The sequence below is a fragment of the Ochotona curzoniae genome, unplaced genomic scaffold, assembly GCF_017591425.1.
Source record: "Ochotona curzoniae isolate NIBS_2020 unplaced genomic scaffold, NIBS_Ocur_1.0 scaffold_4505, whole genome shotgun sequence".
Taxonomy (NCBI): domain Eukaryota; kingdom Metazoa; phylum Chordata; class Mammalia; order Lagomorpha; family Ochotonidae; genus Ochotona; species Ochotona curzoniae.
The window spans coordinates 41,654,869-41,799,047 of NW_024467118.1; the positions used below are offsets into that span (position 1 = coordinate 41,654,869).

At 36.2% G+C, this 144,179-nt stretch overlaps 1 protein-coding gene across 1 annotated transcript; it reads right to left on the reverse strand.

Moving 5' to 3' along the window:
- Positions 1-20,424: 20,424 nt before the first annotated feature.
- Positions 20,425-106,652, reverse strand: VEGFC (vascular endothelial growth factor C). Its single transcript, XM_040966116.1, has 7 exons — positions 105,889-106,652; positions 49,538-49,751; positions 47,960-48,150; positions 38,035-38,186; positions 23,506-23,612; positions 22,862-23,195; positions 20,425-20,933 (listed from the first exon to the last, which is right to left on the reverse strand). The coding sequence occupies exons 1-7, from the start codon at positions 106,030-106,032 to the stop codon at positions 20,819-20,821; spliced, it is 1,257 nt and encodes a 418-aa protein (XP_040822050.1). The 5' UTR covers positions 106,033-106,652; the 3' UTR covers positions 20,425-20,818.
- Between the last annotated feature and the right edge of the window lie 37,527 nt (positions 106,653-144,179).

Sequence of the window (144,179 nt, forward strand, 5' to 3'; positions counted from 1 at the left end):
ACGTTTGTAAAGGCATGGCTGTCACCCTTAAGGTAACAGTTGAGGGGTTTGTGGCCAGAGACAGCTTTAACTTGTGTTATTATCATTGTTACTATTACTACACTGCTGCCATTATTATCATTACGGCCAATTGCAGCATGACAGGAGTTTCATGGCAGCCAGAGGCCACCTCCATTTCAGCTGGTATTTGCTAATGCACCATATTTCCAGGAATCACCTGTAAATGTACTTGATCCATAGGACATCTCTCAACAGGCATCTTGGTCTATTTTCTTGTTTTGGCATGAACAGGCTCTGCTGTAGCCATAATTTCATTTACTGGTATGTGACCCTTGAAATGCTCTTTGTGTTCTTTGCAATCAGAATTTTGTGGGCCTGAAACTGAACATTGTTTTCTGTGATTTATAACAGCATGTGAGGAAGATTAGATCTCTCACATAATTATTCGGTTTTTGGCAGATTCTTGAGCTGGATTTTAAGTGATTAAGAGGCAAAAAAAAGATCTTTTTGAGCAAAATATTGCTTCACATACTAATTTTTAAGCATGTTTGCACTCAGGATGATTAAAATGTGTGTGAATATAGCAAAGTTGTCATTATGTCTAAGGTATCGGGAGACTTTCAAGTTTATTTTTTCTGCCTTTTGAAGGAGACGTTTCCAACAGTTTGTAATTTGTTTCCTTGCCACATAAAGTGAACCCTAACACCAAATCTAAGTGCTTCCTAGTACGATTACTTTACTACTAAAAATCAATTCATGCCTTTTAGTGCTTCAAAATCTGCCTTCCTCAGAATGGCTATTAGTTCTTTTGGGAACTCCAAAAAATGTTCTTAATGTAAGGAGATCAGGAGTGACTTTTATTTTCTTGGTTTCCACACTGAATTTTTAGCATAACCCTTGAGGTAAGTTTAATTGGTATTTCCATCAAAGTGACTAGAACAGTCACAAAGATGAAATCATCAGCATTTTAACTTCAGAATAACTGCCTCTAGCCAATGACTTCCCATTCTCTATATTTCAAACTAGGAACAAAAGTTACTCAAAATTCTATAGCATGAACAGTCATAGTAAATTGTATAGGACACCTAGTAGGATGCCTACTGTATAGTAGCATTTGATTTTTTTTAGGAGTTGTTATAAATAATCTAATCGAGATTAAAAGTTCCTGAATTTGGCATTTTTTAAAGAGCTGGTTGAATTTTTAACATATTAGGCCTTGCAAAGCCAACAAAACTCTAATTCTAGAAACCCTTTAACTCAGAGTGAATGCCAGCAGTATATACCTTATTTTTCCTTATCTAATGAGTGTATGATATCAATATGGTTGTATCTTTTTTTGAATAATCTTTTGCATAGGGTATAACTTTCTGTTTCCAAGAACGAAGGTTTGGTAGTCAAGAATACTTTTCCTCTGAAGCTGGCTGTGAACATGATGATCTAAGCCATGTCTATTCTTTCCATTTCTTATATTAGAGCATTTTGTCTCTAGTGTGCTAAAAAGTATTTTACAGTATATGTAATCGAAGCTAAGAAAGGCTTTGGTTCTTTGAAAATGCTGACAGACAGACGTGTTGAGAACGTTCTTTCCTGTTTGCTACTCAAGAGACAGGCAATGGCAACTCAGGTTTGGGAGAGAGCAGTAAAACATGTTGATCAAGAACAGTTTGACTTTCTGAGTTCTGTGGACACTTGTAGAGAAGATCTGTATCAGTCTCATACTATTGATTTGGCTCTCAAAATCTCAAAACCAGAGATGGACTCACAGGCTCGATTTTCCTAGCATAGCGCCTAGGGAAGGAAGAATTTCTCCAGGTACCGCTGTGGAAGACAGCTTCTTCCCTAACAATGCACTGTGGAATTTTTGTAAAGCCTGACTTTCCAATCAATCAGATTCGGTAGGCAATTTGAAAGAGAGAGCAATCATTTGGAAGCTTGAATTATTTAGCTTCAAGGTCAAAGACAAAAATTGCTCAAGGTCCATAACAAAATTACTAAAAGCTGAAAATGTTTTGAAAAAAGAAAACACATGATGAATGGATTTTAGAAGTTATATGTGCAACTTACAGGAATTATAGACAAAAATTAAGCAAAGGTCAGAGACAACGAATATGAAGTAATGGTGTATTAAACATCTATTGCTGTAAAATGAGTTATTCAAAAAGCAAGAAGCTTAATACATTGTATTATTTTGTAGTTTTTGTTTTAATGGTGATGCATCCTATAAGATTTAGGATGTCTTATGAGATTGCAGCCAAACTATTGGCCAAGGCTGAAGTTTCTAAACTTGACTGTCATGGAATAATCTACTTTCAAGCTACCTCAAATGACAGTTGCTATAAAGCTTCAAGCTTTTACCTTATGGGTTTCTTTAAGAACAACTCTCAGAGTGACTCTTCCCAAAGCAAGTGATGTAAGAGGTAATGAATGAAACTGAGTAAGCAAGAGTGCTCAAGACAGAGGCCAAAGTCTCCCAACCTCTTCCCAGGCGTGCCATACAATCACTGATGCAGTGTGTTGCAATGCACCAACATGGCAACAATGTTGGAGATTCCTAAAAAGTGTGAATCGCAGCAGCTGGATATCATTAGGAGCCACAGTAGAGAAGGCTAAAATGGTATTACTGAAGATGTATCTCTAGATTTGAAGTATGACATACATTTGATATATGAAGAGGCTCATGCATTCCAGCTGAGATCAGTAATGGACTCACAGCGAAATGGCTGAGAATCTCCGACATTGTTGGGAGACGCCTCAATGGCAGCCTGATGGACTTCTGAAAATTCATGAAAGACACCCACTGTAAGACTGGAGGGAGGAATGAAAGTGAGATGAGGGAGTTTTTGGGAGTGGGAAGGGAGACCCCAGTGCCTATTAAACTGTATCATAAATTAATTTTAAAAAGCAAATATTCTAATGTAAAAGTCTTACAGGCTATATATTAAAACCAAATAAGCTTTAAATTTCCTTGTTACTACAAAGTAGAATATTTCTTTTTATTTTAAAGATTTATTTATTTTTATTTGTAAGGCAGATTTACGGAGAGAAGGAGAGACAAAGAAAAATCTTCCATCTGCTGGCTCACTCCCCAAATGGCTACAATAGCCAGAACTGAGCTGATCTGAATCCTGGAGCCAGAAGCTTCCTTTAGCTTTTCAACATGTGGTTTGAGTCCAAAGGCTTTGGGCCATCTTCCACTGCTTTTCCAGTTCATAAGCAGGAAGCTGGATTAAAAGTGGAGCAGCTGTGCTTGAGTTGGCACCCATGTGGAATGCTTGCATTAGCAGGCAGATCAGCTAGTTGAGCCATTGCTCCAGCCCCAGCAAAGTAAAATATTTCAAACTGATAAAAAGTTTAGCTTTGTCAGATTGTAAGCCAGTGGTCAGTGGGATGGTATAATGAATCAAAATACGGCAAGTCAAGCATTTAGCCAATATACCTAAATAAAATATAAATGAGAGTTTAAAACAGATATCATTAATTTATCTCAAGAGAAAAGCAGATATTAATCACAATCAAATCAACTGATACATAGAGTTCAAGATACAGAAAAATAAGACAGGGAAATAAATCAGTATAATCATGTCCCATGCAAATTCATGAGAATAACAAAAACTTCAGAAAGTTTGTGAAAGATAGAATTAAAATACTCATATTTTGGTACAAAAAGCTAAAATCCTTTTATGCATTTTTTCAAAATATTTCCACTAACATTTTGAAAATACTTCATACAGAAAACAAATAACAAATAGATCTCTTAAAAAGGGAAGAATAGATGGAGCTGCTCATGATTAACCTGACAAATAGCCCCCAAATTTCTGTGGCTTTCTGCAACAAAAACTTCTCACTTGTTTGTAGTAATCCTCTTTACTTTGGGCAACTCTCCCAGGCAGCTGACCTTCATGAAGTCTCTCAAATTTCAACCCACTTAAATTTTGTGGTTCTACTATCTGAAGACAAATGCCTCTAGTTGATTTTAAGGGTACAGGGGCAAGAGGCGAAAGAAAAGAAAAGATAGAATTGCACAAAGGCATTTCACTGCTGCCTCTGCCCAAAAGTTACCCTACACGACTTCTTACATTTCATGGGCCAACATCTGTTACATGGCCTCAGTGGAGTGCAAGCGCGTCAGAAACAGGAAATAAAGGAACCTTCATATTGCTAGGAACCTAAGTTATCTACGGCACTATAACATGAGCTTAGCAAGCACAGAGGTTACTGAAAGGTATGTGAATTGGAGAAAGCCTGTTCTATCAGTGAGGAAGGAAATGAAAGGTCAGAGAGGACAGAAATGAGGTTAGTGTAAAATTGGCATCTAATTCAACAAGGGAGAATTGTGGCTCTTATTAAAGAAAATGTTCTTTATCGTGGCCTTATATAATAGAATCTCTGCATGAGTGAATGCAAAATGAAATTAGCAATGAATAGAACGGACATTTGATATGAATTTTGTAGATCATATCACAGAATTAGGAGAGAGAAAATAATCTAAAATTAATAACAATAAAACTCAAAATAAAATCATCATTATAATTATTAAAGATGAACAAATTAAACCCCGTAGAAGAAAAAAACTTGCATGTTGTTTTTAAAAACAAGCTTAAAATGTATCAAAAAAGAGACTATTGCAAACTAAATTAAAAAAGAGATATCAACACTGAAAAAGGTAGACCATTAAGATTAAAAAGTATTGAATAAAGAAAGAATATTACAAACCATCTTCACTCCAGTTTGTCTTAAAATATATTATCCTAGCGAGCAATGATACATACTTACTAATTAAGCAAGCAGTTAAAATTGTATCAATTGACACTGTGAGCTGACCACTTGGGGAGATTAATCCAGTAACACTTTTTTAAATTTTAAATGAATTTTGAGAATCTGATAATAAATAGACTGGCATTCTGGTGGCACATTTTTCAGCTTGTATTTGGATGTAATACTTCCAATATTTCAATGGCAGATTTCTTATGACTAATATTTTAACTTACATATTAATAAAATATAATTAATTTCTGATTATGTTGCTTTTGAATTGTGGCTTAAACCAATTCATCAATCCAAAGACAAAGGCCTTATAAATCAACATGAAATAAGACCTTCCCAAGTAAGCATAGCACTGATTGTCTTTTCAGTAGTTCAGTTTTCTCATACTGTTGCTACAGCCTGGGCTGAAATCCCATTGTGACCATTTAGTTTATAATTGAGTCAGACTTTGTGTTACACATAATAGTTCTATCGTGCATGGCTTGAAAACAGGAAACATTTAAATGAAACCCATTCCTTTAGTTTGAGGCAGCTAAGATTTTCTTCTCAGATATTATCACAAAAGCTAACTTCTTGAGTTTAATTGGCTATGAAGAAAACATTTCAGAGAATATGAAATTACATGGAAATGTCTCTTTTAATATAAGTACAACTATGTGGTATAAAGGTTCATGAGTCTGTGAGGGATTCAAAGCTACTATGTTTTAAGAAAGACTAGGTCAACATTAGGCCAAAATTAAGACTTAGCAATCTGGCCATGGCTGTGAAGGGAATGATCAGATTCAAAAAGAGAAAGGTGCTGTCTGAAGTACTGAAACCCTGTTTCATTTCTGATAAACTCCTGTCCAGAGAAGTAATCATGTTTCTTTGATGTAACAGTGTAATTACTGAGCGGATTTAAATATTCTAAATGGGGTGGATAAATGAATCCTTGAATAGTTTAGTCAAAGGGACACAAATTAAAATTTTGGTTAGAGATTAGAATTTGTATTTAAAATCAAGCTTGATAGGTGAACACAACTTGAAACAGTTTCCTACTAAATAAGCACAGCCTCAGGCATGTATATATAGAGAAGAATTTTCAACAACCTGCATGAAATTAGAGGGAGATAGAGTAAGAGAGAAACATGATTTTATGCTAAAATAACTATTGTGATAAGGTCTTTCCTTTTTAAATAAGACTTCTGTTCATAATATTAAATGAAGAAAAAATATGTATGATGCAGCCAGGCATAATACTGTCTTAATTAGGTACCTACAATTCAGTTTACTTCTGTTTAGAAAATGCAGTGACATTGTAATCTTAAAAGCCATTTTATGGTTCAAAGAGATCAGAGGTTACATTCTTATTCCTCTATTTTTTTAAATGCATGAGAGGTGTAAGCTTTTAACAGCCATCAATTAGTTTTCTAGAGCTACAACTTAGGGCTTGAAGGGAAGGGTGTTATTATAAGAAATGGGAAAATTCTAGAAAATTTTGTTTCTATTTGGTTACAGATACTTAGGCAGTGTTTTCCTGCAAAATGAGTACATTTTTGAAATGTGTTGTTCGCAATTTAGAATCTTTTAATAACACATGAGCTTAATAAGTAATCAAATTTTGCTTTTACAAGTGTATGTAATTAAATAAGCCACAGTTAGTGATCTCAATATATTTTCTTAATTATTTAAAAGTGAGAGTTACACACACATTCATAGAGAGAAAGAAAGAAAAGAGGAGGGAAAGCGAGAGAGAGGGAGAAACAGGCAGAGAGAACTTGGATCCACTGATTCACCCTCATTCCTTAAAGGTCTGGACTGGGCCAGGCTGAAGCCAGGAGTTTCATACAACCAGGTCTTGGGGCCCAAATACTTTAGTCATGTTCTGTTAATTTTCCAGGCTATTACTAGGGCTAGTTTGGAACTGGAGCAGTTAGGACAAAAATTAGTCTGCATACAGGATTCTAGTGTCACCAACAGTGGTTTAACCAGCTATGCCAGTATACCAGCTCATCATGTCAATACTGAAATGAAGGAATGCCTATTCCTCGATGTACACTTAACATCATTGACTCATTGGAAGGATCCATAATGTGTGGGAAAATTGCTCTGAAGTGTAAAAATTAACACCACCTTGAAAGGGCTCAGTGAAGGTATGTCAGTAAAGACTACGTAGATTCCAAATTAGGTCTAGATGACTCAGCCATCAGTGTTTATGGCCAACATAAAAGGCGACTCTTCTTCCAAGTTGCTTTGTAAGTGCATTTTGATTTCTGAATTTAATTTAATTAAATGAAACTTAGAAGTGTTTAAAAATTGTATTTTTTTAGAAAGCAGAAGCCAGTATGCAATTACAAAGGCAAGGTCTTGTTCCTTGAAAGACTTATGAATCAATGTACATCTATGTATAATATTAAATATGTTTAAAACATGATCACATCATGTCTAATATCCACTTTAACTTTTAAATTAATCTTGCACAAGCAATGACTTTATTATCTGAGACAAGAACTTGCAATTTTAATAGACTTTTTTTTTATTACATTTGATTTTATATACAGTTTCTTAGGCTCTGGGATTCCCCCAACCCGTTTCTGTACCTTCCCCCCATGGTGGATTTCTCCACCTACTTGCAGTATTGCAGTTCAAATCCAATCATAGTTCCTTCATCGCAAGCATGTACTTTATATAGTGTCCAGCACCTTATTGTCCAGATAAATTCAACAATTTTGGGGGAGAACATCTCTGGTCTGAAGGCAGAGCTGGCAGACTATCATCCTGACCAATTAAAAACCACAACATCATATCAACAACTGTTTACAATCTTATGGAGTTAAATGACATGGTATTGAGTGACCAATATGTTAAAAAATGCAAGTTCTTAACCACATTCTGTGATTATTTCATTGACATTTCAATTTTATTTTATGCAAAACTGGCTGCTACACACCTTAAAATGGCTATAGGGTACTATTCAGCTGTCTCATGTCTATTTTCATTTTTGTATTTAGCAGTTTAAAATGTTGAAGCCTAATTTTTACTGAACTTGGTGGATTTTGGGATAGTCCATGCTGGCTTATAACTTTAACAAGGCGTATGTCAACAGTTGAGGTGCAGAACAGTTTTAGGAGGGATGTGCAGAGAAATCTTCAATATCGTAGTGAGGAGTAAATTATGTTCGTGTCCTACCTAGTAAGGTATATGCGAGTCCAGGCTAACCTTTTCCTGTTTGGTACTAAGCTTTCCTTGTTGTTGTCTGTCTATTTAATCTATTTTTTTTTTGGAGTGGGGACTTCAGAGTGACCCTGATGGTCATTGTAAGAGAGGGTGGGGATGCAAAGTTGGAACTAGGTAAGAACCAGAGAAAGCTCCCCTCCCGATTCCCACACGAAGTTTACTGTTCTTATGTTTCTGTGGACTGCTCAGGGCTCCTGGTGGTTGTTCCGATGACATTGGCCCCTGCGGAATAGGATTTGGGCTTCTTCCATCCCATGTGGGAGATCCAAACGGGAGCAGATGATCTCGGGAGTTCTCAGCCTCCGAAAGCACTCCAATTCCCTGTGGTCTCCTTGGCGGTTGGGATATAGTCCTTGGTGCTGATACTGATAGTTCTTGGTGGGGATCCAGGAGTCTCCAGGGTTGGGATACAAGCCTCCTCCTGACCCCTGTTCCACTCTGCGCCCCTCCCTGCTCTGTGCACAAGACCTCATGTAAAGAGGTTGTCAGGATCGCTCTTGATTCCTCCTGTATGTCTTTACAGTTTTGCTATTGTCTAATGTTGATTCAAGTTGTCTATAATTTGCCTGTTACATTCTTGATAGGTTATACTTCATGTCATCCTCACACATTCTAAGGAGATGGAATATTTCTCTGCTCTCCCACACCATTACCAAGTAGCCTAGGGTCTTAAAAGTATATTAGGTTTTACAATTCTTTGATGTAAATCATAAGCAGTCTGACTTACATTGATTGTTGGTTCATTGGTTACATCACAATATCTTATTGCATGCGATACAGGCTGTTTGAGGTTGAAATAATACTATAATTTACAGGTATTATTTTTCAGATTGACATCATTTCATCTTAAATTAAGGCAAACATGTGGTATCTAACCTTTTGGGATTGGCTCGTTTCCCTTAGCAATAGATTTTCAAATTTAAACTCCAAAATCAGCAGAATCTAAAAGCACATTTTATTTTTATTTTAAAATGATTGTTAAAGTGCTGCATAAGACTTATTTTCATGTCCCCAATTTAGTGGAAACTGAAACACCTCCAATACTCCATATCATGCTCAGCGTGTTGCTCTTTCAAACCTAATACACACTGAAGAATGAGCAGGACTTTGGGATAGAAGACAGATACAAAGGTTGTCAAAATGCTGGTGTAATTCCCAAGTACTTAAAACAGTTGAAGCTGGGCCAGGCTCAAGCCACACAAATAACTCAATCTGGGTCTTTTTCTTGGGAGTGAGCACTCAAGAACTCGAACCCAGCATGGGCCTTAGCAGGAAGCTGGCTTTGGAGACACAGCTAGAACTCCAACACACGGACTCTGATCTAGGATGCAGGCATCCAGAACAAAGCTGGCACCACTGCACTACACACCCATTCTACCCACACTACCTTGGTTAAGGTCCCTCACTCACTCTCCTCAACATGACAGGGAAATTCCTATGAAAATCACCAAGAACATATTGTTAAACTGATAATTTATTTAAAAAAAACCTGTAGGTTTGAAACAGGCAAATTAAGAAAGGAAGTGTACTTTCTTTGCCTTGAGACATGCAGCAGTTGTGACCATTGGAATGAGAGAAAAAGTTATACATATCCCTTGCACAGTGTGACAGTTGCCTTGAGGGATTAGGCAACTGTACTCTCTGTATTAGCAATAACTCTGAAATGGCTTCAATGATATCTTCTCCTTCTACCCCTCATTATACATTATTTGGAGACTCAAATTTCCAGAAAATACCAGACAGGAAAGTTGCAGAGATGAATGACACTCTATCTTGAAAGATGAAATCCCCTTGGCTTTCATAACTTAAGAAAATTGGATAAAAGAAAAAATGAGAGACATTTGCTGTACTTGCTCAAAATGACAAATGGTTAAAACTAAAATATCACAATCCTGATGAAAGAATTAAAACCAGATGAATTTTTTAAAAGTAGATGACCTACAAAGCAACCAATAGTGCATAAAAAATGAGAAATAATGATTCATGAAGCCAGAACATACCCCCCCCCACACACACACACAAGACACACTTCACAACTGGAAATAATCATTCAGAACTAATGATAATAACAATATATTAGGGAAGTGATTTAGGTAAAACTCAAGTTAAGTTTTAAACTAGATACTTACTGGTTTAAAGATTAAATTTATAAATACTTTAAGGAAGTTCTAAATGTTTTACAAGATTTTTTAAAAATAAAGCAACAATTTATATTTTGTAGCATTGATTATCTAACACATAAGGGGTCTTTAAAGAGATACGAAACATGTATAATGGAAAAATGTACACGTCTCATTTGTTTTGTACCCAAACTAATATTTTAAATCCACTTTCCTTTTTAAACCAATTCTACATGACCAGCACTTTAGCACATCCAATCTGCATCACATATCAACTAATCAATTTACATTAGACAGCAGATACTATAAAATGTTTTAGTTCACCATGTCCACTGCATCCCTCCCCTTATCCTATTGAAAGGATGATCTCAACCTGCTTAGGGGCAATTATCCTATATGAGGTTGTTTGAAGTCAAGTTTTGAATGTGTACAGTCTGATTGCATATCAGCAAATGCTGCTTTCCTGCTAATCTTTCTCTACATCTCACAGTTGTATTTTTGTATAGTGAAAGACAAGAGCTGGGTTATCTGTTCAAGCCCAAGGCTTTCAGTCCCCATAACCTAACTCAGGAGTCCTTACATTCACAACATGCTTGCTTCCCAAACATTCCTTACTTGTGTTCAAGTAGTCTTGCTCTTCTTCAGTCATTCACCGTAAGATTGGTAACCTGGGTCATCCCCACGGACAAGGATGTTAATTCCTGTATTCTCTATTTAGCCATCTGAATCCAGTCTTTCCTTGAATATTTAGAAGTATCCTTCTACTCAAAACATGTAGGTTTGTTTTCTCCCCTGAATCAGTACACTTCTATGGAGTAAGCATCATGCTAATCCAGGAGGTTCCTGTCCTAGGAACCAAAGGGGACTAAGTGAGACACTATTGATGTTCCATTCCATCCACTGCAGCCATTCTTGTAGAGCTGCAGTAAGAAAATGGGAGATAAATCTGCTATTTAAGTGTATGTTAGCATGGCAGGTATGGACAGTGGTAGACAGTTCAGCATCCTATGGTTGAGAGATATCCAACAGTTTCAATGGGATTCCATTTTTCATTTGGAAATAGAGATATATACTGCATTGTATCTTCACATCTACATATGACAGTCTCTATTACACAGTTACTATACATTGCCTTAAATGAGAAGCCATAATAAAAATCAACAGGAAGAAAAAATAGAAAACTAACAAAAACTTGAAGTTTGATGACATGCTACTGAATGATGAATTTGTCAAAGAAATGCAAAATAAAATTTAAAAACCTTCCTGAAGCAAATGATGCTACCGTGTGACCTGTAAAACAGTGAAGAAATTAATTAAAAAGCTCTTTTGAAGAAATGAAAACAAGAGCAAGAATATTGTAATTCCTGAGATGCAGCTAAAAAAGTACAGAAAGGGCTGTTGAGCCTGTATTTTCATGAAGGTTGCCTTGTATCAGAGAGATCATAGGATATTTATCCTTTCTGGATTGACTCATTTCACTGAGTATAATGACTCTAGTAGGGACCAATTGGTTGCAAATGATACACATTGATTTTTTTTAATGGCTGAGTAGTATTTCATGGAGTAGAGGTACCACAGTTTTTCTTTTTTTTTTAAATCCACTCCTCTTTGGATGCATCTGGTTGTTTCTGTATCTTTGCTACTATAGATTGTGCTGCTATAAAAGATTACAGATCCCTTTCTCATAGGCAGATTTTATTTCCTTTGGATATGTTCCCAGCGGTGGGATAGCCTGGATCATAGGGCAGGTTTCTTTGAGGTTCTCTTAGCACTCTCCAACCTGACTTCCATAGTGGTTGTACTAGCCTTTACTCCGACCAACAGTGATGGTGGGTACATTTGTCCCCATATCCACATCAGTAGGTGTTGTTAATAGAGTTCTGAATGTAGGCCAATCTCATCAGAGTTAAGTGGAACCTCAATGTAGTTTTCGTTTGTATCTCCTTGGTGACTAGGGAGCCTGAGCATCTTTTCATATGTCTATTAGCCATTTAAATTTATTCTTTTGAAAAATGTCTGTTCATTTGCTTTGCTCATTTTCTTTACAGGGTTGCTTATTTTGCTGTCACTGTTTCTGAAGCTCCTTGTAAATCCTGGATAGTAGTTCCCTATTGGTTGTTTATTGTGCAAAGATTTTCTCACATTCTGTTGATTGTGTTTTCAATTTGTTGATTTGTTGATTTGCTGTACAGAAACTTTTTAGTTTGATATAGCTCCATTTGTTTATTTTGGCTTTGACGACTTATGATTTGGTGTCTTTTCCAAGAAGTCTTTCCCAATTCCTACATTTCCTGGAGAATGTTTCCTATGTTTTTCTCTACTAGTTTGATGGTTTCTGGGTGGATTTAGGTTCTTGATCCATTAAGAGCTGATTTTTTATAAAGTGATAGGTGTGGGTCTTGCTTTTTGCTTCTGCAAGTTGCTGTCTAACTGTCCCAACAGCATTTGTTGAAGAGATAAAGAAACCAGGATTTTCTCCCTGGATTGTTTTCAGTTTTCTTGTCAAAGATTAGTTGGCTATACAAGTGTGGGTTCTGTTTTGGTGTTTCTATTCTGTTCGATTGATCTTCTTCTCTGTTTCTGTACCAGTACCAGACTATTTAGATGACCCATGCCCTGTAGTATGTCTTGAGGTCTGGAATTGCTATTCCTCCAGCTTGATTTTTACTCTTCATGATAGCTTTGTCTATTCATGGTCTCTTGTGTTTGCAGATGAACTTTTTGTATCTTCTATTTCTGACAAGAATATTGTTAGGATTTTGATTTGGATCATGTTGAGTTTGTCTATTACTTTTGGTAATATGGAGATTTTGATTATGTTGATCCTGCTGCTTTAGGAACATTGTAAGTTTCTTCATCCTTTAATGTCTAGGTATTTAAGATTGCTCTCCAGTATTTTAAAAAGGGACTGTGCTTGCAATTTCTTTCTCAGCCACCGAGTTATTTGTGTATACTAGCGCCACTGATTTGTGTTCGTTAATTTTGTATCATGCTATCCTGCCAACCTTTTTTTATGAGTTCCTGTAGTCTCTTGACTGAGACTTTTGGTTCTCCTTTGATCATGCCTTCTGTAGACAGGGATAATTTCAATTTCTCATTTCCCATTTGAATTCCTTTAATTTGTCTTTCTTTCCTAATAGTTCTTGCAAGGACTTTCACCACTATATTGAATAGCAGTGGTGAAAGTGGACCTTCTTGTGTACTTCCAGATCTTAATGGAAACGTTTCCAGTTTTCCCCATTTAGTATGATGCTGGTGTTGGGTTTTTCATATATCGCTTCGATTGTGTTATAGAATATTCATCCTATGCCCATCTTCCTTAAGATTTTCAGCATGAAGTGGTGTTGGATGTTTATCAAATGTTTTTTCTGCATTTATTGAGATTATCATGTGATTTGTATTTTTCAATTTGTTGATGTGGTGCATTTATTGATTTGCAGATATTAAACCACCCTGCATGAGAGGGATGAATCCCACCTGGTTTGGGTGAATGATCTGCCTGATGTACTGTTGGATCCTGTTGGCAAGTATTTTGTTGAGGACCTTTACTTCTATGTCATCAGGGATGTCAATCTGTAGCTCTCTTTTTTCATTGCAACTCTATCTGGTTTTGGTATTCAGGTGATATTGGCTTCATAGAAAGAGTTTGGAAAGACTGGCCCCCTTTATATTGCTTGGAAAAACTTGTGGAGAGTTGGGGTAAGTTCTTCTTGAAACATTTGGTATCGTTCAGCAGTGAAGCCATCTGGTCCAGGGCTTTTCTTGGTTGGGTGGGCATTAATTACTGAGTTGACCTCAGGCCATGTTATAGCTTTATTTAGATTATTGATCACTACATGATTCAATTTTAGTGGATTGTATGTGTCTAAAACATATGCATTTCTTCTAGGTCTTCTGATTTATTGGCATATGGTTGCTAGTAGCAGTTCCTAATAATTCTATGTATGTCCAAATATCCGTTATAATTCCTTTTCCATCTCTGATGCTATTGATGTGTATTTTCTCCCCTTTTTTTTGATTAGTTGGGCTAGTGGGGAATCAATTTTGTCAATTTTCTCAAATAACCAGCTCTTTGATTCATTGATCTTATGTATTATTCTGGCTTATTTCCTCCCTTATTTTGTTTTTTTTTCTTTTTTTTTTCCTGCTAATCTTGGGATTGCTTTAATATTGTTTTTCTAGCTGCTTCAACTATAAGGTTAGCTCATTTACTTGGTGCTTTTCTAAATGTTTAACATAAGCATTGACTGAGATGAAGTTTTTCTCTTAACATTGCCTTGATCATGTAGAGCAGTAATTTGGGAAAATATAGCAACCTTTAAAATACAATCACCTCCCCGCCATCTTCACACAAAGTATGTCAAAGCTGAGCTGCTATGAATAAGGTGTGGAGATACAGTGTATTTTAGGAGCAAAATATTAGACTGTAGATAATTTACCTTATTTTTTAAAGATTTATTTATTCTTACTTGAAAGGCAGATTTTACAGGAAGAGAAGGGAAGACACAGAAAAGGTCTCTTATCCATTGGCTTACTCCCCAAATGACCACAACATCTGGAGTTGAACAGATTTGAAACTGGGAGCCAGGAACTTAATCTGTGTCTTCCACTTAGGTGCAGGTGCCCAAAGACTTCAACCATTCTCTGTTGGTTTCCCATGCCATAAGCAGGGAGTTGGACTGAAAGTGGAGTGGCTGGATATGAACCAGTGCCCACATGGGATGCCAGCGATATATGTGGAGGATTAGCCTGCTGTATGACTGAGACAGGACCCAAGCTGCATCTTTTCATGTTGGATTTGCCACTTTGTCATACGTATGTTACTAAGTAAGCCTTTAACATTTGGGGGCTATACAAACATTATTTGCAAAAATGAGAGGTTAACTTCTGCAATAACTAAGGATCCCTCTAGCTCTAACCCAATTCCTGGAATTATCTCAACTGCAGAGAAGAGAGGTTCAAGTGAATTCTACAACCCCCACTGTCCATTTATATTTTTGAAGTTCTAGATTCCTGAGAGTGACAGGATGTCAGTAACCATACAACACGAATGAAACAAGATCTCTGTTTCCCCATGCCTTTACAAAGCGATGCATGAGTCATTATTTTTCCACACAGATGCAACATGGAAAACAAGAGCTTGTAATTTTCTCACACAAAGGACAAAACAGTCAAATAGATTGTTACAAAAAATGCAAATCAAGTACTCATTGCATTTGAAATTTCACGTAAAAACATCTGTTTTAAATCCAGATTTGAGGAAATTCTTCATTGCCGTGAGACATTCTCAAAAGAATTTTACCATTAAATCAATGATTGTGAATTATGTGGCATTTAATGTCCACATGCACAAGTAAAAATTGGAATTATTTTATGCCAAATATCTTTCAGCATTTCCTCTTTTTACCATTGAAATTTCCATAAACCATCATGGTCTCAGTTAGTTGAGAGGAAGAACAAGAGAGATAGGAAGAGCCAGGGAATTATAGTTTTGCCTTTTCCATTATTATTCATAAATTATAGAAATGTTTCAATGAAATGCAGGAACTATACCTTTCCTTTCCCCATAATAGATAGATGAAAAGTTCTAAACACATTCAATAATATATTATATACTATAATATAAAGACATATATTGTGTTAAACACACCTGAAAGCATTTTTTTAAACTATTTACAAGTTTTATTTTAGAATTAAGTATTTTCATTCAGTTTAAAATTGCTTCCTATCCAGACATTCATCATTTAGCAGATTGTAAAGAAGCTTTTAATGGTATTTCAGTATTTTCTATCAAATTCAACCCGCCGTCATTGCTTGCATGGAAAGTCATGTCTGATGAAGTCTTCCATGCAACTAATACTTGTGGGTGAGTTCATGTGCAGCATCTGGCACTTGGACCTTTAGATTCCAGTATTGCAGGCCCAATTACTAATAACAAAATAGATCTGAATGTCTACTACTAACACTGTAAGAAAACAATTTCTTCGTTAAAGGCCTTTCCTGGATTAAATGAACATTGGTTTAGTCTTCATGTGCAATTATCTTTAGCATAGAGTTAACAGGAAAAAAGACACTTTAAAGTATCTAAGTTTGCTATGATTCAGAATTAGAATTGTAAGGGAAATAACTTTATTTATGATCTTTATATAAGACTTTTTAAAAGAAGTGATGAATTTACAATCAATTGTCTTTTTTTTTTTAAGAGGTAGTATATACTTTCCATATGGTTATAGAAGACACCTCATGCTTTCTTTTAGTGGAGTTACCAGTTTCAACAATGATACTTCCCTGAAATGCTTAAGAATGTTCTGGTTGCGGGCAGATGTTGTAACATGGTGTGTTAGGCTGCCACTTGGGATGCCTGCATTCCCCATAAGAGTGCTGGGATCAAGTCCTGCATCTGCTTCCAACCCAGCTTCCTGCTAATGTGTACTGTCTGTGGGGAGGTAGCAGATGATGGCTCAAGTGTTGGCATCCTTGCCAGCCACATGAGAGACCAGACTGAATTCCTGGCACCAGACGTCAGTCTACTGCACTCCTGGTTATTGCAGTCAAGTAAGAAACCAAACAGCACATGGAAGATATTTGTCCTTTTGTCTCTTTTTCATTCTGTTGCCATGCTTTTCCAATAATAAATACATAAAAATGTTCTGGTTTTCATTTCTCTTTGCATGCAGTTCTGTGCAACTGTAGTTTCAGAGCCAGAAATGCATATATAATTTTAATCCAATTTTCTCTTTTACAAATTAAAACATTCAGACTCATGGGATTTGTTGGCTTGCTCATAGTTTCACTTAGAAAAATCAGGATTAAAATTTGGCGTATGATTTCTAATCCAGTGCTCATTCTGTTACAGTGTTTCTTTAAGCAAAGAATCATCATGCATGAAAAGGCCATATGAAACTTTGTTTGACATTTCTGTAAATTAGAAGATAGTTGGTTTTACTTAAAACAATTTCCAGTGCACCAAAAATGCAAACAACTCATGAATAAATATACTTCATTGATAGGTAGCCTATCAATAATATAATCATAAGTAATTGTATATGTCACCAACTTTTAAAAATAATTACTTGGGTACATCGTAAGTGCTTTCCGGGAACAATAATAAATTCATCAAAACATCTTGGGATTCATTCATTATATTAAAAAAGCAGGCATCTCAATGCTGTCTCTTCTATCAAAGTAAAATGCATTGTTATTATTATTATTATTATTTTGACTGTCAATTCAAAGAAAGAAGTTGTTCATGACTATCCTTTGAAGACTGCTTTTGAGAATTCAGATCTTAGGAACAGCATAGAAATTCAGAAAGGCATGGGATAGTGGAATTTTGTTCATCTTCATCCCAACATTACATAGACAGATTTACAGGGGAACTAAGAACATGCTAAAATCAACTGTTACTACAGAAACTCTCTCACCTGCATGTCTTTTGCTCACTCACTGAGTTAAATCCTTCAGATGTTCCTGCTCATATGTGGAAGGGAGAGAGTTCACTACACTACACTACACTTTCTCCTTCCCTAAATTGCATCAGTGAATTCAGTATTATATCCATCTCTCATGTCAATGTGGAAATATGGGATTAAGGTATATTAAAAAATTCTAACATCAAAATCTTGCACGGTATTTAGTACATGTCAAAAATTTCAAAAACATGTAGAAGCTAAATCTTATACAATTGTTTACCAAAACTATTTTTTTTCTAGTCTTTTGAGTATGGCATTAGGATTCTGGACATAAAGTTCTGTTTATAAACTTCCCAGGATTTGGTTATGTTAACTGCTGCAGGGATTCTCTAGTGCTTTCTTCTCAGCTGTATCCTTTAAAGGAGCTGTACTGCTTGGGACGCGTTCAGAATTTATGAAGATGGTTACTATACTTCTTAACGTTTTGCTGACTCACATTTGCTAACATTGTTTATCTTTGTTTCTGGTTTATTTTCTTAGCTGGCTACAAACAATTCATTATGATGTGTTGAAGTGGGAATTTTATGGGTCCTGTTAAATTTTTATGGAAATATCTGTTGATGTATCAAAATTGTCTATACTACCCTTAATTTTGATAAGAATTTTTACATCTCCTGTGAGAAACTAAATGTTACTTTACTGGCATGCTTCAAGTTTTAATTTTTTGCCTAATGACTTTCTTTTTTAAATGTATACTTTAGTGTGAAAAGCTAGTGGTCAGCACAGAATTCAGCTGGTCATTAGTAACAGAAGAGTCATTGTATGAAGTTATCATATGCTTTAGGTGTTTTCAGGGAGTCACTACAATGTACGATACTGCTCTTTTCCTGATTAGATGAAAATATTTATTATTTATTTTAACAATGTTAATTGTGAAGCATAGGCATAGAAACAGACTTGAGGGACACACAATCAATCTGTCGGTTCACCTTGCAATTGCCTGCAATGGCCAGGTCTGGGCCAGGCCAAAGTCAGCATCTAGGAACTCAATCTAGTCTCCCAGGAAGGTTGCCAGCACCCATCTGCTGGAGTCACCACGTGTCGCCTCCCAGAGTTTATATCAATAGGAAACTGAAATCAGGAACTGCACCTGACACTAATAAGTATTTCGGTTGCCATCTAAACTGGAGGGAAAACACTTGCTCGATGAAATATACTTTAAATGTATCAAATATAAAATGTTTGACAAGATTAACAGTGATTTGCTTGTCTGCTTTCATTTTTGGCTCACTAAAATGAAAAATGACTAAAATCAATCTTAGCTGAATTTCAAAAATGATGAACATTTTTATGCCCTATAAATTCTGCCTCCCCAACAGCTGGGAAGAGGTTATTTGGATTTCAATTTTCCTCTTACAAGAATAAGTATTAGGAAATGTAGCTATTGTCAAATTTTCTTCCTCCCTCTTTTCCTACTTCTCTCTCTTTTTATTGAGTTTGTAAAGTGGCTAGATCTTAGCTAGGCCTAGTACCCACAATGTAGATTGTAAATGTCTCCTTAGAGGCTTCAGAATTATCTTAAGATTTTTTAAAGATTTATCTGTTTTTATTGGAAAGGCAGATTTAGAGTGAATAAGAAACAGAAAGAAAAAAAACCTCATTGATTGACTGGCTCACTCCCTTAATGGTTGCAACAGCCTGAGCTGATCCGACTTCAGGAGCGAGGAGCCTCTTTTGGGTCTCCCTTGTTGGAGCATGGCCCCAAGACCTTAGGCCATCCTCTGTAGCGTTCCCATGCCATATGCAGGGAGCTGGATGAGAAATGGTGCCCATACATGGTGCTGACATTTGTTAGGTATAGGATACTGGCCCCAGAGCTATCCTTATACAATGTAAGAATATAGTCCTGAACTATCTAATGAGAGAATTTTGCAAGTCATTTTCTTTTCCTGTACATGAAAACAATCTTATGTCATAAACGAGGTGTTAATGTGTAGTGGACTTAATTGGAATTCAGTAGACAGTGCCCGTTAAATCTATATTAACTGTCAGTGTTGAAAACAGATTTTTTGGACATCAAGTTCTTATATTTTTTGAAAAATATTTCTTTTACAGCAAAACAAACATAAATACATATTGTGTACTTTACTATTCACCTATAGTACTTACAATGTTTCTGTATATGACATTTGCTGCCTTCTAGAAAGTTAACTTCATGTAGCTTGTGTAGATTAGCTCAGGACTAACTTTTATATGGTGTTTGGGTCACATGTGCATATAGTTCACATGTGACCCAAGTTGTGTATTTGGTTGTATTTATGTAGGCAAAATATTTGCTTCCAGAGAAAATTGTTTTATGAGGATGCCTTTTTAAACACTGAAGCAGGCACTTAAGTTGTTTGACTGAAATGCTCCCTTTTAAATTTATATAACCATTTAGATATTATTTAACTTTTGGATACAAGGGAACTTTAGTTCACAAAAAAAAATATATTTTTGCTGGCTAGGAAAAAGTTGAATATTTACCAAAGATTCTTCTTGAATCTTTCTGAGAAAATATTTTAAATTCAATTTTTAATATACACTATAAGATCTTTATACCAAGAATTTAAAGTTCTAGTGTACATAATAATTTTCAAATGCTTGGGCATTCTAGAAGACTATTTTACAGGTTGTTCTATGTTGATTCAGATCATTTTTGTTTAAAAGTTATCAGGTGCTAAACTAACTGTTATAATGAAGTGGGTAGAAAAATTAGAACAGAGTACAGTAACATATCATTGTCCCTCTGAAAATTACATGAAATTTTATGGCAATCAAAATATGCCATTTACTGAGGGGAAAAATGGGTGCAGGGAGTTTCTGTGTGGCAAGATACCAGTCTTGAAGGTGATGAACTCAAATAACCAACTTACAATATTCATTTTATTTTAAACATATTTTGCATGATATAAAAATATTGATCACAGTGAGCTTTACCAATTGTTATTGCTATAAAAACAAATGCAGAAACAATATTTTTAGTGGAAATAAATTATATAGTCATTATTTTAAAAGGAAATCACTAGAGGGGAAAAAATAAAACCTGGGCTGTTTGGTCACTGGGAGAAAACCAGTCTTTGAAAGAAGCCTTCTTTAGATCAGCTCCGGTCCTTCTCTGTAACGATAACCACTTAGGTGGTTCAGCAAACACAGACTTTGTCTTGGCGGCATGGTCCCATAGGGTCTCTATTCATAAACAGTTCTGCTGTAGCAACAACAGTTTTCCACGATAGAAAAAACGGAGAACTGGGAAACAGTACAAATTTAGTTCATATGTGGTCTTTTCCAAAATGAAGGAACACAGCGACACACTTCTTCACTAAATGACAGTCCATGCTCGCAATGTTTCAGTCGATTTGTACACGGTCGTCTGTAACAACTAGGGAAACACAGAGAAAAACACTTTTGTTAAATACCAAGGAGTGACTTCATCGTGCAAAGCATGTATTTTTGTGTTTTCAACATTTCAAACTGGAAAAACGTTACCAGTTTCATTTATGAGTGTTTAAAGTTTGTACTTGAATTACAAAACTCAAGAAACATGGAAAAGTGAAAAAAAAATGTTTTGCTTGCTGAAAGAATAAATGGAAAGAGGGGGTGTTTTAAGCACTATTTCTTTGTAAGTGTTCTGCTTTCTGGAAGATAATACCATAAAAAAGGAATATTTGTGTTGATTTATTGTGATAACATAAGCACAACAAAATACACAAAGGTCTGGGACTTGTTTGGAACTTAGAATTCTTTTAAAATTAATTCATTTTATTATTTTATGACGCAAATCTCTTACAGAGCTTAAACCCAGTCATACTGGCAGGACTGTCCTCGGTGAACAGCTCCATTTTCACTCTTGTGTCTCCACTCAGCAGCTAGATGTGTAAGAGGGGGTACATCTCCCATTCCACCTGTAAGAGTGGGTACATTTCCCAGCCCACCTGGACTTCAACTGAGACACCCGATGGCCTCCAGGGGAGAGGCCATACTGACTGCTCCACATTGTCTCCTCTCCTCCTAGACTTGGTAGTGGTGAAGGGAAAAATTACCAAGCAGTAAATCTGTTGGCAGCTCGGGGGTTTTGAAGAACTGGCATTCTTTTTGAAGAACCTTTTGCATAAGAGACATGGAATATGTGGATGTACACGGATGTACATGGAAAGGTGTGAGATGATCTGAGAAGCAAATCAAAAATGCAGTAGAAAAAGCCTTTATATTAGCTTTCAATTTAATTTTTTTCTGTAGACAAAACCATATCTAGTCAACATTTCTGTACTTCCTCAATACAAATTCAAGGTTCTAAGACCACTGAGTTTTCCCTTACTACAATGGCACACACTTTCTAACAAGTAATGAAACTGAAAGTTGCTAATTAAAACAGTGAGCCAAGGAACACTCTGGAGTAGATTTTTTTCAATAAATATTGAGAATGGTGTGTGTGTGTGTACATGCATGTCTCTGTAGAAAACCAGGAAACAGCTGAATGATGATGTGAAAAAAAAAGTGAATACAAACACCCAGCACTGAGCAACTTTGAAGAGCACAGAGCTTTGTTTCCAAAATATGCTCAGCATCACAGATGCCAACAAAACAGAATTTGAAACTCATAAATTCAAAGAAGAGTGAACTAGCATTGAAGATGCCAAAGTTACAAAGTTGAAAGCATGAATGATGGAACAATGTAGAAATGTGAGATCTGGCTCTAAAAGGTCACTTTATTCTCTTAAGGTTAAAGAGCAATTTAATTAGTTAATATTGAATATTCTTGAGTCCAATACTATTACCTTTTTTTTTTTTTAGTGATAAAAACAAGAACAAAACCAAGTTTTGAGAAACAAGTCTTTGGTAATCTTTAACAACATGTTAACTGATCTATCCAATTCCATTAAATACTTGCCATACATATATCCTAGACAATAACTGCAGAGTAAATGGACAATCCTGTCTTTTGTAAGCTTTGCATAAAATTATTTGCACTTAAAACAGTTGTCCCAAGTTCCACATGAAGATATAAATTTTGGTAGGGGTAAGTAGAAGTATTTTGTAAATCCTTCAAAATATTTATGAGTTATACTGATCATCAGTACATTAGCCTCTCGCTTAAGAATTTAGATTTTATTCTGAACTTGGACCTGGTTTGGGTCCCCCACCCCCTTTTTTTGAGTTATTGATCTCATGAAAGTTCATCATTGGTTAATGAAAAAAATTAGAATTTGTCTTCCTGAACTTATTAGTCACATTCTCATAATTGCTAGTTTGGGATAGGAAATCTGTTTTTGTTTGAGCACATTTTATTTCCAGGTCTTGTACTCTTACCTGCATGTTTGATGCTGGAATTTCTTTCCTTTCAAAAAGCATTTTTCCCGACTTTCTGTGCATTCACAGACACATTTTCCAGGATTGAGGGGTTGATTTCTTGGGCACGTTCTTTTACATACACACTGGCATGTGTTTTCATCAAATTCTCTGTTGGCTCCACATGAGCTGGGGAAAAGTTTGTTTTTGCAGACACACTGGCACGAGTTTCTGTCTAGTTCTTTGTGGGGTCCACAGCTGGAAGGCCCAAGGCCCCCTTTGCAGACACACTGGCAGGTCTCCTCATCCAGCTCCTTGTTGGGTCCACAGATGTCATGGAATCCATCAGCAGAGTCTAGACAAACACAAGTGAGAACATCCTCACTATACCTTGCAAAGTCTGCATGTGACGTGGGACAATCACAAGCATTTTAAAACATTTTAATTTTTGTGTTTTCCATTAAATGATTATGTACAAACGTGGATTTGTTTCTTAACCAAAAAAAAAAAAATACAAAGATAAAATTTTAAAAATGCTCTGCTTTGTAGTCACTCTTTCAAAGAATGATGACCTGATTATTATACATATGGTTTTAATATTAAAGTAAGTGTTAATCAAAATATAGACTTCCAGCCTTTAGTTTCAAAAATATCATTCTGCTTACCATCCTCAACATTTGTAGAAAAAATAAAATCTTGCTGAGCCAGGCATCTGCAGAGGTGATTATTCCACAGGTGATTTGGGGGACAAGTCTTATTTGTTGCTTCACACCTTTGAAGAAACATACTTGGTTAAAGAAGACTGTAACTATAACATAGGCAAGGTCACCTCTTTTCTCCCTTATGCATTATGGATTAAGTGAATGCCTCTACAAGTGTTTAATTGCACTCAAATTCTTATCTCAGTGGTAAACATTTTTCATGGTACAAACCCAAAAGATTACATCTTTTTGCTTTTAGATAAATATACTAATTTTAATAATCACATTGTATTTTATTTTGAAAAAGATGCAACAAAATCTTTTATATTAGAAATTTCTTTTTCCTCCCTCTAAACATTATACCATGGACACATTTATCTATCATTTCATGATGTATGTGTCTGCATAATTATCCATAAAAACAAGCATGATTATTTATTTTATTAATTTCTAACAACTATTTAATTGCTTCCAATTTTTTGGTTTCTTCAAACAATCTGCGAGTATTTGCAAAACTGACTGTATATGAATGAAATGGTTTTTTCATTTGATTTTTGCTTATAGTGCTGAACTGCATTTCCATTGAAGCAGAGTCTTTTTTGCTTTATACTTGTTGAGTTCTTAGTGGCCTAATAAACCTTTGACAATAATGCAAATAAAATATGCTCTTTCAAAAATTGAAAATGAAAGAAAGGAAGAAGGAAGGAAGAAAAAAATGAAGGAAGGAATAGAAAAGAGGAAAGAAAGTCAGAAGGAGCAAAGTGAGGAAACGAAAGGGGATGTTGCCTTATATTAGAATTGTGTCTATAAAAAACACAAACTAATACTAATTTTAAAGACTCCTGAACTCTCTGCTGAAAAGGAGAAAAGAAGCATCTATGAAAGAACATACTGCAAAAGATTCGTGATAATTTTTTTTAAAAGTTTAGTTTGGTGTAACATTTTTGAGATTTATGAAGTTTTTCATAATATGTATTTTCTATGATTTTTGTATTGCTTTATATACATATCTTTACTTGGTTATGAAACATATCTCCACAGTTATAAATCCCATTTATGCAAATTTCCATTCTGTGACCACCAGAAAGTTACCACAAGGCAATTTTTTGTTTTACTAATGTTATGGCTGTCCTTTTTTCTTTCTTCTCACTCATTGTTCTTTGCTAAGCTCCCTTTCACCTCCCTTTTTACTTACCTGCATGAGCATAGTTATGAACATATGTGCACAGGTTTCAATCAAGTGTGCCAAACCTTCAGTTGATGCCATCAGCCCACAACTGCCTAATAGCTAATGGAATGTCTGTAGGTTGGTGCATATAATGGCATCAGACTTTACTTTGACAATCTTTGCTGTCTAGGATTCTAGGATGAACAGACGTCATAAAACCAGCTTGTTCATTTTCCTGCCACACCTGGCATCAACAATTTCTTCAAGGATCCATAACTGCTTTAGTTGAAAACTGACACATAGAAGCTATCATTTGATATCAGATATGTTCACTGCCACACTATTGCATTATTTCTAGATCTTCTCAGAGGGCAGAGCTAGCAAATGTAGACTATTTCCCAAGTTTATGTTTACCCAGTAAAAGGATCTTTTGGTTTTAATTACCAAATTTACAGAGTATGTCTACCCTTATCATTGCCTCATTTGTAGATTGATGCTGGTGTAAAAATTAAATGGAAATAGTGTGTCTTTGACATTGGCGACAACATCATAAGCAGCATTACTGGCAGCAAATTATCTCTACATTTCAAACTGGTAGACTATAATAGTATGTAGGCATCTGGAAAAGTGCACCGAATGCTTCAGATATTCCTAAGAGATTGTTCAGTTACATTCATTCATATATACTTTTCATTAAAAAAAAAAAGCCTGGCATCACATTACACGATAGAAATGAATTTCTGAATAGCAGAATAAGCTAATCTGATTTTTTTTAAAAGCTATTTTTTTTTTTCTATCAGTTTGGAAATCATCCCTGAGGTTTGACTAGAACCTTCCTGTCTAGCACTCTCTGTCAGCTCCAAGATGCAGGTAATCTCTACTGCCTCTTTTTAACATGGCAGTTGGTCTAAAATAGTCCCCTTATCCTCCACTTCATCTCCTTCCGAAAGCTGTCAGCTCTCCTTTTGTGTCCTTCAGGGGCCATGTCTCCTTCACATTAATAAAGAATAGTCTACTACAGTATTTATTTAATTTCAATTTCTGAATAACTTCAAGTACTGTATGTTATTTGCTATGCTATATGATAAACTAATAGCTTCTTCTACAACAAGCAGTTCACTGAACTATATACAAATTAACAGTTGTGTTATTAAGAGTAATGGCTAGTGACTAGGAAATAGCATAAAAGCATTTTAGATACCACCAAGTTAAGTACCATTCTGTGAGTATTAAGGTATATAAATTGTATAAGAAATCATCTATATTTGAAAATTATATGGACTTACCATAATTTTTATTTATTTTTATTTATTTTTTCTTTTGTCCTCCAAAATCTTTATTATTATTATTATTACTATTATTTTATGATACAGTTCCATAGGCCCTGGGATTTCCACCAGCCTCTCCCTCAATTCCCCTCCCCTGATTTCCCCTACATTATTACAATAGTTTAGTTCTTCATAAACAGTCATATGACCATCATTATGGGCATGAACAATGACAGACAGTCTAGCATCCTATTGTCAAGATATATTTAACAGTTTCATTGGGAGTCCATCTTTGATTTGGAAGTAGAGACGCATTACTGCATTGTACCTTCACATCTGGATATGATAGTCTCCATTACATAGTTACTATATATCCCCTTAGATGAAAAGACACAAAATCTACAATGCTATAGAGTTAAGTAACATGCTACTGAATGACTAATGTATCACTGGAGAAATGAAAAAGAAAATCCAGAACCTTCTTGAAAAAGAAATGATGCTACTATGTGATCTATTATGAATCAGTGAAGAATTTAATATGAGAAAAAAAATTTGAAGAAACTAAAAGCAAAACCATCAAAATGCATGAGATATAGTTTCTGCTCATGTTTGTTGGTGAGATGTATCTCCTGTAGGCAACAAATAAATGAGTTTTGTTTTTGTGATTCAGTCTATTTATCTATGACGTTTGATTCATGTGTTTAAACCATTTACATTCATGGTTAATATGAATCGGTGGTAATTTGGTCCTGTCATTTTAGCAACGGATTGTTCACTGTTTGATTTAGTCTCCTGTTGTTATTTTTACTGGGATGTTTTTTACATTTGCTTTTGGTTTTGGTGGGTGCTATTTACTCTGTCAAGAGAACATCTTTAAATATCATTTGTAGGGTAGGTCTGAAAGAAGGATATTCTTTTAGCTTTTTTATTGTGGAATAATTTTATTTCATTTTAAAAGATGAAAGAAAGCTTTGTTGTGTACATTACTCTGGGCTGACAATTTTTTCCCATTAGGATCTGGAACAAGTTGCTCCATTTTCTTCTGACCTGTAGAGTTTCCTGTGAGAAATCAGCTGTGAGTCTGATTTCCATTCCTCTGTATGTCAATTGATTTTTTTCCACATGCACATTTAAGGATCTTTTCCTTATGTTTGACTAAAGAGAGCTTGAGTATCATGTGTGATGGTGAGGATCGCATTTGATCCTCCTTGTTAAGAGTTCTGTGCCCTTCCTGGATGTTGTTCCCTAATTCTTTCTCCATATTAGGGAACTTTTCTTTTATTGTTTCATAGAATACAACTTTAAGCTCAGTTCCTTTTCTGCACCTTCTGGAACTTCCATAACACTTACATTTGGCCTAAAAGTGTCTCTTAATTCTTGAATAGTTTTTTTTTTTTTTATCTTGACCCAGCTCTGCCTCCAGCTTTTTGACTTTTTTACCTATGTGACAAGAAAATTTTATAATTCTGAGATTCTTTCTTCTGCCCCTTTCATTCTATTATGACTATGCACTGAATTTTTAATTTACTCTATTGTGTTCATCACTTCCAATAATTAATCTTGATTTTGTTTCAGTGTTGCTATTTCCAGTGTGACATCATTCCTTAAATTCCTTGAACTCCTGTATTACATGCTTCTCATTGTTGATAAGCTTTATAACAGGTTTTCTGAATTCTGTATCCCCCATTTCCTTAATATATTCCTGTTAACTCTGAGGTTGGCAAAGACTTTTGCTCCTTTGCGGGGGTGTCTTCAGCAATATTAATTGTGCCTTTGGTTCTTCTTTAGCTCTTCATACCTGTACTTTTGGGTTAGCAGATTCTTCTCCTTGGGGCAGATTTCTAAGCTCTGTCTCCCACAAGACTACAATTTGATTTTACTTATTGTGTTTCTCCCACTTCCAGTTCAAGCAGTTCCCAGGATTAGGGAGACACCAGGTGTCCTAAATAGTTAGGTTGTTGGTGGTGCTCATCTTGTTGGACCTGCCAGCTATTAGGTCTGAGGGCAACATGAACCTATTTTGACCTATAAGATGACAAAGTCAGTATTATTTGGGATCAGTGCAATACACTGAACTGGAAGTGAGTTCACTCCCAGCTGAGCACATGCACACAGCCTTTGCCACACTGCACTAAATGGTGCCTGATGTGACAGCAGTGGAGTTCTGGATCTGCTAGCCATTAGGTCTGGGGGCTATCTGGACCTAGTTTTGGTGGAACCGGTAGTTTGCTACATTGGTGAGGTGCACTGAGCCAGAAACAAGGTCACTCCAAGTTCAGCACATGTGTAGTGCTGTCCCACAACCTTTGCCTCCCTACACAAAATGGGACCTGATTTAGTTCTGGTGTGGGTCTAAGCTGTGAAATCCACTCTATTCCTGCACCACCTTCCTGAGGTATGCTGTTCTGCCTCTGCTCCTGGTCGAATCCAGTCTCCAGCTGCCCTTCTGCTGTTGCCTGTCCTCTTCTATTTGTTGGAATATACCCTCTCTGCTTCATCCTGGCTAATGATTTTCCATCTACTTAAACGTGCCATTAACCTAGTCCACCACTTTGATTCTCCTCATTTTTTCCCCATTTAAAACAGTAAAATTCTGATTGCTATGTGTTTTTAGGAAATAGAGCTTTTATATTAATTCTAAATACAATGAAACATTACTGAGACTTAATTTATCCTTTTGATTTGAAGGAATTCTATGAAAACTTTGGTTTTTTAACAATCTTAATATAAATATTTATTTACTTCAGCCGGCACATAGCACATGATTTTGTTTTTATTTTTACTTACTGAAAATAAAAAAATAGGTGATTATTTGAATGAGGACTAATAGACAATTGGGTATCCAATATAGTTCATTCTGGGTGATATGTCTTGAAGACTATTCTTCATATTCTCTTATTGGTTTCGGTCTTCAATGTTTTTTGTGGGGGGGGTGGATGACAAGGTTGCATACATTTTTCTTTATTTTACTACAAAGAAAACATCCGTTGTATACTCTTTAAAAAACTTTTTGTTATTTAAATATTTTTACACTTTCCTTAATATTATAAAATAATTTCAATGTAAATCTCTCATAACATATTTTGTTATTATTTCCTTGGTTATTCAGGAATGCACATTGCCCAAATAAAATGTAAACAGTATTTATATACTTTCACAAAGAGTATTACTGCCTTCAGATAACATTATGTCAAACCAAATCTTACCATCCTTCCATCACATTACACCTGGTGTTTGGTAACATAACAGAGTGAATTATTTCTAGTTGCATGCAATCTTCATCATTCCTTTATAAATGATGTTTAAATCAACCTGGCAACATTGCCTCACTGAGGTTCTCACTGTTTTAAGCAACACATTGACCTGTTAACATGGGGAGAATAGTACTGTAGGGCGAGAGCAGAGAGATACCTTTCTCATATATATTTTATACTGCCAGTGTTTCTAGCAGTTGGCTGTGATCCATTATTGAATCTTTATGTCAATTCAAATGGCTGGGAAATGCATTTTCCTACACAGTATCATAGAATGAAATGATTGTTTTCTGAGATCCCATTTCAATGACATATATGTGAATGTGTATATACACAAATTTGCGCAGCTAATGCCCCTAACACACACTGTCTCTCTTCCACATATGTGGTTTTGTATGGCTGTGTGCTTGCTTGTTACCTGATATATTTGTTTTAGCATACAGTCCTACCTTTTGCAAGAAAACAGCTGCAACTAGAAACCATTATACTTAGTGAAATAAGCCAGTCATTAAAACGGAGAAATATCTCATGTTTTGTTTTATATGTGGTACTTAACACAGAACATAAAAAAATCCAGTGTATGAGGAAGAAGCTGACATCTTATGACTTGATTATTGCTTATATCTCTTGTCTATATTCCTGTGGAACAGAGGTTTATTTTTTACTTTTTGAACATTATGGTTAGTGGTGCACTGAGTTAGTGATCATAAAATAACTGAAAGCATGCTATTGTAAAAATTAAAGGAAAGAAAATAAAGGTAAAAGGGAGTAGGGTAATGATGGATGAGAGGGAGGCAGGGAGGGAGATGATCTTTTTAGGAATGCATCTAGGAAACTCCTGAGACCTGTTATTTATATGAATTAATATTTTAAAAATTGCCAAAATACAGATCCAAGTCACTTAAATGAAAAATATTGCAGGAATCATCTTAATCTCTAGCCTATACAATATTAGTGAATGATGAAACCTTCTCTGCAAGAGTATGTATTCATTTCCCTGTGCTGAAACCTTAAATGCATACATGAAATTGTCCTGTAAATACAAAACCAAAACATATCCCATTTTATGTACCCCGAAAAAAATACATGGCTTCCTTTTTATTACTTCAGTATCTTCAAAATGCAAATTCAAAAGTATTACATGTGTGTGTGTAGAAATATATGCAACTATCTATTAATGGAAGTACTATATCAAACAGTTTGATTAGTTTTAAATAAGTAACTTGTTTAATCTGACAAAACTAATTCTTGCTTCTGCAAGTTTATACTGAATAGCAGCACAGACCTGAAAACCATACTCCAGTTATACCTGAAACGTGCTTGCCAATTCAAAATTGATGTTTCTGGCTAATCATTTTTATCAATGGGGACAACTCATAACTTTTATAATCTGAATATTGTTGCAAACTTTTGGATGCATGCTATTTTTGCACCACTTTTATATTCTCCACTTTTGGTATTGAGACACTTGGGATTTTAGTATATATGGGTATTTCTTAATACCACAATCCTACATCTATAAACTAGGATACACTTACATTTCATTTAGTATTTATTAGAACCAAGCTTAAGTATTATGCTTTTTCAGAAAAATTATGATTTTGCAATAGGTTTTTATTAGCCACTTTAGTATATTTTCGAGCATTATAAAATGTATTTGAGAGACAAAAATTGTGTAACTTAAGGTGTACAAAGTGATATTTGATACTTAAGTGCATTTCAAAATGATTACACAATCAAGCTAACGAGCATATTTATCACTTCTCCTGGTTATGCTTATATTTTTGGTAGTCATTGAGATCTACTCTCTTAGAAAATTTAGCTTGCAATACATTACTAGCTACATTACTCTCCAGAGTTCACACAGTACTAACTGCAAGTCTGTACCCTTTGACCAACACTCCCGATCTTCCTTTGCCCCCAGCCTCTGATAACTACTCTTCCATTAGGTTTTGTAAGTTCTACTTTGTAACTAGTTACTTAATTGAGAGGTAGAAGTAGAACCCGCGTGAGAGAGGAGAGAGAGAGAGAGGAGAGAGGTGGAGGAAGGACAGAGGAGAGATAGAGAGAGCTATTGTGAGCTTCCAACTATAGCTCACTCCTCCAGTGCCCCCTATGTGAGGCTAGTCGAACCTGAAGCTGGATCAGCAGAGCAGTCCTGGTTACCCATGTGCGTGGCAGAAGCCCCATTCTTTACATACTGCTAGCGCATCCCATGACCTTCATTAGCAGGAAGCTGGAGTCAATTTCAGGGACAGAAAGAGAATCCAGGTACGCAATGTGGGAGGTAGCCATTTTAACCAGTGACTAAACCGCTAGGCTACACATGCCTGATCCCAGTTCCATATTTTGGATTCCACTCATCAATAAGGTCATGTGCAATATTTGTTTTTCTGTGTCTTGCTTATGTCTCTTAGTATAGTGTTCTTCAAGTTCATCCATTACATTGCAAGCTTATAATATACCTCCAATGAAACAAAATGAACTCCACTTTGTCTTTAACTAATTATTGAACTGCTTTACTAAACCTCTCTTTAAAATATTTCATTATTCAAAATGAATAACATTTCTTTAACACAGATCTAAACCATAGTATTTAATGATTATAAATTAACACAATATTTTTATAGGTATCAATTGTGGTATTAATCATTTGCTCCAATTGGCAACTCTTTTAATAAAATGTTTTCACAATGCTACAGTCTGAACTTTCGTTACCATGTGGCAGCTATTCCCAGAGAAGTTTCCTGAGTTTAGTAAAATACAAAGTGTGATTCATTAACACTTGTGAAGATTGTACCCCAAAACAGGTAGCAAGAAGCTCAACCCCCTTCAGAGGATCATCATATCATCCAACAGGATGTCCAGTATGAAGTCGTGAATTACATTAAGAAAACAGATAAGGAAAACAATAACCAAACTAATAATTTGATGTATATAAAAACCTTGATTTCCTAAATGCCAACTGATGATATTTTCTGAAGTTCAAATCAGTAATTAGGCAATGAAAGGATTTAGATTCAGACCATCTTGCTCAACATTTCTGTCTGAATAACAGTAGGAAGGTCAACTACACTCTTTCATTAGCAGAGCCACAATGCCAGTGGTGAAATAATTCAATAATGTCCAAATTGTGCTCATCTTATGTCAGTTTTGCTTATATTTTTGCAATGATGATTAACAGTGAATGGATAGCAGTTAAGTAAAACTGACCTTTATTTTACCGTTATAAAGTAACTTCTTCAAGTATTATAAATAGCAACCAGAAATACATTAGATTCCTAAGAATCTATATGAATCATTTAAAATGAAAAGGTACATATTTCACAGTAAAAATTCCTCCGCAGAATATCTATGCCTATCCATATACATTAGCCTATTACAAAATGAATGATATTCAAAGTATAGAAAAGGAGAGATTGTAGGTAAAAGATATTAATGAGCATACTACTATTTCAGTAAATTTTTTTGAATAAGTAGCAGATTGAAACACCAGATCTTTTCCTTTTTTATAAGAATGGAAATGACTAGATTTTAAAGCAGTAGTCCTGACACTGGGAAAAACTCACCCTTTGTCTATAACCTGGATGTAAGAGAGGAACCACCGTGTCATCACCAACTGTCTTGGCACATGACTAGTAGATTCATGAGTCAGACATCAAAATATCGATAGGAATAGAGGAAATAGAGTCAGTATTGAAGCTTATGCTTTTGTTTTATTATTTTGTTTATTTCCTGAAACACTGAGGGAAATTTGATAGACTTAAAACAATGAAAATCTAGCAATCACTGTATTTACAGTCTTGCGAGGTTTTATTTTACAAGGTGAAAGATAACGGAACAGGCTCTTTTTGCTTCAACTTTCTCTCTTAACTTCAGATGGTACACACAGCAGTATCTTTTGACCTCAAACAGTGTATACAGCATTGTAGTTGTATGAATAATGATGAACAAGAAAGTAACACATATAAAGTATATATAGACCAGTAAAAAAAATTGCTATTCATCATAGCATACTGCTTATTTCTGAACTTTGGAATGTGGTTTTCTGATTCATTTGTAAAATAAGGCTAATGATACTGCTGAGCTGATACATGAATTTTGTGAGAGCTTCTTAAGACAAAAATGCTAGGGAGCATCCTAATATCTCAATAATTTTGAGTGCTATAAACTGGATATTATGCAGTATATTAGCCTTCCCCAAACACTCTCACAGTCCAGCTTCACATGCAATGGTTGCAGACTGTGAGTACACCATGCAAGGGCAAAGTATATCTAGTAATTACTTTGGATTTTCAAAAAGCAAAGGTGGTTGTGGCCTTTAACAGACAAATGCAGGAGAAAAGACCTTTATTTGAACTCTGACAAATAGATAGGACTTGGGAAAGTCAAAAAAGAAAGGGAACCTATTTCAAGCCAGGGCCAGAATAGAAACAAGACACCAAGCAGGAAATGAGCTCGGCGGCGTTCAGGGAATCAGACGCTGTGATACACGAACTTGGAGAATATTGCGAGACAAAATGAAAAAGGAAGGCTGGTACCAGCAGAGAATGAAAAATGTGTGCTCAATTCTTTAAACAGATGAAAATCACTGACTTCTTTGTGTTTCGATGAATGAAGAGATGTCTTTTAAAGCTTGCTTTGTGATATTATCCAGAGGTAGGGAAAAAGACTTTCTACTGGAAAACTGGTACTGTCACTACTGCATTAATCAAACATCTAGATTGAAGTGAGTGAAGGATTAAGTTTAGGTTTGAATGATGTTGTAAGACACAGTCCTCTCCCAACAATTAGTCTTGTTTGCACTCGATTTAAGAAGTTCAACTACGTGATTCCAAAGCCTTAAAGGATAAGAAAGGACATTGCTACTAATAATGCAGAAATAAAAGACTTTAATGTCTTTGATTCTGTACTTCTAATATAGCAATGTAAGACTGGTTCAAATACTTGCATAAGAAATCAATGCAATCAACTCAGGCTTTCAAATATCAATTTTGAATAATGAACACAAACATAATGATTGAAATTTTCAAAGACACACAGGGTGGAAATGTCAACAGAATTCTTATGACTACATGAATGAAGGTGAATACAGCCTTTTCATTTACATGACAGGTGCCCTTTTATATATATATATATATACACATACACACAAATCTATAAAAACATACATACACATATAAATATATATAAACATATACATACATGTTCTGCATACATACACACACACATTCTGTCCTTTAAAATGCCCAAGGGCCAACAAGGCCCTCTATTTTATCTAAAACACCAATTGGTTTTAACTGTACGTGGAACAGAGGAAGACCCGACCCGATAACTTAACTGACTAATCCTCCAGCCCCAAGTGCTGGGATCCCATATGGGTGCCAGTTCGAGTCCCAGCTGCTTCACTTCCTTTCCAGATCCCTGCTTGTGGCCTGGGAGAGCAGAAGAGGAAACAAAGCCTTGGGACTATGCACCTGCACGGGAGACACAGAGCTTCTGGATCCTGTCTTCAGATCGGCTCAGCTCCGGCCATTGCTGGGATTTAGGGAGTAAAGCACCAGATGGAAGATCTCTCTCTCTCTCGTCTGTCATTCTCCCCCATAATCATACTTTTCCAATAAAAATAAATCTTTACCAACATTCAGTGAGGAAAACCTCTGCTAGCATCTTTATTATGTTTATTAGTGAGTGTTCTAAAGTACAAGGGTTTTTTTGGGTAAAATTGGTATTTTAAATGTAGTATGCTTGCACATTAACTTCCTTATGTTCTGTAGAAATTTACTTTTCATTTATTTACTTTTATTTACTTTTCATTCATATACACTAATCCTCCTAAAGAACAAACTAGGAACACTGGTCCCTATGCTGAAGCAGAGAGCTCCTGCATTGCAGATGGAAATGATATTAATTATCCACAGGATCAGGATCCCTTCTCAATGTGAACAAATGAAGCATGTGCTTTTGCATTTCAAACTTAGATAGGGAGAAAATCAGAACAAAAAATGATGATTAAAATATTAACTTGTAATAACAGTGAAAGAAAATTACTTCAAATAATTACTATTTGAATTTTCAATCTTTGCTGAAGTAAGATAAATAATGGGATGAAGAAAGGTAACTGAATGATAATGGATATAAACTTATTTAGACTCCACAAGCACAGACTGTCAAAGCCAAAATAAACAAACGGGATTAATTCAAACTAAAAATTTTCTGTACAGCAAAAGAAACAATCAACAAAGTGAAGAAGCAACCAACAGAACGTGAGAAAATCTTTGCACACTAAACAACCAATAGGGAACGAACATCCAGAATTTACAAAGAGTTTAAGAAACACAGTGACAGCAAAACAAACAACTCTATGAAGAAAATGGGCAAAGGAAATGAGCAGACATTTTTCAAAAGAACAAATTCAAATGGCTAACAGACATATGAAAAAATTATCAGGCTCCCTAGTCATCAGGGAGATACAAACAAAAACTACATTGAGGTTCCACCTAACTTGAGTGAGACTGGCCTACATTCAGAACTCTATTAACAACATCTGCTGGTGTGGATGTGGGAAGAAAGGTACCCTCCTTCATTGTTGTTGCGAGTGCAGGCTAGTACAACCACTATGGAAGTCAGTTTGGAGAGTGCTTAGAAAACTGCAAAGAAACCTGCGATATGACCCAGCTATCCCACCGCTGGGAATGTATCCAAAGGAAATGAGATCTGCCTGTGAGTAAGGGATTTGTATTCCTGTATCTACAGCAGGACAATCTATATTAGCAAAAATATAGAAACAACCCAGATGGCCACCAAAAGATTAGTGCATTAAAAAATTGTGGCACATCTACTCCATGAAATGCTACTCAGTCATTAAAAAGAATGAAATTGCCCATTTTACAGCCAAATGGTCACAACTGGAGACCATTATGCTCAGTGAAATAAGTCAACCCCTGTTATAGAGTGCAGCCAATGATTGCTCCTTCGCCTCTCCTTGTATACTCTTTCCCCCATGTCCTAGTTCGGCCTGGATGTTGGATGCAGATGAATCCAATTAGTCTTTTTAGCTACATACCCAGTTCCTGTGCCTGCCCATCCCAATGAGCGCCAATTAACTCCTTAACTCACACCACTTAGGTATTGGCTCCTGCCCACCTGTGACTCACCTATCAATGACAGGCGACGGTATTGCATTGTTGGGTAACCACTCCCCTCACAAGTCCCTTTAAAAGGCCTCTGAAGTGGAGGCTCAGTCTCTCTCTTTCTGGTCAGGTGTTTCCATAACTCTGGCACCTTGACTCTTGGCTGATCCAGGACAGGTAATCCCCTGAGCATGGTCCCTGTGCAGTGCTTAGATGCGACAATAGATATAGTAATGTTGTTTCTTGTTTGTGTACCATCAGGAGTTCCAGGGGAGGTGAGGCCTAGCAGTAGTGGGATGTGGGCAGAGAAGGCAAAGAAAGGTGAATGTCTGCAGTTTTGTAAGTGTGTTCAGGTTATTCATTGCATGTCTCTTAGGATAACATATATTATTGGGGAAGCTGGGACATAGGTCTTCAGCTTAATGGATGGACTTAAGGATAATGACCAATTTTCCCCTTTGGATTATGTTTGGTTGGATCATGATTGCTTGGATTACTATATGGACTTGTGATCTGCTATTTCTACTATGTTCTATTATCACCAAGCTTGGTTAATGGAGGCTCCTTAATAAAACCTTAGACATGTCTGGTGTGATCTCGCTCGCACCCTGTAACATCTCAAAAGGATAAATAACATTTTCTCTCTGATATAAGGCAAGCTCCTTGCAAACTACAAGATCAATAAGCTCAATAGCCGTTTTAATACTGTTTTGTCATAACTTACGGGTTTTGATATTTTAGTTTTCATTTTCATTTCTATAACATACTTTCTTGTCTCTTATTAAAATTCTTCACTGATTCATAGATCACACAGTAGCACCATTTTCTCCAAGAAGGTTTTTGATTTTCTTTTGCATTTCCACTGTGACATGGATTATTCAGTAGCACGCATTTAATTTAATGGCATTGTACCTTTTTTTAAAACTTTATTCGTGTTGTTGATTTGCTTTGTGGCTTTTCATTTAAGGGGACGTATAGTAACTGTGTATTGGAGACTATCTTTTCCAAATGCGAAGGTATAATGCAGTATGCATCGCTATTTCCAAATCAAAGATGGACTCCCAATGAAACTGTTAATTATATCTTGACAATAGGACATTGGAATGTCTGCCAAATTGTCTGTACCTGCAATGTCAGGATACACTTAAATAGCAGAATGATGAACTTATGACTTCTTATGAAGACTATACTACTACAATAATATGGAGAAATCAGTTGGAGAGGGTATTTGGGGAGGGAGCAGAAGAAATCTCAGAATCTATGGAATTACATCATTAAATGATTTTTATAAAATTATATTTAGTCTCTTTTTTGATTCAAGTATTATCAAGGATTAAGTGTTTTGAATTTTAACATCATTTTGTGTGAGCTTATCCTATTTCATAAATGTAGTGAATTATCCTAATTTTGCAATGTTTTTTACATTGATTGGGGTCATGTTATTCAGTGAAAATACTTCTTTTATATTGGAAGTACGCTGCCTATGAAATGGGATTCCCTGTTTCAATTTTTTTTTGGAAATGCTATAAAAATTTTTATCTTTGTTTTCAAATGCTTCAAGTGACAACAAAACAACTTTAACAAAAGTTATTAAAATAATTATGTGTTTACTTGTAAATGATTTTATGCTAGTAGAGGATGCAGAAAAAATAGATTTGATTCATACTCACTGTGATAGTGTTGCTGGCAGGGAACGTCTAATAATTGAATGGACTTGTCTGTAAACATCCAGCTTAGACATGCATCGGCAGGAAGTGTGATTGGCAAAACTGACTGTTACTGGCTTGGGGCCTTGAGAGAGAGGCACTGTGATTTCAAACAACTACAAAGAAGGGACAAAAAAGAAAAAAAATTATGCAGATGCTGTAAAGCACTTTTAATGCTGGAGTTCAAAAACAATGAGATTACCTCCTTATGCTATCAAACAGATGCAGGGCACTACTGTTTCTCATACCTAACAAAAATTATTTCTGTTAAATTTATATGTCATTTGAATAATAAGTAGTGCATATGCTTATCTCTCCTTCCTAGCTATAAACCACATCAGAATCATGGTAAGCAAGTAATGATTACAGAGCAGAAAGGCAACAAAATAATATATTCAAGGAAATAACTGCTCCAAAATCCCCAGATTTTCTTGTATAAAATTTAAAATATTACAGGGACTTAAAAAGTGGCAGAGTTGTAAACATATATGTAATTTAAGAGCAAAGCTATTGGGCCCACAATCTAGAAAACTTTGTTCAAGACCTACGCTAGTTTACTTAATGCACAGACATAAAAGATGTGAAATCAGCTTTCATTCAAAATTAAACTTCTACCTAACATAATTTTATAGTTTTCAAATTTTTTTGAATTTAGCATGTCTGAAAGAAAAATGTAAATATTAATTATGTAATAGAAAAAGTTTTTTCCTCTTATCTTGTCAGAGATTTCGTGACTAAAAACAGTTTAAAGTATTAAAATTTACTTTTAAAGAATCAAATGCCTTACTTATGAAGTACTTCAGTTCTGTTCTTCCTCTGAGAACAATAATTTAAAGTGAATATAAAAATTACTTAGTAAAACTAAATGAATTTAAATGTCTAAGGTTCTTAGACTCTATGTTGATAAACCTGTAACAGTAAAATCCAATTCAGTAACTGCTGGATATGGTCAATTTTTGACAATTTCAAAATAGTTGACACACCTGCCACTTGACGCCTTTGGAGTCATGTCATCAGTTTTAAAAACAAAAAAAATGGCATATGTGACAGCCTTCTGACACAGTCACTTAATACAATTTTATGTTATCAGTTGACAATCATTGAGATTATTTAAGAGGAAGAATTAGTTGTCTGTAATTGTAATTAAGTTTGAACCATGTAGATAGATCAAAATTATGAAATGCACTTTTCCACTCAAAATGTATTTATATATTAATTTGAAATTATCTTGTTAAATAGCATAAAGACAATGAATTGTGGGAGAAATGGGTATGGGATTATACCAAGTTAGAATACTTTTATTATCTCCTTACTTGGAAGTTGTGTGAATTTGGGAAAGTCATTCAACTTCTTCAGGTTGTACTTTACAATAACAAGTAAAGACTATATATGCTAATGCGTACTAATGTGACCTATTTGTGCTCATCATAAACTTGTGAGTTATTATAATTTTTAAGTTCTCATGATCCTATATATTGTCCAGAATACCGTCCACATAAATAACCTCAACATTTGAATGCACCATATATTAACAACATGATTTAGATGAATTTCATGCACAAATTCACAATTATTTATGGAGAGTGAATGAAATCTGTTATAACATGGGATGGAGCAATGATAGACATGTTCTGCATTACATATAAACTGTTTGAAGAGAGAGAGTTCCACAATGTCCACATAGGTTATACTTTTTCTATTTCTTGGGGCCTCTATGATTCCTACATTAAGACACAGTACCACACAAGTTAGATAAAGTGGTTTAGAAGATAAACAACTATTAATAAATCTACAAATCACTTGCTTTTTGTATTTACATACTTTATAATCTGCTTAAATTCACACAGTTAAGCAAATAAAACAAATTCATGTCTAACAGACAGAGGTGTTGTCTAGAGCTGAAAGAAGTACATGTAAACCACTAATGTTTGAGTTGTAACCGATGACTTGAACTCTAATGAGATATTTGGTGTAAGCCTTTGGAATGAAGAGAAATGTCTAATGTGAAGGTGGAGGGCCAGGATGGGATACTGTTAAGGCAGAGGAAGGTAGAGAAGAGCGTCAAAAAGATGCCAGTTGGTAGGCGTTTGGCATGGCAGCTGTCAATGGTAGGAATGCTCACATCCTGTGTCAGTGCTTGGGTTTGTATGTTAGCATGGCTCCTGAATCCAACTTCCTGTAGATGGGTCTGCTGTGATCTCGCAGCAGGTGATTTCTCAAGTGCTTGGGTTTTTGACATTTACACTGGATTATAGATGTCCAGTGTTGGCCTGGTCCAGATATTGTTGCACCATTCTAGGGAGTTAATCGGTAGATAAGTAAATGGAGGAGGGGGGTAGGGTCTTGTGGTTATAGGGTTAAATAGCTCTAGGAATCTTCAGGAAGTCAAAAAGTGTAAGAACTGAATGGAGACAATTAGCAGCAGCAGCGTTTGTAGGGTCTCACCCATCCCTGGATAGATAATATCCACAAACAGGATCTGCTCACACAAAAGGGGGCTTGAAGAATGTTCTAGTAAAGTGTAGAACAGTGAAATGCATATTGAATTGACAGCATCCTAAAAAGATGAGACTGGCTCTAAGCATTCCAAGGCTGGAAGAAATCTGTGATCATGGATACAGTGACTAAAAGAATAAGCTGTTTATTTAAGGGTTACTAAAAATAACTCATTTACTTAGATTTATTACATTTCCTTTAAGTTGTTGAAATTTTATAGCCACTAAAACTACAATAACAGTCGCTTTATAACAACAAAGAAAAATTATTTGTATTTTGATACTATGCTAGAATTTTTAAACATCAAATAGTTAGTCATAAGAATTATTTAGTGAGGAAGAATTTGCTAACTCCCTTATCAAGTTTGCTGTTGCCAGCATATTAAAATCTGAAATAACACAATAGCAATAAATTGCTCTCAAAAAGTCATAATCTTTAAAAACTTGTGCTTAAAAGAAAAATGATTATTTTATATTTACTAAAATATGAATCCTAACTCTGTTATCTATTTCTAATTTAAAAAGATTACCAATACCCTTTTGTTCTGTTTACATTCATAGAGTATAAAATTTGTGTATTATGTTTTGTATGAGCAAATAATTCTACATATATTTACTCAGTAAACACTAATCGATGATGCAATTTATTTGACAATGTGATTACCATTAGATATGTTGAAAATGACTTTCCTAAAATTGTTTCATGACATAAAGTGAATTACTCTTGAACAACAGATAATGCTAACCTGCACCTAATTTCAAATTTAAGTAGTAACAATAAAATCTTGTATCAAGACTGATGTTATATATTTTTGAAATAGGCATATATTGATAGTTGTTTGCATACAATTTTTTTAGTTTTGAAAATGACCAGAAAGACATGAACGAAGGAGATGTTAAATCATGCTGGAAATTTGAAAAGAGCCCGTGTATTCTGAAGAACACAGTCAAAAAGGTAAAAGGGAAGGTTTTCCAAGTGAGAAGATTCTAATTACTAACAACTGGCATTCTTTAATAAGAATATATAATAGTCAATTCTCATCACAAGAATGGACCTAAAATAAAGCCACAGGATAAAACAGTAGGTTGCAACAATTAAATCTATTTATGTCATAGGTCATTTATGCAAGTGGTATAGAATTTCAACATCCTAGCTTATAGCTTAGTTTTAAGTTATAAAGGATAGTTGTGTTTGCTTGGGTACAAGATGATCTCAAAGTAAAATTTCTTGACATCTAAAATATACTCAGTTTCTTTCCAGATCATAATATCTAATAATTTAGATTTAAATATTCTAATTTTAAATTCATTAAGAAAAGGATTTTGTAGCTCCTAGAGTATATGATTAATGATTGTAAAATTCAGGTTTAAGCACCATACAATTTAAAAAAATCTTTTGGGTCAGGCTGAAGTCAAGACCCAGGAATTTTTCCCATATGCCCAATTTTAGTTAGCTTCATGTCCCTGTCGGAATCAGAAAAAGGGGAGTTCTTAAAAAGGGTACAAGATACTTGCCTCTGCCCAAGAAGGTGCTTTTAGCAAGACTAAAGTTCCACCTCATCCTTCTGGTTTGTTGTTCTATCATGAGGATGGGAAGAAGTTACCCATCAAACCCCTCTGGTGACTTTTTGTTTTATTAACAGCAAAGCAAGACAGGATTACAATTTTAGCCTTCTGATGGGTTCTGTCCCCTACTTGTTGTGGATTGTTAACTGTCATTCATCTCACCTGAATTGTGCTGACCCAGCACTGACCACTGACACCATCTGGGAAATGAACTAGAAGATGGAGGATTCGTTTCTCCATCTCTCCCTCCCTCTGTAACTAATCTTCAAACAAATAAATATTAAAAAAAATCTCTGTTTATACCCAAATACATCTGTAAATACATTCTTACTATATTTAACTTTTGAAATAATTTTAGCTCTAATAATCTTCTAATTCTGTATCTGCACCCATATTATTTGTTCCTCACAATTGTCCAAAATAAATGCTTTATAATAAACGGTTGTATGCTTCACAGTGTTTTCGAAGCATTTTTTACCTAGGACTTTTAAAAGTATGTAATTAATAATATAATTATCATTATCAAAAAATAATCTTTTGAAAATGGCAAAAGATTGGGCAAGTGTCCCAGCACAGCAGTTAAAGTGTTGCAGCACAGAGGTGACTCTGTACCCTGATGGGTGCCCATTTGTGCCTCTGCTGCTTTACCTCTGATCCAGCTCTGTTAATGGCCTGAAACAAGCAGCATAAGACAGCCAAGAGCGGGGCTCCTGCCACTCATTTAGAACTGGATGAAGTTCATGGGTTCAGCCCAGCACAGTTCTGAACCTTGCAGCCATTTGGGGAGTGAAGGAGCAGATGGAGGGGTTTCTCTTTCTCTCTCTCTCAGTAATGCTGACTTTCAGATAAAGAAATCAACATTAGAAAAATTTTTGAAATAGTAGAAAAAGTGTTAATTGGTGTTTCATCAAGTATTTCCACTGCATGCACTGTCATTAACAGTCTATGCATCTTTCCTTGAATTTGAGAAAAAAAAATGTATGGATATAATCCTAACAGACTCACAACTGATACTGAATTCACTTTAACATACTGCTAGGATGTTAGGAATAAAATTTTTACAGTGCTGTAAAATCACAAAATCAAAAGTGTTAGAAACATTGAATAAAATTTGTTAATAATATCAGGATCTTAAGTTAGAAAAAAAGAGATATTTTTCATTGATGACTTAATTATTTTCTTAAGGCAAGTGTTATTCATTAAAGTAACTTGTTACAAACGGTATTGGAGCTTTTGGTTGCACATCAGGAAAAAATTTAATTTAAGCGATATGCCTGCCAAATAGTAATTTGCTAAAGATACAATACAAATCATGAATACATATGAAAGCAATAAAATTACTATGACAGTAATAAATTAATGATTGAGACTGCCACAACATTCTGTTTATTAATGGAAGAGTCATGTCTCTGTAAAGAAAAAAACATCCTCTAAGATCCATTAAAAAGTTATATACTTACTGAGATATATTTTTCTGTAAAATTTTATGAAATATTCAACTTAAGCCAAATATCATTTGGAATTCCATTGATAATATATCTATTTCTTATTTCATTCTAAAATAATTAAAAACAGTAGTAGTGGCTACTTCTTAAGATGGGCATACACTCTTAGATAATACTGGCATATGGCAGAAATAGCTCAAAGGGCCTTAGCTCCCAGACTCCTGGCAGGATCAAATGAAATATGGAAAGACACTCTAATTTCTTCAATTCTAGAGGTACACTTTCAGTGAAGTACCAAGAAGTTTGTAATTTTCACTTATTCATTCTTATCATCATTAAAATATTTAAAATAAATATTAATATCTAAGTGCATTTTAATCCACATCTGTGGCTTGAAAGGAGATGACTTTCCCCTCCTTTACTATTTCTATCACATAATTTACCTTCCATAAAATTCACTTTCGAAAATTCACTTTCGACTTTTTAGCTGTGTCTCTTAAATATACCATTTCTCACAAGAAAATACATTCTAAAGCATGTGTTTATGAAAAAGTTCAAAAAGACATTCACTCTAACTTTTCAAAGCCACTTGGATATTGGTTGTGGAGGACTTTGAAAGAGTTGTTATTGACTACTTCACTTTGGAATGTCTAAGTGCATATGGTTTTGCTTTTCAACGAACGGCTGGCTTCCTCACACATTCTGATAACCTGCCCTCACTGAGTTCCATCAAAATATTTCTAAGAAGTTTCTGTAAAAACCTTACTTACAGTATATTGTTCTTACAATTTATGTAATTCTAATTGATAACTTTGATTGCTAAGACATGTGTCTGGAACCCTCTTCACTAAATGACATTCTTTCTCCTTATTTGGCTTTAAAAATTTCAGAAATTTCTCTTTATATTCTAAAGAAATTATCACCCATTCCCATTTAAACTGCATTGATAACAATAAGTGTAATAAATTCAGAAAAAGGCGTTGTTTAAACACAAGCTTTTGCAAATGTAAACCCAGTATGAATGTAAACAGCACCCTGCTGCCTGGAGAGGAGCAGCATGTATGTAAGCCTTTTTGTTACATATTACCAAAATCTTTGTACTTCCTCAAAATAGCTCTGCTACTTTTATTCACTTGACACACATGGGAGTCTCCATTAAGGCAGGATTTGTAGAGTGCTGCATACCAGTTACATAGTTTGGAGTACCACACAATAGATAATCAATAAAAATTTGCTTCATTAAATTCAAATTTAAATTACTTTTTTCAATACAAAAGAAAACTCATCATTGGGCAGGATAAAGATACAACATTACAAAGTCAAAGAAAAAAATGGATGGGAAAATACATAATGGATTTTTTTTTTACATGATGGATTTTGATTTGCCCTTGGCCTGGCTTTTTCTTTTCTGTTGTAAAAATTCTCTAAAGATTAACAACCATTCCAAATTTCAAACAACATTTACTACTATGAATAGGCTCCCAAATCTATATCTAAAGACTCATTTAGTTTTCTAAAATTTCAAATATATGTTCAATTTTCTACTAGTATTTCTTCCCTGAAACGGGGAAAAAACACTGTGTCTATGCTGCATTTGCTTTGGGGAGTTTTTGCATGGAACTAAAAAGCCCTTTGCACTAGCTGTGTAGCAGGTAGAGGCATAACCTGTGCACAAAACAGTTTTGGTTTTTTTTTGTCTTAATGGAGGAGACAGATACACATACCATAATAATGAATATATGATTGTATACTCTGTTCATATGAATATGTGATTATATACTATGAGCTACAAGTGCAACAGAAGAAAAATATGAGAACTATAAAGAATTAAGTCAAAATACTCAATTTAATCTACAGAGGTTAGAGAAATTTTGCCCAAGGACTTCTTTGAGCAACTTGACTGTTGAGCTGAAACTAAAGAATTGAACCTTACCAAAGAGAATACTTAGGTTACATCAGGTTGACTTAAAGATATGTGTAAACCAATGAGGCAGAAGGAAAATGGTGGTTCCCAAGAATGGAAAATACACTAGAATATTGGATATACAAAACAGAAGTTCCAGAGATGGTTACACTAGATGATGTTGAAGAGGAAAGCATTAGCCAAATAGTCAAGGATGTGATAAAACCTTTGGTTATAAGTTTGAGCAATGGGAAATTGCGTACATGTCTTTATGCTGGGGACTTACAACATCAGAATTATGCCTTCAAAAAATGCAATCAGAAGGAAATCAGAGGTGAGAAAGAATAGGGAAGATGGATGTGGGGAGAATTGAGAAGATGCTGTTTTGTAAGAAAGAGAATCAGAGGCATGCTGGACTGTGATGCTAGTATGCACAAACATTCAAGATACTTGAAAGGGTTACATCATTTGGCACCAGATTGAATTTCTGAAAACAAAAACACAAACAAACAAAAAACAATGAGTAGAGGTGAAGTCACCCAGTGAGAGAGGGAGAAAAACCAGAACTATATGTAGAAGACCACAGTGTTTTTGTAGTGCAGATATTGCTTTTGGGGTGAGGTAGTGAAATCTAGCAGAACCTGTTAAATTGGTATAATTTTATCCAAAAATGTACAATATAACCTACAAAACTATTTTGTTCTTGTGAGCCAAGGTTTGACTATCATTCAGTAAAGATTCAGGGACAGAAATGAACCAAAGGTAAGTATTGTCATGCTTTAACTGTGTATATGTTAGTGTGTTAAAATATTGAAAACTTTAAGGCACTAAAATGTAATTATGTTCTCACAATCATGGATTTTACTAATAGCTTCAAAATACCTCAATATATTTAGGACCACAAAGTTTGTCTTGCTCATACATGCTAGAATAAGCTCTACATTAGTTTGCCTTACCTTTAAGAAACAGAAACTAAATTATGCCCCTACTTAATATGATAACAATAATATAAGCCCAGAAAGTATCATGTTTTAAAATATTTTAATCTTTAGGATTGAGACAGAAGGGAGAGAGGTAGAAAATTCAGCCTTATATTTATTTATTTATTTGTTTATTTATTATTTCTTCCTACAAATCTTTATGTCAGTAATAGTTTATTTTTTCATTAAAATTAAGGGACTGGCTGGCACTGCATCTTAGCAGTTAAAGCCATGGCCTGAGATGTTGGCATCCAATTGCAGGTGCTGGTCTGTGTCCTGGCTCCTGCACTTCTCATCCAGCCCCCTGTTAATGGCATGGGAAAGACAGTAGAATGTGATTCAAGAGTTTAGGCCACTGTCACCCAAGTGGGAGTTGTGGATGTTGCTCTGGCTTCTTCCTGGCCCAACAATAGTTGTGGTGACCATTTGAGGAGTGAACCAGGGAATGGAAGATCTCTCTCTCTCCCCCTCTCTGTCTGTAACCCTGACTTTCAAAACAAATAAAGTGCTCGAAGGAAACACAAAAACTAACAAATGAAAAACTCAGAGACCAAATAATCTTTATAGGAAACACTTAATAAATCTTCAAAGTATGGGAAAATGCAGTTAAATAATTACAGGCAACCACATTCACCTTCATTTTTATTTAAATTTCATTAAGAGGATTTTTGGTTAGTAGCAGCCAAATATATCACCTAATGCTTGTATGAAATCAAAATGTTATGTTACTATCATTTCATCCTGAAAAATCAAAGTGAACATCAAACAACTTTCCAAAGGTCAAGAGGATAACTCTGAATATAACCAGACTGTTTTACTAGTCCAACTCTCTTCGGTCTAGAGTAACCAAGGTCTTATCTTTTAGAAAGAAGTTGTCTAACAGCCTACCCACAGTACTGGACTTCTCCAGATAGCACCCAGGATTCTTCAGTACACTCCAACACTCTCATAGTCATCATCAGCAAATATTCATCACCCACAATAACCAACCTTTCTTTCATGAAAGACCTACAACATTTGTGTGCGCATATCTGCTATGAAAATCTCTGATTCTCACTGAAATTTGAGAACAACTGCTTGGTTCTATGTTACACTTTGTTCAAGGTATCTGATATTTAAGTTTGGGGTTATTTTGCTTTTGAAAGCAGCAAAATGCATTTTGGTAGAATGGTTTATTTCAATACTACAAACCATTCCACAGAACATGTGCATGTAATTATGTATTCTAAATATGTAATCCATGCTATACCTCTATCTCCAGAAAATGGAACAATTTAAAAGGTTTTTTTTTCTGCCAGATGAAACACTTATTTTTGAAAAACAGCACATGAGTGTTGATATCTATGTACAGCGTATGTGCATATGTGTCTTATTTTCTTCACTAAGCTCTGATTCTATCATATGAACAGAGCTAATGAAGCCTCAATTACTCTCTTGTGTCATCAGAAACAAAAAGCGTTGGTTTATGGTTCAGGCATGGCTAAAATGAGCAACACCTACCGTTTTGCTGAGGTAGCTTGTGCTGGTGTTCATGCACTGTTGCCCCTCACTGTTGCAGCAGCCCCCACATCTGTAGACGGACACACATGGAGGTTTAAAGAAGGTGTTTGTTGCTGCTCCAAATTCCTTCCCCACATCTATACACACCTCACGTGGCATGCATTGAGTCTTTCTCCACTCATTATCAATACCTGTCGAGTCATAGGAAGTTCGTAAGTCATATAGAAACCACCAGAGGAGAAAAAAGCCCACAGCAATGGGATGCCACTCACATTTGATTTCAGATTTTTAAGTTTTCAATTAAGAAGAAATTCAGACAAATACTTGACAGCATCCTAAATTGCTCTGTGACTGGGATTATAACAACAACTGAGGATATTTTAAGAAAATCATTTCTACAGCTATGCAATAAACTAAATTAGGATTATACTTTAAACTTACACTAATATTCCATAACACTGGTGTTTGGCTTTTTGTGCTTAAAAAAATGGGAATTTAGTATACGCATGTTTACAGCTTGTGCAGAAATGGAGCAATGTCATTTGCTAAAGAAGTGTTATTTTCATGTGGTCTCAAAGCAAATGTAAAAACATGATTTCATTTTCACTTCAATATAAATGAGAATATAGTTATGGCTTTGGACTTCATTCAAAAATCTTTAAGGCAGGCTATTTGGCAACACTAGCTCATTTAATGACAATAACTATGTGAAATGTAAGGCTATTTTCCATCAGCCCAGACTTCTATCTTATATTAACCTTCGTCAGGAAAATCAAATTTTCCTGCCCCCTTCATGGTCACTTGGAATTCTTTCTCCAACAAGTGAGTGGCTTACCTATAATACTGTTGACTCTTTACTGCATTACAAATGATGTACTTCCTAAGTGTTCTAGTTTATTTCTCCCATATTTCCCCTAAAATAAAATTTTTGGAAAAAAAAGGACATAAACTCTTGGTTATTCAACCATGAAGCCATTGTGTTTGCTTGATTTTGTTCTCAAAATATTTTGAAATAGCAAACCTTTACAGCGATTAGTATTGAACAACTGAAGGGATTCGTTCTTAAAAATTAGCCCACAAATTGCACACAATGGCACTGCATGCAATACAGACTAGACACCTCGTCTGCCTTACAAAAGTGCAGCACTAAGTAAGATTTCTATAAAGCAGAAAGGCAACAAGCGGAATTTTCATAGGTTATCTGAGCTTGTTTTGAGAGAAATAATGCATTTCTAAGCATAAATCAGAGAAAAAAAAATTTATGCTTAATTATTTTGCAAGACAAGGCAAGCTTAAATGACTAAATTAACGTGTGTTTCGGGGGGAGGGTTATAACTAAATTTCCACCATGGGGTTAACACATGAATGTATGTTGATACATACATACTTTTCTATCTATATGTGCATTTCAATAAATCATCTTAAACACTTAATAATGTGAAATCATTAAATGCTATATTTTAAAAATGATTATTTTCAGTCCTAAATGTAGAAAAATGTTGAAATTAGAGGACAAGGCTGATTTTCATTAATTCAGTATCTGAGAATTTTATTAGACATATTGTTTACTATACTTACTTTTCAAGATCTCTGCATTATAATGTGCTGCAGCGAATTTTATCGTCTCTTCTGTCCTTGTCTTGAGGTTAGGCTGTTCTTTATTATTCTGCCAGCCTCCTTTCCTCAGCTGACACTTGTACATTTTCCAGTATTCTGGGTAGAGTACAGTCATGAGCTCATCCACACTGGACACAGATCGCAACTGTTCCTCCAGATCTTTGCCTAAATAAGCCTGTCAAAGAAAAATGCAAGATCATTTAACTTTATTAAGAGTTTTGGAAAGAGGTACATTAAAACGTCTTTAGACTTAGAGTTGCGTAGACTATATTCCCTAATTAATTACTCGTGAATTACTTAACTCTTCTTAGCAAAATTATACTCTGATTAATACTTTTAAGAATTAACATGAGGTTACTTCAAAAAAGTTCACAGAAATTAATTAAAGCATACTTATTTTGGTGTAAAAATTAAGAAATCCAAGTTAAATTTTGTTCTTTGTATGCAATTTTCATGAATTTTTAAAATTCATGCAAAATTTTAAAAAGAATTTAAATCCTCTGTATCAGTGTATTTCAAAACTTTTTAACAGCAAAATAAACTGACCTTTTATACTGAATTACCCATATACTTTTTGAAGTTTAATTCACACTATTAAAATTTAAATTTTTTAAAGGCAAAATTATAATGATAAAAAATTCCAAAAATAATTTTACAAGTAACTTCTATTTTATATAACTGATTAATTTGTAAGCTTGGAAATTTGTTTAATTTATAATTACTCTCAGGTAAGTAAAATTAACTGAAAATTTCTCTACTGATTTTCAGTTGTTGGGCAGATGTTCGTAATTAGGAATTGTACTTTCACAGAAGTATTTTAGAATAAATTATTATACGATGGTAGAGTTCAGTAACAGCAACAGATTAAGGCATATATTGTGGCAGAATTGCCCAATAATATTTAAAAAATTAATCATCCAGCATTTTTATGAAGAAGATATGGAATAGTTCAGAGAACACTAGATCTAATAGTTACAAAAGTTAACCATCTCTATAATTACACCCAATTGTGCAGAATATTTCAAGATATGTGCCAGTAGTTACAACATCTAGGAAATTTTTTTCTATTTCACTCAGAAGTTAGGAAAAATGGCTTTTTAAACTTATTTCTGCGCGATGTGATGCAACTTTTATTCTGTATAGATATGACTATTCTTGATTTAAAAACCAAATGCATAATATATGCAATACTTTGAACACTGGTTTCAAAGTTCAGTGTGCATGGAAATCAACTGGAAAATTGTTACAATCAGCAGTGGCTGGCCCCTGCCCTACTCCATATGTATTCCTGAACAAAGATAAAGAATCTACATTCATTCTACAATCCATAGCTTTTCCTTTCTAATACTTGAAATTCAAAATGAACAAAATCACCTTAATATGCAAATATTAATTAGTTAAAACTTTCTCTTTTTTTTAATAATCTAAGTTATACTGTTATGGTAATTTTGTATTGTATGCTGACAAAGATAGTCTAATGAAATTTTCTCACATTATTATGCTCTACTCAAAAAAGAGGCAATAAATTATACAAAGTATTCTTTCCTATTAGACAACCATATTTTGTATAAATGTTGGATTCCCCATTTCTCGTTTGGTAACTGTGTAATATGAACACATCATTCAATCATGTTAGGTCCATGTTATAAAAAAATTTGATATAATTCAACTGCCTTCTGGAATACGCAGGATGAATTTTGATACACACCTATATAAAACAAAATTCTGTTGAATAAGTGAAGGGACAGATGAAGAGATCTTATTTTAAGTGGAAATGACAGGGACTTGGTGCTATTGACCCCACAGTTCAGCAAAGATTAAAGTCAAGTTCTGATCTATGCCAATGAAACTAAGTTCAGAAACAAACTTGAATTCTTCCACCATTAGAGAACTCAATACAAAACTGTTCTGCAAGGCAATGGATGTCACACAAAACATTAACAAGAGGTGCTTTCAGAGAACGTTACTTAAACATTTAAGCCAAGTGAAATAATTTTGCAACTTAACATTGGAAGTTTTTGCTTCAGATAATCTACTGCCAATGTTGAAAATAATGACATAACCAAAAAAGACCCCTTTATTAATATCTACTATTTTTCAAATTATTATTTATGAAAGAAAAATAAAATAACTTCTTAGTTTGTCATGTGTTTGAATTTAGTAAAAATTATATATTTATTTAACTGAATTCTCAATAATGGTGGGTTTTACAAAATACTCTCACTATTCATTTTTTTACTATGTTACTTTAGAAGAAACTTAAATCAATGTTAAAATAAACAAATTGTCAGTCATCTTTATAATCAAATGTAACACTTGAGCACTTACCTGACTTTAATTCTAGAAAAGAGCTCACAAGGGAATCACTGGACAATGATAAAATGATCTCATGAAAATCAACTCTTTCAAATACAATTTAAATTGTTTCTTAAAAAATAGCACTAAGCAGGTAAAGCAAAAAGTAACAACAAAGCAATAACAAGACACTGTATACTGAATACCAAAGAAATAAAATGGACTGAAACTTATTAACACTGCAGTCTGGATACCTGTAGAATACTGGCTCTTCAGTGGGGCTGTGGCCTCTCTATCCCAGTGAAACTTGGTAATGTATAGATACATTTTTGGTGTTGCAAACTCTAAAGGTGCTACTGTTGCTGGCAACTAGTTAGCAGTGACCAGGAATGCTGTTAAACACTTTATGATACACAGGACGATCTCTTATAAGAAAAATATCATCCAGGATTAAGTATTATTGCTGCTTCTGAGGGCGTACAAGAGCAAAAACTGGCCTTAGGAGTGGATCACAACTTGAACCCACCACCATTATATAGGATGAGCTTGTCAAGCAGTCTTCACTGCTAGGACAAATATAGCCCCCTTCCTTGATATTTTAAGAACCAACAGATGTTAATTATATTTAGAACTGGAAGTTAGTATTAATAATTCTGTTTTTCAGAAAACAGTGAAAAATATTCACCAAGAACCTGAACAAAGTATAAACACAATTAGATGAATTTCTGACAAGCTGAATAAACACCTGTAATCATAACCAGATCAACATGCAGAGAAATGATCACATCCCTAGTGTTTTGTTTATTCTCCTTCTCAGTTATAACTAACCATTGTTCTGACTTCTAGCAACAAAAGTAGTTTATTTTGAATTTACATAAAGTTCAAAATCTGTAGTGGTGAGCTCCTGTTCTCCACCTTGTTTGTCAGGTTCATCCTTATCATGTGAAGCAGATGCTTTCACTGCTGTTTGGTTTTTATATTATGAGCTACTACAATTTGTTTATCTTCCCAGCGCTTTACATGTCTTTTGATGAACACAGCATGAATTTGGGGAGAGTCAGCTTTATATATATGGCCTTAAACATTTTTCCAGGGTCTAGTGCCAGTAACAGGGCTGTGAGTTCCCTTGTTCCATGTCCTTTTCCAACAATCAGTGTATTGTGTTGGTTTTAAATCTGCAGTCATTCTGGGGGCTGTGATAGAATCTCACTGTTTTAATATTCAGTCCTAGGACTGATGATATTCAACATTCTTTCACGTGCTAATTTGATCTTGGTTTGCATCTCTCTCTCTTTTTAAAAGATTTATTTAGTTTTATGGTAAAGGCAGATCAGATTTACAGAGAGGAGAGACAGATCTTTCACCCTCTGGTTCATTTCCCAAATGGTCACATTGGCTGGAGCTGAGCCAATCTGAAGCCAGGAACCAGGAGCATCTTCCAGTTCTCACACATGGGTGCAAGGTCCCAAGGTTTTGGGCCATTCTCCATTTCTTTCCAGGCCACAAGCAGGGAGTTGGACGGGAAGGGAGTAGCAAGGACAGGAACAGGGTCCCATGTGGGATCTTTGCACTTGCAAAGTGAGGAGTTAGCCACTGAGCCATCATGCTGGGCCTGGTTTCCATCTCTTTAAAAAAAGTGTCAACTCTATGCTTTCTATTCACTTATGGTGGTTGTATTATTTGTTATTGATTACTCAGTGCTCTTAAATTTGTGGGGGTATGATTGTTTTCAAATATAAGTATGTATGATGCAAACATCTTATTCCACTGTCTAACATGTATTTCCACTCTTTTTATAGTGGTTTGATGAACAAAAGTATTTTTTGGTAAAGATACTTTTCCTTACGGCTAATGCTTTGGATGTATTCTTTTACAAATATTTAATGACTCCAAGATCATGAAAATTTTTACCCTCTTCTATTTTTTTAGAAGCTCTTAGTTTCACTTTTCCCTTTGTGGCTACCAGGGACTGACAATTGATTTTTTAGTATAGTGAGAGATAAAGATTAAGATTCTATTATTTCTCATGTAACTGAAGCAGCACCAAATATTGAAAATCCCACCCTGTTACCACTTGTCCTTTTTCTGTGAAGCATATGACTACAGACTCTGGCTCCATCTGCAAGCTCTTTGGTTTGTTTCAGTGACTATCCACTTTATGGCAGTATCATAGCTTCCACATTAATTCAATATCACACATAATTTTGGTTTATACCTGTGGTGTCCCAAATTGTACTCATATCATTAATATGTAAATATTTTTAAAATTTTATTTCCTTTGTACTTACAACTAATTTTAAATATGGCTTTAGAAAACATTTGAGGTTGTTAATGGAATTACAGAATATATGTTCAGTGCATACCTACATATTTGCAGATAGCTCTAGACAGGAATATCAATAATAATGGTAACAGTTAACATGTGGCTAGTAAATATATTGAGATGTTCATTAAACTCTATTAACTTCATTAACAGGTTAAATTCTTAAGCCATATGTTAGTATTGGTTTTCCATCTCTGTATTCCTTATGAAATCTTGATTTCTACAACTATTTGTAAATGTTACTTAAGGTAAGTTTCTAACAAAATGTCTTGTGGAATTCTGTGTTTCCAGCACATATTAGGCCTTAGAGGATGGTACAGCATCATAGCAGTAGCATGTGTTTTGGGTATAGATAACACTTGTGTTTAAATCTTAGACTCTCCAGTAATTTGTGTGAACTTCGAGGCTCGTTTCCTCAACTGAAATACTAGGATTTACCACAACAATTAAACTAGCTACAATGAACCCAGTATGCAAATAACACATCGCAGTAAGTAATTCTGAATAACTGCCTTTACTTTCCAATAAATTTGCATTTTATTGCTATTTCATTTTTTGATTAAGCATGGGATGAGCTGATTAAGCTTATACATTTTTGAGATAGGTAACATATTCTTTATCAGATGTCTCCACATACAATGAAACATTTTAACTTTGCATTCTGTTCGTTTATTTCATTATGCCTCTTTATACACAGCAGCTAATAATAAATATCTATCTTCTATAAAGTTCATATGAAAGATCTGTAAAAGATAAACATGTGCCTTTTCTCAAATGGGTGAGATGTGTGTAAAGGCAAGGTAATTCAACAGAAAGTTATCGGTTTCCTTATTACTACTCCAAAGGGATTACTATGTGAGGGCTGAAAGCCTGAGTAATCAGGGTCCATTAAGTTGATGAAACTATGCATGAAGACAGAGAGCAGAGGAAGAGACAAAGATGATTATCAGAGAGAAAAACATATCAGATAAAAAGAATTCTAGCTTCTCAAGGAACCAGGGTTAAGAGCAAATATTCCTGATTCCCGAATTGGAGCTTGGCACATTTATAAATTTTAAAACTGGATTCTCTAGGCAAGGTGTTGCGCTGCTTCAAAAATTCAACAGAATTTTTTTTTACCTTTTTCATTTTGGCAAGATGTTAGCTACATTCAGAGTTGAGACATTCTTAAGAATCCTACAGTCAAGAGTACTCAATGGCATTAACACACTGTTTCCTTGAAACAAGATAGGAATACTATTCCACACATTTTAATAGAAGCTGAAGAAAACATGAGAATGTGGGTCAGGAGTTTTTGAGGACATACACTGATAATAATGTATTTACAATGGGAGGCAAGATCAAAGTAAGATCTCACAAAAACTGAAGTAAATGACAATAAGGAATGAAATTAGTACGCTAGTCATGCTCCCCTTTTTCTGTTCCATCTGTTATTACTCCAGAAGTTCATGCTTTAACAACTTTGTTGTGGAAAATCACAGGTGGCATCTAATTATTCTCACTGCCTCCTTTCTCCTGTCTCTCAAAGCATCCTTTACACACCAGTGGATGCCTTCCTAAAGCACAATTCTGATCTGTTAATTCATTCTGGAAAGATGCCTTTTGTTACCTCACTAGCTAATGAACAAAGCCAATATACATTTCGGTAGTCCTAAAAATTTTTATAGGTAGGGATAAAGATAATAATAATAAACGCCCTCAAGATTATAAGATTTATAAATTTTAGATAATAGAAGTGCAGCTTAGGAATGGGGCTGTACATGTAGTACAAAGTAGAGTACAAAGAAACAAACTGAGTAGACACCTGACTCTAATAAAGTATTTTAAACAAGTAGCAAAGAAAGGAAGTTACAATTTTATAATTTTTATGACTACTATAAGCCAAGGAATGTTTTAGGCATGTCAATTGTAATGAGGGTCTTTCCTTATATGGAGTCATAAACTAGCAATATTAATACTTCTCTTTTAAAATAATCTGAAATTTTAAGACATACCTGTCAGTAAACAATGTATGCTGCAATTAGTTCTAGATTAATTTCATGTTGCTTATGTGCTTCTGTATCTAAGGGATTCCAGATTACTTACTAAAGTGACAAGAAGAAGAATCTGTTGCTATGAAACAATGTTGAGCAAAACAAAATTGAATTATTTAACCAGAAGAATTGAGTCTGAAAACAAAGCAAAACAAAAGAATCCATCTTTCATTCTTACTAGCCCTTGAACTATTAAATTTCTTTCAGCTATTAAAACCTACCTATGAATCTATTTCAAAGTAGTAAAAATACATATGCCTTTCTTTATTTCGTTTTCAATCTACTTATAATTCATAGCATTGATTTGGGGCCATAATTTTCTCCAAAACCCCTCCCTACTGGGTCTGTGTTTGTGTATGTGCTGTAGGTGATGGATGGTTGCAGTATGATGAGGATGTATACTTAGTAAGCAAGCTGGAAAAAAAGATCCAATAGTTACCGTCACTTTAATTCACCATCAAGGATTTGGAAAGTTTTTCTGAGATCAATATCATTTAGTTTTAGAGACCTCACTTAGTTTGAAGGAAGCCACAGACATATCCACACCAAGGTAGGTACTGCTAGATCCTTCACTATTTTAGGAACAACTTTGCTTGGCTCTGATCCAGTATCAAAGCTGGTTTATGGACATACTGACCTACAATATATTTCTCATTTTTGTGCTTATCATATTTCTAAGTTTACATTATTTTTCACTATGAAACTTAACTTTTGCAATATTTTCAACAGATCAATTTACAAATGATGTATTAATAGCAGAATGAGAATTAAGGAAGAAAAATTCCTTACAAAAAGATGAAATTTTAAAAAAATTACAATGGCTTTAGGTTACAAATATTTGCTTCAACTATCCTGGTTTCAACAAACCATAGTTTAGACAAGTAAATACAATGTTGAAGACTCAGGTCATGTTTCTCTGCAAATACTTCTTAACTACTTATTTGGAGGAGTATGTGGGTAAAAAAAAAAAAGTCCACATTGAGTAAGAGAAGAAAATGTCATTCATATCACATTCATTACATAGTAAAGTGGTCTTCATAATTTTAACCTAAGATTTATGTTTGTGAAAAGAAAAACTATCAGAGGAATTTATAACCCAAGTTTAAATTCTAACTACTTAAAATCAAATTTGAAGTTAGAAATTTACATTCTAATGTCATGTAAATATCTGATTCTTTTCTATCTATGAACTACAATTAGCTTCTTGTCCTTAAAATATGACTTAAATATTAGCCAGATAAACTTCACACTTAAGTCACTGGCGATAAAATCCACTGTTGCATACCTATAAACATTTTCCAAGGGTATTTCTTTATGACAAGTATATTAAAATTACTGATTTCATTTTAAGACAAACAGAAACAATATCCTTTACATGTCCCCTCCACAAAAAAATCTCTAAAAATGTAGATTTCATTCATCCTATAAAGATCCATGAAAAAATTACTTTTTCTTTGTGGACTGTTATCACATAAAAAGAATCAAAATTGGAAATGGATATAAATTTATACCATGTCATACATAATAAAGCCCAGGTTGGGCCAGCATTGTGGTGCAGAGGGTTAAGCCACAGCTTGTCATGGCTGCTCCACTTCCCATCCAGCTTACTGCTAATGTTCTTTGGAAAGCAAGAGAAGATGGTACAAGTACTTGACCACCTGCCAACCATATGAAAAACTTGAATGTGGCTTCCGTTTTAACTTTGCCTTGGCTACCCCAGGCCATTGTGGTCATTGGTAGAAAGAACCTGTGAATGAAACAGCTCTTTCCATATTGCCGTTAAAATGAATAAATGAATCTTTTTTTTTAAAGTGCAGGTCACAGAATAGAAATAAACTTCAGAACTTGGTGGACTTCACAAAGACAGCCTCTTCAAAGAGCCTCCTCTGAATGCCACTGTTGGAAGCAATGCCATTTCTAAAAACTCCCAAGCACTTTTCCACTTTTTATTTGGGGTACCTGTCTTCTTGTGTTTTACACATGTCTCATCTTCCTCTTAAATGCAGTTAAAGTTAAATTTAACTTTGACAGCACCCATGATTTTTCTCCCCTCCGAAATATTCAATAAATATTAATTGTATTCATGAATAAATATAATTGGCTTGCCTTTCCACTTGAAAACTATCTTATTCTCTCTCTCTCTCCCCCTCTCCCCAACTATGTGTGTGTTTAGAAAGATACGAATAAAAATATCAACTAGAAAAGAAATCTCTTTAAGTCTATATGCTTTTTATCTCTTTGTCTACATGCTCTTTAAGTCTATATGATAACATCCCAGACTCTTTAATCCTATATACTATTAGCATTTTCTGCTCTCTTATATCTTACATGCTTGGAATAATTGTCTACATCTTCACTATTCTCTACTTCCTAGACTCCAATTTGGTTTCTGTTCTTGTTACTTCAGTGAAACTAAAACCTAACAACTTCCATGTGGGCTGCATGTGCTATCATACTGTACCTCCACAGAAATTATAGTCTGTTATTCCCCACCCCTTTGCGACTTCTCATGTAATTCCAAATGCTTGAATTCTCAGGTTTCAGTAATAGTTCTCCTTTCTTTCTAAAACTCTTTTCTTATTACCCACATCTATTTCTAACTCTCCCCACATCACACCACAGACTAAAATGTTTATATCCAGTCCAATTTTTTCTCAAACATACACACTATTGGTTTTCCCAGATTCTCATTCTTACCATATAAAAAGTGAAAAATCCCCCATTTTTACCGTTTATTAAATCATATTAACAGTTTTTCATTAATTAATCTGGGATTTAACCTACTATTTCTCCCTTATTTCAGAACAGAATATATCAGCAAGACCTAATCATCTTACCACTTAAATAAAAGTTTTTATTTTCCACTTGTCATCTGCAAACCATTTGGCTTACACTAGCATACACATATCTAATTGACTGCTTTACCCTCAAAATTGAACTTTTCATTTGCTCTATTGAGTTGTTCAGAAATCACAGGAATCGTTTATAAGTAATCACTGAATGATACTTCTTACCCACTTAATGGGCTTCACTGATTTGCCACTAATCTACAAAGTCCTGAATGATCAAGCACCTTGAAGAATCTGGCTCCTCTTACTTCTATTCTCTCCAAATCACACCATTCATGCCCTTACTCATAAAACTTCACCATCTCCAAAACCAGACACTGTTTAAGCTTTAAAAATTAGGAAAATCTGTTTTCTTTTTTGGAATTTCATTACCTCAGCAGTATACATGGCTGGTGCCTCCTCTTCACTGAGTTTTCATCATAAATGCCAAATAATCATATTAGTTTTCTATGTACTGTAACACATATCTTGATTCACATTATGTTATTAGCACCTTATTTGCTTCCTTCATATCATTTCAAACATTGTAAACACTACTTTATATATTCTTTCTAAATTTTTAATTTAATTTTTACATTCATTTTTGATGATATTTACATAGTTGATCTGGATGGGAAGGATTGAAGGTTAGGGGAAAGTAGATGAGAACACTGTTTTCCAATTTTTTTCCTTCCTCCTCTATCTGGGAGAGGAGGGGAAAAGAAGGGGAGAAGTTGCACCCAGCCTCCCAAGCGCCTCACCACCTGGGGATGGGAAATGGTCACCTGGTATCATCCCAGGGTCCCCATTATGAAGCATGCTCTGAGAGTTCTATTCAAGTGGTTTTGATAGTTCTGAAATGCTGTCGATCTCACCACTCCAAAGATGAGGAAATCCTTTCAAGGTCCATTGGCTAACATAGTCCACCTTAGTGTCTCCATTTGCCCAGATATCTGTTGCCAATGCTTGGCTGAGGTAGTTGTTCAACTTGTTCTGCTCTCCTTCCTCTACTATGGTACTAGTTATCCTTTGCAGGACCCAATGGATTGCCATATCTTACATGTTCTTCTGGGTATGCCATCCACTGCTCAATCTTAGCCACTGAAAAGGCCCAGTTCTTACAAATGCTTTCTATGGTCAACCACGGATCCTGCACTTCTCCCTAAGGTTGGAGTTCTTTAGCTTATTTACTCTTATTAACACTATTTGTTCATTTTGCTGTTTCTTTGTGCTCTCCTCTCTCCTAGCATATTATGCATATGAGAGTGAAAGGCTAAATGAAGTAATCGAACATGCATAGAAAATCCCCTTCATCCTGTGTAATAACTATAAACATAATAATTTAATAATATAAAGTAAAATGTTTTAAAAGTTTAAAAGGAATTCACATCCAATCCCATTGAAATTGCTAAGAAACAAAATGATTACAATGATCTACTCATTTTCTTAAGTTGTCTAAGAAAAACAAGGTCAGAGGAAAGAAAGGAATGGAAGAAGATTCTATTAATACGAATATAAACTCATAAAAATTGTATTAACAGAGACCCTGATTTATTACATATTTCAGAAGGGAATTTTTCGAAAATCTCAACCTCATTTTTCTTCCTCTGGGTAACACAAGACAGTTATAATGGTTGGTCCCAGTAATATATGCTAAAAATGAATTTTAAATACATGGATAGGAAACCATTGTATTGCAACTAAAACATAGTAGCTATAATTCCTTTTGTCCTCATATGATATAAAGGTAATCAAATTTGCTTACCAATACCTAATATACAACAATGCCTTCCTTGTAAATTATTCCCAGTAAAACAGCAGAAAATAGTCCAGCAACACACACACACACACACACACACACACACACACACACAATCTACAAAGGATTTATTCAGAAATGAGAGGTTGTCTTGACTTCTGAAATTGAATCTAAACCACAAACCATATTAATAGAATAAAGAAAGCTATCATTTAAGCGTCCCCACAAAAGCACATGAGAACCATTTAACAAAATTCCATGTTCAATCCTAATACAAATGATGGAAATCCTAAGTAGAACAAAGCTTTCTAAATCATATAAAGATCATCTGTGGGGCCCGGCGCGGTGGCGCAAGTGGTTAAGTCCTCGCCTTGCACGCCCGGGATCCCATGTGGGCGCCGGTTCTAATCCCGGCAGCCCCGCTTCCCTTCCAGCTCCCTGCTTGTGGCCTGGAGGGCAGCAGAGGACGGCCCAAAGCTTTGGGACCCTGCACCCGTGCGGGAGACCCGGAAGAGGCTCCTGGCTTCGGATCGGCATAGTATCGGCCCGTTGCGCTCACTTGGGGAGTGAATCATCGGACGGAAGATCTTCCTCTCTCTCTCCTCTCTCTGTATATCCGCCTTTCCAATGAAAAAAATAATAAAAATAAATCTTTAAAAAAAAAAAAAAAAAAAAAAAGATCATCTGTGAATACCTCACAGCTAGCATACTTGCTAGAAGAGTGAATGTTTTCCCCTCATAACAGGAAACAAAGTAAGGATGCCAACTAAGTACAAAACTTTTACAACAAATGTAGTTTCTTCTTTATCATCCTGCTCTAGGGTGAAATATATTAACATGAAATCAGAAACACAATTTAAAAAATAAAAAGTGCCAGGCTGGGCTTCATCAAAAAATGAAAACCTTCATTCTGTTAGTAAAGAAACCATTAAGAAAGTAAAAGACAAGGCAAAATATGTATAAAACATTTGCTAATCATATCTGAGAAATGAGTCCCATCTAGGATATGAGGGGCTCTTCCAATTACATGACAAGCCAAGGAAAAATAGTGTAAAATATTTGACTATTCAATTAAATATTTCTCCAAATATTATATTCAAATGGCTAATAGGTAGATGAAAAGGCTCAGCATTGTTAGTTCTTATTCCAAATTTTGCCAGTTTGAACTACAAAGAGCTATCATTACTCATACCTAGTGGAAAGGATGGAACCCATATACTGTAATAGAGGATATGGGTGAGGATGTATTAGAAGCAGACCTCTCACATTCTGCTGATGGAATCTGAAATATAAACCCATTAATAAGTTAGTCTGACAAGTTCTTAAAAACAAACAAATGCTTATCAAAAGACTTGATAATTCTGGATAGTTAGACACCCACAGAAAACAAACATATGGCCATGAAATGACTTAGACATGAATATTCAGATTACTCACAACAGCTCTAAACTGGAATAGCTTTAAAAACTGCACCAACCGGCTAAGATCCTAGATAACAGGATGTATGTATGTAAGATAATGCTATTTGGCAAATAAAAAGAATAAGCTGTTGCTACATATTAGAACATGGAAGAACCTCAAAAACATGCTGAGTGAAAAACACCAGACACAAAAGGCCATGCTTTGAATAGTCTCATTCATAAGAAATTTTTGAAAAATTCAAAACTATGGGAAATGAATGCAGACAGATGCCTGGGGCTAGGGATGGGAGCAGATTGCTTGCATGATTACAGGAGATCCTTCTTGGGTAACAAGCGATTGTGAAACTGCAGTGTGGTGACTGTTGCATATCTATGAATTATTATCCACTAGCACAGAGTGAATTATATGATATATAAATCACACTGAGAAAAAAAAACAGTATTCTAAAGATAAATGATAAAGTAAGCTAAGAGAGAAATATATAACACACACACAAAAATCAATGTTCTAACACTGGAAAGAGCTGTGCGTAGGCTTCGAAATTATCTTGTTACTTGTGGCAGAAAGAGAAGTTTCCAGAAAAAGAAGGGAAGAAAATGAAATTGTTACAGTAACAGATATGTTTTGTTGCCTTCTTTCAGTGCAATTTTACCATTATTTTGGAATTTCTGAGGAAAATTTGTGGGTGGAAAAGCAAACAAAATAAGGCATTAATTCAAAAAGAATGCTGAGGTCTGGTGCGGTAACCTAGTGGCAAAGTTCTCCTCTTGCTTGCACTAAGAACCCATGTGGGAGACCCAGAAGAAGCTCCTGGCTTTGCTCCAGCTGTTCGGATCACTTAGGGAGTGAACCAGCAGATGCAAGATATTTTTCTTTGTCTCTCCCCTCTATAAATCTGCCTTTCCAATAAAAATAATTCAATCTTTAAAAAAAAAAGAATGCTGAGTATTTGTACAAAAGTTACTCAAGAGTAAATAATGCACTGTCACAATAAAACAAATATCAAATGTTTATAAACAAAAATAAACAAGCACAAATAAACATAAAAACACAAATTTCATTATACCATATCCCCTTTAAGATGAAGGATGGATAGTTGAGAAATGAATACAGCACGTTGGAGAAGAAAGGGTGGGGACAGAAGAATATGAACAAGAATATGAATGAGGGCACAAGCTAAAAGGCCAGATCCACATCTTCCATAATAGAGAGCCAAGTTTAAATGGAAAAAAGAAAGGTCAAAAATGCATGTTGAAAGTTTAGTGTTTACAAGTATGGAGAGAGAGCTAATCATGGCAATGAGATGAAAAGATCTGAAACGCATTGTCTCTGGAGAACTGAACTTACAGCAGAAGGTGTGGCAGACAACAGTTCCTTCATCAGTCACCCAGTGATGCAATGGAAAATCTCACTGTCTCACCTCTCCCTCTCTCTCTCTACCTGCCATTCAAATAGACAACTCCTTAACAAATAAATAAACAACATGAAAAATAAAAACAAAAAAATTCTGATTTTGCTTAAGTTTCCATCTACGCTTGCTGATGTAATCAACTCTTATTTTGAAAGACAGAATCCCCTTCAAGAGGCTTTCTGTCATGGAACATTGCTGTTCATTCTGTATACATCCGGAAGCTCACTCCTATTTTTATTTCCCTTGATGACAGGGGAAATTACTCCATTTTCTCTTGAAACTCCTCTTTATGTCATTTTCTGACTCTAAGGTAAGCCAAACATAATTTTTGAATCCTCAATTTCCACAATAATTTCTCAGTCTTTCAGGCATAATTGTAAATGTATTAGGTTAGTTCATGACTTCAGCTATATTTAAAACTTCTTTCTCCTTTACTTAGCAATTTTATGAAGTACTTTTACCTGAACTTTAAAAAAAAAAAATCTTTATTTTACTTTTTCTTGAAAGGGCAGATTTACAGAGAGAAAGAAGGAGAGATAGAGAAATATCTTGAATTTGTTGGTTCCTTCCCCAAATGGCTGCAATGGCCAGAGTGGGCCAATCCAAAGTCAGGAGCCAGGAGCTTCCTCCATGTCTCCATGGGTGAAGGGTCCCAAGGAGTGGGGCTATCATCCACTGATTTCCCAAGTCATAACCAGAAAATTGGATGTGGAGTAGCAAGGACATGAACCTGCACCCCTACGGGATATTCGCACTTGCAGGTCAAGGATTAACCCATTGAGCCATTGTACTGCTTCTTTACCTGTACTCATAAAACGAATGTTTTGCTCCTTATTTTTTGACCATGGTGAGGATACTACTAACTGACTGTTCTTATTTTAATAATTTAAATTTGAAAACTAAAGTAACTTACTGCACAGAAAGATATAAATTGGTCTGACATTTCAGATCTGAAACGATAGCATAAGCCTTGCAACCAGTTAAATTCATCACTTGAGACACGCCCCTAACCACACCTTTTTCAGCACTAGATGTTTTGGACAGAGGTTCCTGTAGAAATTTATCCCAGACATTATATTTCAAATTTTGTCAATTTTGATTCAGAGGTCAACTACAACGGACTAAGAAATTATGAAACATAAGCACTTAGAAGCATAGGCTACTGAACAGGGACGATCTGAACAGAACATTATCAGGTTTAAACCTCAGCTCTGGAGACATGACCCAATCTTAAAATCATGAGGGGGACATTGGGCCAAACAGCAACATGAATAATGCCATAAAGAAATGCTAGCCATTTGGGCCATTTTTCAAAGTTACCATCAAAAAGAACCAAGAAGCTACTTTACTACGGTTTGTAAAATTCTTTCCCATTACCCTTTAAAATGTTTCCTGTGTAGACAGCCAACTATGATACCTAAATTAGCAAAGGCATTGGAAAATAATCTGCATGAGAAATACATTTATGGGGATGCTTCAAACAGTTCATGGAAAAGTATAATTTCAAAATTAATCTATTTCAATGAAAAAAAAACATTTTGAAATACAAAGTTTTTTTTTTCCAAAATATATACTTCCACAAACTTTTGGAGAATCTCCCATACATGTTTATTTGAAAAGTGGAACTTGCATGCTTGAGAAAAGGTATTCTCTTTACCCTGGCACATTATGAGGCTATCTTGGATATAAAAACTAATTTCAATCAGAATATTTCTGGTAGTGAGTTTATAAATGTTTCTTTTTTTGTAAAATAGTTGCTTATTTTTCATATTTCTAAACACAGTTTAGCTAAATACATGGAGTGGAATAAAACTATAGACTAAATATTTATATTGAGCTGCATAATTTTATTTTTAAGGAAATATTTAAAAATAAAGACCATTCTACTTCAGCAAATAATAATTTTTAAGTATTCTTAAACAAAACATCTGATTATCAGTGTATATGTGTTAAGCACTCATACAAAACATTCACTATTTACAAAACTAAGTCATAATGTTAATTAAAAGACCACCCACTTCATCATAATAATACACATCCTACTCAAAAGTTAGTCAACACTGAAAACACAACATATGAGTCCATTAATTAAAGATAAAATTATTATAAAAGAAGCTTGAATGAAAATACTTCAGTACTAATTTAACACAGAAATGTTACGGTTGAGATGTTCTTCAGATAAACAAAAGCAATCTATCCAGAATCTATTCAATATATCTAAAATATAATTTACCTTTTAGTGGTCATGCAGGTAAGGTCAAATTTATCATAAAAATTTAAATAATATTTGAATATAAAGTTCATTCACAAAAATCCCTACATCCCATGACAAATCTGGGTAAAAGAATAATGTTAAAAACATTTATTCATCTAAATTTTATAAGTACTTTTATTTTTCCCATTATAATATTCTATGTAAAATCCAACCAAGTCTTCAAAATTTACTTAACCATATTGTATTTCTTATTATCTACCTGAAAACTACCCAAATTTTCAGTTCCTATTATATAAATACCAAACATGATTAAAATATACTTATGTGCCTTTAAAGCCGCAGATGTAGAAAACATAAAATAAGCAGATTGTTTTGTAAGCTTTGAGGGACCGTGTGCCACATTCTTTGTCAGATGTTTATTGGTTACTATGATGAGAATATATTGAACAAAAAAGTCCATCTGATGTCGACCTGTTGCTAGACACAAGCAAGAGTTTTGAATACACTGCATCTTGAAATCATGAGAGGAAGGTTTTGAATGCTTTCAACAACTAAAATAAGGTAAGCAATTAGTTGACACTTAAGTTTTAAGATAATGTGCATTAGAGAAAAAAATCTAGCAGAAACTTTACATATAAACTCGGCAATAATGTTTATAGAAACTCCATTCCGAGACACTAGTTGAAATTAAACTTAGAAGAATGTAAAGTCACTTTGTGGGTCACCTTATAAAACATAATAGGCATAGAAACTTCAGTGAACATCATATTTAACTTAAGTAATGGGTAGGCCCGGCATGATACCACAGCGGTTAAAGTCCTCACTTTGAGCACGCAGGAATACCATAGGGGTGCCGGTTCTAATCCCTGTGGCCCTGCTTTCCATTCAGCTCCCTGCTTGCAGCCTGGGAAAGCAGTAGAGAACCGCCCAAAGCCTTGGGACCCTGCACCCGTGTGGGAGACTCAGAAGAAGCTCCTGGTTCCTGGCTTCTGGCTTTGGATTGGCTCAGTTCCAGACGTTCCTGCCGCTTGGAGGGTGAACCATCAGATCGAAGATCTTCCTCTCTATCTCTTCTCTCTGTATATCAGCCTTTCCAATAAAAATAAAATAAATCTTTTTTTTTTAATTAAGTATTGGGCTGCCTTTAAGGCTCAGCAGTTTAAACCTCCGCTTGCAAAATAAGCATCCTATAATGGAGTACTCGTAGGAGTACTGACTGCTTCACTTTAGTTTTCTGCAAATCCACCTAGTGAAACAAAGACGACCCAAGTGCTGGGTCCCTACAAGCCACAGGAAATTGTTGGCTCCTGGATTGGGCCTGATGCACACCAGAACAGACTTTTAGAATGATTTGGGGAGTAAACTAGCAGAGGAAAGATTTCTCTCTCTCTCTCATTTTGCCTTCCACAGTGGAAAAAAAAAATCCTAATTACAAGTTAAAAATTAATTAGTGACCTGGCAGTTTTGACACTGATTTATATCACTCAAACTTGGCTATGGCTTGACCATGGTAAGGCTCTTACTGAAAGAAATCAGCCTTACATCTTACATATTTAGAATAGGAAAAATGGAAATGGACTCTGGTGTTTTTCAGTAGAGTTGCTTGAGAATTTTGTCTCCAGAGCTGTGAGGATAGGCTAGGAACATGCCATCTCACAAGCTTGAATTTGTTTTCCGAATCCAAAATAAAATAATCATACCAGTATTTTAGTTACATAGACAATTTGTTCAAAGCTAGCCTTCTCTAATAATTGGAATATCCACATTGTATATATGATGTGATTCCAATGACTGGCTGTTTTCACATTTGGCAACATTCCTATTATTCAAAAGAAAAACTGCTGAAAAAAATCTTCATTTTCAGAAGTAAGTATTCCTAAAATGTCTTCAGCAATGTTATAAATTCATATGTGTCCAGGCAAGAGTTCAGACAATTTATACTTTCATTGCACTTTAAACAACTCTTATCACAGAACCTCAGTGAATAATTTACAAATTTAAATAAGTGGTCAAGGAATGAACAGAAAGTGCTTAACAAATATCTATAGCATGTAGTTATTAATCTATTAATTAACAAGGATGATAGGGACACTCTGAAATCAAGAGATAAACTCAAAAAATGAAAGATACAGAAAAATAATTCATTCTACACTGTTAATTTACCAATTACATTGTCCACTATCTCTGATGTCTATATTTTGTCAGAGAGGAAAGCACAGACAACTTATTTAGAATCACTCTCCATTTTCATATTTTTTCCATAATAACCATACATAAATTGGAAATTTATATAACACAAGGAAGATTATGTTTGTTTGATGCAAGTCCTAATACTGTAGCATGCTAACATTTAGAGTGTGTGGAACAGAAAAAATACTTGTGATAATTCCAGCTGATTTAATTGTCAGAATAATGACTTAGCTTATTTAAATTACTTTAGTGCCCAAGGTTGTGCCAGCTGGACTACTGGGATATCCATAGGCATATTAAAACCTGAGGAAGTCAAGCCAGAGAGTCCACTTTGGGGCTTGATTTATCTGGTGTGGTTATCTTCAGTATCATAGCAGTTGGGAAGCTGCCAAATAGCTACAGAATTATGCTGGTGTGTTTATGTCTTAGAGCTCTGGGCTCCTAATTTTCAACTAAAAGAGTACGTGGTGTTCTACACATTCTAAAACACATTATGACGTGGATAACTTTTAAATACAGTTATGACCCTTACTTGAAAAAATATTTAGTGTTTACTATATATTGAAATGTTTGGCACAACTAGCAAAGATTCATTAAAAAAAATAATAAATCTGAAATGCAATCAAATTCTACACAAGGGAAAGGTGAACAAGGAAGAGTCACATTATCCAGATTCTTGGCATGTAACCATAATTAGCAAGAAAGCTAGAAATAAAACAATGTTAAGTTAATCCTCTCATTCAGTTAAGATTTCTTCTTCATACAGGCATACGCATGTCTTAAGAGCAAGTCTGAGTTTAAAATCACATAAGCCTTAGTGCAAAAGCTAGTTCCTATGATTGTTTTGATTTATATTCAAATAATTAGAAATAATTATTCTGAGTCTCAGCTTTATGATGTTTAGATGTGCTTCATAATAACCCTTGAGGATTTTTCTTAAGATTAAAGTGCTCAATGTGTTGAATAATGGCACATGACTATCTTCATGAGTTTTGTTATTATTAATTGTTATGTTGTAAAATTCTTTAAAAATACAAATTTTAATTAGTTCTGTCCAAATCACTTCATGGCTAATGAGGTAAGTCTTACTTACAGTGTTGTGAAAAACCAAACATTAACTTTATTCCCATGAATAATTTTCGGTAAGAACTGGTCCAGATGTTAGGAGATAGCAGGTGGATAATGTTTCCTAATTTGAGATTGTAGGGATGCTGCTTAAGGAAACAACCGAAGTCAGTTACCACAGAAGGAAGTCAACCTAGGTCCTGGATCTGAGAAAGAGGAAGAAGCAGATATTACAGGGCATATGTATTAACAAAACCCTGGCAACCATGGGGAACTGCTGAAATAAGTAAAAATAGATTAAAACCAAAAAGTCAAAGGTGGACATGGGTCACCCAGGGTTCCCAAAGTGAACCCTGCTGATAATTCTCCCCTCAGTTTCCCAACATTATGGTGTTCCTGGAAGGGCCAATTGCATTCAGAGGGTTCAAGAATAGAGATTAGAATAGCTGCTTGTTTTCAAAATATTTATTGGCATGTTAATAAGTAAAAATGCTGAAAATACTTGGGACAAAGAGTCTTAAGACAGTATGTTATTTGAAAGCTATTTATTAATAAAAATGAAGATGATGCCCAGTAAAAATATATAATAGAATATACATAATAGAATGATTTAAAGTCTAACTATCACAACAGACTAGTGACTAGTCATAAAATGTAATTATGCAGTATACATAATGCAACTATGTAGTCATAATTGTTGGCTCATCTTTGCAAATCTGGCTAAAAATTTGTTTTACTCATCTTTAAAAAATGGCTCTTGTTGTTTTTTAGTTTAAATTTGATTAGTTTTGCTTTCAATTCCAGTTTTTTTTTGCTGTGATTTTAATCATTTATCTTTTTCTTTATGCTAAGTCTTCGACATGTGCTATTAGATCATTTATTTGAGGTATTTTAATTTTTTGTAAGCATCCGATGTTAATAACGTCCCTTACAAACTGTGCTTGGTACACCTCAGGGGAGTTGATAATTTTAAAATTTTCATTTCTTCAAAACAATTTTTTTCTTATTAATTACTTCAGTGACACACAGGTCATATAATAGCATCATTTTCTTCGAGAAGGTTTTTGATTTTCTTTTTCGTGTCTTCAGCAGCGCATTAGTCATCCAGTAGTATGCTGTTTAACTTTGTAACATTGTAAATTTCTATTTTTCTTCCTCTCACTGATTTTGTTATGCGATTTCATTTAAGGGGTCATATAATAACTGTAATATGGACTATTATATCCAGATATGAGGATATGATACATTATGCATCTCTACATCCAAATCAAAGATAGACTCCCAATGAAACTGTTAAATATATTTTGACAATAGGATGCTGGACTCTCTGCCACTGTCCATATTTATAACATCAGCATACACTTTAATAGCAGAATGATGGACTTATAACTATTTACGAAGGACTACACTATTGTAATAATATAGGGCAAAATCACAGGAGGAAGGGATTTGTGGAGGGCAGACAGGAAATCCCAGAGCCTGTGGAACTGTATCATAAAAAAAAACTACATTAAAAAATGTAATTATGTAGTCATTATATAAAAATAATGTTCAGTGTATTTAGAATAAGAGATCATAATTTTATAAAACAGCACTTATTTATTCATATAGCACATAAATTATTGCATAATAATAGTCTATACAGATTTAATATGAGTGTCTGAAGCTCTAGACTCATGAATATCGAGTGTAAATCTCTCTAGTGGCAATAAAATATTATTTTACATGTATAGTGCTTCATTCATATGAATGACAAATGTGTATAGATATTTACTAATACATGTTGAGTGATTTTATTTTGTTTATCTGAAACTCAGAGACACACACAAGACAGGCAGGCAGGCAGGCAAACAAGCAGAGAGAGATTTATTATCCACTGATTGATTCTCCAAATGCCTTCAAAGACCAGGGCTAGGAGAGCCCAAAGCTGGAAGCTGAGTACTCTATCCCAGCCTCTAACCTCTACAGTGGGGAATCAATTACCTGCTTACACCATTGTGCACATTAGCAAGAAGCTGCAGTCAGGAACAGAGCTAAAACTTGAACCAGGCACTCGGATATGGGCTGTGGTTGTTTAAAAAGCCCACGATGAGTGAGTTATTTTAATTTAAAATATTGGTTCTGCAAGCCATACAAGTATCACCCTTCTAAACTTCACAGTATCTCAAAAACATAGCCACAGAACAAACAAGATATCTCGCCTTAAAGACAGAAATTTTGGGACAAATGTGGTTTCAGCCTGGCCAAACTCTAGCTGATGCTGCCATCTGAGAACTGACATTTTTTGAGGATTTGCTTATTTGAAAAGCAGAGTTACAGAGAGAGGGTGACAGACATTCCTTCTGTGCCTCCCCATGTCTGCCTGTCCTGCCCCTACCCCTGCCCAAAACCTACTCAAATGATAGGGCTTGATGAGGCGAAAGCCAGTAGTTAGGAGCTACATTAAGGGCCCCCCACATGCATGGCAGGCGCCCAGACACTTAGAACAATTTCCAGTGCTTTTCCCCAGGTCCTTATCAGGAAACTGGATAAGAGATAGAGCAGCTGGGACATAAACCAGTGCTCATATAGAATGCCAGCATCCCAGGCTGTGGCTTTATCTGCTATGCCACAAAACAGACCCATTAAAGATCATTTATAAAGAGTCCAGAGTCAACAAAAAAGAGTCAAATCTATTTTCCTATGAATTTTACACTGTATTACTAACTGTAGAATGTCCAAACTTTTTATAATTGTATTATCTCTAGCTATAACAGAGTCTTGATAATTCAGTGCCAACCTTACTCCTTCTGTCTGAATCCTTCACTTGACAACCAGCTTTTTTTTTTGAGAGGCAAAATAAAGAGACTAAGTAATAGCTACTCTGACAGCTTTAAGTCAAACTCTGCCACTTATCTTTAGAGATTTCCAAATGTCATGTTTTACTCAAGATTCTTAGGCAGCTTCAGCAGTTCTGTTTTGAGTCCACAAGTTTCTAATTATTTGTCTGAATATCCACTGCTGCCACGCTAACTATATTACTGATTCAAAAAACTTTGTTTAAAAGAAGAAATTCAAAAGTCAAGAAATAAAAAAAAATGCTCAACATCACCAACAGGGAAATCCAAACCAAAACTACAAGTCCAGTCTTCGGAACTGATCAATTTGAGCATCAATATGAGGCAGACAAAGAATAAGAGAAAAGAGGAAGGGAGGTAGAGCAAACCGGTAGGGAAAGTTGAGAGAGAAGGGAGAAAAGGATGAAGATTAAACTTCCATTAAAGCACAAGAGGGAGAGGAAGGGTGAAATTTAATTGCTGAGATCCACATCCTTTTAAATGAGTTCTCTGCCAGTTTTTAAGGGAAAAGAAATCCTTTTAAACTTAGCTTAGTGGTAGAGTCAAAATCTCTTATTTGCTGAATAACACTATTGAAAATCTGTCTCTCGGGCCCGGCGCGGTGGCGCAAGTGGTTAAAGGTCCTCGCCTTGCACGCCCAGGATCCCATATGGGCACCGGTTCTAATCCCGGCAGCCCCGCTTCCCTTCCAGCTCCCTGCCTGTGGCCTGGGAAAGCAGCAGAGGACGGCCCAAAGCTTTGGGACCCTGCACCCGCGTGGGAGACCCGGAAGAGGCTCCTGGCTTCGGATCGGCATAGTATCGGCCCGTTGCGCTCACTTGGGGAGTGAATCATGGGACGGAAGATCTTCCTCTCTGTCTCTCCTCTCTGTATATCCGCCTTTCCAATGAAAAAATAATAAAAATAAATCTTTAAAAAAATAAAAAAAAAAAAGAAAATCTCTCTCTCCTCTTGACAATCCTTTTATTTTACTGACTTTTCTCTCTTGGTGTCTCTATTTTGAAAAGTTGTGAAAGTTACAATGATATCATGATTACTAATATGGGCAAAGCAGCCATGAAGAAGTTGGTTGCAATATTAAAAACTCCAATACTGTACAACTAATATTTAACCACTACTGAATTTCCAAGCCACGACCACAATTATCACTGGTCATCATGCATCCATTTTTCATACATAAAGTCGCTAAGTGAGGCAGATAACAGATGTTGAAAATTTCTTGTTTCTTGAATTTACTAACCAGATACAAGAATTTATACACTGCTTGAATACTCAGATAGAGATATGCACTTAAGAATATGCAGATGGGCAGATAAACCGGATCACCTGACAATGCATCACACTGTATAACAATGCATGCTGAATATGTGGTATGCTTTAAATTCTTTTGCCATCTACATAATTCAAAGCTTTGACATCACATGAATATATCATGTGTTGTGTCCTGTTACATCATGCATGAAATTCAACATTGGGTTTATATGAGCTCTAGACATGGAAGAATGAACAAATGAGATGCACTGAAAAATTAATTAAGATGGAAGAAAATCAATGCTTTGAACTGAAAATTTTATTCTTTATCAGGATTCTTATTAAAATATACTACTTTGGATTATTTATACATTTATTATGAGTATTTGGATTATATATATATAATCCAGCAGATGCAAGGCAAAGATTTAGCTACTAGGCTATCATGCCAGCTCCTTATCAAACACTTTTAAAGTAAACACTGAGGCATTTAATCTTTTTTCAGCAAAAGCTTTGGAAACTTAAGGCCCATACCAAGGCTCTAACAGTTTACTTCTGTATGGACCCAGAGGCCCCACTATCATGTGATGACACACATAAAATTTGTTTTAAACTAAGGAGGTACTTTTCTGTATTTTAAAAACAGCTTACAGAAGACTGTTAAGTTAAAGAGTATCATGATAAATTATTATAATAAGTGTAATCAAAACAAAAGTAAAAAACAAAAATAAAGACTTTAGGATTTAAAGGAGGAAATATATAGAGAGGCCAGCAAAAACCAAATTAGAAATTATAAGTATTTTCATAAAAACAAATTTGCAGAATTGGATAAAATCACTGGCTTTTCTAAGGAATTTAAATGACTAAAAATGAAGGCATTTCAACCATATAACTGAAGAGGGATTAGTATAAAAAATGACTACAAATTGCAAGAAAAAAAAAACAACAACAGAAAAGACTTAGTTTTACATGGAAACATTAAACTGTCCATTTCAGCACCAACTGCAGTAGCAAGACATTTGAAGCAAACTAAATATTTATCTACAATAAAATAATAAGGTTCATATAATAGATTTCCATATACATACGAGTACGAAAAACTATAGACAACAACAGACTTTGATTTCCAAAACCCCTCACAATAACTGAAAAGGAAATAGTTTTAAAGATGTATGTTCATTATGGCTAAGTCACAAGAAAAAACAAAAACAAAAACAAAAAACCTGCATAGCTAAAACAAGGACATATGTATATGGCAACAGTGCAAAAGCATTTATTGAAATGTAAACAATAAATTTGGAAACATTGGTTCACATAGTAGAATGAAGGATGATGTAACTTATGAAGGTTTATACAGGGTCCTCAGTTTTAATTATATATATATGTTAAAAAATGCATATTTAAAACTACATATATATTTTAAGAACAGGATGTGAAGAAACTGGTGTTTTGTCTTAAAGCTTGGAACATCTGCATTCCATATCAAAATGCTGATTTAAGTTATGGCTGCTCTATTTCTGATTTAACTTCCCAATAATGTGCCTGGGAAGGCAGTAGATGACAACACAAGTGCTTGGCCCTCAAGCCAACAAATTGACACAGCGGATTAAGCAATCACCTGTGACACCAACATCCCATCCCATGTGCTGTTCACACTTTGGCTGCTCCACTTCCAATACAGCCCCCAGCTTGGGAAAAGCAGCAGCAGATGGGCTAAGTGCCTAGCAGGAAGGGATTGAATTCCTGACCCCTGGCTGCAGCGTGGCACAATCCCAGCAACTGTGGTCATTTGGGGAGTGAACCAGATTTGCCAGTACCAGCATTAGTTAGAATCCTATAGGCTCAGCTTCAAAATCAGCTTCCTGCTCATGTGCTGGGACATCAGTAGGTCACTGCCAAAATTTTTGGGTCCCTATTACGTACTTGGGAAATGCTGACTGGAGGTCATGGTGTCTGGCTTTAGCCAGGCTTCTCCTGGCCCATTGTGGACATTTGAGGAGTGAAGTGGTTGATAGAAGATCTGTCTCTGTCACTTCCATCTGTGACTCTGCCTTTCAAATATGTAAATAAATCTAATAAAAAACTAAAATGTAGTAATTTTATCCTGATTTTTAATCAGTTAAATATTAATGCAAGAAAGAAAACTTCCTTTAATAACAATTTCCCATATAAGAAATAAATATGTACATCCTATATAGTGAGCAAGGGTGGTTCTGACTCATAATTAAGAATCAAGACTTCCATAAAAGAAGTTCAATCCATTTTAAAAAGGGGGAAATAAGAGATTAAAACAACCCAGACTTTCAAGTCTACGGACTCCAACACTTCAGTAATGAGATTTGTAATTTTCTGAAGCCTTACTTTCAACATCTGTAAAATGACAAAAATAATAATTATATTCATGTTACTTTAAGGACCACAGTTCATAATAATTAATAATTGTTATGATCTATTGATGGAGGTGGGATCTAAACAGAAATTCAAACCAGCTAGTTGATATTGACAACAATTAGAAATTAACTAACATCCACTTCCTCTCCTTGTCTGCCTCTCTCTTCTGCCTCTGACCTAATCCTGCTGTAATATTGATAGGCTGCAGCTGTGGCATTCTGAAGGGTTGTTTGAAGACAGTGCTGTCTAAAAATCAAACAGCCAATAGTTTATTATTGTTTTGCTTTGGGCTTATTTTTGGCAGGGCAAGAGATGGCGAAGTGAGACAGTGATATAGAGGCTACAGGATCAAAACACACACACACATACACACCCTCACCATCAACAAGCTGAGTACCAATGCTTTAAAATGACCACTTGAGAAGACAAGTCACCGTATGGAATTCATTAGTTAGTGGATTCCTTACCCAGGGGCCTATGGCATTCTGCAGTGTTGCTACAAAGCATCTCAGCAGGCAGTTTTCTCTCTCAGTAACAGCCAGAATGACCCTTTCATCAGAGGGTCTGTTTTTTTCTGTGCCCCACAAGAGTCCCTGCTAATGTTAACACAGATGCAAAGGGAAGAAGACACAATGTTGTTCCATCCAAGTTTTAAGGCACCTAAAGTTACAACAGTTTCATAATTCCTCTAAGATGCAGAGTTTTTGGTGAAGTACTTTTATCCACACATAAATTACCTATAAATATTTCTATGAAAAACACAGAAAATGAAATTGTAAACTACATGACAAAGAATAGCAACGAAACATTTCACTCTCAGTAAATAATCAGCTTGGCAACACAGAGTTATGTAAGTTAGTTATTACAATATGGATTTGGTAGCTTGACTGAGAAACATTCACAAGTTGACAATATAGTACTACAATTACATTTTAGTTTATGTCTTTTGAACGTGCTGTTTTTGAGATTATCTTTTTCTAAACATTTATTTTTCTGAAAGACAGAGAAAGAGAGAAAAAAAGAAAGAGCTCTGCCACTTGCTGTTTACTCCTCAGATATTAATTTTTTTTAACACATAGGAGGGAAGTTAATGATTTAGACATCTTTCCATTAGGGTGAGAATATTTTTTTTTAATTACAAATAAGTAATTGGAAGGAAAGACAAATTGGTTACCCACAGCAAATAATATTCTACCATATATTTGTGGGATCAATTTGGAGGAAAAATATGTTTAACTGCTCAATTTTTCTTAATAAAGTTTCTTCATAGTTACTCTGTGGTTTGCCTCACTTAAGTTCTTTTGCTGATCTACCAAATAAATATCCAGAAGTTTAAACTATTTCCCAGTAGTAATTTGTATTTAGATGAACAAGTATGATGCATCAATCATCACAGACACTTCATAGAGGTAGGGTATGCACATCCTTTTAGTGCTGGCAGCTGGTACCAGCAAATTTCCCTCTGACTTGTAAAGCTAAGATAGCTGTGATAATCAATCTTGATCCATGTCAGGGAAGAAATAGGTACATTAATAACCAGCTTCCTAAATCGACATCATTCTGCATCTGCTGATTTTCTTGCTCTGAGTAACTTATAGACAGAAAAAGGGCTCTTCTTCCCATCCAAATTATTTGTGACTGCAGTTCACATCTTATACATGCAAAGTGACCAAGTATGACACCTTTCCGCAATGTTCACCTCACTGAAATGCCCTACATTACATCCAAATATAAGACCTTACTTGTATCTAAGCTACTAATCTGTTTTCTTCTTGGCTGCCCATGTTGGAATCCTTTTCTACATTCACACATCACAGGATCATTTCAATAACAGAACCTTGGTTTCTTAAATGTGTTTCATCCTGGCTGATATTAGCTCAGTTCCATATTGGCTTCCTCAGCTACACCCATCATCGTCCATATTCAGTGAAAACAGAGCCAGGATCACTCATCTGAAAGTACACCATTAGTGAATTGTCTTTTAAATGTTTTAAGACAATTTTCTGAATTGGAAGAATTCAGAGATTTTGAAAAGCTAAGAAATGCCCTCTAGAACTGAGTTCACAAAAATAATTTACTTTCTGGGCCCAGCACGATAGCCTAGTAGCTAAAGTCCTCACCTTGTATGCTCCAGGATCCCATATGGGTACTAGTTTGTATCCTGGATGCTACAGTTCCCATCCAGTTTGTGGCCTGTAGAAACAGTAGAGGATGGCCCAAAGTCTTAGAACTCTGTACCCACAGCGGGAGACCCAGAAGAAACTCCTCTGCCTCCAGGCTTCAGATCAGCTCAGCTCTGGCCATAGTGGCCACTTGGGGAGTAAACCAGTGGATAGAAGATATTTCTCTCTGTCTTTCCTTCTCTCTGTATATCTGCCTTTCCAATAAAAATGAACAAATTAAAAAAAATCATTTATCTTCTTAAATAAAAACAGGATACTCTGTAGAAGAACCATTTAAAGAATGAATATTGATAATGTCAGTAATTCAAGGTTCCTCAACCACTGAAGGTAGAGTGTCATTCAAATATACATAAGCTAAATTACACATAATATATTTTAAAACATATTAAGCTAAAATATATATAAATATACATACGTATGTTTATATTGTAATTAACGTTTCACATCCAAGGATAGTAATATCTTTGCACAACATTAAAAGGGAAAATGACCCCAAAAATCATTAAAAAATACTTGGAAAACAGGGTAAATAACTAAATAAAATTTTCTCTTCAAATTTTATTTCCATAATACTAACAACAAAAGAAATCAATATTTATTGAGTTTGTTGCTGTTGAAAATGGGCAGAAGGGAAGAGGTAAAATGGAAGATATTCTATACAATAAATTTTACTGTGAATTATTTTACACATCCTCATGTGTAAGTATTTACAAATAAAATATTTTGAAATATTTGTTTCAGAGGCATTATGAATTTAACTCAAAAACTGGTCAAATGATAAAACCCTTTAAATAACTGATATTAAGCCCAGAAATCACTGCACATCCAATGCATGTCACAATGGATGTAATTGTGCTTGGTTGGTAAAAACTGGTATATAGAAATTATATGTTATAATATATAGTATATATATAACATATTATATTGTTATATAGTATATATAGTATATATACTATATTATATTATATAATTAGTATAATTATATAATTATTATAATTATTATAATTAGTATAAGTATATATTAGTATAATTATATATAAGTATTATAATTAGTATAATTATATATATAGTATATTCAAATATAATCATTGAAACTGTAAAACTACTAGAAAACTAAGCTTCTTGGCATCAGACTTGGTAATGAATTTCTGGGTAGAATTTCAAAGGCAGAGACAAGAAAGAAAAATAGCCCAAGGGATTGCTAAAAACTAAAATGCTTCTTATAGCAAAGGAAGTAACCAACAAAATGCAAAGACCACCGACAAATCATAATATTTGTGAAACATAGAACTGATAAGGGGCTAATGTCTAAAATACATAAAAACTCAAGTCAACATAAAAAATCCAAACACTGTAACTAAAAACAACGGACAAGGAACCAGAACACAGAGTTATCCAAAGGTGTTTTTTTTTTTTTGTTACTGGTATATGCAAAGATGCTGAAAGTCACTAATCTTTAGGGAAATGAAAATTCAAATCAAAATGAGATGTTTCCTCACACCTGGAAGAATATCTTTCAAGAAAAAGAGAAAAACAACAACTACAGAGAAAAAGGAATTATTGCAGATTGTTGATGGAACTGTAATTTACAAGTCATTATGTAAAGAAATATGCTTTCTCAGAAAATTAAATTGGCACTATCACATGATCTAAGAATTCCACTTCTAGGTTCATCTAAAGGAAATGAAATCAATATGTCAAAGAGACATATGCACACCCATGGTCACTCCAGTATTATTCAACATAGCCAGTTCTTCCCTCTATCTCTCTCTCTCTCTCTCTCTCTCAGTCACACACACTCATGGGGAGAAGGTAGTGAATAAGCGATGGGAGGGATGAAATGCCATTCATCCTTTAAAAAGGACATCCCATCATTTGCAAAACGATGAATGAAGGCTGGCTTTTAGCCCAGTAGTTAAAAAAATCTGCCTCCGTGTCAGAGTGCCTGTTTCAATTGCTGAAGATTCCAGTTTCTTGTGAACATAAATCCTGGATGGTAGCAGGAGATGGCCCAAGTGGCCAGACACACGGGAGACCTGTTTTAAGTTGCTGGCCCAGCCCTGGCTTTGTGGGTATCTGAGGGCGAGAACCAGTGGACTGGAACTCTTGCTGTCTCTCTTTCAGCTGCTCAAATAATTTTCTAAAAAAAGATAACTGAACTGAAGCCAGTAATCTAAGCCAGTAAAGACCATTAAGGCACTTACTACATGACCACACTAATATAGAAAATGAACAAAATAACAAGACACAAAAAGCAAAACAAAAAGGTCCCCGGACTTATAATAAAAGAGCTCAGGTGGAGACTTCCAGGGACTAAGGATTGGTCGTGGAGAACAAGATGTTGGATATGGGGTACAAAGTTTCAGTTGCACATGAAGAATCATCTCTGATAATTTTTTTCTTTAAAAATTTTAAGAGATGTTTTATTTACTTGAAAAGCTAGGCTGTAGAGAGAGGAAGAGGCAGAGAAAGAAGTTCCCAAATGGCAGAAAGGGCAGAACTGGGTCAGGCCAGAGCCAAGAGGCAAGAACTTCATCTGGGCTTCTCATTTGGGTACAGGGGCCAAAGCACTTGACCATCCTCCACTAATTTCCCATGCACAGTTGGACTGGAAGTGGCGCACCCAGGACCAGAACAGATCTCCATAGGGGAAGCTGACACTGCACATATTGGCTTAAATTATTATCCCACAGCACTGGTCCCTGGAGGTCTTTTATGAGTCATGGTATCGATAGTAAATAAGAACTAATAGTGTAGTTTTAATTTGTTATGTCAAAAATGGTAAGTATGTGAGTTGATAAATATTTTAATCAACTTATATAACCATCTCACAACCCATTACTTAAATATCGAGTTGGACACCATATATCAGGGTGCTTCAAAAAATTCATGGAAAATGGATTCAAATAGTAAGCTGGTTAAATTTGTTCTGGTGTAAAAGCCGTGCAATTTTTTCTCATAATATCCATTTTCTCTGAAGACCTCTTATCTGCATAAAATTCTAAAGGGTTTTTTTTTTTTGCATCTAAATAAACTTGTCTTTTAATTCCTTTTTTCACAAACTTTTTTGAAATACTTTATTATCTACAAATTATTACTTATGCATTCAAAAATTGCAAAGTAAAATTTAACGATGAAATAAAAAAAGGTTTCAATCTCCAAATATATCACTTTAATTAGAAATGCTGGCCCAGCTAGCTCAGTCAGTACAGCATGAGACTCTCAATTAGAAATGCTTTATGAGGAGGGGTGAGGCAGTCACTTTATACCTCCCTTCTAGTGAAACAAACTTATTATAGAAATTGTGGGAAAAGTTTTACAACATTTTAATAAAGAAGGTGAACATGAAAATCACTGAAGACACCTTATAGTTATTAGAGGAAATATGTAAATAAATATATATTGTTACAAACAAAAAATAAGTAAAAATTAGGCAATGCAGTGCTTAGGGGACTTTTCATGGCATAAAAATAGGTCATATTTTCAAACCTGTCTGTGAACTAATATTTTGAGAATGAATTTAATTTCTCTGAACATTTCCTGAAGAAATACAGAGCAAGGTATTTTATTAATCTCTGGCAGCAATATTTTAGTTACACATTTTAATATATTTTGACAATTTAAAAATTACCTACAGAGATCTGAATTTTTGTCATTAAAAAGTGATTCAAATAAACACCAATTCTTTTTTTGATTGTGTTTATTTGAACATCAGAGTTACAGAGAAGGAGTGACAGAGAGAAAACGTTTATCTGTTGGTTCACACCACAGATGGCTGCAAAGGCCAGAAGGGCAAGGCCAAAGTCAGCATCTGAACTAGGTCCCCCACACAGATGGAACAGGTCCAAAGTATGTAGCCATAATCCCCTGCCTTGCCAGGCCATTAGCAGGGAGCTGGATCAGAAGTGGAGCAGCAGGGACAGAAACATATGCATATGGAGGTCAGAGTCATGGGGACCTCAGGCTTGACCCTCCACACCACAATGCTAGCCCTTACATGTCATTCTGATTGAATTTTATATAAGTAGGTCACTAAGCAATTGGCTTTTCCCCAATCGCTGCCCCCAGAGGATGAAGAGTTTATTAAAACCATCCTTTTAGCAATCAATCTTGTTAATCTGACTCAGTTGAGTCTAGTTAAAATGTCTTCAGTTGTTTTTAAACTGTTATATTGTGTCTACATATTTTTTAATAAAGTTGTTGGTCAACTAATTGAATGCTCCTTCTGAGTAGTAGGTAAGAAGAAAGCATAGTAGTAATCCACTCCATAACAAGGTTTTACTCTTTTCTTTCTTATCCAATATTCTCTCTCACAAGCCTGTTCCAGAACTTTTTTTGCATATAACCTAAAGCTGCTCTGTGAGAATTAACATATTCTCTGGCCAAAAGTCCTATGTGCAAAAGTCCTGCTGATTCCCCTAAATATACCATTCATTCATAATCTGATCACAAAACAAAGATGCTTTTTCTTATTCATGAGTTAAACAAACACTACATTAAGGTAGTTTCAAATAGCACTGACCACATTCAGGATGTTTGCTAAGTTGATCATTACTCATTCATGGTACCAACAGTTGTTTTGCACATGGTAAAATCATGAAAATTACTTCAAAGAATTTTGGCATATTGCAAGCCTGATGCAATGAAGAAGAGCCAGGGATCCTATGATCTTGAATTTTTTTTTTTCTTGAAGTGAAAAGTTCTGTATTTTTCTTGCTATTGACCTAACAAAAGCAAGTGACAATTCAAAAAATAAGCTGACTAATGCATGACTGTTGTGTTTATTTTGAGTTATGAAATGCAAGAGAATCAGGTAGTACAATTGTTAAAAACATTTTCTTTTCTGGCTGTATCATTCATCTCTCAAATACACTGAGAGACTAAAGTAACAGTCAGGGTTTACCTAAATTCTCAAAGAGTCCAAAGCCCAGGATCAATGATCACAGAAACAGTGATACATACACAGTCTAGCAATATAACTTACACATGCATGCAGGTTTTCTGAGGAGTAAGTACAGTTTTTACAGATACACCATGACATAAGCAAATCACAAAAACACAAGCTGAACTATGTTAACAGCAGTCGGTTAGGTGGAACACAGCATCAAGCATAGTACATGCATGTGGATCTGTTCTCTGTTCAGACTATCAGCTAGCCGGCTCTCCCTTTCCACACACATGCCTTTGTAGGCCCAAGAAAAGTCCACATTTACTCAGCACTTGCATTAATGTTATCTTATGGGTCATAAAAATAACAGGAAGGGAAGTGTGCAGGCAGGCAGTTGGAGGGGAAACAGAGGAAGGCATCACATATAACGTGGAACAACAGACTATACTGAATACAGGGAGAAATGGAAGAAGCCACCAGCTGGGAAGAAAGTCAAGACAAAGAAAAGTTACAGAGAGTAAGCTCAGGTCTCTGACCTGCAGATCCTTGCTTTAATAAGAATAAATTTATTCCCCCTAAGCACATTCCCATTCTCCTGTGACAGGTAAATATGGGCAGGAAGTGAAACTCTTCTGTGTATCTCCTGGACCCACTAGCAAAGAGGTTTACAAGGGACAGCTGGCTCCACTGCCGCTGAAGTCAGATGCAGACTGGTAAAAGCAGTCTTTAAAGTCACAGGGTCTTAAGAACAATCTAGCATTTTTAAAAAATGTTATTTCTAGTTGTGGCTTAAGATGTTTGTTCTAGGGCCTGGCACGGTACCCTAGTGACTAAAGTCCTCCCCTTGCCCGAGCTGTGATCCCTTGTGGGTGCTAGATCCTGTCCCTGAGACCCTGCTTCCCAACCAGCTGCCTGCTTGTGACCTGGGAAAGCAGTGGAGGATGGCCCAAAGCCTTGGGACCCTGCACCCACATGGGAGATCCAGAAGAAGCTCCTGACTCTTCAGATTGGCTCAACATGGGACATTAAGGCCACTTGGGAAGTGAATCAGTGGAGGGAAGATCTTCTCTGTCTTTCCTCTTCTCTGTATATCTGACCTTCCAATAAAACTAAATAAGCCTTTTTTTTTTTTAAAGATGTTTGATCCATCCAAAAGACCACAATAACTTTTAGCGGCTGCAGGTGTCTAGTCCAAGTGATCACATATTCCTCTAGAGAAACTCACCTATAACTCATTCTTGACACATTCCAAGGATCCAAAGTGAAAATGAGAAAGCACACCCATTTTCAATTCTCAGGAACTTTATTTGGAGACTATTTAACAGTACAGTCTGACTACATTGAACATCAGTAAAGGATGGGCATTTGGCCAAATGTTCAAGACCCTGTCTGAGAAGCCTGCGAATCCTATAAGTGAAGCTGAGTTCAGTAGCTGGCTTAAACTCACAATTCCAGTTTTCTGCAAATAAGACAGTGGTGACAGCTCAAGTAGTTTGGTCCCTGCAATACACTTGGGAGACCCAGACTGAATTTCATGCTCCTGGCTCTGGTCTTGCCAATCCAGCCTAAGTCATGGAGGGCAGTTGATAACCAGCAAATAATAGGTCTCTTTGTCTGCCTTTCAAATAAATAAATTATAAAAATGTTTCATAGATTTATTGGAAAGGCAGCTATACAGAGAGGAGAGACAGAAAGAAAGATCTTTCATCTGCTGATTCACTCCCCAAAATGGCTGCAACCTATCTGAAGCCAGGAGCCTTTTCCAGGTCTCCATGTAAGGTCTCAGGGCTTTGGCCATTTGCAACTGCTTTCCCAGGCCACAAACGGCGAGCTGGATGGGTAGCAGAGCAGCCAGGATACAAACTGGTGCCCATATGGGATTCTGGCAGATGCAAGGTAAGAATTTAGCCACTAGGAAATGGCGCTGGGCCCAAAAATATTTTAAAAAGAAAATGGGGGAAATGAAAAATTGAATGACAGCAAGAAATATCAACAGGAATGAGTCACAGACTTGCTGTTAAAAGAAAACCAATTGCAAAATATATACATGCCAACATTTCAATGAATTTCAAATCTCCAATGTTATGACAGTAAAATTCAATAGATACTATAAGTATAAAATCGTGAGCATCTCGTACAATAGTTAAGATGCTACTTGAGAAACACATCTCATCAGAGTGCCTGGGTTTGAGGACCAGCTTTGCTTCTAATTCTTGCTAACTCACACAACACAGCTGTTATGAATGCATACAAAATGGTTCTATTTATCTCATGCCCCTAGCACCAGGTGAGAACACAGCAACAAGGCAAAGTCCATGAGGAAACAGTCCTCATGAAACACTGGACTTCCTCAGAAATATGAACAATCAAGGCTGGTCATTTGTAAATGTTTCAATCAAAGGCATATCATCATGGCAACCTGAACAGACTCTCACCAAAACCTTATGGCATGTGGCAATCCCCTCCCTAGGACCTGGGAGCAAAATAACCTTTGCTTCGTTGCACTTCTCCTGTGTCTCCTATGTGGCCTCTCCCAACTGATGGCCCCACAAACAACACAGAACAGAGACATTCTAAGAATTGTATGCCAGTGGCTTTCCACATTTGTAAGATCAATCAACCACAGATTAAAAATTTATTTTAAAAAACTGCACCTTTACTGGACATATACAGATTTTTGCTTGTAAAAAAGCAGAAACACAACTACTTACCGTTTTCACTAGATTGAGAATAATCTAGAATGCAGAAGAGTGTACATTGGTTATATATGGCCTTTAGGTTAGGGACTGGAGCATCACAGATCTAGATATCCTAAATGCTCCTGGAACTAATCCCTTGTGGTTACCACACTGACTTTAGAAACATGGATGTCACTGGAATATTAAAGAGAACAACATGCAATTTACACGAATAAGCATATATTTAGCTAGTATGTTTTAGCTAATTAATGTTTAGCTATTAATGTTTTCATTAACAAATAGATATTTAGATGAATTTTAGCAAATTTGTGGCCTATTAATTACGAAATCTCAGTTAAGGACTCTTGATGGCAAGATAGAGTTAACCACTTGACAGTTCCCGAATGAGCAAATGGTAGTTAACATGAAATAATGATTTAAATGACCTCTTTCAACATGAAAGTTATACTCTATTTTGCCCCAGCTTATAAGACAGGACAGTATGCAGGGCCTAAGGTCTTACAGCTCCAAAGGTGAGGTAATACATTCAAATCCAGGTACTAAATTCAAAATCTGTTTCAACTATCCTATGCTCTCTAATAACTATACAAAATAGGATGATTGACACAGATACACTTAAATTACGTAAGAATTAATTCTGTGCCTCCGTATTCCTGTAAAATATTTATCATACTACAAAAAAAAAAATCAATGAAACATATTCCTACAAGGCTGGGAAGAAATACATATATATTTGTTTGAAAAAAAAAGTCCTCAGCAACTGGTTACTATTTAGAGTGCTTGACTATGGTTCAGTTGAAATATTGGTCTTTTTAATTTTTAGTTTCTGAAATATTTATTTGGAGGAAAATTAAGTCCTGATTATACTATAAAGTAAAAATGTCACCTCAAAAAACTTAAATGGCAACTTATAAAATATAATAATGTTATTATTTTAAAAACAGTAATTATGCAAAATAAATTTAACTATATTAGATTTTCATACATTCAATTGTAGCTAAACCTTACCTTTCATCTCCCAGAAGTGAAAATATTTAGAAAAGTCACAATGGCAAGTAAACAGGCTCACTTGCCTATCTAGCTACCTAATGAGAGTGGACTGCATTACTGCTTTAGAAAATCGAACTACCATATGACCCAGCTATCCCACTTATGGGAATATAGCCAAAAAAACCCCACAAAATGTATATATGAGAAAGTGATCTGTAATCCCGTATTTACAGCAGCACAATCTACAATAGCAAAAACATGAAAACAACCCAGATCTCATTGAAAGAGGAGTAGATGAAGAAACTGAAATGTCTATTCCATGGAATACTACTCAGCCATTATTCGAAACAGTGAAATTGTACCATTTGCAACAAAATGATCCCATCTGCAGATCATTATGCTCAGTGAAATAAGCCAATCCCAAAAGGAAAAATGGCATATGTTCTCTCTGATATAAGGCAACCTTTCTGCAAAATACAAGATTAATAGATACACACATAGGGCTATGTATTTATCTAGAGGATCTGTATATGAAGTCGAGACACACAGCAATATGCATCCTACTTCTGAAAGAGAGGGACTCCCATCAAAACCGTTAAATGTATCTTGACACTAGAATGCTGGGCATTATACAATTGTCTATACCTACAATGTCAGGATACACATAAATAGCAGAATGATGGACTTGTGACTACTGATGAGGAATAAAGTATTAAGGAAAATGTGGAAATTTACTGTTTCTGGTCACACAGAGGAGTGTAGTCAAGGGAAAAACATCATCAGTGTGTTAGAAGTTATCTTTCACTTCATTTGATATTATCCATTAGCTATATTTTATTAAAATCCCCAGCTGCTCCATGTCTCATCCAAATGCCTGCAAATGTGCCTCAGAAAGGAGCAGAGGATGGCCCAGGTGTGTGGGTGCCTGCACCCTTGTGGCAGACCCAGCAGGAAGAGGTTCCCAGCTCCTGGTTTTGAATTGGCCCAGCTCAAGATATTTGGGGAGTGAACCAGCTGATGGAAGATCCATCTGTGTCTGTGTCTCTCTCTTTGCAAATCTGCCTTCCAAATAAATAAATAAATCTTTTTAAAATAGCGAATATTCAGGAATCCAAATCACCAGTCATGAAGACAATCTAACTTCTTCTGAAAACTGAATAATGAACTTAATGCCTACTCTCTATTATAAAATTTACTTGTTCCAAGCATAGTCAGCATAAGGTTTCAATAGAAAATAAATTGCATACCAAATAAAATTAAAATTGATATTGTTACTTAACTCAGCAATAATTACAAAAATTAACTTTCAGTGTCAGTTTTTAAATAGAGACAATGTAATAAGAAATGTAGTTAGGGCCCAGCACGATAGCATAGTAGTTAAGGTCCTTGCCTGGAACGTGCCAGGATCCCATATGGGTGTCGGTTCTAATCCCAGCAGCGGTGCTTCCCATCCAACTCCCTGCATGTGGCCTGGGAAAGCAGTCGAGGATGGGCCAAGACTTTGGGACCCTGCACCCACGTGGGAGACTTGGAGCAGGCTCCTGGCTTCAGATTGGCTCAGCTCCAGCCATTGTGGCCAGTTGGGGAGTGAACCATCGAATGGAAGATCTTCCTCTCTGTCTCTCCTCTCTGTATATTCACCTTTCCAATAAAAAATAAATAAATCTTTAAAAAAATAAGTAATGTAGTTAATAAATTCAGAAGTCACAAAATCAAATGACATTTGGTACCAAGTAACTGTAGTTAGTTATGCCAATCAGTTTCCATGTGTGAAGTTTGCTAAATGTGTATTTTTGTGGCAGTCAAAAACCTCTGCACAGATACAATGTGGAAAATCTTATAAAGTATAATATAAAATATGAAATCAAAGAAATAAGGAAACAAATATAATCTAAAAATTAAACAGACCCAATAAGTAAATTTTTAAGTAAAAAATGCTCTTCGTGGCTCACACTATGCCTTGAAAGAATACACTGGAATACATACTTTACTGTTGCTTCCTGAATTTGACGTGTCTTCCACCTCTACTGTCAGGTAAGAATACCCAGAAGTCATTTCAACCAGCCTCAAGCTTCAGCACAAACGCTTACATCTTGAGAAGCTCCTTGAGAAAGCAAGGATAGTGAGCAAATATTGCTGAATCACATACATGCCTACAGTCGGCCAATGGGAAATAACGTGGCACTTCTTTTTCACACATTTACCTTGAGAGAACCATAATAAATCCAAAGCTCCAAGGGGAAGGAACACCCTCTAAGCAGAAGTCTTGTTAAGTATAAAAGCTTTAATCATTTTAGATACATTAAAATTTGGTTTGTGAATTACAGTTCCAAAAAATTTTTTTTAAGATTTATTTTTATTGCAAAGTCAGATATACAAAGAGGAGGACAGACAGAGAGAAAGATCTTCCGTCTGATCATTCACCTCCCCAAGTGAGCGCAATGGTTGGTGCTGCACTGATCTGAAGCCAGGAGCCAGGAACCTCTTCTGGGTTTCCTATGTGGGTGCAGGGTCCCAAGGCTTTGGGTCGTACTGGACTGATTTTCCCAGGCCACATGCAGGGAGCTGGATGGGAAGTGGTGCGGCCAGGATTAGAACTGGTGCCCATATGGGATCCTGGCACGTTCAAGGCGAGGACTTTTGCCACTAGACTACCGCATCAGACCCTAAATTTTACAACTGAGAAAGATGTCTAGATGAAAGACAAATGTTCTCTTGTTTATAAATATGCAATTAGGTAGCAAAAATTAACTGAGGCAAGCATTATATAGCCCTTCTTTGATGTTGTTTTTTCTGAAATGTTAATCTGAAATCATTAATCAATTTATATTATCTATTATATACTTAAAATCATGTTAGACAGAGCATTTCTTAAGAATGAGTACCCTATAAAATTAGCCAATCACATTTTTAATTACTTCTAAACATTTTACTTAGCTTTATAGTTATGGTTAAAATGGTTCATGTGACATCTGCATGCAGTTCCTGACAGATGAAAAGATAAGTCATGTACTGTATTTCCAACTGTTTTAAATTTAAATTAACAATGTTTCCTAATTTCCCATCTTGCTGACTATGATGACAAATTTATCTCTACAAAGACATAGAATGAATCATGAGGTTTGAATTGTCCAGGCGTTTCATTATTAGACTGAACGAAGCATATGAAAATACCTCACTCGTACTTCATCCTGCCAGTTCTAAGACATCTCATCCACCTTTCTCATTCTCTAAATCCTATGAAAATTCATCCTATGCTCTCCCTTTACTCTCTCTATTTCTGTTTTGCTGTATTTTTCTCCTTCTATCCCTTCCTAGTTAGCATTCCCCAAACAATAAGAAATGATCTGAGACCATTAACACCCTATGGAGAACAAAACTTTATTTCTAGAAATGTGCCTATTGAACAAGGCTTTTTAAGGCATGTATGAATTATAAATATTACTTGCTAACAGAATCCATCCCCCAGGCAAATAATGTAGGATTACAAAGATACAAATGATTTGAACTCTAAAGGTTAGCAGATTAAGGTCATAATAGTAAAATTCAGAAAGTAATTTCAAAGTCAAAGACTGACATTAATAATAATTTTAGAAGTCTTGGTCCATAAGTCCAAAGGTGTTCTTTTGCTAAACAAAATGTAAACTTTTGAAATTATCACACATTTTCTAATTTTTAGGGAAGAAAATAAGAGAGCAGAAAAAAAGGCAGTGTTTTAGCAGAAAGGCACAAGTTTTCCCATAAATACTTATTAGACTTTTAAAATTATACCTTATTATGATTTATTTTGTAATACATTTACTTATATAATTTTCTATTAAAATAATTCATAAAATTTATAAAATATAATTTATAAAATAATAATTTATTGGCCAAGAACTATACCATGACAGTATTAACTGCAAAGAAACTTGAAAGATGCAAGGGCTTTTTTGTTTTGTTTTAACCAGGCGATACATAGCCTCAAACACAATTTGATCTTAACTAACTGAACATTTCTAATCAACACTTTGAATTACACTAAGAAAAGGAACAGGAGTCCACACAGCCAAGGCATAATACACAACACATGACCAAGTCTGTGACGAGAAGAAGCAGTACATCTGTGCACTGTGATACTTCACAGGTGTTGCCAAAGCCTGCAACAGATGAACTTTACAAGATGGCTGAAGCAAATGGGTGGGGGTGGGGAGGACACAGGAGGTCAGAGAGGGATCATCATCTCCTGATGCTGACACATGGAGAACTAAACCAGAGCCCAACTGTCTTTCATTAAGGAAAGTATGATGGCATAGTCCAAGAATTATGGCAAAATGGGAAATTATTACAAGTTTTTTCATTTGGTTTGGCTCTTTTTGTCTCTTTGTATATACCCAAATAAATGTTAAATGTATTAAGTTATAAAAGTTCCCTGATAGTATTAATATTTGTAGTTTCTAAGTGTTTATCTCTATGTTTTTACATTATGGATAAGTTTTTCAGTATTTTCCCATTTTCTCATAGGCTGGCACTTCTTTTTCTGGGGGGGGGGACATAGTATATCTTCATCAAATTTTAAACTGTATCATATAGCTTTTGTAGATGGACACACAACTATTTTGTGCCACGTCTAAGTTCTTGCTTATACCTGTGTCCCACAAAAAATTAACTGTCACATATACATATAAATAAAACAGTGAAATATGTAAAACTACACATTTTGGAATTTTATAGACTGTCTTCTTCAAATTTTATTGCATATCCAAACTTTGGCACACAGCAGACTGCAAGTAGAACAGGACATGATGTGACTTCAATGCCCTGGACCCAGCTGTGACAAACGCAATTTTTTCAAGATAGACACAAGACAGACCTTCAGAAGGTTTACAACAAATTCACATTATCTTTTAACTCTATTTGCCTATGAAATTTTTGAAGACTCATATTTTCTGGTAAACCTTAATGTACTAAACTCTGCTGGAAGTTACAAAACATTTCTATCGCTATCCGTTTACATATATACATATATGTATATATGTAACTGGAAGCACAAAAGGCAGTGCCAAAGGTTAAGAAAAAAAGTGTATTTCAGGGAAAAAAAAAAGCAAATATTAGAACTCTGCTAAACAAGAATGATATTAGAGGGAAAATTATTCCTTAACATGCCTTAAATAAAATAGAAGATTCTCCAAAAGTTTGAGGCCTAAAGTTTCCAAATTATTTAGCAGGATGAACAACTGTTCAATCAAGCAGAGAAAGTCCTGGTTCTTCACACTAAATGCACAATGCACATGCCAAGCACATACAATGTGAACTTTTGTGTTTATGGATACAGATTGTATACAAGTTTCCAAGCCATGAAACAAACACCACATATAGCCAAAGGTACCCTAAAGTAACAGTATCATCTATGAATCCATACACCAGAGAGATATTTGTATAATAAAGTGAATAGACAACACAATTTCTGTAACCTGACTTTCCAAGAGTTTAAATTCAAAATGAAATTTGCCCTAAGAAAATCTAGTCTCAATAAAAATGTTAATATTCTTCTTGCAAGGACATTTACGTATTGTAATGCAATGTGGTATACACAATGGGTCATTTCTGGCAGTGTTGTACATAGTTATTTTGTAATTTATGAAAAGCAGTTTGGAGTAGTTTGGATGCTGTGGCTTGGAGGATAAAGCCACCGCCTGTAGCGCTGGCATCCCATGTAGAATCAAGCTGGAATCCTGGCTGGTTGACTTCTGACCCAGTTCCTGTTGCTAATATGCTTAGGAAAGCAGCAGAAGGTGGGCTCAACTGCTTGGACCTCCATATATCTTTCAGGGACTCATAACAAGCTCCTGGTTCCTGGCTTTGAATTGGCACAGCTCCAGTGGGAGTGAACCAGCAGATAGAAAATCTCTTTGTGAGTCTCTCCATCTCCCTGTTACTCTGCCTTTTGCATAAATAAATAAACACATAATTTTTAATGTAGTTTTGTGTTCTTTAAAATAATTACCTGTGAATAGTATGCTAAATAAAAGATGCCATAAAAATAAAAATTGACAAATATTTGTATGACATATATTTGAAATTTTCATTTTATAAAAGTGTTACTATCTATGAACACCTGGAGATACATGATCAAATCAGACTATTTGCTCTGGGGTGAAATTTTTACTTACAGCCTTTTTAACCTTCAAGGAAGACCACAATCCTAAAATTACAGCCCATTTTTCTGGCTGAACATAGCAAAGCTCCCAGTGCAAAAGCAAAACACTCAGGCAGAAAAAGGCAGCTCCCTATGGATTTAATTAAGAAGATCACAACTTAGTATTAGAAAACCAGAAACTGTTCTGGAAATGGCTGAGCTAAACATGGATGACAACAATGTTTCAAAGTACTATGGGCAAAATCATGCATCTTGACGTATTTGTGTGCCATTAGGTTGAAACAAAGCCCATAATAACACATATCAAAATCCATGTTAATATTTTTTTAAGAATGATTTTTAAACACATCTTTATCTAGAAACTGTTAAAGATCAGACTAAGGGCAACTGAGTCACATTTAACAGAGGTATCTGTTAAAACCAACATCTAACTCACTCAGTAAACAAGTGCAATACTTAATACTTGGAACATACAGTGCACATAGTACAGAATATAGTTTATCTTAACATCAGTTTTAATTTTAGCGCAGCCATCTTGATAAAGAATGCTATCAAAATTGTTTGTTTGTATTAGTGATAATATTCCAAGTCAATCTTGAAAACTCACAGACTTCCTAGGAGATGAAATGCTATTATCTAAGGAAATTTGGGCACAACCTTCTCTCTCACCACAATGTAACATTTTACAGGCATGAAGTAAAGTTAACATTAACAGAAAGGATACTGCTAATAATAATAATAATAATAATAATGCACACTGGGGCAAAATTTGAACATAGAAGGCACCTAGAGGAAGTTTGAGGGTCCTCTAGGTTTGTTTTTTTAGTGTGACAGAAGCAGTCACAGTAACCCTGTCCTTAATGTAAGACTGGAGATCGTGAGCTGTCAATTAAACACAGCACTAGAAAACAACGTTCATTTTAAATGATCTTACCTTTCATTCTTCAAGTTATGTGTCCCTGTTATGTCAAATTACGATAATAAATAGCTATGCTGTGCTTTCCCAAGAAAGTGCATTTTTCTGTTATAAACCATTTTGGTCTCCAAAAGGGCAAGGTTCACTGCTATTACCATTAAGGAAGGAAAAACTCTTGCATTAAGATTTATGCTATCATTAGCTACTTAATCTGTATATCTAGATTAGCTTAAAATGCTCAGTTTTAAGTGTGATGGTCATCACTCATAAATACTTTTAGTTTTCATAAGACTCTAATTTGCCATGGATGGACATAAGATGAAAAGAAACACCAAAGACTCATAGAGAACAAACACTGAATCACTGCCATCTCAAAAACTACAATTTGGCTCTGACACATACACAAGCTCTAGTCTGTGTGTTAGGGAAGTTAGAAATGTCATGGCCCATAAGCAAACCTGAATCTAAATAAGCGATCTATTTTTCAAAACATAAACTTGGAGAGGATGTTAAAAAGGATAAGGTAACTAAATACATACAACAGAAAAGCAAACAAAAAAAAGAATTAAAAATATTTCATGTAGGCAATGAGACTGTGGTAGAATAAACCACAGGACTTTAAAACAGCTCCACATCTGGCATTTGATATTAATTGGCTGCTTGCAAGCAACTGTAAATTAATGGAAATAATAACCCCTTTTACAGATTATAAGAATTCGATTATAGGATTTATGATAGCTGTATGGTAAATCCAATTAAAATGAAATGAAGTGTTTTTTTTAAGATATCAGGGCAATTTATTTTGCCGAATTTTCAGAGGGGAGAGAGGGATACACACTGTCTATCAAAAAAAAATTAAAAGTTTTGAAGCAGGATAATTTTATGAGGAAATAAACTTATTCCTAATAACTCACAATTCTACGAGTTGAAAGCACAAGAGCAGGCAGGTTTGACCTTTGATTGAGGGCTTAACATCAATCAGATGTTAACTACATCACAAGAGCAAGAATGTGGATCTAGAAACAGGAAGCCAGGAAGCCACAGACAGGCTGGGCAGCAACATCCCTTCTGAGAGCACACTCATAAATGACCTGGGCCCTCCTATCAGGCCCCGCTCCTTAAAGGCACCAACTCCCCACACTGCCACACTGAAGACCAACCTTCCAGCTTGTGAACCTTTACAGGTCATATTTAAATCACAGCCAAGCCATACTTGGGGAAGTTTTGAGTTGGGGGTGAAAGTGAGGCAAGGAAAGTATAGCAATTTCACAATATAAATAAAGAGAAAATGAGCTATCCTTTTGATGAAAGATGCTAAGGTCATTATCAACAGTTTTTTTTTTTTTTTAAGATTTATTTTCATTGGAAAGTCAGGTATACAGAATGAAGGAGAAACAGAAACAAAGATCTGTCCAGTGGTTCACTCCCCAAGCAGTTGCAAGGGTCGGAACCAAGCCAATCCTAAGCCAGGTGGCAGGAGCTTCTTCCGAGTCTCACACAAATGGCAAGGTCTCAAGGCTTTGGGCCATCCTTTCCTGCTTTCCCAGGCCACCAGCAGGGAACTGGATATGAAGTGGAGCATCTGGGAGATGAACCAGGGCCCATGCAAGGTGAAAATTTAGCTGCTACACTATTGTGCCAGGCCCAGCGTGTGTTTTGAGTAAGGTAATCATGCTTGCCATTTCAGAAAAAAGGCTTAAACCTTGGAATATCACGTGGCTGGGGAAATAGAGATGAAGGCGGATTCTTATACTCCCACACAGTTTCCAGGAAAAAGTTTTCTCATTTCAAAGAGGCATTTAGTCACATGTATGAATCTTTCTCATTAACCACATCAAAGTCTGCAATTTTTTATAACTAAAAAAATATTTTCTAGTATTTATGCAAGTTAAACCCAAAGTATATTAATTCCATGGTGTTTATTCTACATATACAGGAATATTAAGTAAGCAATGCAATTTTACCCTGTCTCTGATGTTTAAAGAGCTTATCACTTTTTATTAGAAAAAGAAGTTAACATAAAAAGAAAAACTGCTGTGAAAATGTATATAGTTCAAATATGAACATAACACTTGGGAAAATCAACAGCACCAAAAATAGGCCTACATTTTATATGACTTTCAGGTATAATCTTGAACTAAAAATATAAAAATTACTTTATTTAAAACATCATCCAGTATGTACATATAGATGTCTACTGATAATACTCTCTATTTTTTAAATGACTTACACATTACTTAAGGGTTTATTTTGTGTTTAGTCCCTTCTCCCAGATTCAGTCAGTAAAAAATCCTCTGTTTAGACACACTTGCATGGTATCTGGTCAAAGTTCCTAAAATACTCCAACATCTGTACTGGAATTCTAAGGAAGTGAATATTTTCAAGATGTTACAGGATTAAAGAGAAATATGCTGTCAGCTCTTCAAGAGCTGGAAAATGCATGCAACACTTATTTTTAATTCCCTTTTCCTGTCTGCTCACATGTCTCCAATACCCTCTTCATGGCCAAATGTTGAACACACAGTGACCATGCAACTCATGAAAGTTACTGAGTGGCAAACTGAACCTTCAACAAAACCAGCTACAGTATTTTGAATCAATTAGAGTACCCACAAGACCAGACCTACCCCTGGAAAGGAAAACGTCTACTCCATGATTCATCTCAGTGACCACTCAGATGACACATACTTTGCCGGTTGCCATTCAGGAAGTGGGTAAACCATTGCGATTATACTTTTCTGAAGAAATTGAGACAAGTTTAATGCTTGTTTATAATGTGCTACCATAATAATTTCTCTACATTTTCTTTAGTTAAAGTATATTTTATATGTAAATATGATCAGATGTATTCCCTGAAAAATTTCAATATTTGTTTATACATTTCTTTTGTTAGAATAAAAAAACAGATGTTTACACATTAAATTAGCAATTTTAGCATGTTTCATTTATAGAATTTAAACTTGAAAGTGGTTAAACTATTGATGTTACGAATGAGTACAAAGGAAAATAGGAAATTACAAGGTTTTGGAAAAAGCCTTGCATGTGCCAAAGACTTTTACACCTAATAATCAGTGGATAAAGCACTTTAGGGGAAGAGCATTGTATCTGATTCTGCAGTGGGTGATCTATGGACTAGAGGTGCCAGCCTCCAAGGCAGGCATAAACCAAGGCACCAAGGAGAGCTGGAAATGTATTATAAGCAGAACTATGATGTGTACATAGTCTTCATATGCAGAATGATTAAATGCCTTGCATTTTTCCCAACTATCTGAAAATAAAACATCCACATTGCATCCTCTTATCATAGTTTATAAACTCGGGAACAATGTTGATCAGCTTACCATAAAAACATGTAATGAATTAGTTGCAAGTTGCTGGAGACTCGGTTACAGCGTATGCCTAGAAAATATTTAAAGGTTCTGTTTTCTTTCTGGTTACAAAGCTTGTGGATTTAATAAATGTTTACAGAATGCCTACGATGCACCAGCACAATTCCAAGGGATGATGATTTTAAGTTAAAATGAAGTAGAAATAAATGTCTAACACCACAGTAACTCTAGAGGTTGCCAACAACAACTTTCTGATCAACCCTACAATATTCATATCCTTCCCACCTATCAAAATGAGAACAGCGTGAAGCTGAATTCATTGAAATTCCTGCCTTTAAACTTTCCTGTATTAATCCAGTATTAACTTGAAAGAGTTATGGAGAAGGGAGTGAAGATGAGAGATAGAGATAGATGGTGAGAGAGAGACAGAGAGTCTTCCATCCACTGATTCACTCCAGAAATGGCCACAATTATTGTGCTGGGCCAAGCCAAAGCCACAGGTCCAGAACCTTATTACAATCTCCCATGTGGGAGGTTGGGACCCATTTACCAAATGGTCAATCTTCTGCTGCTTTCCCAAGCACCTTGGCAGGGAGCTGAAACAGAAGTGAAGCACTGGGACTAAAAACTGATGCTCATATGGATGCTGACAACCCAGGCCATAGTTTAACACCCTGCACCACAGCATTGCTCTCTCTCCTTTATTTTATTAGCCAGCTGACTAACAAATTAGTGCAGAAACTACAGAATATCAATCGCATACATTCCTGATTTTTTTATGTCCTACTTCAAGTATCTAAAAATAGTTGACCAAACAAATATAATAACATTCAAAAAGTCTTTGAAAAGCTCATGGAAACTCCCTACTATGAATATCTACAAATCTCAAAAAATCTCTGCACCAAAAGAAACTTTTTGAAATCTTCTAAATCACACTGGCACTTCTAAATCACTACATAGGAAGAGGGGTGTTTGTGTGTGTGTAGGTGTGTGTGTATCTAAGCATGACCTCTGTTTACACTGCCTTTTCAGTAAGGAATGAAAACCTTAATAACAAAGATGTCTGTTGTTAATATATCTTCTAAATGTATCCGGACAGCACAGTGATGGGTGCTTGTGTAAAGCCATCGTCAGGCAAGAGCACACAGAGCTCAAAAAACCACAGCAGACAGGCAGCAGCATGAGAGGCACCATCGCTGCCAGGCCCTTCAAAACAACCATTCTGCCCAGCCTCTAGTCGGCTCCCTTACACAAGTCAGGGTCATGGTGACCGAAAATACTACTTCTAAGCTGGAGATTTAGGGATCTGCAGTCACTTCATCCACTTCTGCTCACATGTACAAACTGCTCTTTGATATCAAAGTTTGACACCATGTTAGCCTGTGTTTCCCTCAAAGCTGTCGACCTTCCAGTCACAGGATACTGCTCCCCGGGCCCCAAGCACTCCTGAACATTAATACCTCTGTATTTCAATGCAAGTCTTCAATATTCCTCTCTTCTCCTCACTTTTAATTTAATTTTAATTTTTCATGATACGGTTTCACAGGCACAGAGGTTTCCACGTTCACTCCTCATCCACTCCCTCTCACCATTTCCCCCTGTATTATTAACATCTACTAATTGCTCACGTTTGCCCTCATCCGTAAATTCCATCTTTCCCAGGCCTACCACACCACTCTCAGAAGCCTATCCAATAGCTGCTGACACAGCAAGAGGATTTGCCACAAAAGCTTCTATACTATCTGAATTTACATTTCAACTCTTTTCTTTTTAACTAATACTTTTTGTTTGTTTCTCAAAAATGAGTCTAAACTTGTTAGAGACAAGAATCTGTTACTCTATACTGTTTGGATCATATACTACACTGCCATTTTCTGCTTAGAATGGAAACTGCTGGGCCTGGTGCAATGGCTCATTTGCTAATTCTTCACCTCCAAGCACTGGGATATTCATATGGGTGCTAATTTGTGTCCCTGTTGCTCTACTTCTCATCCAGTTCCCTACTGGTGGCCTGGGAAAGCAGCAGAAGATGGCTCAAAGCATTGGGACCTTGTACCAATGTGGGAGACCCACAAGGAGTTCCTGGTTCCAGCAGTTGTGGCTATTTAGAGAGTGAACCAGTAGATGGAAGATCTTTGTCTTTCTCTCTGTAAATCTGCTTTTCCAATAAAAATAAATAAATCTTTAGAAAAAAAAGAATGGAAATAACCACTAGTGAGAATTGATTAAAATGTCTCAATGAAGCAAATTCAGATATAGGAATTTGGATTAACAAATATATGAACCAGATATTAGCAAGTGAAGTGCATTGAGCAATATCCACAAGACTCTTGTGGAGTTGCTCACCTTTCTTTCCTTTCCTGCGCCGGAGGTAGTAAAGCCACCTAGGAAGACATTTTGAGAATAGCACAATGCAATCATTTACTTGGACTCTTGAGTGCAGGAGTCTCTGTCTCTGGAATGCTTCATGAAGCTGAGTATGAACACACTTCAATATCTATTACCCAACATCTATATCACACATGACATCTTAAGCAAGGACTTTGGTAACATCTCATAAATAAAGAGGTTATAATTTCTTCAATGAAGAAATCAATGAAGATTCCAACTTAGAGGATATATAATGGCTACAGATACCATGTGTGTTGGTTCAAATAAGTTATAGCACCAAATAATTTATGCAAGTGAGTTTTCGAATTTCAGAACTTAAGAAAAAGGATCATTGGTCTCTTTTAACACTGAATGCCAGAAGGCCTGTATCAGTAAAAGAGAATAGCCAGAATCCATCAGAAAAAATGATTAAGGGGCTGGCACTGTGGCTGCTAAACGCCATATGGGTGTGACTTCCTATCCTGGCAGCAAAGTTCCTATTCAGCTTCCTGCTTATGATCTGCCAAAAGCAGAGGAGGATGGCCCATGCCAGGAGGATGGATGAAGCTCTTGGCTCCTGGCTTCATCCTGGCTCAGTCCATTAGGGAGTGAAAAGCTGATTGATACAGATGGATAATCATACTCTCTCTCTCTCGCTCGCGCTCTCTCTCTCTCTTTCTCCTTTGTTTTCCCCCTTTCTCTGTAATACTGGCTTTCAAACACACAACATATACATCAAAACCATTACGAGCAACTCTTCTAGTTTAAAGATCTTTGCTACATTTGTTTTTGTCCAGTTTAAAAAACTGATGATTTCTAATCTATAATTTCTACAGGTTTAACTTAGCAAATATGTGCTTGTAAATGGTGCTTATACACTCTACCTACTAAATATAATTACTGGTAGAAGGTGAAAAATATCTGCTCAGAAGTTAAGGAAGTATATAATGTCTTTGTCTGCTCAAGTTTGTCTTTTCCAAATCCACTGACTTGCGAAGAGCTATTTGACAAAGGTAAGATCTCAATCTTCCACTGTAGCGGAAAGATTATTACAACTTAGAAAGACTGCCTAATAATGTGAGGAATTCTTGTCTGGTTCCTGTTTAAGCAACGATTCCTACAATATTATTATAGATGAAGACATGTGTAATCCATCTTCAATCAAATGTACATCATGTAGGACAGCCTCAAAGAAAATCCACATTTATTCAGAATGTCCTATTCTGAGGAATTAGAACTGAAATCAGTGCGACAAGCTGGCCCTAACTGCAGAGCAGTACACGCTCTGCTTCTTGCCTTCTGCTGAAATGTTCAGAAAGAGGGCCAAAACAAGTGTGGATCTCTGTCTGTCATAAATTTAAAAGATCCAAACTCACTTTTACTTTCTAAGGATGTGAAGTCTTCCTCAAATAGAAAAAATGAAGGGGAAAAAATGAAACCCTCTTCTTATGATGGGGTTAAATCTGTAAGCCTTAGATTCATTATCATAATGAAACCTAACAACATCTTATGAAGGTGTGGTGAAAAAGCAAAATGTCAAACAAAACTTAGGAAAGAGCAAGATGCAAGTAGATGCTTAGGACATAATGATTAATTTACTCCCTTGCTCTCAATATGCAAAGGTGTGATGATTTGAATCTGGAAGACCCCTGGAGCTACAAAAGGCAAAAGCAGTACTGGAAGCATAGGCAACCATTCCTTTCACATCAGCTCCTGCACACCTTCCTCCTTAATACAGTAAAAGCCAAGTAACAGCATCTCAGATCAGATTGGTGGAGGTAAGGAAGCAAAGACTTCCCTCTCAGTAGCCAGGAAAGTTCAAATAGATATCTCCTCAGTCAATCTCCCTTCACCCTCTTAAATTCACTTTAAAGGACACAAATGGAAACTGACTTTAATGATACATCAATGAGGGGCCTGGCATGAGGCCTGAAAATAAGACACCAGTTAAGACACTGATGATCTATATCAGCCTCTCTGAGTTCAAGCTCTGATTTCCCCAGTTTCCAGTCTCTTTCTAACGCAGAACCTGGGAGGCAATAAGCTAACCTGTATTAGCTCTAAAATCCTGGTTCAGGGTTCCATCCAGCACAGCCTATTTTAGGCACCTGGGGACACCAATCAGGAAAGAGGAGCTGTCTAACACTATTCTTCTATCTCTCTCAAATACCTTGAAATAAAAGTTATGTTACTGATCAGAGTTCATTACTTCCTTAAAGAGTTTTGATGATGACTATCTCATGAATAAATAATGACCAATCAGGTATTCCTAGGTCAGAAGAATGAGTATAGCGAGGTGAAAATCCAAATAAAAGATGAACTGATATGATTATTATCAAAGCCATATGTCACCAGCATTGCTCAATAAAATCAGATATTTGTTTTAACAGACTTTCAAACAACCTAAAGAAAAGCCAACGTAACAACTGATGACTTGCCATTAAAGAATCAGATAATTGGGCAAAGGGGGCAAGGGTCCAGCCCTTCAATTTCACATTGTTTTGCTTCCTAAGAAAAAGATTCTGAGGAAGTCAAACACTGAGGCTCTACATAAATTGAGGCAGGGTACGGTGAAGAGAGGAAGTGAGTTCAAAGGTTTGTACTTCTAAACATCAAACATTTCCCTAATCTTAAAATCCTTTCTAAAGATTTATTGGGGGGTAGGGAGTTCCTGCTAGGAAGTATGGATACAACTGAAGCACCAAGAAGCCTTCAAATAAATGACTGAAATTTACAGCCACATTCATGACCTATTGTATCTGAATAAAATTCACTTCATTTTTAATACAGGATAGTAGGATATACAGGCTTTTAATGTCCCCATGGGGAGTGTAATAACATCTGAAATGTTCAATACTTGGTAGGTATTACACAGCTTAATTTCCATTAACCTGAAGCAATTAATTCCCTTTAATGCAATGGGATTTTAAAAGCTTATTTTTCTTCCACAAAGATTTCCAAAGTCCAGTTAAATCTTAAGTGATCCACACTGTAATGCTGAAATCCACTATCTATACATAAATGCCATTTTCTTCTCTGAAACAGCCCAGTCCTACAAGAGGGATCAACATTTTCCTATCATTAAAACATTGATGCCAGGATTAATCCCCCAGTCATTTAACTTTCCCATTGACCAGCGGTCAGATCTGGGGCTCTTCCTCTGTAACAGCACCCTCTTCTGTTCCCAAGGCCACAGCTCTGCTTGCTCTGTTCACTCAGACTGCTTCTGTGGCTTGATCACTAAGCCATCCCCCTCTTATAAAATTCCCTGACTAATCAAGCTCATTCCATGAGTCTCCTTACTGTCTATGCCATTGTGCTGGTTGACGTAGGAATAATCCTCCATGACCCACATCATGAAAGTTTAAAATCCCTTGACTGGCTCAGACCACATTAATATGATCATAACTATCACTCTATGAGTATTCACTGTTACCCTACATTACTCCTTAATTTTAGTCCAAGTACTATACCTCCTCACCTTCTTACCCTACCCAAGATACTAAGTGGATTCTTGTGCTTGACGGATTCATCTGCTGGAATTAGCCGCCAAGACACAACTCAAGCTCTGTTCCTATGTCAAGTTCCTCAAATCAATTAAGGCCATACTGATGAGTCGTTCTCCTAAGCTTCAGAATATTAGTGCATTGGCCCCAATTCATTGACAACAAAAATGTGACATTTCTCAGCAGTTTTGCTCGTAAGTCTTTATTTTTTTTTTTTTAACTTGACTTGTAAATTCCTTGAAGAGAGGAAAAATGGATTTCATCTTTTAAGATGTCCCATGCCTACCTACTTTCCAGTAACATGAGGGCGATACAGGGAACAAAATCTGTCATTATTCTACATGATGGCTAGTAAGTTTAAAACTTTCAGTGCATGTAAGATGATAGTTTAAAAAGCAAGCATATTACTTCATCCAAGCCCAGAGATCTGGCTTTCAGGTAAGGGGAAAAAATAAGAACTTCCAGAGAATTCTGATGCACTTGGCACACAGACAGTATTCTGAGAAATACTGTCACTGATTAGGTTGAACCCATAAAAAAAGAGTAAGACAAGTCTGAAGATATGCATAGTTATAAAGAATATAGAAAGAAAATCTGACATATTTCAAACTAGTTGCCATTACTAGGATGTTATTTTTGATATCCACCACAAACTCTATGTACATTTACTATGCTACTTTGGGGAAGTTATTTATGTTAAAGCAATCAGTATTGAGTGAATATACTTATTTTGTACTTAAACTGTTAATATAGGCATATTTAAACTCACTAATGTGAAACAGAATAAGTAATTCACTAGTATTTCATCTAGTCTATTCAGTTAATAGACACAAGAGAAAAATGAGCCTACTAAGTGAAAATATAAGTCAATGAACAGGAAAATCTTGACTCTAAGCATGATTTCATCTCTGGAGATGGCTTAATACGTCCTCAAGGACAAGGTGAATGAGCTGTTTAATTTTAGTTCATAGTTTTTAAATGCTTTAGAATGTTTGGAATATTAAAAAAAAGACCCCAATTATCAACTTAAAAATTACCAACAATTTACATATCATAGATATTATGTATATTTAGTGACTTCCATTTGTATTTTGAGATAACCTTCGGGGTTTTACATAATCTACAGGAAATTAGTAAACCGTTCCTTCCTACTTCTTCTCAGGAGATACTGATACAGGCCACCAGGGAGAGACACAGAGTAACTGGATCAGTCTGGTAAGCTGCATGTCAACACAGCAAGGACGCAGTGGCTTCACTGAAAGCATAATGACACATGCCCTGTTAAGACTCCATTCACCCACTGGGGAGCACTTCCCAACAGCCATCATGCAATACCTGTGGTTTCTGGCACTCTCCGACTTAAAACCATGTTCCTTCAGGGGGAAAAACAACCCATAACACACACAGAGTATCAATCCATAAACACTGCAAATTCCAAGTTACAGGTAAAACAGGATAGCAAACTTCGCAAACAAAATAGCATTGAAATGTTCATATCCCATGAGAAAGTCTGATATGAGTCAAGACAATTTTAATAATTGTGATAATTAAAAACAAACTGATTTCTTATCCTCCAGTTCCACTTCAATACATGACATGAACTTAAGCACAGGCACACTCACTGGGGCACATTCCTTCAGGATTGATCCAGCAATGAGTGACTCTCAGACACGTTATTGGATGATCAGGAAGTGCTTCTCATTTTACTTCTTACTTCACACTTCCTTACTGTAAACCAAAGCAGTAACTATAGGCAACAGAACAATGTTGCCTTACTAACTCACACTTCTGTTAGCTTGACTTTGCAAAAAGAGAAAGTGAATAGGTATCAAAAAATCAAGATCTCAAATTACAGGAAGTGTTACTGAATCTGACACTGCATTCTGCACTCTTGAAGGACAGAAAGATATTAGCATCACTTCAGTTACAGCAACGTCAGTATTTGCAGTTGGGCAAATGCACTCTGTTTTGAAACTTAACAGGTATGTCCATTTCTCACTCAAAAGGTTTCTCTTGACTTATTTTGAATTACATTCCCAATGTTTTCATTTCCCCCAAATTTAAATGACAGAGGCAACTTAATGATTAAAAAAAATGCCATCTCAATCTTAAAGTGTATTCCAAAATATATCTGCTAAAACAATTTAATCTCCACAAGGTTCAGTTAGTACATGTTAATGAAGTCCACTGAAAGTGGACAGTAATACACTACTGGCATTTCTTCAGTTGCCGTGAGTGGAAATCAACCACCACAGTCTAGATTCTAGCCAGGGGTATTACAAGTGTTTGAACTCAGACAATTCATACTATGGCCAATCTAAACCTTCCCCAAGAGCTCAAAAACGTCATTAACCAATCCTTACATCATACGTCCGTCAGGTACGAACTTTTGGTGGTGGTGGTGGTATAGTTGTGAGCACAGCTGCCTTCCAGGTACAAACTTTTTGGGTTAAGATTCTTCAAGTCAGTTAGAAGCAGGTACAAATGCAGCTCCTTTTTGATATCCCAAAAGTGTCCTCGCTACATCTTAAGGGAAAGGACTAAATGCTCCTTATTTAAACAAACACAGTCCTAAGAACCTCGCTTTTTAGCATGCTATAACCAGTTTTGGAGATGTAGTGTCCTGAAGGTTGAAAAAAAGAGGGAAAAAAAAACCTTGTTTCATTATGAGTTTAATCATTCCAATCTCCTCTTACATCTGCAGCTTGACCAACTTCAAGTGGACTCGTCAGTCTGAAGCCCTCAAGCAAAGTTACTAAATTTCCATCTACTCTTTTCTAAAATCGCTTCCAGCGCCTGGAGCACCGCGTCCTAGACACACTCGTGGAAAACAAGCCTCCTCGGATGGGTAATCATCCTCATCCCAAGAGCTGTGAGAAGTCCCAGTAAAGCAGCTAAGGAAAGAAAAGTGCGTTTGATGACCAGAAATGAACTCACGTTGTCCCGGAGCCCCGCTAACCGAGTAGGGTTCAAGATCCCCCTCGGCACCAGCGGAGACCACTCACAAGCCGACTTCAGGCTCTCTGTCACAAGGCACCCCCTCAGCGCCCTTCAAAGCCTGTGACTTGCCTGCCTATGCAGCATCAACTTTCCCTTGGAAAAAGTAAAGTTTGCTCTAAGGCGGCGTGCGCCGAGTTCAGTAACTGGCTCCAACGCACTCAAGGTTAAACAAGTACGCACAAGTTTTTCTCCTCAGGACCTCAACGCCGTAATGCCCACGTCTGTCCGCAGCCCGGTCCCGGCCCCGAAATCCACGGGATTCGCGCACCTACCTTGGCCTCGTCGGCGTCCGGCTCCGCGTCCGAGAAGCCCAGTCCCGACTCGAAGGCGGCGGCGGCGGGCGCCTGGCGCGGACCCGGCAGCAGCGCAGCGGCGAGCAGGGAACACGCCAGAGACAAGAAGCCCAGCAAGTGCATGGTGGAAGGACCGGGAGTGGGGAGGCCGGTCCGCTGGCGGGGGGCAGGGGTGGGGCGTGGGCGCCCCTGCGAAGCTGAGGTCCCCTCCTGGTCCTTTTCTCTGGATCTCCTACCAGTAACCCCCCCACCCTGGGCGAGCCGGAGTTGGCGGGGAACGAATCCGGGGCTGCGCGATCCCAACTTGGCCAGCCGCTCTCCCCAGCAGTGCTGGGGAAGGACGACGGGTGTCAGGTAAAAGCCTCACAGGAAACCGGACATCCGAGCTCCCTTCATTCGGAGCCCGCCGCGAGGTGAAGCCGGGGCGAGGGCGAGGGCGGCCGGCTCCGCGCTCCGCGTGTTTGTTTTTGCTTGTTAGAAAGGGAGGGGGGGAGCGAAAACACGCCGCGATGCTCACCCCCTCTGAACCCACCAGGGCCCTCGTCCCCCTCCTCCTCCTCCTCCTCCTCCCCTTCCCCCGAAGTGAGAGGAGTCGGGCAGAGGCGGCGGCGCTGCCGGGGGCGGGAGCAGGGCGGCGGGGCGCCCGGCGGTGGCGGCGGCGAGGGCCGGCAGCGCCGCGGCGCAGGAGCCTCCAGTGCGCGCGGGGCTGAGCGCAGGCGGCGGCGGGCGCAGGGGCAGGGCATGACTGATGCGCCCTCTGCCTGCGCTTATGTGAGAGAAAGCGGCCGAGGGAGGGAGCGTGCCGAGCCCGCGCCCTCCCCTCTCACTTTCCCTCAAAAGCTGTCTCCTTCCAGCTCTCCGGCTCTCGCCTCCTCCCCAGCGGCCCCACCTCCCCGTAACCCCTTCCCTCTGCCTTCTACTCCTCCCCTCCCGAGAGCCCAGCAGCTGGAGGTGTGAGTTGATCCCGGGGCTGGCGGTGTGTAGTGAGCGGCTCTCTGAGAGACGACCTCGACGAGTTGGAGCGGTGGGGACAGTGGGAACAGACGGAGGGGAGGAGAAAGTAGACCTTTTGTCCGTTGCAGCTCTGGGCCTCCTCCAGGCTCCTCTCACAGCCCGAGGAGTTCTGGGAGTTCCAACAGAAAGTTATGGAGGGAGACCTTGAAGGGTCCTTGGAGCGAAGAGAAATCCCGTCTTTCTCTCCCTTTGGGTGACCAAAGTTGCCTGGGGCAGCAGGAAATACAGGAGTTAATCTGCGTGTGTTGTAGGCTATTGGGACAGATACTATCCCTTTGAGTAGTAAGCTTGGGGTGGGGGCGGGGGGGCATCAGAATTCAAGGAGAGGGATGGAAGAAAAGTGGCATAGGGTCAGTTTCTGCAAAAAGCTGGGTTAATTAATAAGAGAAAAGGGTTGAGAGACACGTGTGGAACACATGACAGGAAGGACATGACAGTTGGCAAAGAGACTACATTTTCCTGGTTGGCAAAACATCCGGGGGTTGCCTTTGGTGCTGCTAGCCTTGACTGTCTCCCTCCTTGGAGAAGAATGAGCAGATAAGAGCCCCAAGAATGTCTATAGATGTTCTACAGAACTTCAGCTGTCTCTGATCTACTCCCATTACCTTGAAATATGCTAATCTTAAAGTTTCAGACAATCTTAGGTGGGGAAATGACTATCGCGGAGAGCTGAAACTCTCCAGAGACAGGGAACTAACACTGTGTGGGTTCTCTCCATTTCTTCTTGAAATAGTCCGCATTGCTGCAAAGTGTTTTTCCTTTCATCTGCCCAATGATTTTGACTTCCGCAGTTTTTGCACAATAAATGTAATCTAACTTCCTCACGTTCACTTTGTCAGATATTTGAAAATATCTGTCATGTTCTCCTTTTAGAAGCTGTCGTCCCATCTAAATATTCCCCTTTCCCCCATTTGACAGCCCCAACTTTCCTCATTGATCATACTGCATGCTTTCCTTTTTCATACAGAGTGCTGTTCAGAGCATAGCTCAGCACTTAAAGTGTTCCAGTCAGCACACAGAAGAGGGGCTTCCTTGTCCAGACAATCCGCTTTTGTTGATGCAGTTTCAGATCAAGTTTAGTTTCTGGCAGCCACGTCACCGTGTTGATTCACACTACACTTGGAGTCAACTAAATTCCCCAAGAATTAATGTGTACTGCTCTTTAGTCACGTCCACCTTGCCCTATGTCTTGTGTAGCTGTACCCAAACAAGATTTGAGCTTTGATTTATGAAATTCTATCCTGTTCAAATTCTATCCAGTTTGTTCAACAGCCACAGCTTATTAGGATCCTGACACAGGCAGTAGATTACTTCTGCATTCCTCCTATGTGTATGTTTGATCAATTTGCTATATTTACCTCCAAACATTGATAAAGTTGTGAAAACAGAAGTGCTTAGGGCAAATTGGTGGTGATTTAAACCATAGAGTTATCTTTTAATCGTCCTGTAGCAATGGCCCTCAACTTGGCACCTGGAATCACAAAAGGCAATTTCATAAGCACAGAATATTTAATGCCTCATTAGAGATTCTAGTTGGAATCATCCAGGATAAGTTTGGCACATTAGGATCCTAACAGGAAACTGAAATTGAAAAGCCCAAGCATTGTCATCACCTTGGGAAGCCAGCAGTGTGCGATGACTACAAAATCAATAAACTTAAGATGCATTGTATTTATTTCAGGATTATTTATGTTCATCACTTTTCAAACTTTTTCCTGTCAAAAAGATTATTTTTCAGTTATTACTATTTTGAGTCAAGAAAATGATGACAGAAGATAAAGTTGAATGACAAAAACAAAAGCACAGACTCTAAATTAGTTGTTAAAAGATATCCTGAAAGTGGAAAGAGAGTCGTTCAGGACTTTTGATTCCTTCCTTACCGCTTGGAGAATACCTGTGGCACCAGCTGATTTTACAGGTCTTACAAAGACCTTCCTTGTAAGTTTGTTAGTTCATCACCAGTTCCATGCAAGACTTATCTTCCAACAGTACTTCTTAATGTCTGGTTCCGAGAACACATTCCAGAGCTACTGTTTTTAGTTTCTGATGGTAGTTCTTTTAGTTTTAAACATAATTTACTGCTATATCATTTTGATACAATTTATTTTCTAGTATGGTTAATTTTTTTAAACTTCTAATTATTTATGAACACTGAGAATTGAGATAATCTGGGAGCACAGTTTAGATGAAACTGTAGGTTACTCAAGTCAACACAGCTTAGCTGTTTCTGCTGGGAAGCTTCAGTCAGGACAGAACAGGTTGAAAACCAGTTCTTAAATTGACTGCTTCAGGAAATGTTGGCAAATCAGTACACGGAAGATCATGATATTTCCACTCTGGCAAACAGCCAACTTATCAATAACATTTTACTGATCGAAAGTCTCATTTACTTGGATCTACCAAGCATAAACTTATATCATGAACTTTGTCCATTCATTTGTAATTCTACCCTTTGAAAGCTATACCTTAAATTACTTGAGTTTATATCCCCACGTTGTTGAATTATTCTACTTTTTTGTTTTGTTTGCTCTTTTAAGATTTACTTATTTTTATTGGGAAGTTGGATATACAGAGAGAAGAAGAGACAGAAAGATCTTCTGTCCGATGATTCACTCCCCAGGTGCCACAATGGTCAGAGCTGAGCCAATCTGAAGCCAGGAGCCAGGAATTTCTTCTCCATCTCCCACGTGGGTGCAGGGTCCCAAGCTTTGGGCCATCCTAGACTACTTTCCTAGGCCACAAGCAGGGAGCCTGAAGGCAGTCGGAACATGAACCAGCACCCATATGGGATTGGTACATGCAAGGTGAGGACTTTAGCCTCTAGGCTACTGTGCTGGGCCCAAATTATTCTATTTATAATTGTTTCAGACACTACTGTCGGTTGGGATGTCCTCTTTTAATAAGCTCAATTAAAATCAATTTTAAAAGGTTTTCCGCTGATATTTTTGCAAATTCAGAATTTTAGAGACCCTTTCACTTGCCATGATCTAATTAATACTTCCCATGAAGCTCAAGCCCAAAACCCTGGTGTAAGAAACGATGCAAACCACAGAGGAATCTTGAGTTCTGTTGTTTGGGCTCTCTTTGATTGCAATGATGGGGTACATCTCTCATCAGAATTCAGTCTCGATTTGTTTTTACCAAGGTATCAAATGCTACCTATGTTTTATCATCTAAGATCCCCTCTCAGCAGTCATAGGTTAACTGGCCATACTGAGAACCTCCTTGACAGAAACCTCTTCTATTGACAACATGACTTTTGTCATTGCTTTCTTCATTACTCTTTTCATGGGATTGGTAAGACATAGGTCCTATGAAGTCAATTCATTGGTCCAATCCTGGAGTTGCGATATTCAGAAGGTGTCTGTTCAGACTGTCAGCCACAGAACAAGCTTTGCCTTATCAAAAGTGTATAAAACTTTCTTCAGTTTCGGCTTCTTTTGCCTATTAAACATGGAATTTGAATGAGATGTCTTGTCCAATGTTTTCATCTTCCAGGAACTGCATGTGTATCAGCATTGCTGGGGAACCCAGGACTTGAGAGGCAGAACTTGTTTGATCATTGCCGGGCTTACATGTGTTTGTTTTAAGTTTACCTAAGATCATATATTTCAAGCCAGATTCTTGCCTTTCATGCACTTATACTAAAACGAATACTCCATTATCTGTTAGATGACAATTTTCAAGGGCAATTTACAATTTCAGAAGTCAAGATGGGAAACATTTCACAAGAATAAAGATATTTGAGAGTGTCTCACAAAGGAAAGAAAATGAAATTCCACATATTCAGTAATCTTTATTTTCAGATTGGGATAAGAAAGCTTACAACAATCTATCCCATGATTACTCCGGAACATATTCAGAATTCTTCTGAGGTGGGTAAAAAAAAAAAATGTGAAAGATTATCTGTCTTTTAGATCTGCCCAAATCACAGCTTGAACCTAACAACCTAATGTCAGAATTCCTCTTCTTTCATCCTGTGGCTCTCCATTGTACTGAATCATTCTAACTAGCTTCTCTTTCCTTCTATGTCACCAGAAGCCCTGGATATTGAAGTGATTGTTTAAATTAATCAGGTCAAAATAGTCGCCTTATGGTGGGTTTTTCGTCCTGGTTAGGATCTGTGATGAAAATTATTTTCAAAGATTCTCCAAACTGCATGCAGTGTAGGCCTACATTTTCAAATCAATTTGCACTAGTTCTGAGAACATGTAAAATAGGGTTCCTAAATCTCTATCAATTTTTTATGTGACAAGGAAACTTAAATGTAATAAAAAGGGATAGAAAAGGCAATTTGGGGGTATCATTGTGGAATGTTAAGTCACTGCCTGTAATACCTGTATCCCATATAGATGCAGGCTCAAGATCCAGCTGCTCCATTTCTGATCTAGCTTCTCGCTAATGTACCTGGGAGAGCAGCAGGAAATGGCCCAAGTGTTTGGGCTCTTGAACTTGTGTGAGAGACTGGAAAGAAACTCTTGGTTCCTGGCTTTGGCATGGGAGAGCCCTGGACATTGCAGCAATTTAAGAAATGAATTAGTGAATGGAAAGCCTCATTGTCTTTCCTCTCTCTGTAACTTTCAAATAAATAAAAAAAATAAATCTTTTAAAAAGAGAAAAAGGGCAATATGAATACCTTAAGTATGACTTAAGAGATCTTAAATTTCCCAGTAAAACCAAATTGAGAAATTCTATAAATACTAAGCAAAATGTTCTGACGTAACACACCAAAACAAATATACAAACAATACAAGAGAAGACTGCACTAGCAATGTCTAGGAGTTGTTTTTCCTAGGACAGTGTGACTCTTAGCTCTCATATTACTTTCTATAAATAGCCTTAAGTGAAAAATATGAGATTTAGTATGCAAACAAAAGTGGAATATCAAAGAGGACCTCTCACTGCAAAGAAAAAAAAAAGGATGGGAAAGGAAGTGGGAAGTCAATGAAGGTGTTACAAATGAACATCAAGCTTTCAAATTCCCATTTACCCTTGAAGTCCCATGGAGAACCTCTAAATACTAAAAGAAGACATTGTAGATTTTCATTCAATACAGGCAGTATGGTATCAACCAAAAGCCTTGCCATTGTTATATAACTTCTCCCTCAGAGATAAAGTACTCAAGTGATGACTGTATCTAATAATTCACAGGTCCTCCTTTGTTTCATCCTGAAGCTTTCATCTCAAGATGGAACTCCATTCCAACTATTATGGAATATGAAAAGTTATTGAAGCAAAAGTTCACAAAGATAATCATTATCATATTCAGAATTGCTATTTACTCTCCCCATCAGTCCTCAATTGGAAACTTGCAAATATTTTATGCAAAATTACTCATCCTCAAAAAACAGATCAATCACTATATTTACCCACATTTGGTAGAACATTTAAGGTTGTTGAGGATGCCTCTGTTTTCTGTCTCATCTACACAAGCCTTATCCTGCTAAACCTGCAAAAACATAAGGCATAAACAAGTCCCAGTAAAGAGTATCTTAGACTCATTACAGATGAGCTTTGAATAATCAACTCCTTGCTATGGCTATTGGATATCATCAATTCCTGTTTGTTAATTTCCAAGGTAGGATAAAACTTTTGTTTATTGGAAAGGTAGAGTTCTGACAGTAACCTTGCAGGGTAGTGAATTTTGTTTTCTCAAACAGGTGAACGTCAACCCTCTAACAGTGCAGACATTCAATAATCTGGGATAGTTGACAATTTTTCAATTTTATTCAAGAATTGTATGGTCCTGTTTACTTGGAAAACTCAGGAAGAGTAAAGAGAGCCAGCATTAGTGGTATTTTAAAATTCAGGTTACTGCTTATGGACTCTTACTACAGGAGCACATCATAGATCAGCCTTTGAAGTTGGATATTTTTGCCCCACAATGGGGGGCTCTACCTTACAAGGTATTCATGCAATACCCTCAGTCTTACCACTAGCATTAGTTACATTTCTTTCTTTTCCCCCATATTCGACCTAAAAAAACCAAACAAAAACAAAAAACTGTTTCATTGGAAAGGAGAGTATATGTATGAAAAAATAATCTAGGAATCTCATAGAAAAGAAATAGCAGATAATCTTAGCTACAACAGCAGTTAAATGTGAGGCTGTAAAACCTGGAATCATATCTCCAGTCACAAGGTTTAACCCACAGAAAGTAGGATTGAAATTTTATTAGCAGAGTTAAAATTATAGAGATTCTTAGCAATTCTTGAGAAGCAGATGGCCTCTGGAGGGAAACAGCTTCGACCAGAAAGCTGTGTCTCCAGATGAACAACGGATGTGGACAGCTTCCACTTAAGACCTACACAACCAGATGCAAATGACTGGGACCACAGTTCAGTCTTAACCCTGTTTCATGATTTCTTTTTGCTTTGTTTGCATTTTCAGTCTCACCTCATGTATGTTCTTTCATTAGTGTAGACAGGCTCAAGGCTCTGGATAGTCAACCAAAATTGTTATTGTTGTTGTTACCAGTGAAAATTCAAGGTTTCTAATTTTACTTTAATTTTTGAATCTTTAGTCATTCCTTTGTGTGACTCAAAATACTGGGAGAGATGTGGGTGTTATTAGGCCAAAACAATCAAGCTCTATCTTTCACACATATTATACTGTGAATGCCAACCAGCTATTGCCAATTGTTTGTTCTGAAATATTTGGTTTTATCCATTGTAACAATCAACTGCTAATTTTGACTTTTATGTGGAAGAGAACACAGCAAAGACAAGTAACCCAAATCGAAACTCCCTAGAAAGAAAAGTTTCTGCATCCACAGAAACCACACTCAAGGATCCTTTCTCTGAGATAACATCTGTAAACAAGCTTTCATGCAGGATAGACTCCAAAAGAGAAAAGGAACAGATGGTTTGCATTTAAGACCTGCCTCACATTTACAGACCTCACAAAGAAGGCTTGCTATGGAGGTAACTCCTTTGATGGCCTGTCAGATCTCCCCTGGGTGACCTTTGATGAACTCTTCTTTACCACATGGGGTTTATGTGAATCCTAAATTTGTTAATATGGTTAAAGAAGCTAAAACAATACATAGCATGTAATAGTCTCTCTGTAAATTATGGATAAAGCATAAAAATTAGCATTAGTTAATCTATAACTGCTTTATGATTTTATGTCTGGTATATGAATATTGCCTTTATTTGCTTGCTTATTTTGTTTTTTTATCCTTTTAATTAAATGCATATAAAAGTAAGTATAACATTTTAATTGTGACTTTTTCAAGCGCTTTGCTCCATCAAACATTACATAATCTGAGAATAATAGTTTATAGTTGTATAGTAACTAACTGTTATGCATCTGGCCATATTTTTGTGGTTTTACATATTCTAATGTATTGAATATACCTGAAATCTTATTATGTATAAATGATTATGATTTATGTTATATAAACAAGGAAACTGAGCTCAGAATAGTGTCTTGTTTAATGTTCTAAACCTGGTGTTTGACAGAGCCTCAACTCTGAAGATTAAGCAAAAGCCTTATGTTTCCTTCTTAAGAATACAAATATGATGCTTTTTCTTATAAGATGTCCCATGTCTTTTGTTACAAAATTCTAGAATGTTCCTATTGTCTTGGTGTTATTAAATTTAACTATTTTGGGGGCCAATGTTATGGCATAGTGGGTTGGGCCTCCACCTGTGGATCTGTTATCAAATATAAATACCAGTTTAAGTTCCAGCTGCTCCACTTCTGGTCCTGTCCCCTGTTAATGTGCCTGGGAAAGCAATGGAAGATGCACCAGGTCTTTGGGCCCTGCACCCATGTGCATGGCCCTGAACCCATGCACTCCTGGCTTTAGATCAGCTCAGTTCTGACCTTTGCAGCCATTTGAAGAGTGAATTAGCAAATAGAAGATCTCTTTCTCCCTCTCTCTCCTCTGCAAATCTTTCAAATAAAAATAAATATATCTTCTGCAAAATGTAATTGTTTTATTTCCAAAGTGTAATCTTCCTAGAACATTCCACTTTCTTTCAATCTTAGTTCACACTGGTACTAAGTGTATGATTTCTGTGAAATTATTAATCGTTTCTCAAATAATTTATGCAAATCATTTCATACTGTATTTTTCATAAACTTCTGGTTTACAGATAACATCATACCTTTATTTACATGTGTTGGACTTTTTTGTATTCTATCCTTTTTAAATGTAATATTGGATTTTTAATTACTTTTGAAATTTCATTGTTCCTATGAACTCATCATTCATCTTTCTATGTATATACACATACCTATGTAATTTTTGTGCTGTGACTGACAAAAATTATTTAACTTTTTGCACATGTTCCCATGATTTGTGCAGTATTTTTTAAATTTTAAAGTTCATTAATTTTGATTTCACATTCAACCTTCACACTCAAGAAAAAATATTGGAAAGCCTGTTAGTACGTAGGTTATTACAGATAATTGTACTAGCATGATCGTAGTTTTGGTACAAACAGTGGGAAGATGGTGATTATAGTTGCTTTTTGTTGATATTGTTTTAACTCTTTGATAGCTACAGATTCTGAAACTTTTAAGTCACTATAGGATAAATAAAAGGAAGATGGAAAGAATAAGAGGATGAAAGAAAAAAAATTTCTGACTTTATATGTCTGTGGTCCACCTTCATGATAGAAGGCTGTGGAAACAGAAAATTAGATGAAAAACAGGGAATTAAAGAAACTAAGATTTGAAGCTGTTGAAATTCTCAAGTATCAGACACAATAAGGAATAAAATAGCAATTGTGTATTTTGCCTTATCATTGTTTTCATTTTTGCATTTTTCAGGGTGGAGGTACCAATAAACTAAGGTATACTAGAAGCACAACTCATTAATTTTAATGAGTTAATTTTAATTTTAATTTCTGGAATCTAAAGTGAAATTTTTCTTATCAGAAAACATTAGTGGAAACTTCTCCCATACCTCCTTTCCTTCTCTGCTCCTTGTCTTTCTCTTAATCCATTTCTACCCCCAGTTTTTCTCCATTTCTTTGATTCACATGTAGTTCATGCTTCCTATCTATATGAATCATCCATTTTGATATATCTATTTGTTAGCTATTTTCCTCACTTTTTCTCACAAGAACTTATGGCTCATTGCACCTTATAAACTCCATGTAATTTAAATTAATTAATATCAAGAAAATAAGTTTAGAAAAATGAGATAACTAAATAAGAAGGAAAGAACAAAATGTGTGAAAGAAATCTCAAAACACTGTATAAATTAACTGATCATTGCTAATTTTTGCCAATGAAAAGGATATTTGTATTTACAGACAACCTGAAGTTCATGACACGATACATTTTATAATCTGTTTTTAAAAAGACTATTTTGAGGCTTTAGTTTTAAAGAGAACAATAAGTTTTTTATGTGGATTTCATGATAACAAAATGGCATACATATAAATGTATTCTTGCTTTAAAATTAGAATGATTTAATCCATATTTATGTTTTAAGATGCAGACAAGCTACAACATAAATAACAGGAAATACATTTTTTTTTTCTGAAAGAACAGCCTCAAACACCATAGATAAGATCATTTGCTATTTGTGTTGAATAGGTTATTTAAAATTGACAGCATACATGAATAATTACAGTGTAGCCTATAGACTATGGCAATCCAAGATTTAGTGAAAATAGCATTGTTTCTCCTGGAATTTCACAGAATGCTGTCTTATTTAAAAATGATGATTACTGTTAATAAGATAGTAATAAATCTCCATTTCTATATTGTAATTTTAGCAAAAATAAAGTTGCTAAAAACAGTTTCTCTAAGGTTGCTGAATGACATAAATATGTTTTAAATTTGATAATATTGAGTTATTTTTTTTAATTTCTGCCTTCTAAATAATATGAGCTCCTAAGTTTTAAAAAAATATATAGCACAAGAGTAAACAATGCAAAAATATAAGGGTTGGGAAGGCAGATGTCACATAAGCAAAATCTATGAAAATCTATCTTAAAATAGTTTTAGAATTAAGACCTGTAAATATCTTGCCTAAAAAACATTAGTAAGGTACCCTTTTTATTAATGTATTTACATATTTATTTATGTTTGAAAGGCAGAGAGAAACAGAGGGAGAGAGATCAATCTTGCAGAAACTGGTTCACTACCCAAATAATCCACAAAGTGAAAACCAAACCCAACAATCAGAGACTCTGAGTATTCTGTGTGAATGGCAGAAACCGGAGTCTTTGAGCCAGCATGTACTGTCTCCAGGGTGTGAATTAATAGGAAGCTGGGCCTGAATATGGAGGTGGGACTCAAATCTCAGACACTCTAAAATGAGATGCTGGCATTCCAAGCAGATGTTTAATTTGTTGCATAACATCCATCCCAGCAATAAAGTATTTTTGACCACCATTTTTAAAGGAATTTTTCCTCAATTGTATCTAAATTGTAAATACAACATGTTAAGAAGATTTCACTTTGAATTGCACTGTGTAAAAGAGCCCTTGTCATCACTCCTTGAAAAATATTAGTTTACTCAGCCATCTCTTAGTGATGGAATAAATTACCTTCAACTTTTTATTATGAGTTCTTGAATGTCAGTATTTAATTACCCTTCTGTATCTTTATTACCTTTATAGCTTATATCTCTTACATTTTTACCAATTGAATTCAGTTGACTACTTTTCTTAAAAATCAAAGCAATTTTTGTTTCTAGTATTTTGACATTTGTGGCATTATTCCATTTTTCACTATTGAAACTTAAAATTCTTTTTAGGACAATAATTCTCAAAGTGTGGTCACAAATTGTAGCAGCAGCATATGAGCACTTACTGGAAGGACAAATTCCAAGTCCTTGATCACTGATCTATATGAATCTCCAAGAGTGGCAAGAGCTGAATTACTTAACGTAATCACTGCTGCCTATCAAGGGCTGCACTGGCTCCAGGGAAGGCTGAGGTTGGAGCTGCAGAAGCCTGGCATACTGATGTAAATTGAGATAACTTGTAGGCAGAAAGTGCACTCATTTATTATCATCATCATCATCATCACCATATTTTAAATTTATTTATTTGAAAGGCAGATTTTACAGAGAAAAGGAAGGACAGAGACAGAGAGATCTTTCATCAGCTGGTTCATTCCATTTGCACTGGCCAGAAATAAGTTGATCCAAAGACAGAAACCAGGAGCTTCTCCCAGGTTTCTCATGAGGGTTCAGGAGCCAAAAAACCTAAGACATTCTCCCCTGCCTTCCCCGACCATAAGCAGGAAGCAGCATTGGAAGTGGAGCATCTGGATAAAAACCAGTACCCATATGAGACGCTGGTGTTGTAAATGGAAGATTACTGTGTTATGCTACTGTGCCAGCCCTAATTATGACTATTATTGCTATTATTACTATTATTGTTAAGGGTCTTATTGAATGACCAGTGGAAAATCAATCAAGATAAAAATGTAAGAATGTCAGAAGGTTTATAATTGCCAAACTCAGTAATGGCAAAGGATACTCATTACATTATTCTGTTTATTTTGCATGTGCGTATTTTCTATATGTTGTGGGTAATCACCCCAGGCCCCTGCCCTGCTGCCTGGCAGGTATAGCCTAAAGCTTACTCCCCTATGGCCTAAGGCACAGCTTTCAGGCCTACATGTGGAGTGTGATCTCCAACATGGCTAGAAGGTCACGGGGAGTACACGTGGAACAGGACCTCTGACATGACTGGAAGATCCAGGCAAATAGATGTGTCATACAGTCAATTACAGTGTCTTTCTTGGGCGGTGGGGTGGGGGTGGGGGTCTGCTGGAAGGCTCCCTCCTGCCTTCCCCTTCCTTACCTTTTAAAATTTGTAATCTTGGATATTATAAATAATGCTGCAATGACATAAGAGTGCTGATATAATTTTAAAATACTGGTTTTATTACCTTTGTGTGTGTAGATGGTTGTGTGTGTATCCAGGAGTGATTTCTGCATCACACTATAATGGCCATATGAATTTATATTCCCACAGTAGTGTATAAAATTTACCATATCTCCACAATTTCACCAACATTTTTCATCCTTGTCTTTTAGATAATAGCCATGTTAACAGGTGGTGCCTTAATATGCCTCAATTTTATTTTCATTTATCTGATAATCAGTGATACTGAATTCTGCTGCATAAAGCTTTTTGATAGTTGTGTACCTTTTCTGAGAAATGCTTATTTCAAGTTTGCTATTCATTTAAATTTTTTTCCTGCCATTGAGATGTGTGTTCTTTACTTATTATGGACATTAAGCACTTATCAAGGGTTAGAAATAGTTTTTCTCATTCTGTAGATTGTCTTTTTGTTTTGCTATTTAAATTGCAATAGTTTGATACAGTCTCATTGTATGCTTTTTGTTGTTGTGATCTAATGTATATAATTGAGGTGGAGTGCCAGTGCTATGGCTAAATCCTCACCTTGCAAGTGCTGGAATCCCATACGGGTCCTGGTTCAAGTCCTGGTTGCTCCACTTCCCTTCCAGCTTCTTGCTTAAGGCATGGGAAAGCAGTAGAGGATGGTCCAAACCTTTCGAACCCTGCCACTTGCATGGGAGACCCGGAAAAAGCTCCTGGCTTCTGGCTTTAGATCAGTTCAGCTCCAGCCACTGTGGCTATTTCTGGTCAACCAGTGGATGGAAGATCTTTCTATCTGTCCTTCTCTCTATAAATCTGATCTGACTATCCAATAAAATTAAATAAATCTTAGGGAGAGAGAGAGAGAGAGAGAGAGAGAGAGAGAGAGCGCCTTTGTGCTGCATGGTTGGGCTCGTGTGGGGTCTGAGGGTCTGAGCTTGCAGAGATTCTGGGTGTTCATGCTTAGGCAGGTAGTGTGAGCCAGGGGATTCTCCCACATGCTTCGTCCGGGTGAGGTTGGGGTAGAGAGACCTGGGTTAGCATGCTGGCATGAAATGCTGGTGGTTTGGGTTTGGGGAACTTTGACTGTGCTTGGATCTTGTGTGGGGAAAGGGGTAAGGTCCCAGGACAGCACACATTCTAGGAGCTTGAGACCCTAGTGGGAAGAGAGAGCTCCAGGCCAGCACCCCACCCCACTGGAAGACTAGGCTTCTGAAGATGGGGCTGAGGGACCAGTGTGCTCCTAGGTGCAGGGACTGTGGATTGCTCAAGCAAGGGATTAAGGGGATATATGAGAGGGAGAATCACTGAGGAAGTATGTTGCAAGTGAAGAATGACTTATGAGGGACTGTCATCAATAAGGCCACTGTACATGCAGGTATGTGAGGGATCTGAAAAGAGTGGATTGGAGGGAGATCTGGGGGATCTTTAAGGGTCACATTGATGTACCCAATCTCCTGGGAGACCTGAGCTGGGCTAGTTAGCATCTACCATGCCAACAACCATCCACTGGCACACACTAAAATTCGGGCTGGAGTTCCATCGTCTGACCATGGAGTGTATGTCCATTGGAGCCTGCAGGTCTAGATCACAGTACCTGCCAGTGAGTGTTAGATAGGGAGTGAGTAAAGATTGGCTGGGGCATGACACTAATCAGCATGCAAGAGTCTGGGGGAAGATTCTCTAGGGGATATGTGGGCTCACCTGTGTGGAACTGCAATTTCTGCTGGTGTGCTTTAGAGTTGGAGTTAGTGATGGGCTTGGCTAAGCATGATCATGGAACCTTATAACACTCATGGGTATTGGAGTTGGAAACAGGCTGGGCTGGTCCAGGTTGTAGTATCTGCAGGCACATCCAAGAAGAGGGTGTGGGGAGGGCAAGGCAGGGCCACACCATCCATTGGTTCATGCAAAGGCCAAGCAGAGGGGGCAGACCATACTGGGTGAGGACCTACCTCCCACTGGCACATGTGAGATCTGGGTTTTGGAGTGGGCCTGGTGGGGGAATTTGGGAAACTCCCCTGGTGGGCTGTAGCTTCCACTGGTGAGTATGTGATTCATGCCTGAGTGTTGGTCAGGCCTGGCAAGGTAGTTCCACTTGCTGGAAAGTTTGTGGTTTGGTTCAGAAATGGGGATGATGAGAGTGGTGGTGAAGTGGGCAGACTGAAAGGGCCTGGCCAAAACTTAGCAAATAGGCATGTGCAGAATCCAGGATGGAGTGTGGATCATGTTGGGCTACATTATCACATCTATTGGCTTCATGAGCCAGGGACGGGGGCAGACTAGGCAGGGTTAGGCTGCAGCACCCACCAGTGAGCGTTGGGACTGGGGCAGACCAGGCCAGGCTAGGCTGTAGTATCTGATTGCAAAAGCCAAGATAGGGGATGGGCTATGCCAGGCTGGGTCAAAGCAACCACTGGCATTGCACAAGATCTATTCCTGGGGCCAGCCCTAGTAGGAGAGCTAAGGGGACACCTCAGATAGGTTATGGTTCCCACTGGTGAGCATGAGAACCAGAATGGGGACAGGGATCTGTGCTGGACATGGTTGCTGTGTTCTGCAGCATGGGTGTGGACTGGGTCTAGGGTGCACCACACTGGGCTAGACTCCAGCACTCGCTGGTGCTTGTGAAAGCCAGGGTGGGTATAGAATGGGCTGGGCTAAGTCTCAGCACCCACTGAACAACATGAGTTGTGTCTGAGCATGGACCAAGAATAGCTGGGCTGTAGCATCCAACAGCAAGAACCGGAATGGGTATGGGCCAGATGGGCAAGACTGCTTTGTTCCTGCCAGGACAGAAGTTGGACTAAACCAGTCTGGACCAAGGACGAACCAGTGTGTGCAACGCCTGCCACTGGGAAAAGACCTGATAGAGAAGCTTGAGGAACTCCTCAGTCAACATACACTCCCTGCAGGTGAGCATACTAACCAAGGCTGGGAGCAGCCCAGATCAGGCCAGGTTACAGTACCCACAGACATATGTGTGGGTCAGGTTTGCAGGAAGCCTAGGCCGGGTCTTTTTATAACACCCACTGGCAAATCTGAGAACCAGGATGGGGAGAACAGGTCAAGTTGAGCCTCAACACAAAACCAGCTAACATTAGAGCCAGGACTGGGGGCTGGTTGGGCTAGGCTAGGATGTAGCACCCACTAATGTGAGCTGGAACTGGGGGCAGACAGGGCCAGGCTAGGCTACAGCACCCACTGGCAAATGCCGAGGTGAGGTAAGTCATGCCAGGCTGGGCTGTAGCACTCACCAGGATACGTGATACCCAGGGGAGGTGCTGCAAGCTCAGTGTGGGAGCAGCACAGTCTCCCCTGCTAGGTCGCTGTTATTTGGTGAGTGTGAGAACTGGGACCAGTGACAGACCAGGCTGGGAAGGGCTACAATACTTGTTGGACTGCATGTGAGCTCAGTACCCAGAGAATCAGGTTCGGCTAACTGACTGTACTCACTGGTGCATTTATAAGCAAGTGTAAGTATAGGCTGGTTAGGCTTTGTCATAATATCAGCTGGCAAGTGCTGGGACTGGGGGAAAACCCCGTGAAGCTGGATTGAAGAACCACTTGGAAAGTGCAATGTCCAGGACTGAGATTGGGCCCAGTAGGAAAACTATGGGCACTGCTTTGATTGATGGGCTGCAACTCCCACTGGTGAAGGGGCTGGGGCTGGACCTGGCTATACAGGTAATGGCATTCACTGGCACAAGTGTGGGCTGGATAGTGGGGTTGGCTGAGTTGAGCCCATTGAAGTGTATGAGAGCTGAATGAAATGTGGCACAAACTGCACCAGACTTCTGCACATACCAGCATGCACAGGACCCATGGCTGGGTGCTGGTCTAGTGGGGGTTTTTAGGGGTCACTGACTAGACTGCAGCTCCTGCTGGTGTAGGTGAGGGCATAGTGTATGGTAGGAGAGTTATGCTTGGCTGCAACATCCAGTGGTTTGCAGAAGAGATGGGGCTAGAGACAGAAGTGACCTAGCAACTTCAATGACCCCTGTGTGAGTAGACTGAATTTGGTGGCAGAATGAGCCAGAGCCAAACTCCATACTGGAAGCATATTCAAGAGTCAGGTCTGGGTCATCTCAGATGAAGTTTCTTTGGGGATACCCTCAACTGAACCACTGGACTAAGAACTCCAACCATGGGGAGAATTGCAGGATCAGTGGTCTGACCGTGGAGCTTATGTGTCAGAACTGGGCCTTTTCAGTGGCTTAGATGGAGCACTGCACAGCAAGCACATGCAGATGTAAATGAAGGATATGGCAGTCTGTTGGAGCCTGCAAAGGACATCTGGTACCATAGCAGAGGATGGAGGGCAGAACAAATTACAGAACCTCCCAGCCAAGCACTGATAGCAAATATCTGGGTGAATGGACTATGTTAGCCAATGGAACTTGAAAGGCTATCCTCATCCTCAGACTAAAGAGATCAACAGCATTTCAGAACTATCGAAACCACTTGAACAGAACCCTCAGAGCATGTTCCACATCAAGGACCCTGGGATGACATCAGATGGCCATTCCCAATCCCTGGGTACTAATGTGGTTAAGCGCGCGCAGTACAGCTTCTCCCCTTCTCTCCCCCTTTCTCCCAGATACAGGAAGAAGAAAAAGAAAATTGGAGCAATGGTCTAATCCACTTTTCCTTCATACTCGACCCTTCCTACCCTACTTAGTAGTGCAAATGACCATGCATCCTTCTCAAGTATGTAAATGTCACCAACTATAGAATTTAAAAAATAAAAATAACAAAATCTAAGTGAAGTGGAAATAAATCTTGCCCTTTCTTCAGACCCTAATCTTTTAGCCATTACCATTATTGGTCATTGTGAATCTAGGCTGCAAATCACTTTCACTGTTGTTATTGAACTCTTTGTAAGTTGTGAAGCGATCATTTTATTGTCATGCCTAAACCATTTTATTAGATATCCATTGCCTACATCAGAGATTTTTACATTCTTAAAAAAATGAAGCTAACACTGATTCTCAATATACAAAAGAAGGAAAGTAGCTGGGAGTCCCAACAGATATTAAATTAGTGAGCATTTTATCTTGCATTGTTTTTCAGATGAACAAGGCAGGAAAATGACCATCATCAAATGAATGCATTCTATTTTTTTTTAATAGGGGATAATCAAGGACCCTGGAAGAATTGAGGGGAGCTATACTAAAAAGATGACTACAGGGGGCATGGATCTCCATTGGCACAGAAGAAAATAACATGTATTTTTATGGCTTTTTTACTTTTGTGGTTTACAAGGAAAATATGACTGTCTCCTAATTGGACTACTGGGAACAAAAAAGAACTGTGTATTCTGGATCCTTGAGGTGATGACACTTAAGCAATCCTGACCTCACCCTCCTGAGGCCAGCTTCTGCTCTGGGCAAGGGCTCTGAACTGTATTCCTGTAATGCCAATACTTTTTTTTAAAGTCTCAAGTCTCTTTTAGTAAACATGGAAAATATTTTTATCTCCACATAATCTAAGATCAAGTTTTGCTTACTCATTCAAAATATTTTGATAGTTATTTTGAATTTACATAGAGAAGAAAAGTCAAACATGCTTAGGCTTTCAGGATGTTTATCTGCCAGCACAATAACTCCAACTATGTTTTATTTGAGTGGATTGATTTTGTTTTAAGTGTGAAATGAAAATGATCTCATCAATTGCATGAGTATAGCTTTTATTTAGAATGCTTTTATTTTTCAGGATTACTTCTGAGAGAAAGGGATTATTCAGGTAAGGAGTCTCTTCAAATAAAAAATACCTTTTAAAAATTTAGTCTCACAGATACAATTTAAAGAAACCTTTCTATATAAGATCAATAAGGTTTAGCCAAAAAGGTATAGATATTTCTGTATTTTAAAGCTTTATATTTGTACAGGAATTTCAAATCAATTCTCTTCATTTCTCCTTAAAGTTTCAAACACAATTACTTACATTCGATTTAGGAAAAAAGGAAGGGTGTGAATCTAAGATTACTGGGGAAAGAGTCTCTTCTGAAATGTTCTTGGCAAATTTGAGATGGAAAGAATGAAGATGTTAAAACTAAAAATTTGTTTTGACCTGGTAGTTCATTTTAAAAATCCTAAATAAAATCGCCTAGTTTACCTTGTGGCTGTAACCCATCATCCCAAAGTAGCATATTTTGAAAGTTTTCCAAATATTACCAACTGCATCAACCTTTCTACTCCTTGGTATACAGAATAACTAACATTTCCTGGAAACATATTGCAAGATGCAAGACACTGCCAGTGCAAAAAAAGGGATCAGGATTCCATTTCCACTCCCATTGAAGGGAAAGCCATCAGAAGTCAGTGTGCAAGAAAGATTACGATTTTCAAAAGGGAGCTCTTCCTGATAGCAAGGAACTGAAACTAGTACCAAGGTGACTATCAGGCTCTAGATGTTGTGGGAATATCTGAGTGTGAGATCAATATTCCTGAAGGAAAAAAAAAATCTGTTTCTAGTCTCTAATCCACTCCCCTAATGTTAAAGTATGCTTTGTCATTAACAGCTGTGCACAAACCATTTTTTTTTTTTAAATTTAAAAATAGAAGCTTGGGCATCTTAAAGTCACTGTCCAGTCACTTTGGAAAGAGAGGAACAAGTAGCTATATTTCTTTTTCTTTTCTTCCAGAATTGCGTTGAAAAGGTCTTATTATCTCAACAATGAAATAATCAAATTGATTATTTCAAATATTGATTCTTGCTGTAGGTCATTCTCATTGAGATGACTGGAGTCAACACCCCTATGAACATTAAAGTGCTCTGGCAGTGATGATCTCCAGGCAGCCCACCAGGACTTCCACACTGTTGGTAGAGAGATACGGAAGGTTGGACATCCCACTGATCATCCTTGGAATCCACAGACTGGAGGCATCTGTTTCAAAATAACCCACAAAGAATCTTTTAGCCTTCAGATTGTGCTCCTGAATTTTCATAATGCCATTTATTCAGGAGCAACAATGTCTTAATTATTATCTGATTAGCACTCCCACATATGTGAGATTATTACAGGGTAAGTAGAGCTATAGCAATTTTTTAGCAGAGGAAATGTGATCTTCTTGGAACCTCAACTTGGTGAAGCAGAACAAAAAGGTGGTCCAAATATTCTCATCATTGAGTTCAATTATTGTGAAGGACCACATGGAGATTTCTAAGACGAGAGAACATGCTTGACACAACAAATATTCTAAAAAAACTATAAAAATACGCTAAGAAATATATCAGATGCATGTTCTCATTTATTTGAACAAATTACTTCCAACCTACAAAGTTAGTAAATTAAATACTAATTTCCACCATTACCAATATCCAACAATGCCATGATACCTTTAAATAGTAAAATATTGAACTTGTGACTGTTGCTGAAGGATTCTATTATTGTAATATTTTGTTGTCGACTAATGTGTTTTATATCTAGTTTTTGGTACCTAACTCCTCAGCTATACAGCTGTGCCATCAGACTCTGTGTGAGTGTGTGTTTACTGATATTATTATGTTCCAAGATATAGTTATTTTAGGTGTGGAGATGTGTCCCTCCATCTCAGCTTCCTCAATTTCCATTCTTCCCCCATCCCCACCACCATTTTTTCTGTATTATTACAATAGTACAGTTCTTTAGCAATAGTCACAAGTCCAACATTCTGCTATTTAAGGATATCATGGCATTGTTGGATATTGACAACGGTAGAAAATGTAGTATCATGTTGCCAAGGTATAGACTTAACACTTTCATTAGGAGTCTTTTTTATATTCTAGAGTAGAAATATCTACTGCAATCAATATATCTTCATTTCCCAATATGCTAGTCATCATTATACAGTTCATCTCTGAGAATGTATATGTAAATGTTTACATATATAAATATACATATTGCGTTTTGCATTAAGATTGACTTATATCAGAGAGAACATATATTTCTCTTTTGGGATTGGCTTATTTCAACGAGCATAATTGCCTCCAGTAGGGATGATTGTGTTGCAATTGATAGAATTTTATTCTTTTTAATGGCTGCATAGTTTTTCACAGAGTAGATATACCATAATTTCTCTATCCATTCTTCTTTGATGGGTATCTGGGTTGTTTCATGTCTTAGTCACTGTGAGTTTCGCTGATATAAATATAAGGTTGCGGTCACTTTCTTATTCATTTCCTTTGGATATATTCCTAGGAGTGGGATAGCTAGGTCATATGGAAGATAGATTTTTTTAGTTGTTTTACTACAATTCATACTAACTTCCATTGTGGCTGCACTAATCTATATTCCCTCCAACAAAGGAGTAGGGTATTTTTCCCCCAGCAGGTGTTAGTACATTTCCAAATGTAGGCCAATCTTACTAAAGTTAGGTGAAGCCTCAATGTGGCTTTATTTGTATTCCCCTAGTAGTTAGGGTGCCTAAGGATTTTTTCATATGTGTATTAGCCATTTGAATTTGCTTTTTGGAAAACATGCTTGCTATTTACCTAATTCTTAACAGGGCTGTTTGCTTTGCTTGCAGTGGAGTTTCTGAAGCTCTTTGTGAATTCTGAATTCTTTCAAGAAAAGAGCTGACTTATTCTTCAAAAGCAAGTATCTTGATTATAAGAATTTCATTATCCACTAATGTAGTCCTAAATAAGAATTAAGTTCAAAAGTAAATTAGAATTCTGTGCTTAAACTGAATGTTATGAATTATATTGGAAAACCAATGAAACTGCTTACAAATGTCTGTGGTTGACATTCATTAAGAATGTTCTTAAGGCTATTTTAGATGTTTGCTCCTTAAATAAGAAATTTATTATTTTTAATCCCATTATTTTTAATTTTGAATTTAAAGACATACAAATTGAAAGTTAAAGTGGATAAAGAAGTACTCTGTGCAAACAACTGCCAAGAGAGTAATGACATTAGAGTAGAAACTAAAGCAAAATTTTATGACACACAGAATGATGTATAATGCTGAGACTGGTCTTTTAAGAGTACATAATTACACACACATGCATACTTAAAAGACCCCCAAATTTAAATAAAACAACAGACTGAATTGAGAGATACTTCAAAAACAATAGCTAGATATTTCAATATTCCACTTTCACTAATGTTTAACACAACTAGAAAGAAAATCAACAAGTAAGTGAAAGAGCTAAACAACTCTATAAACAAAGTAGGCAATGATATAATACTGTACTACCAAAACAGAGTACATTTTCTTAAGTGTATATAAAAAAATCTCTAGGATGACATATTAGGTCACACAAAAGCAGCTACAATAATTTAATATGAATAAAGCATACAAAATCTGTCCTCTGACAACAGTGGAATGGAATTACAAATAATTACAGAATTAATTTTGGAACGTTCACAAATATGTAGAAATTGAACAACACATTTTAAATCAACAAATAGATAAAAATGAAATCACAAAATAAATCTAAAAATATTTTGATATGGATGAAAAAGAAATCACAACATACAAAATGTTACACAAAAAGTTACATTTTGTGTGGTTTCATTTAAGTGAAATATTCAAAATAGAAAAATTCAGAGTTGGATTACCAGATAATGGTGAATTTTGAGAATAGGAAAATTTAGATACAGAAATTAGTTCTCAGAGGCTAAGGGGAGAGCTTGCTGAGGAAGAGGTTGCTTGATTGATACATGATTTCTGGGTGATAAAAATTATAATTCACATATTTAAAAATATTTTTTATAAACCAATGATAGGGAACACTTTCAAAATGGAGATTTTAAGTTGTATGTAATTTATTTGAAGTTTTAGATAAGTTGGGGGGGGGGGCAGGTATTGTGCAACAGGTTAAGCCACTGTCTGGGAACCCCACATTGCTTATGAGACTGCCTGAAATCTAGTCTGGCCTCCTCTGCAATCCAATTTCTTGCCAATGTGAATTCTGGAAGACAACAGATGACAGCTCATGTACTTGGGACCCAGATGGAGTTCCTGGCTCCTATCTTCAGCCTAACCCAACCCCAGCTGTTGCAGGCATCTGAAGAGCGAACTAATGAACACTAAGTTCTTTGTTTCTCTCTTACTCTTGCTTTACCTTTCAACTATAAACAAACAAATTAATAAATAAGCAAGCAGGCTTAAAAAAAAATCCTCTGAATCATAAAGACCATTGCCTGTCCTTCTCCAGCCAGGGCTCTACTCCCCTGTATCCCCAGTATTTGACATTTTTTTTCAAGCAGTAACTTAAGAAAGAACCTTTTCAAGCAACAACACATTAAAAATAAAGTATGGAAGGGTTTCCTGCTTTTTCTTTGAAATAGTTTAAGGTATATTGAGAAAATGGACTTTTTGATAATCTAATCAATTACTGTAAAATAAGATTTTATTGTTGGTTAAGTGCAGGGAATAAGAGGGAATTACCAAATTTGGGTCCATTCAAACCATTCTCTGTGCAGAATGCCAGATTAGCCATTTATGCACTACTAATTCCTCAAGGTTTCTTCCAATGAAAAATTGTGTTTTCCCATTCTAAGATCAAAACATTCTAGTTGGGCCCGGCGCGGTGGCGCAAGTGGTTAAAGGTCCTCGCCTTGCACGCCCGGGATCCCATATGGGCGCTGGTTCTAATCCCGGCAGCCCCGCTTCCCTTCCAGCTCCCTGCCTGTGGCCTGGGAAAGCAGTCGAGGACAGCCCAAAGCTTTGGGAACCTGCACCCGCGTGGGAGACCCGGAAGAGGCTCCTGGCTTCGGATCAGCATAGTATCGGCCCGTTGCGCTCACTTGGGGAGTGAATCATCGGACGGAAGACCTTCCTCTCTGTCTCTCCTCTCTGTATATCCGCCTTTCCAATGAAAAAATAATAAAAATAAATCTTTAAAAAAAAAAAAAAAAAAACATTCTAGTTGAAAATTTTCACAGAGTGTTTGTGTCTTCTCCAAGACACCTTTCTCTTTGAATGTGAATGAGACCTTCTGATCCTGCAGCGGCAGTATTTAAAATCTCCTTTCCAAATAGATGGCCTCCTGAATTGCAGCCAGGATATACCATGCAGCAACACTCAACTTGATTCTCAGAGCAATCTATACTGGCTGACACCCAAATGATCACATCTTAGGTTCACTGGCATGACTGGGGTTTAGCTCTGTTATAAGGAATGAATTACCTTTCTGATGTTTTCCAATCTTTTCTATTCTCTTTGCACCCTCTCCTACGAAAAAGTTTTTTGAAGACTATTATTTTATTTTATTTAATCTTGAGCAACACTATTTGAACTTTTAGAGTAGACTCATAATACATGTTTCTCAATGTTTAGAAAAAATTGATCATCACAGTGTAAAATGTTCCAGCCACCATGTTTGTAATATTCGACTTATCTCTAGTTATGAGGCAGCTACAGCAGCATCCTTTACAACACATGAATTCCTCTCAAAATGTATCAGTAGTTTTATATCCCCCATTAAGATACTGAGAAACAGTTTATACTTAATAAAATTTTTGAACTCGGGTTTACTTTTTGTAACTGACTTGAACCACAAAAATATAAATAACTGTAAAGAGTTCTGAAAATCATTTCATAAAGATAGAATAAGCAATAAGCAATAAATTAAGTCTTAAAAATAATATTTTCAATTAAATATCTTTTTGGAACTTGTTAAATACTATCTTCTAATACTTAAAAAACAGGAATCTTAGAATACCCTAAAAACTTCTTTGGGCTAGACTTTTGCTTATTCTTAGTGGGGTGGGGAGCTGGTATAGTAGCTGAGTAAGTTAATCCTCTGCCTGTAGACTTGGCATCCCACAAGGGTCCCAGTTTGCCCTGGTGCTCCACTTCTGACCCAGCTCCATGCAAATGGGCAGGGAAAGCAGCAGAGGATGGCTTGTAAGAAAAAAGACGTTCCTAGTTCCTGGCTTCAGACTTGGCCCAATTGTGGCCATTAAAGCCATTTGGGGAATGAATCTGGTGATGGAAGATCTCTTTCCCTCCTTCTTTCTCTCTCTAATTCTTACTTTTAAGTAAAATAAACAAAGCTTTTTTAAAAAAAAGTCAGTGATAAAAACATATTTTTTGAAAAAGTCTGTTTTATTTAAAGGAAATGCACTGCATATTAATCTCTAATATTCTTTACTTGCTGCTGAGATTATAGGAATATTATATGTGAGGGGAATTCAAGAAGTCATGGAAACACATATCAAGAACAGTAATGCATGCATTTAAATAATTTTTACACCAAATAAGCTTGTCTTTTATTTATTTCATAGTGGTTAATTTTCATCTACTTGAAAGCAAAACAACAGATTGTGGGGTAAGGGGAGAGGAAGAGGTTGGAAAGGAGAGGGACAGAGAAAGAGAAAAATCTACCCTTGAGTCATTCCTGAAATGCACATAATTGCCACGGCTGGAGCCAGGCCAAAGCCAATAGGTCAGAGCTCCACTTAGTTTTGTTGTGTAAGTGATAGCACTGAAGCTATCATCTACTGCCTCCCAGGTGCATTAGCAAGAAGCTGAATCAGAAGTAGATGTGACAGGACTCAAATGGGAACTATGACACAAACTGCAGGTGTCCCAATCAGCAGTCTAACCCACTGTCCCACAACACCCACTCCTAACTTGTCTTTCAATCTTTGTTTTCTACAAATGTTTTTATGTTTATATGTATAAATTCAGAAAGAGCCAGATTTATACTTAATATAATAAATAATATTCTACTGGTTATCTATTACACCATGTTCTTATTATTAACGCATAAATTATCTACATTGTATTTTGTCTGAATTTCTCAGTCACACTTCACGTTTTGTGGCGGTAAACTTGGGCCTTAATGACAATGAAATTACCACCCAGAAATAAAATTGCCATACTACCATGTGATTGCATCAGTGTGAATAGATTATTTCATTGCTTGTACTGATTTTTTATTGTCTTCATTATATCATTGTGTGGGTATAGGAATTCATTCTTCCTCCATCTCTTTCCTCCCCCTTTTTTTTACTCCCCCCATGATTATCTCCCCATAATATCATAATACTATAGTCCCTTAGTACAAGTTTAATGTTCTGATATTGAATATATCATAATATAGTAAGTACAAAGGTAGAATACCTAATATCATAATGCAGAAGTGATTATTAATTTTGGCAATAAATATATTTTAGATGTATTCTCAATGGTCAAAAAATTTGCCAATACTCATTATCCTTGTATTCATACTCTCAAGTATTTCCTTTGTTATTGTTAAAATTTCCACTGGCAAGTTCCTACATATTTGCTGTTGATTTACCTCTTTTTTACTACACAATCATACAGTGCAAAAGAATGATTTCTGTGAGTTTTGTTTTTGCTGTAAATTAGATTATTCTCTAAACTGATAGAGTGTATTACATCTTTGTGTTCCTTCTATTGCCCATAGTAGACAGTCAATATTTGCTGAACAGAAGTCAAACACTTTATAATCACTACATAATGTATGTTTGACATAAATGGATTTTCCTGTTAGAACATCTTGAAATTGAGTTCAAAACAAAACTCTATCTTGGTGTCACAATGAGTTATGGGGTTTGCTTTCTAAAGTCTTTATTAATGAGCAAGACTCTGTCTTGTGTCACAGCTGGGCACTGCAATGCACTCGTTTAAGCTCCAGCACTGGTAATTCCCTGTCCAGCTTCCCCAGGAAAGGATATTCTTTAAAGTTTGGCGCTGTGCTGTAAACACACTCCTGTTTATTCCAGCTAATGAGAAACAGGCTGTCTGGAAGTGTGTCTCTAAGGAAAATACTGAGCAAATCTTCAGAAAATAAAGGCCTCCAGACTAAAAAGATAACATTTGGTAACATGTTGTAAGCAAAATTATGATATTAAATTGAAAAGAGGCAAATTAGATAGAAAATTTGCTTGGAGGCTTCAACTTGCAATTTGGAAAGAAAAGTAAGATACTAAGATTTCCACATATGTCTAGCTTTTTCCCAATGTCCCTCTCCCTGCAGTTTTTAATTGCCCTCACCAGTTTCTGCTACCCGGTTCCGTTTTACTCTCCTGCTGGGTCCTTTTCTGGCCTGGTTATCTCTCCTTGTCATCAGCCAGGCTGTCTCTTCTCTCCTTTCTGTTGCAAGGTGTCTAATAGTTTATAGCCTTTTAATCCTATGGATCTTCCTGCAGACAGTTTCAGGTAGCTTCTGTAGCTGTTTTAGATCTTTTAATTTAAAAAATCACTTAACTTTTGAATCCTACTCTTTATTACTGAGAAATTTTGTTAAAACTGCCCTAATTCACATAGATTTTTTTTGACTAGGTGAATACTTTTACACAAAATATGAATTATTTCATGTAATCCATTAGGAAAAAAATGAGTGTCTTACTAATAAATAAGTGACAAAGTTTATTTGCTTTTCTGTGGTTTGTCATCAGGTTTTAAATATCTTGAGTTTCGTTTTTTAAAAATATACTTTTATTTTCTCTTTTATTTTCTAGGAAGAATACAAATAGCTTTTTGATCTTCAATTTATTTGTAAATGGAAGGGGAACTCCCTTTACAACTGCATGCCCATATTCATCCTAAGTGATACACTAAAGTGATCTCTTCTGTATATTCGCCCATCACTAACCATGCCGGAATGTTCGATTGCTTTTCTGATACTATCAAAAATCTACATCATCAGTGCTCTTTAATCAAATAATCCCCCTCCAGAAGCATTTATGCATTTTACTTTCTCATGAACTTCACTTCTTAATGAAGTGCTTTACACCAATATTACTAGGTACTTTCTTCCAGTAAAGCATGTCATGAAGTACAACAGAAAATTTTCACAATTTTAAGAACTTTTCCTATTTGGTAATCAAAAAATATATATATATGCATTTTGGAGGAATATTACATATGATATTTACAGTTGTAAGTCTCTAAAAGAATTAGGACAAAAAAAAAAAACCCTAGTCATTCCCTTGCAGATTGCTACCACTATCCCACCAATATCTCACTTTTGCATTCACATAGAATTTCCTCTTTTCATAGCTTGTTTTAGTGCCAAAATGATATCAGAAGAGTAACAGAACTTCTATTGTGAATCTTGAAAACACGTTGTTTATGCCTTTTGCACTTCCCTTGCCTACTCATAAAGGCACAGCAGATGAAGTAAGAGATTAATTAAATTGTTTGATCAAGGAGAATTAAGGTGGTGGAATAGGGTAAGGACACATTTAAACAGATAGAGAAACATTAACCAGGGTGAAGCAGAGAGGACACATTCCAGGGAATAGGAGAGAACGGACACCTGGAGACTGAAACACACAGGAAAGCAGTGGAAACAACAGTGTGATGATGAGGTGACCAGATACCTGAATGGCAGTCAGCAAGCAGTGATCTGAACAGGAGAAGTTGGAACTCCACCAGCAAACAGGTATGAAGAAGAGTTTGACTGGGAGCTCAGGAAATGAACCCAATGAAATGCTGGTCCTGCTTATTTGTTTGATTTGACCTAGAACAGAGACAGTGCAGCAGATCGCAGACAGGTGGTGTGGCCACAGGATGGATTCCATAGCCCAAACCCACAGTAGAGCCACATTGGGTGCCATCTTGTGTAGGGAGATAATGGCTACAAGAGAGGACTGTGAATGCACCAGACTAAGAGAGAACTCATTCAGGGCTTAGTGAATTGCAACGAAGTGGCATCCTACAGGTTCCACCCAAAACAGACCTGAGTAGCCCTCAGACCTAATGACCAGAATATCAAGAACTTCAAAAGTGGCACACCAGGCACCAAAGGCTTTGAGACTGCAGGGACAACAGTGAACTGAGAATGCACTGAGGAAGGAACAAACTCACTGAGCTTAGTGCATTGCATTGGTCCCACAACAAAAATAATACTGACTTTGGCAACTTACAACTCAAAATAGGTCCATGTGGCACTCAGATCTAACAGCCAGCCTGTTCTGGCCAGATTAGCATCACCAACAACCTAGCTATTTAGGATACCTGGTGTCTCCCTAATCCTGGGAACAGCACAAACTGGAAGTGGGAGAAATGCTGTATAGACAACAGTGTGCTAAACCAGGAGCTGGGGCTATGGAGACCATAGTGGAAATCTAACATAAGAACCCAGATCTGAAACTTGCTGGAGGGGGTGACACAAGTGACTGCAAACAAAGAGCCCTGTCCCATCCACAATAAGTATAATTGAATTGCAGACCTGTGGATGATACAGCTTGGAAACCTGCCCCAAGGAGAAGGATCTGATAACCCGAAGTATGATGACCAAGAGCAAAAGAAGAGACAAACGCACAATGAATATTACTGAAGACTCAGGAGCAAAAGCTTCTCTTAGAATTAACTGAGAAATACATCAAGAAATTCTGGGACACAAATTCAGAAAACAAGTGGTGACAAGAAAATTAGATCTACGTGTGCAGAAATACGAATCAAGACCCCTAGTTTACACTATACAAAGTCAACTGTAAATGGATATGGAATCTAAATCTATGACCTGATACCATCAAATTACTAGAGAAAAAATAATTGAGGGGGGAGGTGCTAAAAATCTTCATCTTGCAAGTGCCGGGATCTCTTATAGGTACTGATTCGTGTCCCAGATGCTCCACTTCTCATCCAGCTTCTGCTTGTGCCCTGAGAAAGCTGCAGAGGGTGGCCTAAAGCCTTGGGATCCTGCACCTGCTTAAAGATCCAGAAGAAGCTACTGGGTCTTGGCTTCGGATAAGCTCAACTGTGGTCGTTTTGGCAACTTGCAGAGTGAACCAGCAGACAGATGCTCATTCTGTATTTCCTCCTGTCTATCAATCTGCTTTTCCTATAAAAATAAATATATCTAAAAAGAGAGAGAGAGAGTGAACATTGGGGAAACTCCTGCAACAAGTTTGCATTTGGCTAAATCTTCTAGCAAAGATCTCTGAAGCACAGGCAATTAAAGTAAAAATTTTAAATGATATTAAATGTCCAGATGAAAGATGGATTCCCATTGAAGCTGTTGGAACTGTATAGACAATGGGATGCTGGACTGTCTGATGCTGTCTGTACCAGCAATGTTGGGGTTTACTTAAATAAGAGACTGATGGAATTATGGCTCCTTAAGAAGGACTACATTATTGTAACAAAATGGGGAAAATCTGTTAGGGAGTGGGAGTTTGAGGAGGAATCCCAGTCTTAAAATTGTACCACATAATTCAAAAATTCAAATCAAAACAAAATTTCGAAAAAAAACCACACAGTATTAAATGAACTAAAAGCTTATGCACTGCAAGGAAAATATCAACAAAATGTAGAGGCAGCCAAACATAATGGGTGACATATTTCTTACTTGTGACCTGGGTAAGTAGTGGAGGATGGCTCAAGTCTCTAGTCCCTTATAACCCATGGGGCAGACCCAGAAAAACCTCCTGGCTCCTGGCTTGGATTGGCTCAGCTCCAGCCATTACAATCATTTGGGAAGTGATCAAGTAGATAAAAGACTTCTCTCTGGGTCTTTTCTTCCATTTTTGAAAAAAAATCTTTCTTTCAAATAAAGATAAATATATCTTAAAAACAAAGAGCTTAAAACTGGGAAGGGAAAGTCAAGTTGCTACTGTTTGCAGTTGGGTTTTGCAGGTGGCATTATCATACATACAGCAAATGTTAAAGACACCAACAAAATTCTTCAGAATAAACAAGCTACAAAATAAAAACTCAACACACAAAAATCAGTAGCATTAATATAATTCCTAAAAGGAATTCAGCTGAAATTGAAATCACGAGGTCAACTTCATTTACAACTGCTACATATGGATATGAATTTGATTTAAGTGGTTTTGATCATCAAAACAAAATACCAAGCCTTGGAAGAAACTGAAGAGTACACTCTATTTTTCTCCATAACTCTGGTTTTCAAATAACAATAAGGTACTATCTCCAAGATAGTTATTAAGAGATAATTATTCCAAATAATATATGGGATTGCTCTTACCATTTTTGGCAATACACAATGAATCTTCAAATTAAAAAAAATTAGCAATTTTTCTTTTCATTATTGTTCTACTTGTTTTAAATGATGTTTGTGCTCAACTGCTCTATAACCAAGTTCTTACCTGTTTGATATTTAAGTATGTTTCATTTGAGTTGAAAAGAGAGGGGTCTAATGGAAAAGAGATTCCACCATCTATTATTTCACTACCCAAATGACCACAACATTTAGGGGATGAACCTGGGAACCAGGAACTCAGTTGAAAACTCCTAAGTGATTGCAGAAACCCAAACAGCTGAGTCGTCGCCAGTGCCTCCCAGGGTTTGTGTTAGCATGATGTTGGAAACAGGAATTGGAGTTGTGAGTCTAAACCAGGAACTTAAGTGTAGGATGTGAACATCCTAAACAAACTCTTTTTTTTTTCTTTAAAGATTTATTTATTTTTATTTGAAAGTCAGATATACAGAGAGAATGAGAGACAAAGGGGAAGATCTTCCACCTGATTCACTTCCCAAATGGTCGCAACAGAAGGAGCTGAGCTGATCCGAAGCCAGGAGCCAAGAGCTTCTTTTGGATCTCCCACATGAGTGCAGGGTCCCAAGACTTTGGGCCATCTTTTACTGCTTTCCCAGACCATAAGCAGGGAGCGGGATGGGAAGCAGGGCCACTGGGACCAAAATCGGCACCCATATGGCATCTGAGAAAGTGCAAGGCAAGGACTTTAGCCACTAGATAACCATGCCGGGGCTCTAACTAAAGTCTTAATAATCTGGTATTTGAGCTTTTAATGTTACTTTTCCATAATAAATGAATAAGTACAAAATAGAATATAACTGTGTTAATTTGTATGTACTTAAATATAATATACATTGGAATGGTGCTTACACAGAGCCAGAAAACTACTACTTTTTCTATGCTGTGTGATCTCCCATCTGTTCTCTCATCCTTCCAGTTTGTACTGAGAGATGCCATTAATTCAAGAGCATTAGAAAATACTGATCCAAACCACTTTGAAAGTATTTTATTCTGGGTTTACCACCTTGTCTTTTCTCAGAAATCCAATTGTTATATTGGAACAAAAAAGCTACTAATTATTTTTATTTAATTAATTATCTGTATTTTTATGTTTGCCCAAAAAATGATACAGCTTAATTTTCTAATTTTAAAATGCATTCTGATGTCTTTTATCTCCATATATTTGATCCTTTGTACTTCTGGAGATCAGTACTTTTGTTTTAAATTTTGTGTCTGTACTTAATAGATATAGTGTTGATTTTTTTCACTGATTATTCCCTAAAACATATAGTGTAACAACAATTTTAACAGCATTTATATCCTATTACAAGTAGTTTACAGATGATGTATACCATACAGGATGTTTGTGCATTGGTTTAAATACTATGCCATTTTATCTAAGAAGAATAAGTATTTTCAGATCTAGGATTCCTTAAGTGGTACTGAAATCCATCCCCTATAAATTCCAAGGGACATCTGTAATTCACTCGCTATTCCTCAGTACTATGATGGCTGGTATGGTTATATAGTTGAAGAGCACATCACATATCTACAGCCATTGAAATGCATTATTAAACCTTAAAACTAAGAATAAATTTTAAAAATGACATTTTCACAAACATTTTTGGATGTCATAAATAGATTATTTCTTAGTGAAAATAGTTCCTAAACAAACTTTAAATATTTATGTAAGTATCCATCAATGGCCATGAACATTTCATATTAAGCACATGTATATTTTGCAGTGTTTAACATTCATTCTGATTATTAGAGGAGGAATTAAAGAAAAAATTATGCTGAGTCCAGCCTTGTGTATGGTGCACAGAAATGTGAGGCGTTAGATAGAATATGGGTTGTTAGGTTAGTTGGAAAGCTAGTAGGCTAGCTGGAAGACAAATAGGTCAGTTAACTGCACTTAATATATTCCCTGCCTTCTGACTACATTTTATCATGCTCCTCCCCTGACTGGTTACATAAGGGTTTTGTTTTCAGAAAGGGGTCAATCAGAGAGAGCCACTTCATGTTTATAAAAGGCAGAGAGTGGCAGGATTCTTTGGCAATTCTTACCTGGGAGCCCCCATCCTGATGATGCAGAGTGTTTCTCACTTTCAGCAAATCTTGCTTAATTCACTGTCCCTTTGTATAAGTTCTTCTTTGGTATGAGACGGGAACTAGAACATGCTTGTCCTCATCCTCCTGCAATAGATCTACCACCCAGTACACTCATATCCCATATGAGTGTGGGTTTGGGTGCCTGCATCTGATAAGGTTCCCCGCTACTGGCTTGGGAAAAGCAACCGAAACTGGTCCCTGTCAGATACTTGGATGAAGCTCCTGGCTGTTCGTTTTGGCTTGGTTTCATGTTCACCATTCTGGTCATCCAGAGAATGAACCAATCATGGGAGATCTCATGTTCATTCACATTTGGTCTCTTGCTCTGTCTTTGTAATTCTGACTTTCAAATAAATAAATGAGTCTGTCAAAATAAAGAATAATTATACTAAGGTAGTACTAAGTCAATAGCTTCTGAGAAAAGATTCCCAAAGATCTGTTACAAAAGTGATTTTCTCAGCATATTATAGAATATTTCAGTGAATCTCAATTATTATCTCATTTTAAAAAATTTAAATGGCAACACAGATAGAGGATTGATGATCCCAAAACTATTGTGGGATTTTTGGAATGAAAATATCATAGCGTTTATATTTCAGGTTAATATAATAACTTTATTAAAATTAATTGAGAAACAACAGAAAAAAAGCTGAATTGACCTTTTGTTAAATTTAAAAATTGTTCTGCATGTTTTAAGTTACTTTACATATTCTTAAATTCTAGCTTTCTGTTAAAACTGGAAAGTAGGGGCTCAGCGGTGAGGCCTAGTGGTTGAAGTCCTCACCTTGAACGCCCCGGGATCCCATATGGGTGCGGTTCTATCCCAGCAGCTCCACTTCCCATACAGCTCCCTGGTTGTGGCCTGGGAAAGCAGTCGAGGACAGCCCAAAGCTTTGGGACCCTGCACCCAAGTGTGAGACCCGGAAGAGGTTCCAGGCTCCTGGCTTCGGATCAGCGCAGCACCGGCCATTGTGTTCACTTGGGGAGTGAATCATCGGACAGAAGATCTTCCTCTCTGTCTCTCCTCTCTGTATATCTGACTTTGTAATAAAAATAAATTAATTAATAAAAAAACTGGAAAGTAGGCATGATATTCTGGAATGTTTTAAAATGTATATCCACTCTATTTTGCTGAATTTTTCACTATTAGTTTACTAAATACTTTGTTTTCTTAATTATTAAAATGTCTTAGTGAAGAATTCAATATGATTAATTAAAAGTTATTTTTATAATCATTAAGCTATGCATAGTTGCATGATTTCTGGATACAGTGAAATTTTATTTTATAAAATGCTAATTGGACAATAGAATAAAATCTTATTATAAGAACAATTTTATAATAATACTTTTAACTGAGGATGGCAGCAGAGGAATAAACATTTTTGGTTACATGGAATTTATTACATGCATTTCGCTTAAGATTTCGTTAAACTTGAAAAACATTGTTCCTTATTTCACATTTAAAATATTCCATTAGAATTGTTCCTTGCTTCTTTGTTTGTGGCATAAACATGGGAAGTTCACCTAAGGGTAGAGCGAAGAAAATTCTGGCTTATTGCAACACATGGGGACTATATTTGGCCTTTCAATAAAAGATTACTCTGTCCAAAAGTTTTAGCACGCAGCATCTGGTATTCAGGATAACATCATGTTTTTCTAAAAACCCAAGTCAAAGTACTAACTGGGTAGCATCCCAGAGTATTGCAGTATTTGCCAGCATTTTTTTGCCCAGGCAAAACTGCATTGTCATCATGCCAGTGGTATTCAGTTAATATCTATTAATAACCTAAACACTATTGTAGGCTTGAGAAAGTGAAGTTTTTGCTGGATAAAAATGTAAATCATGATTAATGATCATTTCATATGAATTACCATGAAATAACAGTTTCATGGGTTCTTCAAATCTAATCAAAAATCAAACTTTCAGTGTCAAAGCAATCTCCTGATAACTATTTGAGTTAATCTGAAATAAGAGAGAAAAGTATACACCTTTTGTATTTATTGAATATAAACTAACTTTTAAAAGTTAGTGGAAAATAATTTTCCCCATGAATGTGTAATGAACAATCACACTGAAAAACTGTTTCAATGCACTAAAATAATGACTAAATAACAGATAATCTTTAGAAGCTTTTATTATAGTACCCCTTGGAGAAGCTGATTTTCTATTTATTCTTAAAGAATACATTTCCATAAATCCTTTGTAAAATTTCCACAGTAAGAGTAAAGATCAAAAACAGGTCTGGATTGATAATCTGTATCCTTAACCTGTGTTAACCATTTTGAATACCAAATTCTTCCTCCTAAAACTGGGTTAGCACAATCATACTGTCCCTTAACAACAATTCAGAAACCACCAAACCACTGAAAACAACATTTTCTTAGTTGGCAGAAAAGTCTGACTTGTCCTGAACCTGTTGTCCACAAACCTAACCACAACCGGCATGAAGCTATTTATAACCTTTGCTTATTATATTATACGTAGGCTTTACTAAAGAAAACTTAATATTGCTTATTACAGGGAGATGCCCTAGATGCCTAAACCTGAGTTCTGTAACACGGCCTGAGTAATTCCATACAAGGGATTAGGAGTCTGTAATGCCAACTCTGACGAGAGGTATGTGGTGTAAAATTAATGGATATTACTCAATAGCAATAAACAGAGAAAGTTTTTAGTAAACATATTTCTCCTTGTTCCTTCACAGAGAAATGTGCTCCACAAAATCGTCTCCATGTTAAGTGATTCATTTTTCTCATATTCCTTTATAATAATGTGATGCTACTATTAAAAAGAGCAGAAATCCAGCTCATATAAATAAGATGAAATAAACAAGTTATAATAATAATTGATTTTAGAAAGATTCTGCCATAATATTACACATCTTACTGTGCATGCCAGGGAAAACTTCTAATTGTTTTACTCCACTGGAGTGTTGGAGGATGTTAAATGTCATATGACCAATCTATACAAGACCATTAGTACCCTAAAATTCTAGAATAAATTGCTAGAATAAAATTCTAGAATAAACAAATGCTCTAAGTCAAATAACAAAAAAAATGTTCAATGGTAGGACAGTAGACAATGGCAAAAAAATTATTTGGAGAGCTTCAGTATTTCAACCGTTCACCTAACTATAAAACAATGAAGTAAACAACATATATTTAGAAACATACATAAGCAAAGATCAGTGAAAAAAAACCACTGTACATAATACTGGAATTAATATTTTATAAGACATGTTATAATTATCCATGAAGTCAGAGTAGTCTGTAGAAATGAAAACTAAATTAGAAATAATGTTCCTCTTTTCTTACTTGAGAAAAGACTGATTGATGATTGACTGTTTTGCCTTTCTTGCTTTTACTAGTTTTTTAATGTCACAAAAAAATAATACTACTAATAAATTTGGGAACTTCCACTTTTGGATAAGATGGGGATACAAAGACTCAATTTGTCTTTCTGCCTAAAATATCAATCACTCATTGAAATAATGAGCAACATACTTTTCAAAGCACTGGACATAATACAAAACACAGGGAATGGTTTCCGAGAGGCAGAAAACAAAACAAAACAAAACAAAACAAAAAAAACGCATTAAAATAAATCAGTTCATAATTGTGATTTAGTTTATAGTTGCACTGCAAATACTGCAAAATACTGCATACTACTCATTTTATGAGCCTGCAGATAGTTAAGGAAAACCAAGGTATGTAGTGAGTTTGCAGAAGAAAGTACTGCAGAGAGGAGTAAGAAGTTGAGAGAAAATTTTACAAATTCTTGGACAGTGTACCATAAGTGTTCCACAGAGTACTAGTAAGAATGTGTCCATGCTAAGAAACTTCTTTAGGTTGGGCAGTAACTGAAAAGTTATTGAAAGAACAGTGGGCACTGCACAAACCACACTCAAAATCTTTCAAGATTCAATGAAGCATTTGTCACAGTAAACAAAAGCTTTGCTTCTTTAGGGCTTCAGACAAAATATAGCTGTTACACTACCTGAACATAAGCTTACATATCAAAATGCTTTCAAATAATATAATCATATCTCCCAGTAAATGAATAAGCATAAATACATAAGAGTATTAAAATATCTAGCCCATAACAAAAATTATCACACATGCAAAAAAAGTGAAAAAGTGTAGAACTTGATTAGAACTAATTAATCAAAAATGGTCCAAAACTGACATAGATGTTATTGTCACAGGACAGTACATCATTTTTGCATTCCAGGTTTACAAAATATTAAGTAGGGAAATAAAGCACATTGCAAATGCTATATTCTTTGAGATGGAAAATTACATTAAATAGAACTAAGGGTGACCTAAACTTTTTGGAAGAAAAGATTACTAAATTAAGGCAAAACAACGGACAACACAGAAGGTCTTCAAATTAGAGTAGCAAAATTTATGTTTTTTACATTATGGATGCAAAATGACATGGATTCACTACAAATTATACTTTTAATCAAAAGTTATATCTTATCCTAGGTAGCAAGTTGCAGTACAATATTCTCTTAAGGTGTTGGGCAGTGGCAGCAAACTACAGTTGTCAGCATGCCTTCATCATGGTAAACGACCAGTAAACACAGCACACTGTTTTGTTTTGCAATAAAAGATATTCAACAGATTTAATAGATTAGATGCAAAGAAAGAAAGAAAATGAAGAGGGAAATTTAGTTTTTGTTTATGAAATCCAATTTATTCTCGTTTGGAATACTTCTATATTTAAATGTATTGAAAATTTCTTCCCAAGTAACGATATGAAATAGTAGTTTTTAAAGACAGTACACTAAAAATAAACAAGTGAGAGCAATAATCTTAAATCTGCTTCTGAAGAGATTTCCCTTAAAAGCCAGACAGCTGGAGTAAGTGACATTATCATAAAAAGCCTTCAAATCATACAAGAAACAACCTCCTACTTTCAGAATTACAAAAGAAATGACCATAGTAATTGTTCTTGTGGAAAGGAATTGAAAACCTCTTATAAAAAAATGTATTTGAGCACATCAAGTTTAAATACATGGATTTGAAGACGTGTGACCTTTGGAAAGTTACTAACTCACTCTCTGCAACTGTAAAACAGAAAGTATAATGTGTACAAAGAAAAATGAAATTGTCTCTGTGGATTAACATTTTTATAGTACTTAACACATCCACACACAGATTTAAGCCTTCTCAGCAATGTCTAAAATCTGTTTCTTTTAAAATCCTAAGCCAGCAATATAGTTTTTAAAGACAATTTCAAATTCATATTTTAAAAAAGTTTTCATTCCTTATTCAATAGGTCACAATTTTATTAGATAACATTTAATACTATTCTCAGTCAAGATTATAATTAGAAACTTTACCCTTTCCTTTTGAAATACCTATGTTCTTACATCATCTCTTTTCTTCTTTCATCCTTTT

Excerpts from the sequence above, each read along its gene's own strand:
- VEGFC (XM_040966116.1), bottom strand. The coding sequence starts at position 106,032 with ATGCACTTGCTGGGCTTCTTGTCTCTGGCGTGTTCCCTGCTCGCCGCT. Across the intron at positions 49,752-105,888 it reads CGGACGCCGACGAGGCCAAG|GCTTATTTAGGCAAAGATCT; the intron begins GTAGGTGCGCGA and ends TTTCTTTGACAG. Across the intron at positions 48,151-49,537 it reads TAATGCAGAGATCTTGAAAA|GTATTGATAATGAGTGGAGA; the intron begins GTAAGTATAGTA and ends ATGACTCGACAG.